This window comes from Somniosus microcephalus, chromosome 9 (genome assembly GCF_052327205.1).
Source record: "Somniosus microcephalus isolate GS21.2 chromosome 9, FLI_Smic_1.0, whole genome shotgun sequence".
Lineage (NCBI taxonomy): Eukaryota > Metazoa > Chordata > Chondrichthyes > Squaliformes > Somniosidae > Somniosus > Somniosus microcephalus.
Window position 1 is genome coordinate 171,618,025 of NC_140995.1, and position 144,179 is coordinate 171,762,203.

The window sequence follows — 144,179 nt, forward strand, 5'->3', positions numbered from 1 at the left end:
GATATTCTGAATAAGACTAAGAACTGCAAAACTGTAGTGAAGTTAAAATTTGAGAATAAGGATCTCTGATAATAGAATTGTAAGCTTTCTGTTTTTGGAACTGTTAATGTTGCGATTGAATCACCAACTATAAACTGCATGTCGGTTCTTTAATAAATCTATATATTTTTAGAATTGTCTCACATAATACTTCTGTATCAAACTTGTGAACTCAATCTATGTACGCTCTTTGGTGAGGAGTTGCAGAATTCTGGGGGAGTTTTCCGGACCCTTATAATATCCGGAAGGTTACAGTCTAGCTAAACTTATTAAAAGTGCTGTCTGGAGGATGGTAACATCTTCAGGTTGTTCCTTTCCTTTAGGGAGAGATGGTCCAGACCTTTAGACCCAATTAAGCATCTTTAGGATTCGGCTACCTCAAACTTTAGTTGAAAGTGAACGTCTGGGGAATACGCCTGATCTGGGGTAGCCCTAAAGGGGCTAAGATTAGTAATTATCCCTTCATTTTATGGGTCGGGGGCCGGAGACCCACCAAGATTGTGGTATGCAATTTGTGGAGAGTGGTAGCTGTGGCAGTAAGTCCCACCTCTGAAGATATAACAGCATCATCAGAACAGCCTAAGTAACTACCTGCTCCTCCAACCCTTCCTTGTAGTCTCTTTATATGTGTGACACTCCATCATCAATACTCTCACAGTGTTATAGAAAGCAGAAACTAAAGTGTGATCTGACAGCAGGATATGGAGGTTCTGCAGAAACCAACCTGTGCAGCCTCAGTTATCTGGGGCTCTGATCTAAAAATCAGGAGGTTGAATTAGTATTTCACTCACAAATAGGCACTGAGGACCATCTTGGAGGACCTGAGACAGATGACAGGGGTCACAGCAAAGTCCATCCTCAATGCAAATATCTGAGTAGGCTTCAACATGGTATCCTTAGCACAGCCAAGCACCACTAGTGTCCAAAGTGGCAGTTGTCACCTCGGCACAGTCCCAGGATAGGTTTAAGAACAGCACAGACACTGGAGTGATAATAAAAGGATACAATAAAGTCATCAAAAAAGCTAAGCCTGCCTTGCTCCTTTTGGCACACCAACAACTGTTCTCATTACATAAACTTACTATTGCCCTATGCCCAAGCAGAAATTCCCTGACATAATGATGTAAACAAATTTATTGCATTCTTTTATAAGTTGAATATGTCAGTCTGTACTTTGTGGTCTTCTCCCATGGAAACCATGTACTTTTCACCTTGTATGTCTTGTGGTGCGCTCTGTGCTCCCATTTTTGGTAGTAGTATTACAGGTGGAAGGTGGTTTGTCCAATTGTGGGCTTTCAGATTGTTCTTCAACATGAAGATAACCAAGAGGACATGCTGGCTGCCAATGGCCCAAGTAGGGCACCAGGGGAATATCGGGCAAATAATGCTTCAAATGGTCATCATGAAAACCTACCTAGCATCCAATGGGGCACCAAAAGAAATGCGGTCAGTGCTTTATGACATCAAGGACAGGTTGCTGGCATGACTTCTAATGTCTTGCCTTTATGGTAGTCTTACTTAGGCCATTGATGGTAAGCATGTTCTCATGGTTGCCACTGATATGGCTGAGCACAGAAATGTGCACCGATAAGAAAAACTTGCATTTATATAGTGCCTTTCACGACCACTGGACATCCCAAAGCGCTTTACAGCCATGGAAGTGTAGTCACTGTTGTAATGTAGGAAATGCGGCAGCCAATTTGCACACAGCAAGCTCCCACAAACAGCAATGTGATAATGACCAAATAACATGTTTTGTTATGTTGATTGAGGGATAAATATTGGCCAGGACACTGGGGATAACTCCCCTGCTCTTCTTCAAAATAGTGCCGGGGGATCTTTTATGTCCACCTGAGAGAGCAGACGGGGCTTTGGTTCAATGTCTCATCTGAAAGATGGCACCTCCAACAGAGCAGCACTCCCTCAGCACTGCACTGGAGTGTCAGCCTAGATTTTGGTGTTCAAATCTCTGGAGTGGGACTTGAACCCACAACCTTCTGACTCAGAGGTGAGGGTGCTACCCAATGAGCTACAGCTGACATTATGAATGAAACAAACCCTCCTTTATGATTGATGTACTTTTTCTCCAAGATTATTTAGCTATAAGTTGCCTTGGGAGGTAAATCCTATGTTAAAATGCTAATATAGTTTGAGGAAAAGAGAATACTGTAATGGAAGGGGATGTCAATCAATAAATAAAGAACTGAAATGAAATTAGAGGAAACAGACTTAAGAACAAGATTTATGTGACATAAGTGCAATTAAATGTAAGCAGATACAGGTTCAAGAAGGAACTTAAAAACCAGTGACCAAAGAATTGGCACAAAGGGGGGTTGGGAGGCCAAATGAAGGAGGAGGTGTGGGGACCTGAAAATACCTGGAGGAGAGGTAGAGACCTGGCACAGCAGCAGGATATAAAACCTGCTGTTGCTTAAAGGAGGCAATAGCAGCATTGGAGGAAGCAAGAAATCTGAGTGACAAATATATCAGTTATATTGAAGAACTGAGCCGCAATCTTCATATAACAACCTACATGTCTTCATAATATAAATCCGGAGCAAGAGGGATGATCTTTTATGGATCGGGGGCCGGAGACCCACCAGGATTTTGGTATGCAATTTGTGGAGAGTGGTAACTGTGGCAGTAAATCCCACCTCTTTGATCCCCCAGGATTCCTTTGCAATGCAGCAAGAAGATATAACAGCCTCATCAGAACAGCCTAAGTAACTACCTGCTCCTCCAACCCTTCCTTGTAGTCTCTTTATATGTGTGACACTCCTTCATCAATACTCTCAGAGTCAGAGAAAGCAGAAACGAAATTGTGATCTGACGATATAATGTGAAAGGCCTACTTGATTGGCCCCCATCCACCACCTTAAACATTCACTCCCTCCTCCACCAGCGCACCGTGGCTGCAGTGTGTACCATTTACAAGATGCACTCCAGCAACTCACCAAGGCTTCTTCAGCAGCACCTCCCAAACCCGCGACCTCTACCGCCTAGAAGAACAAGGGCAGCAAGCACATGGGAACACCATCCCCTCAAAAAGTCACACACCATCCTGACTTGGAAATATATCGTCCTTCCTTCATCATCGCTGGGTCAAAATCCTGGAACTCCCTAACAGCACTATGGGAGTGCCTTCCCAAGACAGACTACAGCGGTTCAATAAGGTGGCACAACACCAACTTCTCTAGGGCAATTAGGGATGGGCAATAAATGCTGGCCTTGCCAGCAATGCCCACATCCAACGAATGAATAAAATAGTCAGATTATTCTGTAACAATGCCCCATGGTTCTCAGTCTCTCGGTTAATAAATTTTCCACTTCAGTCAATTGTTGGTCCAGAAGATGTCAGAATTGAAGTTCTCAGCTCTGAGAAGTGGCTATTCAGCTCAGACATACAGTCCTTTCAGATGGATGTCTCTATCTTACCCAGATTCTTCTGTTGTAGTGTGCCCATATATTTTCCACATGGCAGTGGTGTTCTATTACCATCAATTTGAATGTATTCCCACTGATCTTTGTCTAGAGCTCGGTGCTAGGATTGCTCAATGGCCTCTTCAAACTACATCCAGCTGTGAGAGGTTCTACCTTCTCCATATGAATGCTTCTGTGGGGACCCACTAGGTAATGGATATGGAGGTGGCTCTGTCTCGGTGCTGGTACCTACTGCACTAGTAGTGGCTGTGTGACTGTCTTCTGGTACAGTGTAATCATTTTGTGAATTCTGGATGGTGTAGTTTGTTCTTCAAGGAGAACACAACATTAGATAATATTTGGTTACTGACCAGCTATAATGTGAGAGTTCAAAGATTTGCTGCTATGTACCTACTTCACAATACATAACATTATCCATATGAAGGATATATTTGCATAGGCTATACTTCTTATTCAATGAAGTACATGGGAAAGTATAAGAATTTGTTATCACAAGTAACTATGTTAACTTGGTTTCTGTCATCCTGTACAGAACAGACCAAACAACTCCACAACTGTGTGTAACACTTACATTTCCTGTGGTCCAGCATCAAGTCTTGTGTAACTGTGAACTGAAGACTGAATGTTGTTTGGTTTAATTCTTGACATAATTGAATCTCTTCCTGACATTCTGCCACTTTCTATGGATAGCAGACCTGACAATGACTCAGTTGTTAATCTCTTCCCAGGCTTGCCCTCTTAAATTGTGACATGATGGTGGGGGTGCGGGGGGGAGCGCGGGCAGGAAATTGGTCAACCAAATATTTCTCCCTTTCCTCAGTACCTGTTGAGCAATCAAATTTACCACTGTGCCAGTAAAATGTGCCTTTCTGGCCAATTTTTACATCTTGGCTTTAAAGCTTTTACCCCGCAGATCTGAATGGAGGAACTGTTCATTTCTTATTATAAATGAGGGGTCATTTCATGCTTGCTGTGATGATAAATTGGAACAATTGCTAGTCTACTGTAGTTTAAAACAATTTGCTAACTTGATAAACAATGGGGTGTGAGGAATTCTGAGAAAAAGCTGCAGCGTTCCCACCTAATCATAAAAGGAAGTCCATTAGAGGTTCAAATTTGCTGATTTGAACCTTTCCTACCCATATTAAATGGAACTGGTTTTTGATTGCTTTACTTTTAGCCAAACAACATGGCTAATGTAACATAGTTTTTTTCCCCCTATTGACATACGACGCCTAACAGATGTTTGATGTTATGTGACGTGTGCTAGATTCAAAATGTTTAAATACATAGATAGAAAATAACTACAGCAACTACAGCTGCATTAAGCAGATGAACAGCAACTGTGTGCAATAGCAACAGTATAACTGGACTGAATGGAACTCTTATTATTTAGTTCCTGTAGAGACAACAATGCAAATGTAGATTATGCACAACTATTTATTTGTATGTTATACCATCATTTGCATCTTTATTCTGATTGGTAGGCACAAAATTATGTGCACATAGTATACGCACATATTTGGGGAAATAATAAATTGGTGCACATTTCTAAAACTTGTGCAATTGCATATAGCTTACATACATATTTGTATTTGTGTGCAATGAGAAAAACATTGGGTTCATAATGTCCACAAATGAAACCTGAAGAGGGAAGAAAAAGTTGTTTTTTTTGTTTGTGAAACTAGTACTGTCATACTGAACTGTGAATATTGCACGTATCTGAATGATACTGAATTACTAATCTGTGTACAAGAAAAGGCTGTTCACCTGAACTCCATCCATGCCAACACAATGCATATAATTGTCCTATCATAGATTCTGCCCAATCTATTTAATCTCCTAAGGGAGTAGACTAACTTCAGGTAAAACTTCCAAGAAGAAATAAGGATATAAGAGATGGAGTATAGTATGATTCTTATTTTGAATTTTGGATTAGAAAAAGATGAGAAAATATTTATTTTTGTTCCTCCAAACACAACAAAATTTCTAGGGGAGTTAATGGAAATGAAAATCAGGCGCGATGTACGACAGGCGGTAGAATCAATAGCGCCTGTTTTATACTATTATCCAAAGTCAAAATTACGCCCCCCCCGACCTTTCCTGCCTTTGCTTATAAACCCAGGGAGCCTGTTCTACAAGCAAACAATAATCATTGTTTCATTACTTCCCATAAAGTTTATCGCCGCTCAGATGAAGTTGTTTGGCGACAGCCCAGACCGTACCATTGTCTCGCATGAAAAAAAACAAATGGAGGTGGAGCGAGGGTGGGGGACACTGATATTGAGGACAGGAGCATTTTAAGATATATTTTTAAAGTATCAATATATTGGTTTGTGAACACCAAATATAGTTTTCAAGACTGCGATCAACACAGTTTTATTAGGTAAGGGTATCAATGAATATAGATGAAAGATGGGTAAATGGAGTTGAGGTACAAATCAACCATAATCTAATTAAATGGCAGAACAGACCCAAGGGACCAAATGGCCTACTCCTGTTTCTATGTTCCTGAGAGCAGCTGGGTTCTTTGCCCCCTGGACCCCGCACTGGGCTCTGCTCCTGGACATTGCTGGAGCCTTCAGGCAGGTTCCCAACATCTGGCAGGTTTTGGAGAGGCTATCTCACTGATTTCAAAAGATTGTCATCTCTGCAGGACCACCCTACTTTTTCCACCTCTTTGTCCTCCAATAGCCAATTAAGTAAATGGGTCCTTGTGGCCCAATTGCTTAACATGGAACAACTAGTAATGCCATATGGCCCTTCCGCTTTTGTTGGCAATCCAGCCCGAAACCCTGTGCCACTCCCAGTGCCTCGTGTGCTAAAGGCAGTTCATTTTGGCTCAGGCACATGCAGCACTTTTCAGTTGGCCCCACAGAGAGCTATAATGTATTTAAATTCATTCTTATCAGAATAGGATTGAAAGGTATAACATTTATAGAACTCTATTACATTTCAGCTTTTTAAACCCATCTCCCTTTCAATGCTTGTACTATGAATAAGCCACATTACCCCTCATAATGCAAGAGTGCATATTTTTGGTTGCATAGCCCTGGGCTTATAATTACCCAATTTGGCAGGAACAGGCACAATGGAATTTGCAGAATATCCTTACCATATCTCCTGTTGAACCAAAATGTGGGAAATGTCACACCTGGGACCTGCTTCGTACAAACTAAAATAACTCAACAAATGCATTTCCTTTCAAATAATTTACGAAAGCAAAGATACCAGGCCCATACAATACAGGGTATACCAATAAATGTATAGAAAAGGAAACGGTCTAAGATAGATTAATTTAACATTATCAAACTTCTCTTTAGCTAAAATAGTCAACAAAATATTTTTCACCTTCTGCTTCTGGTACAGTGTAATCATTTTGTGAATTCTGGATGGTGTAGTTTGTTCTTCAAGGAGAACACAACATTAGATAAAGATCAGTGGGAATACATTCAAATTGATGGTAATAGAACACCACTGCCATGTGGAAAATATATGGGCACACTACAACAGAAGAATCTGGGTAAGATAGAGACATCCATCTGAAAGGACTGTATGTCTGAGCTGAATAGCCACTTCTCAGAGCTGAGAACTTCAATTCTGACATTTTCTGGACCAACAATTGACTGAAGTGGAAAATTTATTAACCTAGAGACTGAGAACCATGGGGCATTGTTACAGAATTATCTGACTTATTTTATTCATTCGTTGGATGTGGGCATTGCTGGCAAGGCCAGCATTTATTGCCCATCCCTAATTGCCCTAGAGAAGTTGGTGTTGAGCCACCTTATTGAACCGCTGTAGTCTGTCTTGGGAAGGCACTCCTATAGTGCTGTTAGGGAGGGAGTTCCAGGATTTTGACCCAGCGACGATGAAGGAAGGACGATATATTTCCAAGTCAGGATGGTGTGTGACTTTTTGAGGGGATGGTGTTCCCATGTGCTTGCTGCCCTTGTTCTTCTAGGCGGTAGAGGTCACGGGTTTGGGAGGTGCTGCTGAAGAAGCCTTGGTGAGTTGCTGGAGTGCATCTTGTAAATGGTACACACTGCAGCCACGGTGCGCTGGTGGAGGAGGGAGTGAATGCTGCTCCGTCCACCAAAGGGTGTTGCAGTCAAAACTTCTCACCTTACTACAAAATCTTCATTTTCATCTCATATTTTTTATTTTTTTTTAAAGAAGAAAAGCAAATACATTTTTAACAATAACAGAAAATGCTGGAAACATTTTCAGGTCAGGCAGCATCTGTGGAAAGAGAAACAGAGTTATTAATGTTTCAGGTCAATTATCTTTCATCAGAACTGGAAGTCTAGTCTAGTCATTGAGTCTATATTATAGAAACAGGCCATTCGGCCCAACCAGATATGCCGAGATAGAGATTTAACAGTTTATAAGTAAGTACAAAGCCAGGGGGAAAAGGGGGCGGGGGAGGAAAGAACAAAGAGAAAGGTCTGTGACGGGATGGAGGGCACTCCACTTCTGTGGAGAAGACATCTGTCAGAAATCTTGCCAGTTCTGCTTCCCTCGCTCCCAATGTGAAGAATTCCTGCATAATGCAGGCTTACGTTAGTGCCAGGGTGAGAAGTTTTTGAAATCATCTCCGGCAAGCTGGACTTTTAGTGCCGTGTGAAAATTCCATGCTTCTTATTGAGATGGGGGCCTCAGTAATTATGGCCCTCCACAGCCTGTGTAAATGACCCCCAAACCCTGAATTTGGGACGGTGTGAGGCCATAGCCCAACTCCACTGTATTCCCGGCAGCAGAACAGGACCCTGGGAGTTTAGGGTTCAAAACTTTATACAATCTGTCAAGATAGGCATGTAGCCATGGATTATAGAATGCCAATCTGCCTTTTCCCTTCACAGATGCGAACTGACCTGCTGTGTACTCTTTTTGATAGGACCGTAAACAAAAAATACTGTAACTAATAAAACATTAAATGAAACTTAACAAATTAAATTAAAATTTGATTGGCCGGGGTGATGATGCACTCCAGTCCCTGCGTGCCCACTAGTCGCGGAAGGCCTCGAGCGTGCCAGCAGACACTACGTGCTCCATCTCCAGGGCCACCCGGGCGCGAACGTGGCCGCAGAAGAGAGGCAGGCAGGCAGTTGGGCCGAATGACCCCCTCAATCGCCCGCTGCCTGGACCAGTTAATGGCCACTTTGGCCAAGCCCAGGAGCAGTCTGATGAGAAGGTCCTCCGATCTGCCCGCTCCCCTCCGCACCAGGTGACCAAAGATCAGGAGCGTGAGACTGAAGTGCAGTCAAAAATCGAGGAGCAGCCCCTTCAAATAATGAAAAAGGGGCTGCAACCTTTCGCATTCGATATATACATGGAACAGGACTCCTCCAGGCCGCAGAAAAGGCAGGCGGCCTGGGAGTCTGTGAACCTACTTAAGACTTTGGCCCTTTCCCCCCCTTTTTTCCTCTCCCACATGGCAGCTGCCTCCCATTCTGCCAGGGCATTTCACACCTAATCTAGAGCCGTCTTTTGTCTCCACTAGTCCTATCACCATCTCGTCTCATTTTGAATACCTCTTAATGTCTCTTCACTTCTCTTTTGTTCTCTCCCAGCCTCTTAATCTATTTAATTTCCTGTGCTTTTCCAGTCTTGACAAAGGGTTTGACCCAAAACGTTGACTCCATTTCTCTCCACGGGGATGTTGCCTGGCCTGCTGAGTTTTTCCAGCATTTTCTGTTGTTATTTCTGATTTCCAGCATCTGCAGTATTTTGCTATCCTACTTAAGACCTTATTGCACGGGACTGGTCCCCAATATGACCTGTTGTGTATTTCCAGCATTTTTTGTTATGGATGTTTTCTTAAAGCTGTTACAGTTTGACCTGAAAGCTAGAGACAGTTTAGTACCGAGAGAGTTAACCCCCTCAGCAGCAGGGAATGACGTGCGTTGTGAAAGTCAACCCACGCTCAGCTGTCTTCTTGCGAGAGTAGAGTTTGCCTGAGCTGCCCGGCCTCTGCTTCAGAAATGCGCATATCGGGAGAGAGCGGCTCACTAGGCAGATCCCGGGTGCGGGTCCCAAGTCCATGAAGCGGCGGAGAGATTGAAGAGCTGGGCTACAATGTGGCAGGGCAGAGCCGGAGCACCGAGCCTGCTGCTCGCCTTCGCTTTCTGCCTCTGTTGCTGGGGCTCGCGCCAGGCACAAGGTAAGTGCCGTGCCCAAACATATCTCCACTTCAGGGCGGGGGGAGCCCGAACATATCTCCACTTCAGGGGGAGAGGAGAGGAGAGGAGAGGGGGGGGGGTCGTCATCCTCCAATAACCTTGACATCTGGCCAAAAGGGCCAGATCGAGCTGGAGGAGGCCCACAGTGCGAGGTTTCTGAACAAGTGCTTTCCCACTTGCAGCTTGACCTTACTTGGGAATTAATGCTGTCTTGAGGAGGCGGGGGAGGGAAGGCTTTGATCTCGGGGGGGAGGCGTAAAAGGCAAATTGTAAAGTTACCATTTTAAGTTCACTAAGGGATATTTTCTGTGGGCTACGTGCTGAAAATCACCTTGGCATTGATTGCTGTGTGTTCCCCAGCCAGTCGATGCGAGCCACACTGGGGGTTACTGCCTTTGTTTGGTTTCGACCCTCTTGCTCATCGTGTCATGTACAGTAAACCTCTTCCACATCCTGTTTCGGCTGGTTTAAATGTGTTTTTTTTATGGTCTGGTTGGTGTGTGGGGTTTTTTTTGGGTTGTGTGACGGTAATCTTAATCTGAAGTTTTTTGTTCAATTGCTGAGTGATTTTTTTTAGTTTTAAAATCTCTCCCCAATGTAAAAATGTTTTAGGTTTCTAAACGCAGCAGGATTTCAAACAGTTTAGCTGCTTTTATTTTTAAGAGTGAATTGCGAGATGGCTGCTCCTCGGGATTGGGACTTTTTGTGCTACGCGTATTGGGAACGCCACTTCCGGATGGGAATAATAAACGGAAGGATGGGCACCGAAATATTCCACCTAGATTGTAGCGAGCGGTGAATGCTTTCTAAACTCCCATTAGACCGGTGGCATGTATTTCATTTATTGTGGCAAAAGGTTGGATTATTACAAAACCCGATTTTTCTCTAGCCATTTTCAACACAGATAATTGTATTTGGTATTCGTGGCGTTGAGGCCCAGTTCAGGGCTCTGGCTTGATGCCCGTTAAACTGAAAGAAGGCCAAAAAAAAATCTAAATCTGTTTTTCTTCTACCGCTGTCAACTGGCTGTATTAAGAGAGTTCAAACCTATCTATATATTGCGCACATAATGTATAATAATGCAAATTTGCGCATCTTAAAACAATACAATTAGTCCAGGATAACAACAGAGAATGCTGGAAAAACTCAGCAGGTCAGGCAACATCCGTGGAGAGAAATTTGAGTTGACGTTTCGGGTTGAAACCCTTCTTCAAAACTGGAAAGAAAATAAAAAGATCGAAGGCACCCAAATAGAAATTGCTGACAAGCCTCTGATGTGGCTGCTGCGATACTGTTTTAGTCACGTACACGGATTTTAGTAGAAAATGCGTTAAATATACTCGCAATACAAAGCTAAATATGTGTTTATTTACTTAACTAATATTCAGTAACCAAGGAAGTAAAACAGTTAATGATGAAAGCACACACTGCATTAGTGGAACTGTCATGTGGTGTAAATTGATGACTCCATTAAGTGGCTGTCCTGTGCATTGGCTTGGATTAAAACATTTGACTTGACCTCAACATGTTTACAGTAGAAATTGATCCACCTCTGACTTGTTTGTCATTATACATTGACTGAATGGACCTTGTGATAAAAGAAGAGACATTGAGATATTCAAGGTGAGACGAGATAGTAATAGGATAGTAACAAGATAGTCCTATTACTATCTCGTCTCACCTTGAATATCTCTTGATGTCTCTTCTTTCATTCCCAGCCCCCAAACTGCCTTTTTTTCTCAGTTCTGTAGAAGGGTTTCGACCCGAAATGTTGACTCTGTTTCTCTCTCCACGGATGTTGCCTGGCCTGCAGAGTTTTTCCAGCGTTTTCTGTTGTTATTTTGGATTTCCAGCATCCGCAATATTTTGCTATCTTAATACTTCACAGCATCGCTTCTTGCTGTTTTCTTTGATTCTAAGTTTAAAAGATCACAAAATAGATGAGGAAAATCAATAGCAAAATACTGAGGAAAATCATTTGCTTATCTCAGCTCATCCATCCAGTAAATAACCTACAGTTCCCCACCACAGCATCCAGATGTTTCCACCCTAATTTGCCTTTTCCCAATTTGAACATGCAACAACTTTGTCAAATTATCATGGTTTAATATAAGGTGATGTTCAGATTTAGCTTTTCCACACCTTGTACAGTATACCTCTCGGTCACACCTTTTCAAAGCTGTCCACTGCATTCATAACTCAGTTCTTTGAGGCTAGGAATCAGTTTTGTGGCTCTTCTCTACCTGGTTCAAAGTCTTGCAGCTCGGTGACTAACATTGGATGCGTTACTCAAGGTGCAGTCTGACTGGAGCACTGTACAGTTTAACATTTATATTGTACTCTAGATTAATGCTGAAGCCGTAACAGCCAATTAAAAAAAAATACTCGCATTTATATAGTGCCCTTCACACCCTCAGGATGTCCCAAAGCACTTTACAGCCAATTACAGTAATTTTGAAATGCAGTCAATGTTGTAATGTAATAATTAATTTGAGTTGAGCTGTCTCAAAGCCAGTCAGAGGCAGATTTTTTTCAAATATTTAAATTTTTGTAAAACTGATGGGAAATATTTTTTCTAGGTTAATTCTAAATGTAAGTATAATAAAACGGAACTTTATTAAACTTTCAGCTTATTAAAAATCCATTGGTATATGCAGTATAAATGCGTACGTAGCAGGATAACGGCTTGCAATTATATAATTCTTTTAATGTATAAACCTCCCAAGACACTTAAATGAGATTTTAAAATGGGCACAACGATTGTACTGTTTTTCACAGTTCAAGTGGGCAGAGTATAAAGTTTCTCCCCTTGGCTGTCAGTCTTGACTCCTTGGTAACACACTCGCCTCTGAGTTAGAAGGTTGTAGATTCCAGTTCCACTCCAGAGACTTGAGTACAAAATCGAGGCTGATACTCCAGTGAGGGAATACTGCACTGTCGGAGGTGCTGACTTTCATATGAGACGTTAACCCAAGACCCTGTCTGCCCTCTTTGTTGGATGTAAAAAAAATCTCGTGGCAATATTTCGGAGAAGAGCAAGGGAGTTCTCCCCAGTGTTCTGGCCAATATTTATTGTTCAACCAACATCACAAAACAGATTATCTGGTCATTGTCTCATTGCTGTTTGTGGGACCGTGCTGTGTGCAAATTGTGTTTTCTACATTATAACAGTGACTACAGTTTAAAAAAAAAAGTACCTTCTTGGCTGTAAAGCACTTTGTGACATCCTGAGGTCATGAAAGCAAGCAAATGCAAGTTCTTTCTTTCAGTCACCATTATACCTTACTAAAATCCTGCTGTCACTACTATTTTATGATAATGAGGCAGCGTTGGTGGTACCTCTCCAGTGCTTTGCAAATCCATTGGCAGGATAGGCGCACCATCGTCAGTGTTCCCACTCAGGCCAACATCCCCAGCATCGAAGCTTTGACCACGCTCGATCAGCTCCGATGGACGGGCCACATTGTCAGCATGCCTGATACGAGACTCTCAAAACAAGCGCTCTACTCGGAGCTCCGATATGGCAAGAGAGCCCCAGGTGGGCAGAGGAAATGCTTCAAGGACACCCTCAAAGCTTCCTTGAAAAAGTGCAACGTCCCCACCGACACCTGGGAATCCCTGGCCCAAGACCACACAAAGTGGAGGAGAAGCATCCGGGAAGGTACCGAACACCTTGAATCTCTTCACCAGGAACAAGCGCAAATAGCAGAAGGAGCGCATGTCAACTCAAGAACCCCACCCACCCGCCCCTTCAACCACCATCTGCCCCACCTGTGACGAGAGACTGTAGATCGCGCATTGGACTCATCAGTCACCTGAGAACTCATTTTTAATGTGGAAGCAAGTCATCCTCGGTTCCGAGGGACCGCCTAAGAAGATAATGAACTATTATGTTCCATTAAGTACTTGATTATGTCTTCATCATATACTTAACCATATAATTTTCAACCCTGTTCTTCATTTGGTTTTCTTCAGAATCTTTTTCACTTTGAATATAGCCTGTGCAAGTGAGAGTATTCTGGCACAAACCGTCAAACAATAGCACTTTATTAGTGGTCTTTCTGTGTTGGATGTTTTGATGTGTAGTCTGGTAATTAAGGGAATGAATAATTGAGACTTGTTGCCTCATTGTTGAATGCTGAAAAGAAGCTGTTAAATTCAGTTTGCCTTCACCTCTTTCAAAGATAAGGTGGCTATTTTGATGGTATAATAGAAATCTGGCTGTAAGATTTGTTGGGGAAGGGCCAATCAGAATGCGCAAAAGAATGGAACAAGAAAAAGACCATTGAAGCTGCTGCTTTCCTGTGCAATTTGTTATTTCATGGGTTTTATTCAATTTATTTAATTTCCTGAGGAAAAGGTTTTTTTTTTTAAGAAAGTTTGTCCATGATTCTTGAAGATCATTACATAAGATCCATGAAATGACAAATTATACATATGGTCTGTGCAATGTCACAAGCACATTACTCCACACTGTCCAGTTGCTTTCCACAAGGGAAACTCCTACTGTTCCAGTAGCACAGGAATAACAGAGTTCGTTGGAGTATTTGATCATTTTTCTCGACATATCTTTATAAACACTCAAATTCCTATCTACATGTTTGAGCAGGTCAGTGTAGTAGTAGGTGCTTTTCTTGGGAGCCTGTTCAAATTAAGATGACAACAGCTTTGTATTGTCTGATCCATAATGGCCCAGGAATTCGGGTTGGGGGCTTCCCGCGGGTGCAATCCCCCGACCTGCACTTGCCTAGCGCGCCGGCCGTTGAGCTGTGGGCCCGTGTGGAATTGCGATCCTGGGCCGCCTCCAACTGCCGGCGCGCAGTGCTTGCGTATCCCAGGGGCGCAGTTAATTCGATGCGTCCCCTGGGATCTTGTGGGCCATGGGAAGCAGGGAATGCTTCATTCATAAGCTTGACAGGAAGGGCTGTCAAACTTATAAATACCATAAGTCCCAAAACATCATTAAATCTTCAAATAATTTTTTTTAAATCACACTTTTTAAAATAAACTATAAATTACATGAAATAACTATTTTAAACAATAATTTTAATTTTTGAAAAATAATTTTATTTTCTAACGGGGCTAAAAATAAACTTACCTTTCTTTAAAGTATTTAAAAATAATAAACCTGTGGAAAAAATGTTTTAATTTTAATGAATTCACCACTTACCTTGTAAAAAGCAGGCCCTTGCGCCTGCTTTTTACATATCTAACTTCTGGAGACTTACCCTCCTGGGAAAACCTGCAAAAAAAACCGTAAGTTTGATGTGCACGTGCAGCCTCTCCTGCGCACGCGTTCCACCTCTTAACCCTTCCTTTCAGGGGAACGGAAGTGCCGGTTTCCCGTGCATGCGCAGTGCATGCAGGAAACCGGCACTTCCATTGGGCTTACGGGTGAGTACCCGGTGTGTACTCACCCGTGGAGACCCAAATTTCTGGGCCAATGATGCATTACTTCAGAAATGATCCATTTATCATATATAAATGATTAATGATTACAAGGTGCATTACTTTAAGTATATCCTTATTAAAATCCATCTGCTCATTTTTCAGTCTCTTTATAAGAACATAAGAAATAGGAGCAGGAATAGGCCACTTTGCCCCTCGAGCCTGCTCCGCCATTCAATAAGATCATGGCTGATCTTGGGCTCAAAGCCACTTCCCTGCCCGCTCCCCATAACCCTTCTCTCCCTTATCTTGTAATAATCTGTCTATCTCCACCTTAAATGTATTTAATGACCCAGCTTCCACCGCTCTCTGAGGCAGAGAATTCCACAGATTTACGACCCTCAGAGAAGAAATTCCTCCTCATCTCAATTCTAAAAGGGTGACCCTTTATTCTGAAACTATGCCCCCGAGTTCTAGATTCCCCCATGAGGGGAAACATCCTCTCTGCATCTACCTTGTCGAGCCCCCTCAGTATATATGTTTCAATAAGATCACCTCTCATTCTTCTAAATTCCAAAGAGTATAGGCCTAACCTGCTCAACCTTTCTTCATAAGTTAACCCCCTCATCTCAGGAATCAACCGTGTGAATTGTCTCGGAACTGCCTCCAATGCAAGTATATCCTTCCTTAAATAAGGAGACCAAAACTGTACGCAGTACTCAAGGTGTGGTCTCACCAATACCCTATACAGTTGTAGCAGGACTTCCCTGCTTTTATACTCCAACCCCCTTGCAATAAAGGCCAACATTCCATTTGCCTTTTTGATTACTTGCTGTACCTGCATGCTAACTTTTTGTGTTTCATGCACAAGGACCCCCAGGTCCCTCTGAACTGTAGCATTTTGTAACCTTTCTCCTTTTAAATAATAATTTGCTTTTTTATTCTTCCTGCCAAAGTGGATAACCTCACACTTTCCCACATTATACTCCATCTGCCAAATGTTTGCCCACTCACTTAGCCTGTCTATATCCCTTTGCGAGTCCTCTGCATAACATGCTTTCCCACCCATCTTTGTATCATCTGCAAACGTGGCTACATTACACTCGGTCCCTTCATCCAAGTCATTAATGTAGATTGTAAATAGTTGAGGCCCCAGCACCAATCCCTGTGGCACCCCACTAGTTACCGTTACCATTTGCCAGCTGGAACATTATCCATTTTTCCCAACTCTCTGCTTTCTGTTAGTTAGCCAATTCTCTATCCATGCTAATATATTACCCCCAACTCCGTGAGCTCTTATCTTATGCAGTAACCTTTTATGTGGCACCTTATCGAATGCCTTCTGGAAATCCAAATACACCACATCCACTGGCTCCCCTTTATCCACCCTGCTCATTACATCCTCAACGAACTCCAGCAAATTTGTTAAACATGATTTCCCCCTCATAAAACCATGCTGACTCTGCTTGATTTTCCAAATGCCCTGCTACTACTTCCTTAATGAAGGACTCCAGCATTTTCCCAATGACAGATGTTAGGCTAACTGGTCTATAGTTTCCTGCTTTCTGTCTCCCTCCTTTCTTAAATAGGGGTGTTACATTTGCGGTTTTCCAATCCACTGGGACCTCTCCAGAGTCCAGGGAATTTTGGTATATTGCAGCCAGTGCATCCACTATCTCTGCAGCCACTTCTTTTAAGACCCTGTGATGCAGGCCGTCTGGTCCAGGGGACTTGTCGTCTTTTAGTCCCATTATTTTACAAAGTACTTTTTCCTTAGTGGTTGTCTTTAGTTCCCCCCTCCCTGTGGCCCCTTGATTATCCATTATTGGGATGTTGTTAGTGTCTTCTACCATGAAGACAGATACAAAATATTTGTTCAGAGTCTCTGCCAATTCCCCATTCTCATCCTCTAAGGGACCAACGTTTACTTTAGCTACTCTTTTTATATACCTGTAGAAGCTCTTACTTTCTGTTTTAACATTTCTTGCCAGTTTACTCTCATAATTCATCTCTTTTTTTAGTTATCCTTTGCTGGTTTAAAAAAATTTCCCAATCCTCTGGCGTCCCACCAATCTTGGCAACATTGTATGCCATCGTTTTCAATTTGATACCATCCTTTACCTTGTTAGCCATGTATAGTGCTCCCTTCTCTTAAAATCTTTCTTTCTCACTGGAATATATTTTTGTTGAGAGTTATGAAATATCTCCTTAAATGTCTGCCACTGCATTTCAACTGCCTCACCTTTTAATTTATTTTTCCAGTCCACTTTAGCCAGTTCTGCCCTCATGCCATTGTAATTGTCTTTGTTTAAGATCAGGACACTGGTTTGAGATACAACTTTCTCACCCTCCAACTGAATTTGAAATTCAGTTTGTTAAGATCACTTTGATCTCTATCTTTATTACACTAGTGAGTTAGTCATCATGTAGAATAGTATTACTGGAACTAATCTCCTTATAGCTTACGCAATGTGAACAGAAGAGAACCTTGTGAAACTTCACTCGTCAATTCCTTCCTGGCAGAGTTTTTTTCATTTATGACTACTTCGTGCTGTGTTTTCTGTCGTCAAGTGGGTTTGAATCAAATTTGCTACTTTGCCATTAATTCCTTAAACCTTAGCCATTTTCAGTCTTTCAGGGAGCTTTATCAAACATCTTCGGAAAATCCAAGTAAATTTATGCCCATTGATGTCAGCCTTGGCTCAGTGGCAGCACTCTTGGCTCTGAGTCAGAAGGTCTTGTTTTTAAGCATTACTCCAGAGACTTGAGCACATAATTTAGGCTGGTACTTCAGTGCAGTACTGAGTGAGTGCTGCACTGTTGGAGGTGCCGTCTTTCAAATGAGACATTAAACCAAGGCCCAGTTTGCCTTCTCGGGAAGGCATAAAAGATCCCATGGCACTATTTAAAGAAGAGCAGGGGAGTTCTTCCAGTGTCCTGGCCAAGATATATCCCTCAGCCAACATCATTATACCAGATGGCCTGGTTATTTATTTCATTGCTGTTTGTGGGATCTTTTTATGTGTAAATTGGTTGTAATGTGCTTTGGGACATCCTGAGATCATGAAAAGCTCTATATAAATCAAAGTTCATTCTTCTTTGAGCAGATAAGGTTCATCTATTGAAACATTCAGTTACCCTGTCAAAGAACTCCAGTGCATTTGCGTACCTTTGCTTTTAAATTTATGCTGACTACTTCTTGTGTTTTTCATAATATTTAGTTGATCGTTTGAAAATGTTCCATATGATGGTCTTGAACACTTTCACTACTACAAATTGAAGGTGAACCCATCTTTAGTCCTCTATTTAAGTCTCGCACTTTTGAGTATTGGGATAATATTTGTTGCTTTCCATCTCTCAATACAGCCTCTGCATTTATGGGGCTCATAAATATTAGCTACTGTCTCTTTTATTGCTTTGCTAACTTTTTTGATTTTAGGCTGCATGTCATTTGTTTCCGTTGTCTTGCTTATATTTTAATCGTGAGTTACTTCACAATGCATATTTTACTGAGCTACACAGATGTGATCAAATCCTACTCCCAAATAAATTAATTTCAAATTTGAACACCCTCTAAATTGGTAAAGGATAGGTTAATTTGTACCATCATAAAAACAGTCAGCAGCAAAGATGTATCATTTTTGTCCAGTAATGCTGCCAAATACAAGTGAGATGACGTCTGTTCTCAAAGAAATGAAAAAGATGTTTGCAAGCACTTTCTGATAAGACTGTATCCTTTCACATCTGGCAGCCTGGTATCCCTTCCTTTTTAAAGCATTTTATTTTAGCCAGTAGGTTGTTTCTAGCCTTATTTAGAAACTGTGGTATTATTCTTCTAGGGATATATTTTCTTTCCATATCCTTTAAAGTAGTCTTCACTTTTGTTTCCAATTTAAGTTGCCGCTTTATCATCTCTGGAGCTCTGGTAGATCCTAAGTTTGTTCTTCTAAACTCTTTTGCACATCTGTACTGCATTAAGTTCTAGCTTTTAGTGGGGTATTATTGAACCCAAGTGTTCACTTATTTCCATGTTCCTAATCACTCCCGCTGAGCAACCAAATATTAAAATTAATTTAACATGTTGCCACTATAAATTGGCTGAATTCTGCACAATAAATCGGCATTGACATAAGCTAATGGAAGTGCTTTTAATAATGCAATATCTCTATCAATGCCCTGTTTGATATTGAGAAGTAATCACTTGTTCTCTGAAATTTTTGCTCTTTCTCCTTCACCCGTTGGTTGCCCCATGGCAATCAACCTTACACCCTGAATTGTTTCTGCAGTTTCCCGTTTAGTAGAGCAGACACACTAGGATGAAGTTCAGGATTCATTTCCTGACTGCTTTTACAGTACTTTTAATTTTCCTGATACCTACTGAGTATTGCATATCAGCAAACATTCAGCTAGACTGAAGGAAGGGAAGCTGCAGAATGCTGCCTCCAAAGAGGCTTTCTGCAATTATTACATGGATGCTATTTGAGGAAAATCCACTCCACTGAAATGGATGTGCACAGGGCTCTAATTGTGATCATTTTAAAAACCAATCAGAATCTCACTGGTATCAGATTAATGAATAGTAAAATACACCAAGGACTGGATTTTGCAACCCCTACATGTGCGTACGAGGTGCATATACGCCCGTAGGTGCCGTGCAAGTGCCGGTTTCAGGTATGCGAAGCGCATGCGCAGAAACCCGGCACTTGCGATCTGGCAAAAATTCTCTTGACAGATCATCTGCATGCCCAAGAAAAGTGCCTCTGGGTGGAGAGTTGTGCTTTTTGACTTTGTATGGCCTGCTTTTACCAGCTTAGAGTTTTTTTTTTTAATTGAAAAATGAAATTTGATAATTTATAAATTAAAAATACTCTTCAGAAAGGTAAATTTATTTTTAGCCCCGTAAAACATTAAAAAAAATGTCAAAAAATTAAATTTTTGTTTAAATATTTAATTAAATGGCATTTTAATTCATTTTAAATATGTAATGTTTTTTAAAAATGTATTTAATTTGTTGGTGTATTTTTTAGGTGATCCCCCCCCCCCCCCATTCATACTTTTGACAGTTCCTTCTTCCATTGGTTGGGCCGGCCCATGTGATCCCAGGAGCTCCTACGAACAGCAGGCACCCCTGGGAGAGTCCCCATTCTTCCCAGGCCACCAAGTAAGCTTGTAGATTTTTTTCCCATCGGAGTCTCCGGCCACAGGAAGCCTCCGATCAGAAATTCAGGGCCAATATTTCTTTCTGTAGTGTGACTACCCGCAAACAACAAAACTCGGAGTGTTGATTCTACACTGTTGCTTAGCAATAGATCACAGTTTTGCGTCTGACTCTACAATACTGTTTTTGTACTATTTTGCTTTCAGTAAAGTTCTTTTGAGCAACAAAGTTGCCAAGCTAGCCAGTATTTCAAGAATGTAACTATTAGTTTCACAGTATGCAACCAATTGTTTGTTGTGAAACATTGCAGTTGCCAGTTGGTGGAAGGAAGTTTCTTTAGCAGCCAGACTTTGACTTAGCAGTTATAAATTTGAATATCTGTTCTAGACCCCATACAGAACTCTGATTAACAAGATAAAAGTAGTGTAACTCAACAGCACAGTAAAATACAAGTTTCGGGCACCAGTTCAAAGTGTGACCACATCTTGGCATTAAATGGGGCTGGGTTTGCCAGTTTTCCCAAGTAGCCAGGACATAGAACCATAGGGGGAAAAGATTCAGTTGTTTGCACCTCCCGTTAGTGCCTTGAGAGCGCTAATGGGGCGCAAAGCAACTAGCACCCGGGTGCGGTGATGTTTGCGCTGCTCGCGAAATTAACTAGACATTTTGCGGCGGCGCTAATCACTACCGCCACGATCTCCTGCACCAGCAGATCGTGACGTCAGTCGAGTGCGCAACGCCCCGGTAGCGCCCCGGACTGGATATTGAGTGGCGCCCCCTGCCTTACCGCCTGCCGCTAGCAACGACAGGTTGAGGGGAGCATTTTGCAGTCAGGAAGGGACTGGGGGAGCATTATTTAAAGGCGACCGCTTCCTGCCTTTTTTTGTTGGTGACATTTTTGCACCACGCATTCTGAGAGAGAGAGAGAGAGACTTCTGGAGAGATTCAACGCTGTGTGAAGGAGTTTTGGGTACTGAGCAGCACTTTGCAGGTTCATTTTGATTTGCCCTTGTATCGATTTAGAAGAGACTGTGGGGGCTGCACTCTGAGCTCTTTCCCTGGGTCTCTCCATTGTTCTTTCCAGCAGATTTGATGTACAGGTCTCTCCAGGCCGAGATTCAAGGCTGCAATGAGCAGGATGTGGATGGAGAGCAAGATCGACCCTCCCCTTTAAGATAAAAACAGAAAATGCTGGAGAAACTCAGCAGGTCAAGCAGCATCTGTGAAGAGAGAAACAGAGTTAACATTTCAGGTCGATGACCTTTCGTCAGAACTCCCCTTTCAGAACTGGCCGGCGCCAGTGTGTCTGTGTTCCATTGCTGACTCACATCACATGAGCTTCGCCAGCACTCTGAGGTTTCGCCTCGCTCCTCGGCCTTTGCGCCTTAAGACAGGTGTGAAGCGCCTGATTTAGCGCTCCAATCACCTCCAGGGGCGATAAAAGCCGTTTGCCGTCGGAGGCGATAATTAGCGCCAGGCGCTAAATTTTGTGCACGGCTGATAATGGCGCCCCAAACGGGGCGATACTGAATTTTTCCCCCATAGAATCTTGCAGCCCAGAAGGAAGCCATTTGGCCCATTGTGCCTGTGCCGGCTATTTGAAAGAGCGATCCAATTTAGTCCCACACCCCAGCTTTTTCCCCATAACCCTGCAAATGAGTTCTCTTCAAGTACATGTCCAATTGCCTTTTGTAAGTTCCTATGGAATCTGATTCCACCAGCCTTTCAGGTGCTGCATTCCAGATCTTAACAAGCCTCTGTGTGAAAAGAATTCTCCTCATTTCCCCTCTAGTTCTTTTGCCAATTATTTTAAAGCTATGACCTCTGGTTACTGACCCACTTGCCAGAGGAAACAGTTTCTCCCTACTTGCTCTATCAAAACCCCTTATAATTTGGAATACCTCGATTGGGCCTTCCCTTAATCTTCTCTGCTCTAAGGAGAACAATCCCAGCTTCTCCAGTCTCTCCACATAACTGAAGTCCCTCATTCCTGGTATCGTCCTGATACCTTCTCTGTACCTTCTCCAAGGCCTTGACATCCTTCCTAAAGTGTGTTTCCCAGAACTGTACACCATACTCCAGCTGAAGCCTAACCAAAAATTTGTAAATGTTTAGAATGACTTCCTTGTTTTCGTATTCAACGCCTCTATTTACAAAGCCAAGTATCCCATATGCTTTCTTAACTGCCTTATCAATTTGTCCTGCCATCTTCAAAGATTTGTGAATATGCACCCCCAGGTCCCTCTGCACCTGCACCTGCCCCCACCCCCCCATAGAATATTACCATTTAAATTATACTGCCGCTCCATGTTGTTTCTGATAAAATGCATCACTTCACACTTATCCGCATTAAATTGCATCTGCCCATTTCACCAGTCTGTCTATGTCCTCCTGAGTCTGCTACTATCCTGCTCACTATCAACTACATTGCCAAGTTTTGTAGCATCTGCAAATTTCAAATTTGTATTCCCTATACCCAAGTCCAGGTCATATATAGAAGCAATGGTCCTAATACCGAACCCTAGGGGACCCCACTACATATATCTCTTAAGTCAGAAAAATATCTCTTCACTACTACTTTCTTCCTCCTATCCCTTAGCCAATTTAGCCAATTACATACCGAAGTTACCACTGTTCCTTTAAAACTATATGCTTCTATTTTCTGAATAAGTCTGTTATGTGGTACTTTATCAAATGCCTTTTGAAAGTCCATATATACATCTTCTACACTACCTTTATCAACCCTCTCTGTTACTTCAAAGAGTTCAATCCGGTTAGTTGGAGACTATTTGCCTTTAACAAATCTGTGCTCGCTGTCCCTTATTAACCCATGCTTCTCCAAATGGGAATGAATTTTGTCCATGACAAATGTCTAGTAGTTTTCCCACCATTGACGTTAGACAGATTGGCCTGTAGTTACCACGTTTATCCCTCTCCCAGTTTTTGAACAGGAGTGTAACATTTGCAATCCTCCAGTCCTCTGGCACCTCTCCCATATCCAGCATGTTTTTACCTGTAAAACTTAAAAGCAAGTAACTTTCCCATGACTTCAACAATGTACAGGAAACTCTTTTTTAACTGGCACCGACGGGACCGGTGTGGTGCCGGTTGATCAAAAAGTCTGGATTGCAGAGAGGTATACTTACCAAGGTACGAGAGCCCCGTACACGGCCACAGGTGCCGGAGTCCCAGTTACACGGCACTTGTGCAGGAGTCCCTGTTGCACAGCCACAGGTGCAGGAACCCCGGTTACATGGCCACAGATCCAGGAGTCTTTGTTGCATGGCCACAGGTGCAGGAACCCTGGTTACACGGCCACTAATATACAGTAAAACTTATCTGAATCTACTCCTGAATTTTGCCGGTTAAGAGAGATTTCTGGACATTTAGGTGCTGGATAAAAGAGAGTTTCCTGTTATTGTGATTCAGGCTTTTCTCAATACACTCCTCACTCTTGCAACATTCAAGACATCCCATAGACCAGTTTAGTAAGTATATAACCAAGAAGTATAAACTATTAGTCACATGAGCTGCAGGCGGTGCTGCATCAATTGATGTCATTCTGTTCTGCAATGATGCAACAGGAAATTTAAACTTGATATGCCATCTTTTATCACGTCAAATTAACATGGTAACATCTAATGTGTCTGACTCTCTTATTACTACAGTTATACAGGGCCTTGGTGAGACCACATCTGGAGTATTGTGTGCAGTTTTGGTCTCCTTACCTAAGAAAGGATATACTTGCCATAGGGAGCATGCAGTGAAGGTTCAGCAGACTGATTCCTGGGATGGCAGGACTGTCATGTGAGGGGAGATTGGGTCGACTAGGCCTGTATTCACTAGAGTTTAGAAGAATGAGAGGGGATCTCATTGAAACGTATAGAATTCTGACAGGGCTAGACAGACTGGATGCAGGGAGGATGTTTCCCCTGGCTGGGGGGTCTAGAACGAGGGGTCACAGTCTCAGGATACGGGGTAGGACATTTAGGACTGAGATGAGGAGAAATTTCTTCACTCAGAGGGTGGTGAACCTGTGGAAATCTCTACCACAGAAGGCTGTGGAGGCCAAGTCACTGATTATATTTAAGAAGGAGATAGATAGATTTCTAGACACAAAAGGCATCAAGGGGTATGGGGAGAGAGTGGGAATATGGTATGGAGATAGAGGATCAGCCATGATCATATTGAATGGCGGAGCAGGCTCGAAGGGCCAAATGGCCTTTTTTTCCCCTACTATGTGACGGGGAAACATAAGGGAACTGTTGAATATGGAATTATTAACTGTCTGGTTACTCGCTACACCGTTGAGAATTCACCTATAGGCTTGTGCAAGTTTCTCCCTGTTCAGTGGTTCCCAAGTGCATCCCTTCCTAAATATGATTATTAGCATCTTTTTAATATCGCACCACAGTACTTCTATGGCTTACGTTTGAGTAGCTTGTACAGTTTTAATCTGAAAATCCCAAATTTCTCATTGGTTTTATTTAAATAGGGTAAGACCACATTTGACTTTGGAAGCAGGTACTTTAAACCTGACGATGACTATTCCTGCTTGTTATGCAGTGATGGTAGCAGGATTAAAATGTAGTACATTCTCTCATCGAGAAGATAAAATGGTTCTACTTTCTTTTCTATGGACATTTACGCACCGTCTTTGAGAAACATCCTTTTTTTTTGATTGGCAGAATTGAGTGCATGAACCTTTTAATGCTGCTCATTCTTACCTAGAATTATTCAAACTCACTGGAAGACAATATATTAATAACAGTCAAGACTGAAAGCTTTTCTGCTGATAAACAGCTAGCTGTACAATGCTGGCTGACCTCCCCCCTCAGTCCTACTCTGCACTTCAAGCAGTAATGCAGCCAATTGCAACACATCTGTGACCAAGCATCATGTCTAATATAAGACTATTTCCAATTACAAATTTAAAAAATATATAAATCTGGTTTTGTTTCATTGTTATTATGGCAGAGTTAAAAATCTGAAAATGTAAAAATTCTTTTACAAGTAAAAGTAACACTATTTGCAAAGATGCAGTTTTAGAACCTGGTCTGGCAATGCCTCAATTTTAAAATTCTCATTCTTGTTTTCAAATCCCTCCATGGCCTCGTCCCTCCCTATCTAATCTCCTTCAGCCCCACAACCACCCCCCCACCCTCCCTGCGCTCCTCAAATTCTGCCCTCTTGAGCATCCCTGATTATAATCACTCAACCTTTGGTGGCCGTGCCTTCTGTTGCCTAGGCCCTAAGCTCTCGAATTCCCTCCCTAAACCACTCCGCCTCTCTACCTTGCTTTCCTTTTAAGATGCTCCTTAAAACCTACCTCTTTGACCAAGCTTTTGGTCATCTGCCTAATTTCTTACGTGGCTTGTTGTCAATTTCTTGTCTTATAACACTCCTGTGAAGCGCCTTGGGACTTTTTACTATGTTAAAGGTGCTATATAAATACAAGTTGTTGTAGGAACGGCTAGATTCCTAACTAAAGGACTGAGATCGAGTCAGTCTATTAAACAAACGATGTTTAATATTAATAAACAGAGTTTAACACTAAAACATAGGAAAGCTGGATAACAGGTCTGTACTGGTTGCTAGCTCCACGAGGACTGACCAGGGCTCCTCCCTGGTCGGACGTCATGACGTCATCATGTTTTCCCGCTGCTGGAGGATCACGTGATCAACGTGATGATGTCATTGCGTTGGGTCTCAGTCTTAAAGGGACCGCGCTATGTACATGCGATAATATGAACAGAGATACAGATTCATTCTGTAGCTAACAATTAGTTAAAAGATAATTATGTCCATAAGATCAGAGTCCCCTTGGTGGCTCTGCCACATGCGCCCCCCTAGAATTGTCTTTAACAGTAAAAGTCAATCGACTAGGAGGTCTGACAAACCTGTCAGAGCGACTCCTGTATTCTCGGAATGAACGTTGTTGAACAGCGGGCGGGCTGGTGGATGGGAGCCTTCGGTCTGGTGTGGATGCAGCGGGAGGGCGGCCACGGCGTGGCGGCTGTGCAGTCTCTACTAGCCGGTCGATGTCCAGATGCGCCGGTTTGAGACGGTCAATGGATATGTGGTCTGGTTTACCACCGATGTCTACCGAGAAACTCTTGTCGCCGGGCTCCAGTACGCGGAAAGGTCCTGTGTAAGGAGCCTTGAGCGGGTCCCTATAGGCATCATGACTAATAAATACAAATTCAGCATTTTTTAGCTCCGCTGGAACGTGCGAAGATGGCAGGCCGTGATGCGAAGTCGGAATAGGCGCGAAAGCTTTGGCCATTTCCCGGTGGTTGCTGAGTTGGTCGGCTGCAGACCATGGCGCGGTGGGAAGTGGCAGGAAATCTCCCGGGACGCGGAGCGGCTGGCCGTACGCGAGCTCTGCGGCAGTCGAGTGCAGGTCCTCTTTGGGTGCCGTGCGCAGCCCCAACATGACCCATGGAAGCTTATCCACCCATCCGGCGCCTTGGAGGCTGGCTTTCAGCGATGCCTTTAACGACCTGTGGAAACATTCGCACAAACCGCTTGCCTGTGGGTGATAGGCCGTGGTGCAGTGGAGTTTGGTGCCAAGACCTGGGCCACAGTGTTCCAGAGCTCGGACGTGAATTGTGGACCGCGGTCTGAAGAAATATCCACCGGAACACCGAAACGCGCGACCCACGAGGAGAGGAACGCTCTGGCTACATCAGCAGACGTAGTAGACGCCAAAGGTACTGCCTCGGGCCATCTGGTAGTACGATCGACCATGGTTAGAATGTGTGTGAAACCCTGGGACGGTGGCAGCGGTCCGACGAGGTCCACGTTGACGTGGTCGAATCGCCGTTCTGGTACAGCGAACGTGGCCAATGGGGCTCTGACGTGGCGCTGCACCGTAGACTTTTGACAGACGACGCAGATGTTAGCCCAGTCGTGGATATCCTTACGCATTCTTCTCCAGACGAACTTAGCCGACAGTAATTTTTGGGATGCTTTCACACCCGGGTGCGAAAGCCCATGGATGGCATTGAAAACTTGGCGGCGCCAGGCAGCTGGAACGATCGGCCGAGGATCCCCCATGGGGACATCGCAGAGCAACGAGGTGCCTGCTGCGTGGAATTGCACATCGGCCAGTTGGAGGCTAGAGGTGTCGGCACGATATGACTGTTTCAGGGTCGGATGCTTGATCGGCGGCCATGAGGGCATAATCGATGCCCAACTGGACTGCCCGTACAGGCACGCGAGAAAGGCAATCGGCTACCAAATTGCCCTTGCCAGCTACGTGCTGGATGTCTGTCGTGAATTCCGAAATGTAAGTTAGCTGTAGCTGCTGTCGAGCCGACCACGGTTCGGCGGTCTTGGCCATTGCAAAAGTCAATGGTTTGTGATCTACAAACGCGGTGAAGGGACGTCCCTCCAACAGGAAACAAAAATGGCGAATGGCCAGGAACAGTGCCAGCAACTCGCGGTCAAAAGTACTGTATTTGCGTTCGTTGCGCCGGAGTTGGCTGCTGAAGAACGCCAGTGGCTGCCACGACCCGTTGACCCACTGTGCTTGCACGGCGCCTATGGCATAGTCGGAAGCGTCCGTGGTGAGGGCGAGCCAACATAGTTGCATTGGCTAATGTGGTTTTTGTGTTGTCGAAAGCGTCGTCCATTGCCGCCGTCCAGGTTATTGCATCCTTTCCCATCTTGCCTTTGAGGGCCTCATAGAGGGGCTGCATGAGTTGTGCTGCCTTCGGCACAAAGCAGTGATAGAAGTTCACCATGCCCAGGAATTCTGGAGGGTTTTGGTGGACTGTGGCTTCAGGAATGCCGAAATTGCTTCGACCTTTGACTGCAGCAGGATTGCGCCCTCCTGGGTAATGCAGTGGCCCAAGAAGTCGATCTGATGTAGGCCGAACTGGCATTTGGCCGGGTTGATTATGAGGCCGTGCTGGCTGAGGCGCCGAAAAAGAGTGCGGAGATGGTCGACGTGCTCCGCTTTGGTGGCTGGCTATCAGGATATCGTCCAGATAGACAAATAAAAACTGAAGATCCCGCAGGACCGAGTCCATGAGTCGTTGAAAGGCCTGCGCGGCGTTCTTGAGCCCAAAAGGCATTCGGAGGAACTCGAACAGTCCAAAGGGAGTAATAACCGCAGTTTTTTGGATGTCCTGCTGGTGTACGGGGACCTGATGGTAGCCCCGGATGAGGTCGACCTTGGAGAAGATTGAGTTTCCCGCCAAATGAGCGGAAAAGTCTTGAATGTGCAGGATCGAGTACCGATCGGGCGTCGTTGCGTCATTCAGTCGACGGTAGTCCCCACATGGCCACCATCCGCTGCCGGGCTTTGGTACGATATGTAGTGGTGAGGACCAGGGACTATTCGACCGGTGAATAATCCCCAGCCGCTCCATCGTGGCAAACTCTGCTTCGCTGCCGCGAGCTTACCGGGTTCCAGTCGTCGAGCTTGTACGTACACTGGGGAGCCGGTCGTAGTAATGTGGTGTTGAACACCATGCTTAGCTGCCGAGGCGGAGAAAGTGGGCTTGGTCAGCTCTGGGAATTCACCTAATAGGCGGGTGAATTCGTCCGGCGAAGGTAACGCGCAGGAGACAGCATAGGACGGTGCGGAACTGCGGAAGCACGGAATGGAATGGAAGGTAGCCGCGTTGACCAGTCGACAATTTCAGACATCTACCAAGAGGCTGTTGGCACATAAGAAATCCGCGCTGAGGATGGCTTGTGAAACTTTGGCTGTGATAAATTCCCGCTGAAACCATTGTCCGCCGAAGCGCACCCGGACCTGCCGTTTGCCAAAGGTACGAATGGCCCCGTCATTAGCTGCCTCGAGGGAGGGACCGTGCCTCCCAGACTGGATGTCAAGTGCTGAGGTGGGAAGGATGCTGCACTGCGCCCCGGTGTCGCATAAAAAGTGCCGGCCCGAAAGGGAATCTCTAATGTAGAGGAGCTTCCCGGAATTCCCAATCGCCATCGCGGCCGCGGCCCGTACCTTAAACTCGATCCGCCTTTGCTGGGGTTGCTGTTTTTTTTTGGGCGCGAAACTGCAAGGAGGGCGGCAGCTTCTGGCTTTCGCGCCGTAACGGGCGTGGTAAAAACACAAGCCGGGGGATGGAGGCGTCGGGGCGGCGTCTGCGGAGGAGGGGTGCCTCGTGGTGGCACAGTATTGCTGCGTAACCGCATAAACAGTGTCTGCTTCTGCAGCCAGTGCTGCGCAATCCACGGCGTCCGATCTAGCGAGAGCGGCTTGAACCTGTTCGGGGAGTTGACTCGGGAATAGCTCCCGAAAAAGGAAACATTGGGGTTCGGAGCCCAGGAGCGTGAGCATCTGGCTCATTAACTCAGATGGCTTGGAATTGCCAAGGCCGGGCATAGCGAGCAGCCGGCGGGCCCGCTCTGCCTTCATGAGTCCGAAGACCTGTATTAACCGCGCTTTAAGAGCATCATACTTGCTGGCCTCGGGGGGGGTTTTCGAGCAGGCTGATGATCCGTGCGGCCGTGGAGCTGTCGAGTGCGGAGACCACGTGGAGGTAGCGGGTCTGATCCGTGACGATGTTACGGAGTTCGAATTGTGCTTCTGCTTGGACGAACCAGGAGGCAGCGTGTTGTTCCCAAAACTGTGGGAGCTTCAAAGCCACGGCGTGTGCTTCCATGTTTCGTTTTGCTTCTTTCGCGAAAATTGTCCAGGACAATTCGGGGTCACCACTGTAGGAACAGCTAGATTCCTAACTAAAGGACTGAGATCGAGTCAGTCTATTAAACAAACGATGTTTATAATACTAATAAACAGAGTTTAACACTAAAACATAGGAAAGCTGGATAACAGGTCTGTACTGGTTGCTAGCTCCACGAGGACTGACCAGGGCTCCTCCCTGGTCAGGCGTCATGACGTCATCACGTTTTCCTGCCGCTGGAGGATCATGTGATCAACGTGATGACGTCATCGCGTTGGGTCTCAGTCTTAAAGGGACTGCGCTATGTACATGTGATAATATGAACAGAGATACAGATTCATTCTGTAGCTAACAATTAGTTAAAGATAATTATGTACATAAGATCAGAGACCCCTTGGTGGCTCTGCCACATTGTTGTATATAAATGCAAGTTGTTGTTGTGATAAGTAGCTCAGGCTGTCGGTTGTCATAATCTTGTCTAGTGTTCAAAGTTTTATAGCTTAAACAAATGGAGGATGTTGCTGTCCTGGAGTTGACCAGTAAAAATTTTTTTTTTTTTTTTTTTTTTTTAAATACAGCCATAGCTACTAAGTTAATCGGATGAGTATGGGTAATTTTTTTTTTTTTAAGTTGCTTTCCTTTTCCTGTAGGTGTTTTAATGCGTTATTTTCATGTTAACTGTAAAAGATAGTAATCTATATGGGCATTGTGGTTATTACAAAATGTGACCTACTTCACAACAGTTGAAATCATGTAGTTTGTAGACAAAGTTACTTTAAAAAAAAAAAGAGCTTAAATGTAAGAATTTTGTGTTGGTGATCTCTCACTGCAGGAGCTGGTTTGATACCAGTATAATTCTTCAAGGAGTGTGAGCAGAACAACGTGGAGTTGCACTGCTAGTTTGCACTAATTCTAATCGGAGAAACCAGAGCAAGTATGAATGCCCAAAGTTGCTCTCCAATCCCATCCCATTCAATCGGCTCTTTGATGTTTAAAACTTAAAAAGCTTTAATAACAATCGGAAGGTTTCAAAACTTAGATTTGCACATAGCATCATTTAGATATTGCAAGAAGTTATTCAGTTCTTTGTGCCTGTCCTGGTGCTGTTTCTTCAGTTGGAATTATCTGCTCTAATCCCAATTCTCTGCCCTTTCTCTGTATCCTTTCAGTTTTAAATGATCTAGCCCTTGCTTCAGTAGCCAGTTGCGCTAAGGCATCTCGGAGCCCATTATCCTCTGCCCAAAGCTCTGTGTTTCCGTTCTCGGGCATTGAGAGGAAATTGAAATGGAGAGAGACCCTTAACAGCTGTTTTTGCTCTGTTTGTGCTTGGTGCAGGAGAAACGTCATAAAGCCTCCTGCATCATTTTTCAGGATATTGTTGGTCGAGCAACTGCCTCTAGGACTACCTAGGTAAAGTGGCTATTGGAAGTTTCAGAGCTGCCCTGTCAGATAGAAGGATCTACAGAAGCAGCCAGCAACTTCTTCCCAATGCTGCTAGGGATTTTTTTTCAGTTCTTCAGTACAGCAGGTCTGCACTCCGGCCAGCTGGAAATCGACCCCCAGCTATAATAACATTGTAAAAATAAATTATTCTAATTTGCACCTTTTTTGTTTTTCAAGTAACCATCCTGAGCCTATCCCTCATGTTACTGATTGCCAACCCTCTCAAAACTTTTCATAATTCTGAAAACCTCTTAGATTTCCTTTAAGCTTATCTAGTCCCCTGAAAAATACCTAAGTTTTCTCATCTGTTTTCGTAACTCAAACTTCTCATCCCTGGAATTTTGCTGTATGCTTTGTAATATCCTTCCTGTAACAGAATGATCTGCAATACTGCACTCAATGTCTTGTACAAATTCACCAGGATTTCCTTGCTTTTATGTTCGCTACCTTCTTTATATAAAACCCAGAATCCTATTTGCTATTTATGGCCTTTTCAATCTGCATTTACACCTCTTTCCTATGCATCTGCACGCCTACGTCACTTTGTTCTTCTACTGTTCAATCTTTCTGTTTGTGTAATACTTTCTTTACACAGTTTTATCCCAATACTTTGCATTTTTTTGTGTTACATTACATCCAGTGCACCTCAATATCCTCTTTCAATCTCCTGCATTGTTCCTCAATTTGCCCCTAAATTTGATAATGGTAAACTTGCATCATTCTTCCACCAATATCCAAAGCATTTGTATAATGGGGAAACCGAAGTGGCCCCAGCGCATATCTTGAATGTTGATACAATAGCAAAATACTGCGGATGCTGGAAATCTGAAATAACAACAGAAAACGCTGGAATAATTCAGCAGGCCTGCTGAGTTTTTCCAGCGTTTTCTGTTGTTATTTCTTGAATGTTGATGTAGTTTATGCCTCATATATAATTCCACAGCCTCACGACTCCGTGTGAAGATGTTTCTCATGCTCTTACTGGAAACCATCTGCTTCTATCTGCCATGTCCCAGCCTATTTTATCCTCTGTAATCTCTGTTATTCTAGCAAAAGACCCAGTTTTTCCAATTCTTTCAGGAAGCATCCTAATGGACATGTGTTGTACCAAACCCTAAAACCACAATATTCTTCCTTTAGTTTGCAGTCCGGTATGGCACATACTGCTCTAACTGAGGTCTTAATAAGGTTTTATAAAGGCTCATTGTTACCTCTTGGCTTTTCTACTCGATACCTCTTGTGATAAAACCTAGAATTCTATTTGCTTATTTTACAGTCTTATCGACCTGAGGTGCTATTTTTAATGTCCTGTGAACCTGTACCCCCCCCAAGGCCCTTTGATCTTCCACAGCACTAAGCCTACTTCCATTCAGAGTATAAGTACTGCTGTTGATGTTTTTACCAAAATGCATCACCTCACACTGAACACTGAATTCCATCTGCTACTTATTAGCCCATTCCCCCATCTAATCAATATCCCTTTGCAGTTCCTTTTGGTCCTAAAGAATTAACTATACAGTAAACTTTTCAGATGATATCAAAATATAACACCACTTCATCTAGGCCGAAATCCAAATCATTTATATATACACAGTGAACAGAAGTGGCCCGAGAAGCACCACAGCCAACTCCAAAACGCCCACTCTTTTTCCCCCTTCTAAGCAATCTTAATACAGTTTGCTATCCTACCCCTAATTCCATACCCCTTAATTTTTTGTAGTAATCTCCCATGTACCTTTTCAGAAGCTTTCCTAAAGTCTATGTATACTGCATCCACTGTATTTCCCCCATCTTGCCTCCAGAAAATTTTGAGATTTGTCAAGCAAGATCGACCCTTTTGAAATGCATGCTGACTACTTCTAACCATTTTGTTTTTATTATCTAGATACATGGTAATTGCATCCTCAATTAATAACACTCATTTTCCAAACTACAGATGTTAAATTAACTGGCTGGTAAATACTCTGTCTTCCTTTTTAAAAATTGGTACATCTTTGACCATTTTCCTGTCCTCCTGCACACATCCACACTCAATATAGCCCTGAACTATAATTTCTAAGGCCGTGACACTTTCCTCCTGCTCCTGCTCTTGGTCCTGTCCTTACTTAGCCCATGTCTTTCTCAGCCTTCACTAATTTCATCTCCTATTATGAACTCTATGGGCAATTGGTCTTCAGCAGCGGCGCAAAATGGGCGATAGTGAATCAGTAGCCCATTTTACACCCCGCCTGAATTTATTTGCCCACCTTATTGCCTACCCCTTTCTTGAATGAGTATAACATTGGCGCCCTTGTCTTTGACACAATTCCCGTCTGCAGCGATTTTTCAAAGAATAAATAGTTAATGTCTCTGCTATCTCCACCCCATCCTCCTGCAGCACTCTGGGACACATACCATCGTGACATGGTGACGTTTCTACTTTTCGTCACATTAACATTTATATAATTTTTCCTTTTGGATATTCCTCTTCAGTCGTGGCTTATCTACATCCTCAGATACGCTAGTAGTTCTACTTCACCTTCCTCTAAAAACTGAGGCAAAAACTGATTAAGAATTTTCACCATTCCCTCAGACCTCGAGTACAGCCGTTTCAAAGATAGTAAAGCACTTTGAAATGTCCTGAAGAAAGACGCTATGCAAATGCAAATTCTTTACTTCCTTCATCTATCCCTTCCTTGCTTTTGCCCTCCCCCCCCACCCCCCAACATCCCGCCAAAGTGGTTCTACCCTTTTCTTCACTATCCACTTACTTTGTGTGTGCTTTTTAAAAGTCCTTGCTATTTCTCTGTGTTGACCTCCAGTCTTTTATACTCCCTTTTAACCTCCCTCATGTTTTTTGTTTCCCTTCTGTACTTGTACCTCTCATAGTTTTCTTCCATATTATCCCATCTGAATTTTTTTGTCAGTTTGTCTTGTTCTTACTGCTAAAACAGAAGATTGTGTTCAAGCTCCACTTTGGGACTTGAGCACATAATGTGCTATGACAATTGGTGCAGTACTGAAGGACTGTGGTATTGTCAGAAGTGTTCTCTTTTAGATGAGACATTCTGCCAAGGCCCCATCCGCCTTTTGGTTGCATAAGATGCCATGGCACTTTGATGAAGAGGAGCAGGGTCTTCCCTTGGTGTCGCAGTCAACATGTCCCCTCAACCACCACCATGAAAAATAGATTAACTGCTCATTCATCTGATTGCAGTTTGTACGGCCTTGCTGTGTGCCAATTGCCTGCTGCATTTGCCTACAAAAGCAGTGATTGCACGTGAAATGTAATTTATTGGCTATGAAGCACAATAAGACATACTGTGGATGTTAAGTGTGCCTCATTAATGCAAGCTCTTTCTTTTCAGTATTTCAGTGACCTTTTTGAAAATCTAACATCTGCTTTAATCTTTCTATTTTTCATGTAACCTCAACCTTTGGTGCAGAACCTATGCTCCTAGCACACAGCTGTAACTGGTGCAAGGCTACCTCCCCAAGAGGTTTTGCACTGCTAGGAAAGCACTAAATATAATGACTTCAGTACAGTTGCACTGTGCATCTCCTATTAGTGAGAGATGAAACTATTTTTCAAGATATGGAGTATAACTGCTGCATTAGTATTGTACTCTACTTTTTAGAAGTCAAGCTGCAATATTAACCACGCTCACTGGCCTTTGTATATGTGAATTGATTTATAGGGTGACTGTTGCTTCAAATGCAATATCATTTATCCATTTAATTTTTGCTGTATTAATGTAATTACTTAGAAGTAAAATTCTGGTATCCGCGCTTCAAGTTTTTTTTTTGCAAATTTTTTTTGCTTGCAGCAAACTCTTGTTCTGTTGGTGAATTAATTTTTTAAAAATTATTCGTTCCTGGGATGTGGGCATCGTTGGCAAGGCCAGCATTTATTGCCCATCCCTAATTGCCCTTGAAAAGGTGGTGGTGAGTCGCCGCCTTGAACCGCTGCAGTCCGTGTGGTGAAGTTACTCCCACAGTGCTGTTAGGGAGGGAGTTCCAGGATTTTGACCCAGCGACGATGAAGGAACGGTGATATATTTCCAAGTCAGGATGGTGGGGAACTTGGAGGTGGTGGAGGGAGTGTGTTTAAGGTGATGGATGGGGTGCCAATCAAGCGGGCTGCTTTTTCCTGGATGGTGTCGAGCTTTTTGGGTGTTGATGGAGCTGCACTCATCCAGGCAAGTGGAGAGTATTCCATCAGACTCCTGACCAATGTTCTCTTTAAGCTGCGCGGCCGTGCAGCACTCCAGGGAACCCGCGCAGCCGGCTTTCCGCCTTTTCAATATAAAAACCACGCATGCGCGGTATTTTGAATGGGCTGTGTAGTGTATGTACCCGTCTACCTTTAAGGGAACTATTGAATGTAACCGTTCACCTTTAAGAGAACTACTTTAGGTGTGGCACTATTTGTTTGGCTTCTGTATACTGTAATACCGATAGTGACCACACCAGTATATAAGTGTTGTGGCAGGATTGCTGGGGCAGATTCGCCCGGACCTTCGAATAGTAAAGACCTGTTTGTTTGTTACTTCTGAAGTCTGTGTATTTATTAACTGCACAACCCACAGACTTTACAGTGGCGACGAGTCCGATCGTACCCTGCGGCAAGACTACCAAAGCAACGAAGAGCGTCGAAGAGAGGCAACCGCCCTCGTCGTGCTGCTGAAAGAAAACACGAGGCTGCGGAAGGAGGAAGACTTTAGCAACAAAAGCTTCCATTAGCAACAGGCACTGACTACCCTTCTACCACGGGGCGGAGTGAGCCGATCAGCAGGAAACAAGGCGGCCGCGGAGACTGAGTAGGGGAAGGTGTAGAGAATATCCGGAGGATAAGGGCTGTGCACTCGACCACGGTCGAGGGGGGAACGGAGCCGGTCAGAAAGTCGGGTCCAACGGCGTCGTGAGACAGTCGGACCTCGATCGGCGGGAAAAGCCGGGCAGCGACCGCAGCCACGAAGCGCTGAGACTGGGAGTAGGCGCGGGAAGAGAAACCCAGCCGCAGCCGGGGAGGGAAACACCGGTCTGCGAGAGGGCTGGGAGGCGAACAGGAACCGTGCGGGTGGGAGAGAGAGACAGAGCCGAGCAAGGGGAGAGAGACTGCGCGAGAGCCAGTCCAGCGGCTGAGCTGTCCTCCACCAACGGGGTAACCAGAGCCGGTAGAACCGAACGAGAGGGAGAGACAGAGCCGAGCAAGGGGAGAGAGACTGTGCGAGAGCCAGTCCAGCGGCTGAACTGCTCTTCACCAACGGGGCACCCAGGGCCGGTAGAACCAAACGTGCGGGAGAGAGAGCGACAGAGCCGGGTACGGAGAGAGAGACTGCGTGAGAGCCAGTCCAGCGGCTGAACTGTCCTCCGTTAACGGGGTGTACCCAGCGCCGGTAGAGCCGTGCGGGCGGGAGGAAAAGACAGAGCCGAGTAAGGGGAGCTGTGCGAGAGCCAGCCCAGTGGCTGAACCTGTCCGCTGTGGGGGAAAGCGTACCCCTTCCACCAGGAAGAAACGCGGGAAGCCGCCATTAGGCGGAGGAGACGACAGAAGCGGGAAACCGCCATTGAAGGGGGCGGGGAGAGAAAGGAAGAGCGGGAAACCGCCATTTTCGCGGGAAAACCGCCATCTTAGAAATAAACAAATAAATAAGAATACTTAAAGAAATACTGGTGCTGCTCCCAAGGGAAGAAAGATGCCTAAGCGAGGGAATATTAATGATTTTAATTCTGAGATAGAAGACTGGGCCACGTATGTGGAATGCATCGAGATCTATTGTGAAGCCAACAAAATAGAGGAAGACGACAAGGCGATAACATTGTTAAACTCGATGGGCGCAAAGACATACGGGCTCTTGAAGGATTTACTAGCACCAGCTAAACCGGCGGATCAGTCTTTCGAAGAGATTGTGGTTGTTCTGAAGGACCACTTGAACCCCACACCGTTGATATTGGCTGAACGATTCAAATTCTATGCAAGAACGCAACGGGAAGACGAAAACAACGCAGAATACTTGGTCGAACTGCGTAGGCTAGCGAAATACTGCCAGTTCGGAGGGAATCTGACAGAGGCACTGTGAGATAAGTTCGTAGGCGGATTGTCCAAGGAAGGGACGCAAAAGCGCCTACTCGAAGAGAACGACCTTACACTTGACAGGGCTGTCCTTATAGCCGCATCACACGAAGCCGCAGCGAAAGGAACGGCGGAAATGCAACTAAAGGCGGCGGCGCTCGGGGTGGACCAAATTACCTCGAGTACAACAAAATGCTATCGTTGTGGGAAGACAACACACGACCAGAATCAATGCTGGTTTAAGAACCAAGAATGTAGGAAATGTGGCAAACTGGGTCACATCGCTAAGGTATGCCGGTCAGGGAAGAAGACCAACAACCAAAGGAAGCCATCACAAGAAAAGTACAACAAGGTATACAAGGGGGCTGAGAAGAGTTCAGACGAACAGAATCCAGACTCAGATCCAAACAGCCAGGAGCTGGGTAGTCTGAGTATCCACCATGTGAGTAAGGAAGCTGACCTACAAACTATCTGGGTCATGCTAAAAATAGCTCGAGTCCAAGTGAAAATGGAGTTGGACACTGGATCAGCTGTATCAGTCATAAATTGAGGGGATTACCACCGGCTATTCTCACACATACCCTTAAGAGATACCAAGTTCGTATTGCAGACATACACGGGGCATAAAGTATACCCCATAGGAAAAATAAGAGTCAAGGTGAGAGATAGGGGTAAAGTACACCCAAGAATGAACTTGTACGTACTACCTGAGGGAGGACCACCACTTCTAGGACGGGAGTGGATCAAGAAAATAGACATGGAATGGCACTACCTACAAGCAATGACGAGTGAGGACTCGGTGCAGACAAGCAGCTCGGACTCTGAGCCGGAAGACGATAAGTCCAGCCCACGTATGAAAAACAAGGTTAACATGAACTCACTGACTAAGGTTGGAAAAACGATGGCGTGCATAAAGACAGAGAATTCTGAGTCTGTTCAAGTCACAGATATATGCATTACGGAGGAACACCGAGCTCGAACTCAACGTTATTTCAAAGTACGACAACAATTAGAACAATTAAGTTACCGTCTCGTACAAGAGATGAAAACAATGAAAAAGTTCTATGACACCGAATGGGAGAGTCTGGAAAGACAACAGAACCTGCTGGCTCAAGCAGAGAGCGACCATAGAGCCATCGTGACCAATTACCGATCACACCTCCCTTATGATGTTCAGGAGTTAGAATATTTGCATGATCTAGAGATACAGCATAAAGGCAAACCACACTACACTGAGGATTTTGTTCTGCAATTGGAGACGGAGCTAGTGCAGGCAAGGTTAAGAGAAGCTGAATCGCAGTGTGCACTTAAAGAGATGCAGAAAAAAATCTTGGACATGGAAAAGAGAAACGCTTCTTTACCTGATGTGAATAATGTGGCCATGTTGCAAGAGGAGCTTATCACTCAGTTAAATGAAAATAAACGGAAAATGACTGAGATAGACTGCAAGAATAAAGAAGATTTGATGGCAGTGAGACTTCAAGAGGCAGATAGCATAGCAGCCTTGGCTGAACTCCAACAGGAAATTGCGGAAGAAGCAAATGAAGAGGAATCTTCAGGAAGCCGGGATTTTATTCCAGTTCTTCTCTACGACTCCTTACAAGCAGAGTGTGAGAAGTTGAAAGAACAGTATGAACAGGCCCAGGCTACAATTCTGGAGGGGATTAACTCGGCAACCTCCGAAAAGCTAGTTTCAGTAGAAGCATATGAACAACTAAAGGTTGAACATGAGCAAGAAGTCCAAAGGCTGCAGGAAATTCTTGATGAGCTCAAGGCCAAGACAGACTCATCGGTAGAAGTTCCATCCACAGATGAGAATTTAGCGGTGAAAGACATGGCAGAACATGAAAGACAAGATGTCCAAGAACTCAAAAATATTGGAGGAAACCCAAGACAAATATGAGGCGGCAATGACCGAGGTTCAACGACTTGAAGAGCAGAGTCAACTGGGAATCCTTTCAGTGGAAGGGAAGGAAACTGTAAGAAACACAGAGACTGTAAGAATGGGCTCTGAACATGAGCTTGGGAGCATCAAGGCGCAACTTCTTCGAGCGCTTGAAACCAAAGTACAAGAGGAAAGGAAGGTGAAAGCATTGGAGGGAAAGGTGGATGAAATGGTGAAGACTCTGATCCACAGAGTCCCCGTGGAAGAGTTAACGGTCAGCCAACTCCTTCACATGCTGAGAGACAAGACTCCACAATGGGAACACGAGCTTCAATCTGCAAAGGGAAGGAATTCGGAGCTCCCAAAAGTTACGGAAATAACTGAGGTGGCAACACAGATTTTGTGTTACAGTTTACTCTATGAAGAGTTCGTTGAATCACGTCAATGTGAACAGAAGAATGTTGAAACAGCTGCTTCAGTAGAAGGATTAAATAGCCTGATACCGCAATCCCCGGTGGAAGGGAAGGTATTGAACTCACAAATGAGGTCAGTAGTGAAGGAATGGCAGACAACCCAGGAAGAGCGGGATGAATATGAATGCATGAAGAAGTCTTTTCAAGAAAGATGTCTAGGGAAGGAACCACCGTCAGCTAACGTCCAGACGGGTGAGGAGGAAGAAGAAGGCTCTCTCGCTGGCCTAACTCAGGACGAACCCGAATATTACCATGACCTGTTGAGTGACACGGAATATTACGAGGATGTGGTCTGCCCAGCTTGTGATGAAAACTCCCAAAGTGCTGAAATCCGGAGGAAGCACTTAAGGTCTAAGGAACATAGAGAGTTGGTGGTGCTACAGCTGGCAGCCGAGAAAGGAGCTCCGAGAGTTTCAAAAAGGCAGAAAAGAAAAAGAAGAAGCAGAAGATAATAACTGTCTAAAATATTAGCACTTCTACCATCTCAGGCGGGACACTACGAAAGGAGCTAAGTTAGTTGAAAAACTGGAAAATGTCAAGACAGCCAGTTGGTTGTAAAAGTCCGCACTGCTGGTTCAACAGGACGAAAGTTCAAGCTGTTACGTCAAGAAAAAGGCTATGGAGGAGTCACGCTAGCCAGGTGAACCGGCTACACCAAAGAAATGTTGTTCGGAACGAGTCAAGATCAGAGACTGAATCTATGAACTGTTTCCGCAGAGACTGAACCTGTGAACTGTTCCCACCGAGATTATATCTGTAAATTGTTTTATATGACATTGACTCCACCGAGATTATATCTGTAATTTGTTTATAGGAAGTTGAAGATATGTATGTTTAACGGGGACTCTGTAAGTAATAAGCTAAAAAGGGAGGATTGTAGTGTATGTACCCGTCTACCTTTAAGGGAACTATTGAATGTAACCGTTCACCTTTAAGAGAACTACTTTAGGTGTGGCACTATTTGTTTGGCTTCTGTATACTGTAATACCGATAGTGACCACACCAGTATATAAGTGTTGTGGCAGGATTGCTGGGGCAGATTCGCCCGGACCTTCGAATAGTAAAGACCTGTTTGTTTGTTACTTCTGAAGTCTGTGTATTTATTAACTGCACAACCCACAGACTTTACAGGCTGCACAACCCCTTAAAGGGGCCACGTGGCGCCAAAACTAAACATAGAAACATAGAAGATAGGAGTAGGCCATTCGGCCCCTCGAGCCTACTCCGCCATTCAATGCGATCATGGCTGATCATTCAAATTCAGTACCCGGTCTCTGCTTTCTCCCCATACCCCTTGATCCCTTTAGCCTTAAGAAATATATCCAACTCCTTCTTGAATATATTTAATGAACTGGCCTCCACCGCCTTCTGTGGTAGAGAATTCCACAGGTTCACCACTCTCTGGGTGAAGAAATTCCTCCTCATTTCTCTCCTAAATGGCCTACCTCTTATCCTTAGACTGCGTCCCCTGGTTCTGGACTCCCCGACCATCGGGAACATCCTTCCTGCATCTAGTCTGTCCAGTCCTGTCAGAATTTTATAAGTTTCAATGAGATCACCTTTCATTCTTCTAAACTCCAGCGAGTACAAGCCCAATCGACCCAATTTCTCCTCATGTCATTCCTGCCATCCCAGGTATCAGCCTGGTGAATCTTCGCTGAACTCCTTCCATGGCAAGAACATCCTTCCTCAGATAAGGTGACCAAAATGGCACACAATACTCCAGATGTGGTCTCACCAAGGCCCTGTACAACTGCAGCAAGACATCCTTGTTCCTGTACTCAAACCCTCTCGCTACAAAGGCCAACATACCATTGGCCGCCTTAACTGCCTGCTGCATCTGCATGCTTACCTTCAGTGACTGGTGCACAAGGACACCCAGGTCTCATTGCACTTCCCCTTCTCCCAATCTATTGCCATTTAGATAATAATCTGCCTTCCTGTTTTTGCCACCAAAGTGGATAACTTCACATTGGTCTGACTTGTGCCTTGTAGATGGTGAAAAGACTTTGGGGAGTCAGGAGGTGAGACACTCGCCTCAGAATACCCAGCCTCTGACCTGCTCTTGTTGCCACAGTATTTATGTGGCTGGTCCAGTTAAGTTTCTGGTCAGTGGTGATCCCAGGATGTTGTTGAGGGATTCGGCGATGGTAATGCCGTTGAATGTCAAGGGGTGATGGTTAGACTCTCGCTTGTTGAAGATAGTCTTTGCCTGGCACTTGTGTGGTGAGAATGTTGCCTGCCACTTATCAGCCCAAGCCTGAACGTCGTCCAGGTCTTGGTCTCGGGTATGATGGTCTCGGGTATAATGTCTTCTGTTTTTCTGTTTCTCTAATTTCTATCATGATGCTTCTTTTTGTCTTCCACTAATGTCACTTCTGTCATTTATCTATCTCCTGTTCTCCACTTAATCACTTTACAGCTCATTATTTTTCTTTTCTTGTGCATGTGTTCCCCTTCCCTTGCTCTGTTCCTTCTTGTAAGCTATCCATGTGTAACATTTTCTGATGAAGCACTACACCTGAAACGTGAACTTCTATCCTTTCACCACAGATGCTGCCTGGCCTGCTGAGTGTTTCCAGCATTTTCTGTTTTTGTTTCCTGGTGTCAGTTGATGTTTGTGTTGGATTTGGTGGTGTTTAAAGTGGTGCCATTTGATCCTGAATTACCTAAAACTCATCTGTATTCTTGCACTAAAAGCTGATGCTATTTCTGCAGCATTGCTACCAGTTTGTGAGAAGGAAGTAGGATTTTTTTCCCACCCTTTCCGTAATAGTTTGCCAAAAAGCCACTATACTGTATTTCAGGGTGTTGTCTTTGTAAGAAAGAATTTAGAAAATCTTTATTGTTAGGGGAGGCAGAACAGCCACTTTTTTTTGTTCTAATCAAGCACTTTTAATATGTTTCATTTAAGCATAGTATATTGTGATATGATTTGTTTGATGCAGTGCATAATCATTCTAAGGACAAGTTCTTTGTGCATTTTACTACACGTTTGTATGTTAATGGAAGGGGGTGCAGAGATGTAGAGGCACCCCAAGAATTATTCTGGTGGAAGTAGGCGGTCTTTGAGATGGTGAAGATATGGGGTTGAAAGCTCAAGTTGCAGTTACAAACAGGCTGGTTCAACCTGAGACAGTGGCTGGGAGCGGGATGGAATCAGTGATGAGTTTGTGGTGGGGGCCAAAATCAAACGAAAGCAGTTACACTGAGCTAAACAATGAGGAGAGGCATTGGAGGAGGATAAGAACATAAGAAATAGGAGCAGGAGTAGGCCATTTGGCCCTTCGAGCCTGCTCTGCCATTCAATAAGATCATGGCTGATCTACCTCAACTCCACTTTCCTGCACTATCCCCATATCCCTTGATTCCCTTAATATTCAAAAGTCTATCGATCTCTGTCTTGAATATACTCAATGACTGAGCCTCCGCAGCCCTCTGGGGTAGAGAATTCCACAGGCTCACCATCCTCTGAGTGAAGAAATTTCTCCTCCTCTCAGTCCTAAATGGCCGACCCCTGGTTCTAGACTCCCCAGCCAGGGGAACCATCCTCCCTGTATCTACTCTTGTCAAGCCCTGTAAGAATTTTGTATGTTTCAATGAGATCACCTTTCATTCTTCTAAACTCTAGAGAATATAGGCCTAGTCTACTCAATCTCTCCTCATAGAACAATCCCCCCCATCCCAGGAATCAGTCTGGTGAACCTTCGTTGCACACCCTCTGGCAAGTATATCCTTCCTTAGTAAGAAGACCAAAACTGTACACAATACTCCAGGTGTGGTCTCTCCAGCCTTACAAATACACTCAAATGTAATTAAAGACATTATACAGGAAACTTTGTGATATCCGGCACCGACGGGACCGAGCTGTTGCTGTCCCATCAAAACTGCTGGACAAACCAGCGCTAATGTTAAAACATACGGAAGCTTTTGAGCTCCGTATCTAGCAACAAACCCTGTTGCTTAGCAACAGCTTCTAAACAGTCGGCCGTAGCTTGCAAGCATCTCTGTAGCTAAGCAACAGCTTTAGCTAGACCTTGTAGAGCCTGACTAGTGGGGAAAAAAAGCAACGAAAAGAAAAAAAACTTACTGAACCAACTCCTGAATTTTGCCGGTGGCTCGAGCATTCCGGACAGTTAACCTCCGGATAAACCAAAGTTTCCTGTAGAAGAAAAGAAAAACATTTACCTAATTTACAAGAGATTAATGCTACTCCTGGTTTAAGCACATAGGAACAGGAGTAGACCATTCAGCCACTCGAGCTTGTTTCGCCATTCAGTGAGATTGTGGCTGATCTGTATCCTAACTCCGTCCACCTTCTTGGCTCCTTATCCCTGATTATCCTTGGCTAGCAAAAATCTATCCCCCTCAGATTTAAAAATTATTAATTGAACTTGCATCTATTGCTTTTTGTGGGAGAGAGTTCCACACCTCTTCCACCATTTGCATAACTTCTCTCCTGAATGACCTGGCTCTGATTTTAAGATTATGTTCCCTTGTCCTAGACTCTCTCGCCTTTCAAAATCCTAATAACCTCAATCAAATCACCCCTTAACCTTCTATATTCCAGGGAATACAAGCCTAGTTTATGTAAAATCTCCTCCTAAAGTAACCCTTGGAGCCCTGTTAACATTCTGCGCTGTACTTCTTCAAGCCCAATATATCCTTTTTATAAGGAGTGGTGCCCAGAACTCTGCACAGTACTCCAGATGTGGTCTAACCAGGGCTTTGTATAGCTGTAACAAAACTTCCTCCCTTTTATATTCTAGCCCTCTAGTTGTATTCCATTAGCCTTTTTGATTATTTTTTGTACCTGACTACTACATTTTAGTGATCTGTGTACATGGACCCCTAAATCTCTTTGGTTCTCCACTGTTCCTAGCTTTCACCATTTAAAAAAAATACTCGGATCGATCCTTTTTTGGTCTAAAATGGATGACCTCACACTTGCCTGCGTTGAAATCCATCTGCCACAATTTTCCCCACTCACTTAATCTATCAATGTCTCTTTGTAATTTTATGCTCCCGTCTGCATTTACTATGCCACCAATCTTTGTGTCATCGATAAACTTGGATATATGGCTTTCTTATTGCATATCTAAGTCATTAATAAATATGGTGTAGAGTTGAGGCCCCAGCACAAATCCTTGTGAGACACCACTAATCATTTCCTTCCAATTTGAGTACATGCCCATTATTCCTACTCTCTATCTTCTACCACCTAACCAATCTCCTAACCAGATCAATAATTTGCCTTCAATTCCATGAGCTTTAATTTTAGCTAACAGCCTCTTGTGTGGATCCTTATGCCTTCTGGAAGTCCATATAAATGACATCCATAGACATTTAATTAATTCTTCAAAAAATATCAGACACGACCTATGTAAGACTAGGCCCTTTACGGTATGCCGGTCTGACAGTTACTTAGAGTTTGGACCCGAACCAGAATGAAGACAACGAGACAAAGATTTCAGGGTAACTACTTCTTTACTTAAAATCAATCAAGTTTACACGCAAGCATAAGCTTCAACAAGCAACCATAAGCATACATGCGCACTAACACCAACGAGCGACTGGTTTGGCGGTGACGAGTAGGCCCTTCTTTCTGTGCGACCGGTCAAGTCGCCCAACTCTCTGCCACAGCCCCCAAGCGTTCTCTAACTGTATCCTTTATACCCAAAACTTGGTAGGCCTCGGACCACGTTGGCTATTGGTCAATCATTGGTGTTTCTTCCGTCTCAGACCACGTTGATGATTGTTCAATCATGGGTACATAAATACAAGTTGTTGTTGTTATATCTCCTTATCTGTAGTCAATGGGCCTTGAGGCTGAAGGGGTTGCAGAAGTTCCTCATTGTTCATTCAGCTTAAAGGTTTGTTTTGCAGAAGTCTGAAGGGCCTGTCTGCTGAGGTTGCAGAAGTTAACTAAATCTGTTTAAAGGTTTGTTTGCAGAGCTCTTGAAGCATGTTGGTACATTACATTCAGCCAAGTCACAATGAACAGTGAATTATATCTTACACCTACCCTTTACAAATCCATGTTGGCTCTCTAATCAGCTCAAATTTCTGTAAGTGCTCAGTCACTCTGTCCTTTTTAATTGTAGATTCCAGTAACTTCCCCACAACAGATGTTATACTAGCAAGTCTTTAATTTCCTGGTTTCTCTCTCTCTCTCCCCTTAAATAATGGAGTTACATTTGCAATTTTCCAATCTAAAGGAACAATTCCTGCATCGAGAGAGCTTTGAAAGATTATGGCTAAAGCATCTGCAATTTCCTCGCCTATTTCATTTAAAACCCTGGGGTGGAAACCAACGTTCCCTCTAAGCCGCACAGCCCGGGACCGGCTTTTTCAATGTTAAATTTTGCACATGCACGAATGTGAATAGGCTGCGCAGCCCAAAAAAAATTACAGGGAACATTGGTGCAACCATCATGTCCTGGGGATTTGTCAGTCTTCAGTGCCATTATTTTTTCTAATACTGTTTTCTTGCTTCCATTAACTTTAGTGAGTTCCAGTCCTTGATTCATTATTAGTTTCCCTGGAATTTCAGGTATATTATCCTCTTCCTCTACTGTGAACACTGACCCAAAGTAATTATTCAACAAGGTTGCCATTTCCTTATTTTCATTTTCAATATTACCCACATCTGTCATTACCCTTGACTACCCTTTTTCTTATATAATTGTGTTAATCTTGATCTCCCTCGCAAGCTACTTGGAGTAATAGTTACTCCATCTAGACAGCTGTGCTGTCACCAATTTAAAGTGGCTACCAAGAGGACTAGCTACAGATTCCCATAAAAGAATATTAAAAATAAAATGGTATGGTTCAAAAGAAAGTCAGATCTCCAATCCATCTCGAAGGTATTCTGGAGTTTTGCTTGATTTACTTTTGGTAGGTAGGGAGCAATTGAACAGCTTTTCATCAGGAGAGCAAATGGGTAGACTGCATGCTGAGGCATTAACGAGAGATGGGCTTAATAGTCTGCTGATAAGTATAGATGAGGAAGGTCATTTGGCCCATCCAGAAAGACCATACAGTCTGCTCTGATCATAGCACCAACTGTTTGTTAAATTATTCCAGGGTCTTTTTTTGCCTCTACTGCCTACCCAGAAGCCAATAAAATAGAATCAGTCTTAAATTTGCTTTTTACTATTTTGAACTTGTGCTGCCTTGTCCTGCTGTTCTGGTTTATTTTGATGTAGTCTTTGGACTTATAAAGTTAGCTCTGCCATCTCCAGTCTAAAAATTGGAAAGGAATATTGAGCAGGGTGTATAACGGGTGACCAAATATGGCACTGTCCCTTTTTGCTCTCCCACCAAAGTTGCATTTCACCTCCTTTTGTCTTTTCCAGACTTGCGATGGCAGAGCTAAATTTATAACTGTTTATAATATCCTGAAGTCTTGTACAGTTTTCCTCACTGTTTGCCAAACCCCCTACTTACTGTATCATCAGCAAATTTTGATATTGTGCTCCCATGTTCAAATTGACCCAGGATTGACTGCTGGGGTACACCACTGCCAACCGCTCTCCAAGCTGAGCAACACCGATTTGGGGGTGAATTTCTCTGCTCTTTTGTGTATTTCCAGTGCCGAAACTGCCACCATAAAATTGCACCTTCTCGAGCTCCCTTGTGCTGTTTTGGCCCTTTCCACAATCCACAAACCGATTACCAAGTGCCCTCATTTACATATACTATAATGAGGGCCAGTGTCCCTACAGCTCTGAGTTTCTTGCTTTTACACTTGTAATGCACTCAGGGTAACTTAGACTGATTAGAAATGAGGAATTTCTGAGCCTGAAGGGTGTAAAGAGTTTTATTAAGGTTCTGCAGCAATATTTTTTCTGCTATTGTGCTACATTAACCTGGGCTTGCTTCTGACAGGGTTTTCACCCAACCCACAGTCAGGGTTTCTGTGGATTAGGTATGGCATTCCCCATGGGCATACCCATAATATTATCAAGGAGGCGAAGCAGCAAAGGAGAGTTGGGTAACATTTAATGAGGATGCAGCCTACCAAATATTACCCAACCCCACCCCTATAGAATATCCAGGCAATACAAGTCATATGAGGACCTTACTGAGGAGATGTATATAAAAGAGTACTTCACCATTGGGGCAATAAGATAGCTCTGTCTCTGCTGCATGATGACCTGCCCGCATTGCTCTTTCTGGATGTGAAGATGACCACCGCACTCAACTTTTATGACATAGGCTCATTTCAGACATTCAAGGTCAACTTGTGCAATACCAGCCAGTCAGCGGTACAGGCATGGTGACTGGCACACTTTACAGGAGAGCTGGTGAATTCATCACCTTTGGCATCAGAGCAAGGCAGCAGTGAGATAGGGCCATCCAGTTTGCTGGATTTCACAAGCTCTAGGGTGCAATCAATGCCACCCACATTGCTTTGCAAGCTCCCACAGAAAACCCCTTCAACTACCTGAACAGGAAGGGCTTCGACTCCCTCAGTGTACAAATTGTGTATGACAACATGCAGAGAATCCTGCAGGTCAACATCAGATATGCTGGAAGTTGTCACAATAAATTCCTCATTCAAAATACAGCACTCCCAGGATTCTTCAAGGAAGAAAAATGACCCCACTAAGAATGGCCCGAACAGCACCAGAATGAGATACATGCCTTTAAGATTAGTCATTGAGAGGTCCATTGCGGCCTTAAAGGGGCACCTTTGCTGCATGGCAATTCTGGAGGGCCTCTGCTGTATGCTCCAGATTGTGTGTCACACATAGTTGTAGCCTGCAGCCTTCATTACACCGTACAAAAAGGGATGGACTTTGACATTTGCTGGTGAGGAGGCCCAGACTGCGTTGGAGCCAGAACTGTATGGGGGAGTGCATCACATTGACCTGCACTCCGAGGACTCCCCAGTGATGCTGCAAGAGATGTCAGAGCACATCCCATCACTGAAGACTTCTCTTCTGTGCAACACGAGTATCGTTGACACCAGAGCCGTACGTCCTCCTCTCTCACTTTCAAACAAAGGGACAGTCCCTCAATCCACCAACCATCCTACAACATGACAACACATCAACCCTTTTTACCCCTACATAAGCATGCCGATAATCATCACCTGAGTAAATGAGTCAGCACCAAATAAATGCACCCTTTCCTGTATGATTCATGTTCTCCAGTTAAGAGTCTGGGGAAGATTTTAAAGTGCCCTAATAGAGATTTTCAAAATTGTGATGGGATTAATTCAGTCAAATTGTTCAAATGGACAAATAGTTTGGCATCTAGGGAACCTAATTTAAAAGTAATTTGGGAATTCAGACAACTGTTTCACACACTGCTTATTCAGGAATGTAATAACCAATTAGGGAAAGCTGTTCAATAGTGAAAATGTGTTCAAGATACAACTATGTAAGTTTCTTGAAAGTGGATTTCTGGAGGAAGAGGATTAAGGGATATACTGGAATAATGAGTTTGAGATTAATAAAAGGATGGATTTCTTGAACCAAATGGCCTTTTACTAGTCCAAAAATGTCTTGGTTTCTAATCAAAACAAGTAACTTGAATTACCTGACCACTTTTTAAAAATTATTTTTTTAACAGAACCTCATCATCTTTCGCCTCCAGTGAACTTGTCTGTAAAGTCTCATAACTTTCATACTGTCTTGAAGTGGGATGTAGTTGATGCATCTAGAACATCAAGGTTTAATGTTGATTTCCGTGATTACGAGTAAGTTATAATTTTGATTTTTTAAATTTACATTTTAATTTAAAAGAAAACATTATGTACTATAAGCTTAACAAAAACTCTCATGTTTTACAGATCGGGAGACTGGAAGCCTTTTTCCCCTTGTTTAAATATTTCAACGCATTATTGTGATCTCAGTGATGCTTTTAAACCTCCCCTAGATCATGTGAACAGCTATTATGCCAGAATTAGTGCAGTTACGTCGTCACAAGTGTCAAATTTTTCTTGCACTGACCGGTTCTCTTTTAGTGATAATGGTAAGTTGGAATTTAAAGGAAAGCTTCATCCATTATTTTAATGCCTCTTATATTTTGCAACAATTGCAAATTAAGGTTGTCTTTTTTTTAATGAGGTAATGCTATCTAAGTCTCTCAGAAAATTGTCTTGTTTTTATTTAAGCGCCAGATCACAGTACTAAAATTTAACTCCATCCAGGAGGAGTGTTGGCTTTAAATGTAAAAAAAAAAGTACCCTTTTAATGCTTATAATTATTCTAGATCTTAAGGTGGTATTTCCTTCATCTTTCCATAAAAAGTGTCTAGTAATCAATTTGCTGATTTATAAAATGGCCGTTGTGACATGACATGTATCCTCTCTACCTCTTTTACTCAACTGACTGCATACAACATAAGGTTCAATTGAGAACTGAAAATAAATTGCATATACTGTCAACATTTTTCCTATCACTTAACAAAGAGGGGAGTATCTTTATTGACCTGAGCATTTCAACCTGCTTTTTATTTAAATGCAGTAAAAACAAACTGTTGCCTACCTGCTAGCAGAGAGCTTAAGCATAAAAGGCTCAACATAATTATTTTCCCCCAATTTCCTTCCCCCCTCCTATGCTTCAGTGGTCATTCCTCATGTGCAAGTTTAGGTAGTGAGTATCGGCTAACTCCGATGAAATATATCGCAACCATACTTTTTTTGTTCACGCCCAACATGAAGGCACGTTCTACGAAAATTGCTGAACAGTGAAAAGGAGCAGGTGCTCTGGCTGACATTGTTTTCCCTCCAATGTCTAAATCGGAGCCTCCACTGTCGATCATAATATCCCTGGCTGAGATCTGGTAATGCAGCATAGACCAGGCATTAAGGCTGGGACTTTGTATTGCTCAGTTCCATACTGTGGTTAGATTTTCCACAGAACTATTGGGAGTGCTAAATTAAAAACTAAAAAAAAATTAATGCCTTAAATAAAAATGCAACTGTGCATTAAACCTATGACTGAAGGGAGCAATTACAGTAGTATAATTCACTGTCTGCATAAAGGCTTTTGGTACAAGCCACTCATTCTTTACTGTCATGGTTTATAATGTCATCGAAACATCGCAATTACATTCCATATAGGATAAGACCTAGGCAGGGATGTGTTAATGGGCAATAACCATCTCTAGTGAGTCTGAAGTACACAAACATACCCATAATTTGTTGGCAATTAATATAAAATTAGCAGTCTTGCTCAAGGAGAGGGCAATGGAAAATTCACACTTGGAGTAAGGAATTTTTTTTTTTTTACACGTTTAGGATTAAGACTTATCAGGCCCAGAGTAGAAGGAGATTTACCTGCATCTAACCTTTTTATCCATGACCTGAAAGTGATTTTCCAGCACTGACGTTCTCCCCTTGATAAATATTTTGGTGCCAAAAATTTGGGTTCATGTATGTTGTTCATTTATTTTAACCCTTAAAATGTGTTGAGTAATAAAGTTGTGATTCAGTTTGATTTCAGATGACTTGTCTAAATTGCTCAAACCTTTAACATGATAAACCTACCCCGCAAAACACAGTCTAATTGCTCCATCTATCCATTATTTTATATAAAATAGTGACATTTGCTGTTCAGAATTTATTAAATATTTCAAGAGAATTGCAGTGTGTTCACAAATGTCATTTTGATGCCTTATACAGCCACATTGGGTCCTCCCCACGTAGATCTTGCAGCTAATGGAAATGAATTAACAGTCAAAGTTAAGTGTGCAGATCCTAATTCCACTGCAAGAAACATTAAAAGGGCTTTTAAAAAGCTAACATGTAACATTTACTACTGGAAACGTGAAGCCCCTAAACCGGTAAGATTTTTTAAAAGTATGCAAGTATTTTTTCAATAGCGCTACAAATAGTGAGATTTTCTTTAAAAGTAATGCTTCTGTATTGGATCGGTGTGTGTATATGTTAGTTTAATGTCCTTTAGGGAAGGAAATCTGCTGCCCTTACCTGGTCTGGCCTATATGTGGCTCCAGTCCCACATCAACGTGGTTGATTTAACTGCCTTCTGACGTGGCCTAGCAAGTCACTCAGGTGTATCAAAGCACTCAAGAAAAATAACAAGAATAGGATTGCAGCAGTTCAAGAGGGTCCACCACCACCTTGTCAGGATAACGGGATGGGCAACAAATGCTGAACTTGCCAGCAACACCCACATCTTGAGAATGAATTTTAAAAAGTTGTATAGTTGTAGAAATTAGCCTTTTTTCTTAGTAGAGTAGCTAGTTTAGAAATCCGATAAGCTTTATATATTATATTTTACTTTGAATTGCTCTGGTTTATACTTATTTAATGGAATCATTTTACTTTAATGTGGAAATGTCATCAACAAGTTAAACAATTTCAAATATACATATACCTGTATATAGTTTTTTTCCCCTGTTAACATTCATCACTGCCTTGCCTCACTTCATTTGTGCAGTCTTTAGAGTGCAGAAGCCTAGTGGTTATGATACTGGACTAACAATCCACCGGTCATGAGTTGAAATCCCACCATGGCAAGCTGTGAACTTGAATGCAATAAATCTGGTAATCTGTGGACAGAACATGAATGCCGAAAGTTTCGGATTGTGGCACCACATCCACCACTTTAAACACTCACTCCCTCCACCACCGGCGAACTGTGGCTGCAGTGTGTACCATCTACAAGATGCACTGCAGCAACTCGCCAAGGCTTCTTCGGCAGCACCTCCCAAACCTGCGACCTCTTCCACCTAGAAGGACAAGGGCAGCAGGCACATGGGAACACCTCCAAGTTACACACCATCCTGACTTGGAAGTATATCGCCGAGCCTTCATCGTCACTGGGTCAAAGTCCTGGAACTCCCTCCCTAACAGCACTGTGGGAGCACCTTCACCACACGGACTGCAGCAGTTCAAGAAGGCGGCTCACCACCACCTTCTCAAGGGAAATTAGGGATGGGCAATAAAAATGCTGGCCTTGCCAGTGACGCCCACATCCCATAAACAAATTTTAAAAAACAACAGGTTCACTAATGTCCTTTCGGACAAGGGAGCCTGTCACCCCTGCCTAGCCTGGCCTACATGTGACTGCAGTCACACACCTTGTGGTTGATACTTAATGCCCAATTGTGTAAACAATCACTACAAAGTCCTCCTATCTCGCATCTAGGGGCTGGTGCCCAAGCTGGGAGAACAATCCCATGGACTAGTCAAGCAGAAGCCTGGCTTAGTCCTAGATGTCAACCTTGTCACTGTGATAACGCTCTTACCTCCGAGTCAGAAGGTCATGGGTTCAAGCCACACCGCATAATCTAGGCTGACACTTCAGCGTAGTGCTGAAGGAGTCTGCACTGTCAGAGGTACTGTCTTTCAGATGAAATACTAATCCGAGCCCCTGCCTGCTTTATCAGGTGGACGTAAAAGAATCCCATGGCTTTGAGGAATAACAGGGAGCTCTCCCAATATCCTGTCCAACATTTATCCATCAAGCAATATTACTAAAACTGCTTATCTGATCATTTATCGCATTGCTGTTTGTGGGATATTGCTGTGTGCAAATAGGCTGCCATATTATGCTGCATTACAACAGAGACTTCACTTTAAAAGCAACTCATTGGTTTTATGGTGTCATGAAAGATGCTACATACATGCAAGTTTGTTCTTTCCTTTCTCTCTCTCTCTCTCTCCTTTCTCTCGCACCTTTGCATTCGCTCCTCCGTTTTCTCTCTCTCCCCTAGCCCTCTCGCTCCCCTGCCCTCCCCTCTCGCTGCCCTGCCCTCCCCTCTCGCTGCCCTGCCCTCCCCTCTCGCTGCCCTGCCCTCCCCTCTCGCTGCCCTGCCCTCCCCTCTCGCTGCCCTGCCCTCCCCTCTCGCTGCCCTGCCCTCCCCTCTCGCTGCCCTGCCCTCCCCTCTCGCTGCCCTGCCCTCCCCTCTCGCTGCCCTGCCCTCCCCTCTCGCTGCCCTGCCCTCCCCTCTCGCTGCCCTGCCCTCCCCTCTCGCTGCCCTGCCCTCCCCTCTCGCTGCCCTGCCCTCCCCTCTCGCTGCCCTGCCCTCCCCTCCCCTCCCGCTGCCCTCTCTCTCTCTCTCTCTCTCTCTCTCTCTCTCCTTTCTCTCGCACCTTTGCACTCGCTCCCCTACCCTCTCGCTCCCGCTCTCCCCTCCCCCCTATCTCAAACCTATGAGCCAACATTCCCAACTGCTCTATCGCCATCAAGTGGCCAACACAGTCAGTGGGAATGCCTCTGGGAGTCCTCAACATTGAGTCTCATGGCTTCAGATCAAACCAAGTTTAAGGTAACCTCCTGCTGATTACCACTTACAGGCCTCCTCCCCCAAATTGAGGAATCAGTACGGCTCCATGTTGAATATGACTTCTTAACATCAACTCCTATATATGCAAATCAATGCTACAAGTACATATGCAGTTATATGGAGCAAGATTTGAGCATTTTTATTTTTGGCTTCCACATCTCTAATCCAAAAGGTCTGTACAGATAAGTAATTAAGTCTTTCACATCCTGTATAAGAAGTAGCTAGAGCTATGAGAGGCCACACCAGGAAATTATTTGCCTTGCCCTACGCTACACTACATGCAGTGCTGGTGAGTGTGATGCTCTTAGCCAGAAAGTCGTTTTATTACTTGACTGTCTGATCTTCCATTTCACTTGTTACAGGAATTTAAAAACACGTGTTCATTGAAAATTATTGTAACAAAAGGAGTCACTTGTGTGTCTGCTGAAGTGCAACTAGACAAATTAAAACTAAAGGGAAAAAGATCACAAGAAACATGTTTGCTGATTCAGCCAAGTAACAGTAACCTATCAGGTAATACTACTATACACGTCTGATCTTAAGTGATTTGTTGCTCAAATCCAAGAAATAGTACAGTATTTTCACTGGCTTCCTAATATGTACAATTATGGTATTTAGGCAGCAAATTGCGCTGCAGGCTCCAAGCGTAAACATTTGTGGAATTTGTCACAGGATGTCGAACCGCAGCAAGTCAAGTTGCTATACTGAATATCTCTCCTATTTAGTTCCGTTAGGCAGTGCTAGTACTGTTTGATGGCGCTAGTACTGCTCCTGCCCCTTTTTAGACTTGGTAAGATTGTTACTGAGGTGATATTTTAATACTCAGATTTCATGATTGCTGCTTGTTGCTAATAATGCTGATAAACCTGCAAGAAGCTGCTATGTGCTAGAGGGTGCTGTTAAAAGAGCTACCTCAATGTATTTTAAAGATCCTCGCTCATATCGTGATAAGTAACTATCTACAACATATTGTGGTTGGTTTTTTTTTTGCTACCTTCCATACCATTAACCCCATACCAGTATACTGTGACATCCTGGTCTGATGCCAAGGGGCAACTGTGGTGATTCGGGTAATGTTGCCTTTTTTAGGGGTATTTGATCGATTTACTTAAGATAAGTTTACATCTTGTACATGTGCAGCACACACCACACACTGTGTAACTCGCCATCATGTTTGATGTCTGACAACCTCCCTGATTATGGTATTTAGGACTGAAAGCAGGAAATTTTTCTTCACCCAAAATGTAATCAATACATGGGATAGACTTTCACAGAGATCAGTGGAGGTGAAAACCCCAGAATCATTTATGAAGCAATTGGATGCTGGAATATAGGGACTTTTTGGTACTAAGATGGGTAAAATTTTCTTCCTCATCAGTAATTATGGAATACATACAGGACATGGTAAGATATGGATATTTTAGCGACCTCAAAGTTATGCTGCATTATTACCATTTTTTAAATATTTCCAGACAAAGGTTGGGTAATTTGCTAGTAAATTAAAGTGTTGCTCCTTTGCACACAGTTGCAAATTCCATGGAGTTAATGGCCCAGAAATTCGGGTCCCAACGCGAGTACGGACGGAGTACTCACGCGTGGACCCGATGGAAGTGCCGGAATCTTGCATGCACTATGCATGCGCGGGAAACCGGCACTTCCGATCCTCTGAACCAAGGGGTTCAGAGGTTGAACACGTGCGCGTGGGAGTCTGCGCGTGCGCGTTGAACTTCCTTTTTTTTTCAGGTTTTAACGTGCGGGTAAGTCTGTACATTTTAGAAATGTAAAAAGCAGCCGTAAGGACTTCATTTTCAAAGGTAAGTGGTCAATTATTTAAAATTAAAACATTTTTTCCACAGGTTTTTTACTTTTAAATACTTTAAAGCAAGGTAAGTTTATTTTTAGCCGTTTTTTTATAAAATTCTTTTTTTCAAAAATTTAAATTTTTGTTTAAAATAGTTATTTAATGTCATTTACAGTTTATTTACAAAGTGTGATTTAAAAAAAAAAAAAAAAAAAAAAAATTATTTGAAGGTAAAGTACAGTTTTACAGCCTCCACATTTATACGTTTTGACAGGTCTATCTGTCAAGACTTATGAATGGAGCATTCCCTGCTCCGATTGGCTGCCTGTTGCTCACGTGATCCCAGGGGACGCTTCGCACTAACTACGCCCCTGGGACACGCCAGCATAGCGCGCCGGCCTCTGGGACAGGCCTCGGAGAGGAATTCCACGCAGGCCAAAGGTCAACTGCTGGCGCGCTAGGTTAAGTGTAGGTCGGGGGCTTGCACCCGCGGGAAGCCCCCGACCCGAATTTCTGGGCCAATATTTTGTTTGGAAACCATTACTAGCCTTGACTGTTGATTCTTTGGTTAGCCAATCAGCAGTTTGTAGAAAAATTCAGTGCTATACAAATGATAGTGACAATGTGAACTGAAGCAATGCAGCAAACTGGCTACATTTGGTGAGAGTGGGGACTGGAGGAAATACTAGATGTGGTCAGGGAGGAGGCAGAAATCTCTCCATCCAAATCCAAATAGTGGATGTCCTCAACAGACAAAGCTAGCAAAGAAGTGCAACATTGTACTGCATTTCCGCTGAATTTCTTGCCCGGGGTGGGGTGTGTAATTTTAGTGTCTGGGGCATGCCGGACTGTGAAATGAGGTGGAAGGAAATTGTGCTGCGTTGCCACCATTTCATCCCCGTACCCATTTCAGGCCTGGGGCAGGTGCTGGACACACCCTTCGAAGCAGGTGGGAGCTTCATTAGGGTATGCAAAAGGGGCTGCTCCTTTTTGTAGCTTGCAGGAGTGCTAGATGCCAAGTCTCCAGCAAAGGAACAAAAGAATTAGGAGCAGGAGTAGGCCATACGGGCCTCCGAGCCTGCTCTGCCATTCAATAAGATCATGGCTGATCATCGACCTCAACTCCACTTTCCTGCCCGATCCCCATATCCCTCGATTTCCCTGGAGTCTAAAAATCTATCTCTCAGCCTTGAATATACTCAACGACTCAGCATCCACAGACCTTTGGGGCAGAGAATTCCAAAGATTCACAACCCTCAGTGAAGAAATTCATCATCTCAGTCTTAAATGACCAACCCCATATCCTGAGACTGGCCCCTAATTTTAGACTCTCCAGCCAGGGGAAACAACCTCTCAGCATCTACTTTGTCAATTCTCCTCAGAATCTTGTATGTTACAATGAGATCACCTCTCATTCTGCTAAACTCCAGAGAGTATAGGGCCAATCTACTCAACCGCTCCTCATAGGACTCTCCTCATAGATGTCACTCAAAGGGTTGACGGTGGATAGGCAATGGCAAACATTCAAAGACCGCATGGATGAACTACAGAATTTGTTCATCCCAGTTTGGCATAAAAATAAAACAAAAAAGGTGACTCAACCGTGGCTAACGAGGGAAATTAGGGATAGCATAAGATCCAAGGAGAGGACACATAAATTGGCCAGAAAAAGCAGTACTCCAGAGGATTGAGAGCAGATTAGGATTCAACAAAGGGATTAATTAAGCAAGGGAAAATAGAATATGAGAGTAAGCTTGCAGGGAACATAAAAACTGACTGTAAAAGCTTTTATTATAGATATGTGAAGAGCAAAAGATTGGTGAAGTCAAGCGTAGGTCCCTTGCAGTCAGAATCAGGGGAATTTATCATAGGGAACAAAGAAATGGCAGACCAACTAAATACATATTTTGGTTCTGTCTTCACAAAGGAGGACACAAATAACCTTCCAGAGATGCCGGGGAACATAGGGTCTGATGAAAGGGAGGAACTGAAAGAAATCAGTATTTGTAGGGAAATGGTGTTGGGGAAATTGATGGGATTGAAGGCCGATAAATCCCCAGGGCCTGATAATCTACATCCTAGGGTACGTAAGGAAGTGGCCCGAGAAATAGTAGATGCATTGCTGATCATCTTCCAACATTCGATGGAATCTGGAACAATACCCATGGATTGGAGGGTAGCTAATGTTACCCCACTATTCAAAAAAGGTGGTAGAGAGAAAACGATATCGGTAGTGGGGAAAATGCTAGAGTCCATTATAAAAGATGTAATAGCAGAGCACTTGGAAAACAGTGACAGGATCGGACAAAGTCAACATGGATTCGCAAAAGGTAAATCGTGCTTGACTAATCTACTGGAATTTTTTGAGGATGTAACTGGTAAAATAGATAAGGGAGAACCAGTGGATGTGGTGTATCTGGACTTTCAGAAGGCCTTCGATAAGGTCCCGCATAAGAGATTAGCGTGTAAAGTTAAGGCACATGGGATTGGGGGCAAGGTATTGACTTGGATAGATAACTGGTTGACAGACAGCAAAGAGTTGGAATAAACGGGTCTTTTTCCGAATGGCAGGCAGTGACTAGTGGGGTACTGCAGGGATCGGTCCTTGGACCCCAGCTATTCACAATATATATATATATAAATGATCTGGACAAGGGAACTAGATGTAATATCTCCAAATTTGCAGACGACACAAAGCTGGGTGGGCGTGTGTGCTGTGAGGAGGATGTCGAGAAACTCCAGGATGATTTGAACATGTTGGGTGATTGGGCAGAAACATGGCAGATGCAATATAAAGTGGATAAATGTGAGGTTATCCACTTTGGTGGCAAAAACAGGAAGGCAGATTATTACTAAATGGCAATAGATTGGGAGAAGGGGAAGGGCAACAAGACCTGGGTGTCCTTGTGCACCAGTCGCTGAAGGTAAGCATGCAGGTGCAGCAGTGGTTAAGAAGGCAAATGATATGTTGGCCTTCGTAGCGAGAGGGTTTGAGTACAGGAACAAGGATGTCTTGCTGCAGTTGTACAGGGCCTTGGTGAGACCACATCTTGAGTATTGTGTGCAGTTTTGGTCGCCTTATCTGAGGAAGGATGTTCTTGCCATGGAAGGAGTTCAGCGAAGATTCACCAGACTGATACCTGGGATGGCAGGAATGACGTATGAGGAGAGATTGGGTCGATTGGGCTTGTACTCGCTGGAGTTTAGAAGAATGAGAGGTGATCTCATTGAAACTTATAAAATTCTGGCAGGACTGGACAGACTAGATGCAGAAAGGATGTTCCCGATGGTCGGGGAGTCCAGAACCAGGTGACACAGTCTAAGGATAAAGGGTAGGCCATTTAGGACAGAAATGAGGAGGAATTTCTTCACCCAGAGAGTGGTGAACCTGTGGAACTCTCTACCACAGAAGGCGGTGGAGGCCAATTCATTAAATATATTCAAGAAGGAGTTGGATATATTTCTTAAGGCTAAAGGGATCAAGGGGTATGAGGAGAAAGCAGGGACAGGGTACTGAATTTGGATGATCAGCCATGTTCGCATTGAATGGCGGAGCAGGCTCGAGGGGCCAAATGGCCTACTCCTGCTCCTATCTTCTATGTTTCTATGACTCTTGTATCCCAGGAATCAATCTAGTGACCTTTTTTCGCACTGCCTCCAAGGCATGCAAGTCCTCCTTCAGATAAGGAGACCAAAACCGTACAGTGCTCCAGGAGTTGTCTCACCAAGGCCCTGTACAATTGTAGCAAGACTTCCTTACTCTTATACTCCAAACCTCTTGCAATAAAGGCCAACATGCCATTTGCCTTCATAATTGCTTGCTGTACCTGCATGCTAGCTTTCTGTGTTTCCTGTACAAGGACACCCAGATCTCTCTGAACACCAACATTTAATAGTTTCTCACCATTTAAAAATATTCTGTTTTTCTATTCTTCCTACCAAAGTGAATAACCTCATATTTCCTCACATTATACTCCATCTGCCACCTTTTATTGCCCACTCACTTAACCTGTCTATATCCCTTTGCAGACTCTTTGGCTGCAAATTTAATTCTGGAGGCAGGACGGGGGCAGGTCGGCAGCTTTCGGACCCGCTCCCGGATGCCGCCGGCCTGCAGTTCCGATTTTTGCTTGATTGGCCTCGTTACGGCCGACGTGCGGGTCCCTCTCGGCAATTGCTTGGAGCATGTCAGTTTCTCGCGTCGATGACTCGTTGTTTGAGTAAAAATTTAAAGGGACCATGTCCCCTTTGCAAAAAATGTAGATGCGATGGCTTGGTGCTGTGTTATCTAGAAAGGGGAGTTGACAGCGGCTGGTCTGAACACAATGTATTGAATGAAATTGCTGGTCATATTATTCCAAATACACATTTATGATTTTTTTAATCTATCAATTTAGTATGTGACTAATAAATGAAAAATATGCCAGATGTGTTCCATAGAAACATAGAAGATAGGAGCAGGAGTAGGCCATTCGGCCCTTCGAGCCTGCTCCGCCATTCAATGAGATCATGGCTGATCATCCAAATTCAGTACCCTGTCCCTGCCTTCTCCCCACATCCCTTGATCCCTTTAGCCTTAACAAATATATCCAACTCTTTCTTGAATATATTTAATGAACTGACCTCCACTGCCCTCTGTGGCAGAGAATGCCACAGGTTCACCACTCTCTGGGTGAAGAAATTCCTCCTCATTTCAGTCCTAAATGGCTTACCCCTTATCCTTAGACTATGACCCCTGGTTCTGGACTCCCCGGCCATCATGAACATCCTTCCTGCATCTAGTCTGTCCAGGCCTGACAGAATTTTATAAGTTTCGATGAGATCCCCTCTCAATCTTCTAAACTCCAGTGAGTATAAGCCCAATCGACACAATCTCTCCTCATACGTCATTCCTGCCATCCCAGGTATCAGCCTGGTGAATCTTCGCTGCACTCCTTCCATGGCAAGAACGTCCTTCCTCAGGTAAGGCGACCAAAACTGCACACAGTACTCAAGGTGCGGTCTCACCAAGGCCCTGTACAACTGTAGCAAGACATCCTTGTTCCTGTACTCGAACCCTCTTGCTACGAAGGCCAACATACCATTTGCCTTCTTAACCGCCTGCTGCACCTGCATGCTTACCTTCAGCGACTGGTGTACAAGAACACCCAGGTCTCTCTGCACTTCCCGTTCTCCCAATCTATTGCCATTCAAATAATAATCTGCCTTCCTGTTTTTGCCACCAAAGTGGATAACCTCACATTTATCCACATTATAGTGCATTTGCCATGTTTCTGCCCAATCACCCAATCTGTCCAAATCGTACTGGAGTTTCACGACATCCTCCTCACAGCATACCCTCCCACCCAGCTTTGTGTCGTCTGCAAATTTGGAGATATTACATCCAATTCCCTCGTCCAGATCATTAATATATATTAGTGAACAGCTGGGGTCCTAGGACCGATCCTTGCGGTACCCCACTAGTCACCGCCTGCCACTCGGAAAACGACCCATTTATTCCAACTCTTTGCTTTCTGTCCGCCAACCAGTTCTCTATCCAAGTCAATACCTTGCCCCCAATCCCATGTGTCTTAATTTTGCACGCTAATCTCTTATGTGGGACCTTATTGAAAGCCTTCTGAAAGTCCAAATACACCACATCCACTGGTTCTCCCTTATCTATTTTACCAGTTACATCCTCAAAAAATTCCAGTAGATTAGTCAAGCATGATTTACCTTTTGTAAATCCATGTTGACTTTGTCCGATCCTGTCACTGCTTACCAAGTGCTCTGCTATTACATCTTTTATAATAGATTCTAGCATTTTCCCCACTACCGATGTCAGGCTTACCGGTCTATAATTCCGCGCTTTTTCTCGACCACCTTTTTTGAATAGTGGGGTAACATTAGCTACCCTCCAATCCATGGGTACTGTTCCAGATTCCATCGAGTTCTGGAAGATGACCAGCAATGCATCTACTATTTCTAGGGCCACTTCCTTAAGTACCCTGGGATGTAGATTATCAGGCCCTGGGGATTTATCGGCCTTTAGTCCCATCAATTTTCCTAACACCATTTCCCTACAAATACTGATTTCTTTCAGTTCCACCCTTTCATCAGGCCCTATGTTCCCCGGCATCTCTGGGAGGTTATTTGTGTCCTCCTTTGTGAAGACAGAACCAAAGTATGAATTTAGTTGGTCTGCCATTTCTTTGTTTCCCATTATAAATTCCCCTGATTCTGACTGCAAGGGACCTACGCTTGACTTCGCCAATCTTTTTCTCTTCACATATCTATAAATCTTTTACAGTCAGTTTTTATGTTCCCTGCAAGCTTACTCTCATATTCTATTTTCCCTTTCTTAATTAATCCCTTTGTCCTCCTTTGTTGAATCCTAAACTGCTCCCAATCCTCAGGATTATTGCTTTTTCTGGCCAATTTATATGTCGTCTCCTTGGATCTTATGCTATCCCTAATTTCCCTTGTTAGCCACGGTTGAGTCACCTTTTTTGTTTTATTTTTATGCCAAACTGGGATGAACAATTTCTGTAGCTCATCCATTCGGTCTTTGAATGTTTGCCATTGCCTATCCACCGTCAACCCTTTGAGTGCCATTCCCCAATCAATCCTACCCAACTTGCTCCTCAGACCATCGTAGTTTCCTTTATTTAAATTGAGGACCCTAGTCTCTGATTCAACTACTTCATTCTCCATCTTAATGAAGAATTCGATCATATTATGATCGCTCAGACCCAAGGGGCCTCGTACAACAAGATTGCTAATTAATCCTTTGTCGTTACATAATACCCAGTCTAAGATGGCCTGATCTCTGGTTGGTTCCTCGACATATTGGTCCAGGAAACCATCCCGTAAACACCCCAGGAATTCCTCCTCCACAGTATTGTTACTAATTTGGTTGGCCCAATCTATATGTAGATTAAAGTCACCCATGATGACTGCTGTGCCCTTATTGCACGCTTCTTTAATTTCCCTTTTAATGCCATCCCCAACCTCCGCCTTACTGTTGGGAGGTCTATATACCACTCCCACTAATGTTTTTTCCCCCTTAGTATTTCTCAATTCTACCCATACAGATTCCACATCATCAGAGCTAATATCCTTCATTACAATTGTATTAATCCCTTCTTTAACCAGTAATGCTACCCCACGTCCCTTTCCTTTTTGCCTATCTTTCCTGAATATCGAATACCCCTGGATGTTGAGTTCCCAGTCTTGGCCATCCTTGAGCCACGTTTCCGTAATCCCAACCAAATCATATTCGTTTAACTCTATTTGCGCAGCCAATTCGTCCACCTTATTACAAATGCTCCTCGCATTAAGACACAAAGCCTTCAGGCTTGTTTTTTTAACGCTCTTAGACCTATTAGAATTATTATTTACTGTGGCCACGTTTGATTTAAACCGTTGATTTCTCTGACTGCCACTTTTGTTTTTCTCCTTCCTATCTTTTGCTTTTATCCCTGTTTCCCTTTCCTCTGTCTCCCTGCTCAGGTTCCCAACCCCCTGCCATTTTACTTTAAACCCCCCCCGAACAGTGCTAGCAAACCTCCCCGCAAGGATATTTGTCCCGCTCTGGTTCAGGTGCAAACCGTCCGACTTGTACAAGTCCCACCTTCCCCAGAAGCAGGCCCAGTGATCCAGGAAACTATAGCCTTCCCTCCTGCACCAACTCTTTAGCCACGCATTCATCTGCTCTATCCTCCTATTCCTATACTCACTAGCATGTGTCACCGGGAGTAATCCAGAGATTACAACCTTTGAGGTCCTGCTCTTTAATCTGCTACCTAGCTCCCTAAATTCTTGCTGCAGGACCTCATCCCTCTTCCTACCCATGTCATTGGTCCCAATGTGAACCACGACCTCTGACTGTTCACCCTCCCCCTTCAGAATGCCCTGCAGCCGTTCAGTGACATCCTTGACCCTGGCACCAGGGAGGCAACAAACCATCCTGGAGTCACGTCTACGGCCACAGAAACGCCTATCCGTACCCCTTACGATAGAATCCCCTACCACTATTGCTCTCCCACTCTTTTTCCTTCCTTCCTGAGCAGCAGAAGCACCCCTGGTGCCGGGAAGTTGGCTGCTGCTGCCTTCCTCTGGTAAGTCATCCCCCTCAACAGTATCCAAATCGGTATACCTGTTTGAGAGGGGGATGGCCACAGGGGTCCCCTGCACTACCTGCCTGCCTCTACTGCGCTGCCTAATGGTCACCCATTTCCCTTCTGCCTGTGCAGCCCTTACCTGCGGTGTGACCAACTCACTAAACGTGTTATCCACGACCCTGTCAGCATCGTGAATGCTCCAAAGCCCATCCATCCGCAGCTCCAGCGCCGCAATGCGGTCTGCTAGTAGCCGCAGCTGGATGCATTTCTGGCACACGTCATCAGGGACACCGGCAGTGTCCCTGAATTCCCACATAGAGCAAGAGGAGCATAACACGGGGCTGGGCTCTCCTGGCATGACTTACCCTTTTAATTAATTTAAATTAATTCACTATCACCAATTAAAGATAAACTCTAAGGCGCTTGTATGGTTTACCAACAGTCCCTGCTACACCAGAAAAGACCTTAGCAACTACAAACTACAGAGTTAAAGTTTAAAAAAGAGAAATACTCACCAACCAATCACTTACTTGCTCCCTGGTAACGTCACACTCTGATTACTTTTTACCCCTCTCCCCGCTGCTGAGTTGGTGTGCCTCGCCTCTCTCCTGCTTTTGTACTGCCGCCTCGGTGCTCTCCTGGTCTGATATGATCGGGCCTCGCCTCTCTCCTGCTTTTGTACTGCCGCCTCGGTGCTCTCCTGGTCCGATCTGGTCGGGCCTTGCCTCTCTCCTGCTTTTGTACTGCCGCCTTGGTGCTCTCCTGGTCCGATCTGGTCGGGCCTCGCCTCTCTCCTGCTTTTGTACTGCCGCCTCGGTGCTCTCCTGGTCCAATCTGGTCGGGCCTCGCCTCTCCTGCTTTTGTCCTGCCGCCTCTGTGCTCTCCTGGCTTTGGCTTTGTAAAATTAATGCTTTTTTTCTCTTAAAGGTGCTGGCTGCTGCAGGAATGGCAGCCCCAAAAACTAAGGCTGCAGCCAGGTTCAATGGGGGCTCTCTCCATGCTCTTATGGAGGGAGTTAGAGGACGTCAGAAGGTCCTCTTCCCTGGAAATGGAAGGAGGAGGCATCCTCAGCAAACCAAGGCAGCCTGGCTGCAAATTGCTGAGATGAGTTCGAGGTCTGTGTGCAGGCGCACATGGGTTCAGTGTGGAAAAGGTTTAATGACCTGCTGAGATCACCTAAAGTGTGGCCTCTGTGTTCTGGGAAATGGAAGTTCAAGAGTGAGGGCTCAGGGAGAATGCCATGTAGAATGTTGGTGGTGACACTGAGTGCAAACCACCATTTATTGGACACATGACGCCTGGGGTTTTGAGAATGTCGGACTTATATTCATCTCCATGTGCCAGCCACCTGTGGTTGAAGCATAAGCTAATGTGAATCTGGCATGGATGAGTGCATCCCTTGCCTGAGGGCCAGCAATGTGCTCGCCTGCTGCTGGATTGGCCACATCCGGCCCCGCAAGGCATCACTCCCCGTCCTCCTCCTCTTCCTCTGAGGAGGCTGTGTGCTGAGCCACTTGTTCATACGGCAGCACTAAGCCGTGCTGCTGTGCGATGTTGTGCAAGGCACAGCAGACCACGACGATTCTAGACACCCTGGCTGGTGCATACTGCAAGGCTCCACCAGATCTGCCTAGGCATCGGAACCGCATTTTGAACAAGCCGATGGTTTGCTCAATGATGCTTCTGGTGGATATGTGGCTCAAATTGTACCACCCCTCAGCATCGTTTGATGGCCTCCTCATTGGTGTCATAAGCCACTTTTTCAGGGGATAGCCCTTGCTGCCAAGAAGCCATCTGGAAAGTTGGGTCGGCGGACGGAAGAGCTGAGGCACAGTAGACTGGCGCAGGATGAGGGAGTCATGGCAACTGCCAGGTACTTTGCGCAAACATGCATGATGATCTTCCTGTGGTTACACACCAGCTGGACGTTCAGGGAATGGAATCCCTTGCAGTTGACAAATACAGCTGGGTTGTGATAGGGGGGCTCTAATGGCTACATGTGTGCAGTCCATGACGCCCTGCACCATTGGCAAGCCTGCCATTTTGGCAAAGCCAACCGCACGCACCGTCACACTTGGGCCAGCCGTGGAGAAATGGATGTAATTGTGCGCCTTTGCAAAGAGGACATCGGTGACCTGCATGATGCAGGTGGTGTGGCCGTCTGGGAGATGCTGCTAATGTCTGCTGCTGATCCTTGGAAGGAGCCCGAAGCAAAGAAATTGACGGCGGTGGTGACTTTGACAGCAACTGGCAAGGAGTGTCCACACTTTCCTCTGGGCTCCAGGTGTTGGTGCAGCATTGCGCAGATGTCAGCGACTACGTCTCTCTCAAGTCTCGGCCTAGCCTTTGGCACTGATGCTCACTCATGCTGAGGAAGCTCATCCTTTGCCTGTAAACCCCGTGTTGGGGGTATCCCCTGTGGCGAGGTGCAGCCCTGTGCTGAGGCCCTCTGCCCTGTGCAGCATCAGGTGGGTGAGGAGGAGGTTGGCGCTCCTGTTGTTGTTGCTGCTGCTGTTGTGGCTGATTGCGGTGCTGCCGCGGCTGCTCTTCCTCCGAATCTGACGACCCGGATGAGAGGATATAAATGTTTCCCATCCCGTAGCTATCCATTTCACTTGAGGCAAGAAGCTTGCAAGCGCACAGTCAAAGTGGCCTGAAATTATTCCAATCAGGTCACACTGCAGATGGCTGTCAGCTTGAACAGTCAAGGTCAGTAGATATTCAAAATCTTATCCCAAACCTCCAACAACAAGGTTGTTGTATTTGAATGTCAGCCATGTTACAGCAGTGCTTTTAAAGTGCTCCACCAATGACTACAGATCATGTCCTCCAGCAACTCGTCTCCTTGCAGCTGGCCTGTTTCTGACAAGACAGGAAACGGGAACCAGAAGCACGAAAATGGGAAACCTCTCTCAAAATAGGTTTAGCAAGGCAATTAACAGGCTCTTAACTACCTGTCCCACCGGTTCCAGTCGAGTCAATTTGGGAGCGGCTGAACCGACACGAAAATCACGTGGGGGCGGGTTGGTAGTCTGAAGCCATTTTTTCTGATTTTCGCTGCCTATAAACCTGCCTCCTCAGGGCTATTAAAGTCAAGCCCATGGTGTCCTCTTCACAGCTTACTTTCCCACCTAGCTTTGTATTGTCCCTTCATCTAAGTCATTAATATAGATTGTAAGTAGCTGAGGCCCAAGCCTTGCGGCACCCCACTAGTTACAGCCAGCCAAACGGAAAATGACCCGTTTATCCCTACTCTGTTTTCTGTCCGTTAACCAATCCTCTATCCATGCTAATATATTACCCCCAACCCCATGAGCCCTTATCTTGCGTAGCAACTTTTTATGTGGCACCTTATCAAATGCCTTTTGGAAATCCAAATATATTACATCCACTAGTTCCCCTTTATCTACCTTGCTAGTTACATCCTCAAAAAAAACTCTAATAAATTTGTTAAACACGATTTCCCTTTCATAAAACCATGTTGACTCTGTCTAATATTATGATTTTCTAAGTGCCCTGTTACCACTTCTTTTATAATGGATTCCAGCATTTTCCTGAGTACTGATGTCAGGCTAATTGGCCTGTAGTTCCCTGTTTTCTCTCTCCCTCCTTTCTTGAACAGCGGTGTTACATTTGCTACCTTCCAATCTGCTGGGACCATTCTAGAATCTAGGGAATTTTGGAAGATCACAACCAATGCATCAACTATTTCTGCAGCCACCTCTTTCAAAACCTTAGGATGTAGGCCATCGGGTTCAGAGGTTTTGTCAGCTTTTAGTCCCAATAGTTTTTCTCTTCTGATGTTAATTACTTTAAGTTCCTCACTCTTATTAGTCCCTTGGTTCCCCACTATTTTTGGTATGCTTTTTGTGACTTCTACAGTAAACTCCAGAACCTAGCAGGATTGGGACCTCGGGTGGACTTTTGAGCCACAGATTTGGAATGCAAGTAATTTAGGCCTTTTCTGAGCCCTTGTTAACTTTTTTTCCTCTGATGATTTGCTGCTGACACTTAAGCTTTCATGAATTTTTTACCAATCCGCATCAGAGAGGGGAGCTGCTCGCAGGAGGCACTACCCATGACGCGATATACCAGTAGAGGCCGAGTTTCCTTGACATATCAGAACAGCAGTGTCTCCGAAGGCTCGGGTGGTGACAGACATCTGCAGCCTCCTAGAAGAAGACCCTGCTCCCTGCTGGACCTGGTAGCCACACATTACCAGTGACTCAAAGTCACCACCGTCTTCAACTTTTTTGCCTCTGGATCCTTCCAGGACTCTGCCGGAGACATATCCAGGATCTCCCAGTTGGCAGCCCACAAATACATGCAGGTGGCTGATGGCTTGTTTGCAAGGGCTGACAATTATGTGAACTTCATCTGAGATGACACCAGTCAGAATGAACGGACATTCAGGTTTGCATCTCTGGCTGACTTCTCACAGGTGCAGGGCGTCATCGACTCCACACGTGACAATCAGGGCACCCGCAGAAGAACCAGGAGTATTCGTCAACCACAAGGGCTTCCACCCCATCAATGTGCAGCTGGTGTGCAACCTCAGAATGATATTTCTGCAGGTGTGCGCCAGATTCCCGGGGAGCTGCCATGATGCTTTCGTTCAGCGGCAGTCCAAGCTCCCTGATGTCTTCGGACCTGCAATCAGACTTAAGGGGTGGCTGCTAGGAGACGAGGGATATCCATTTCAAACTTGGCTGATGACACTCGTCACAAACCCGACTAATGAAGCCCAACAGCGCTACAGTGACTGCCATATGACCACCAAATGTGTGATCGAGCACAGCATTGGCATGCTGAAGATGTGCTTCAGGTGCTTAGACAGATCTGGAGGCGCCCTTCAGTATGCACCAGTGTACGCACTAGGTAGGGATGTGAGGAAGTGCATAGAAAGAGAAGGATAGGTGGACGTGCAAGATAAGTGGGTGTGAGGAGTGATGTGATGGAGTAGGCTTGACGAGGCAGAGGAGGGGTTGCGGTGAGGCGCACCGCAGGATGTAGGTGAATGTGCCACTGTAATCTCCTTTCCTGACCTGATTGAGTCATTAAAGCACTTCCTGCACTGAATCCAGGAGCATGGGACAGTGCTCCTGCTGGTGACCACCTGGGCCACCTCCAGCCATGCCTTCTTTGTAGCTGCAGCAGCAGGTTTCTTCCTCCCATTGCTGGGGAAGATGATCTGTCTGCGGCTCCTCACAGCCCCCAGCAGCACATCAAAAGAGGCATCCGTGAAACTGGTGCAGCATTTGCCCTTATCGAATCCATCATTTAACTTCCTGTTTCTTTGTTGCAAACTCCAACGCTTCCAAATTGCATCTCGGATTGGGCCTTTAAATACTGAAGTTGTGAAGATTGAACACCAAACCCGGAAGTAAAATGCTAATGAACTAGCTCCGTTTAAAAAGCCACTGACCGACATGCTGAACTTACTTCCGAGTTTCCTGTGCGATATTGGACCCCCAAACCCAGCTCCCAACATGCCTCCAAGTAAATATCGGGGCCAGTTTCTCCTTATTTACTCTATCGAAACCCTTCATGATTTTGATTACCTCTATCAAAACTCTGCTTAACCTTCTCTGCTCCAAGGAGAACAATCCCAGTTTCTCTAGTTTCTCCACGTAACTGAAGTCTTTCATCTCTGGTACCATTCTAGTAAATTCCCTCTCTTGACATCCTTCCTAAAGTGTGTTGCCCAGAATTGGCCACAGTACTCCAGCTGGGGCCTAACCAGTGATTTATAAAGGTTTAGCATAGCTTCCTTGCTTTTGTACTCCATGCCTCTATTTATAAAGCCAAGGATCCCGTATGTTGTATGAACTTGCACACCAATTTCCTGTACCTACACTAGGGGTAGAAATTGGGTAGCACTCGACTTCAGACGTGAAAAGGGTGCATGCGTCTGACAAGATTGGCCTAAGGATCTCTCGAAATTAGGCCCTGGGCCTCCCCTTGACAATCGCAGCAAGGTGTCTGGGCTAACTGTGCCTCCAGAGGCAACTCACCGGTCGGCCAATTTAAGCCGGGTGCCTCACCAGCAGCAGCCGTCATATAAATCCTGAGAGGAGAACGGGAAGGCAGCGATTGCGGACAGGTAGAGACCCGCAGTCGTGCTGTAGAGCTGAAGGAGCACTGTAGAAATGGAAAAACTAATCTGAGCATGCACAGTGCTTGCTCCGTCTAGATTCTCACATATTGCAGAAGGGTCCTGAAACAGGCGAAAGACTCGTATTTGCATATTTAAATTGGACCACGCTGCTTTCAAGAGACGCCTAAAAACAGCAAGAACTAATATGGCGGTGGCCATGCAGAAATTGGTATTCGGTGTGCCCACGTTATGCCTGAAAATGGGTGCAATGCATTTCAATTTCTCCCCCCCATTGTCTTCTTTAGACCTGTCTGAATTTGCACGTGGAGTTATGATTAATTATGCAAAGGAGCTTGTATAAGAGAATTGAGTGTTCTTTGCACTTAACCTTTCAGGAAACTTAGTTCTAAACTACCTTTATCTGGAAGATGAAAATTGGCTTCAATTTGTCTGAAACATCTGTTATCAAGGGAGGTAGCTAGCTAAGGGGTTAATGATGAAGACCAGTGCTCCTTTTCTACTACCACAGAGTTGGGAGTTGTGACGGGAGAGCTGCATCAACTGCAGAGGGCAACAACTTAAAAAAAAAAAAAAAAAAAAAACAGCATGATGGCAAAGGATGAATTTCGCATGGCCAGTACTTGACTACTTCTTAAAGTCCAACCATGTGAATGCAAACATCATTCATGAATGCCATGCAATATTTTGACAGATTCAAGGAACTTTTCTTGGTCACCAACCCTAAGGAGAGAGGTCTACATCACTCCCCAGTCTAAAGAACTGGATTACTCTGGGAAAGAAGGAGAGGACGAGTATGAGGATTACATGGAGGATGAGGAGTATCCAGAGGAGGATGAGGAGTATCCAGAGGAGGATGAGTATCCAGAGGAGGATGAGGAGTATCCAGATACCTCAGATGAGTTGGAATACAGAGCTCTTCCCAAATTGCAGCCAGATGAGTTGGAATACGGAGCTCCCAAATTGCAGCCAGACAATACTGAGTCCTCCAGAGGTATGTATACTCTGTTGGAGTATGTGCTTAGTATGCAGTGCTCTTGGCTTGTGCGTGATCAAAGCTTGTATTTTGTTTCGCCCACAGATAATCACTCTTGTTGCCTAGCAGCTAAACTGTAGCTGTTGAAGTGACCATACAGGGAAAAACTTTCCTCTCGCCGTTGTTTATAGTGAAATTCTGAATGCATCCTTCATTTATGTTTACGATTTCACTACAAATAGCGAACAGATGAATATGCCAAAAGTGTGAAAATGCCAAGTTTAGTAGAACAAGCTAGTGGTACATTTATGTTGTACTATATCCTAACTGTGGCTGTCCCTTAATTTTTTCTCTCTCTTTCTCATGTGTTTTTGTCTGGTGTGCAGGTCCAGTTCTTTTCATTTTTATTTTTTAAAAATCTGCAGATTCCACCCATCCTGGAATCTGAGTGGAGCCAAAATGGCACACTACTGTGCACATTCTGGAGGGGGCAACAAAAAGCATGACTTGCCTCCCTATATAACATTGATAAGGCGAGTTGGCCTCTTGCCAGAAGGGCAGGAATCTTCCACAGCTTACAAGATAACCCAGTTCTCTGTTGTGATGCAACTTCATTCCCCTCCTCCTACGCCATCCACTTTAAGCATGGACGCAAGACATGGACCAATCTTTTAATTTAAAAAAAATTAAAAAATGTTGCTCAGTGTTCACCTGGAGCTGTAGAAACACTTAACCGTATGGGTCTCCTTTCTGAGGACTTGTTTTGCCCACTTCCAGTGCTCCCAAGAATCCTCTTTTTTTTTTCTCCCCTGGAGAGTGGAGTTTGGAACTAACCGAAGAACTAAGACACTCCAGAACCCTACTAACCCGCCAAGCTCCAGTGTGAATCATGTGCTGCTTAAGCTTCTACCAGGGAACAATCTCCAACCTACTAATTCACAGTACTACCCGTGCGGAAACAGCCGCCTAAAGACCTCTTTATGAACTTGCAAGTGTCATGCGGACTGTAATCTGCCAGGGATTAAAAAATAATGTAGACTTTGCACAGTTCAATAGAGCCTGTATAGGCTCTACACTCCACTAATCGTATTAAAGTTGTTACCAATAAAATCTATTTGAAAACCTTTATAACAGTCTGCCAATTCTTTCTGCTGCTTTTGCATTGTTTGTGCTGGCATCTGCATAATTTGTTTTGCTAAATTTGAGAAGTTTAAAAAAAAAAAAAAAAAAAAAAAATACTTATTTAAGTAATTTTACTGTGGCAGCATGGAGTATTTTTTAGTGTTCTACTGAGTCACCTGTCGGGGTCTACAAATAATACTGAATCAGTGTGAAAACTCAATGCAAATTGGTAAAATTTGGAGATAATACCAAAGTAGGAGGGGCAGTGGAATCCGCAAAAGCTGCACAAAAACTAGAGTTGCACAAAATATGTAAGTGGGTAGAAAAATGGCAGATGAAACTTACTGCAGACAATAGTGAAGTGCCGCACCCGAGGAAAAATTGGGTGACGCATACTCCATAAGTGGTGCTAAGATGGGTAAAGATGAAGTTAAAAAGAGACCTAGGATGTGTTAGTAGACTGAACATGCCTAATCAATGCAGAGTAGCTATCAATAAAACCAATGACTGAGTTGAGCTTCTGACCCCATATCCTCACCATCACAAAGACTGCCCACTTCCACCTCCATAACATCGCCTGCCTATGCCCCTGCCTCAGTCCATCTTCTGCTGAAACCCTCATCTATGCTTTTGTTACCTCCAGGGTGACTTTTAATGCTCTCATGGCCGGCCTTCCATCTTTCACCCTCCATAAACTTGAGCTCATCCAAAACTCTGCTGCTTGTACCGCTCACCAATCACCTCATGCTTGCTGATCTACATTGGTTCCCAGTCCCACAATGCATTGATTTTAAAATTCTCATCCTTGGTTTCAAATCCCTCCACGACCTCTCCCTCCCTATCTCCGTAACCTCTTCCAGCCGTACAACCCTCCAAGAACTTTGTGTTCTTCCAATTCTGGCCTCTTGTGCATCTTCCACCTCCTTTGCCTCACTCAACAGCCGTGCCTTCAGCCGTCCAGGCCATAATCTCTCGAATTCCCTCCCTAATCATCTCCTCCTTTGGCCAAGTTTTTAGTCACCCGTCCTAATAGCTCCTTCCTTGGCTCGGTGTCAGTTTTTGTCTGGTTACACTCCTGTGAAGCATTTTGGAATGTATTGTGTGCTAAAGGCGCTGTAAGTTTTGATGAATAGTAGAAAAAGCTGCATAATCTAGGAAAAAATACTTTGCCTATATCACTTTCTACTGCTGGTTCCTTAACACAATCCACGTTATATGACTCATTGCAGAGCTGGTGTGTCTATATATAGAATATAACATTACATAATGAGCAATTGAACAGGAGTCGGCATGGATTTGTGATGGGTAGGTCATGTCTGACTAATATAATTACAATTTTTGAGATCACTATTATGGCAGATAGGGGACTGGCTAAGCCATTTGGACTTCCAGAAGGCTTTTGTTAATGTTCCGCACAAGAGATTATTAACAAAATGAGACCACAAGGAATTGGAAGTAACCTTGTGACATAGGTTGGTAATTGGTTGGGAGGCAAGAGACAGATAATGGGGATGAAGGATCTGTTCTCTGATTTGGGGGGGATAGAAACATAGAAGATAGGAGCAGGAGTAGGCCATTCGGCCCCTCGAGCCTGCTCCGCCATTCAATGTGATCATGGCTGATCATCCAAATTCAGTACCCTGTCCCTGCCTTCTCCCCATATCCCTTGATCCCTTTAGCCTTAAGAAATATATCCAACTCTTGAATATATTTAATGAACTGGCCTCCACTGCCCTCTGTGGCAGAGAATTCCACAGGTTCACCACTCTCTGGGTGAAGAAATTCCTCCTCATTTCAGTCCTAAATGGCTTACCCCTTATCCTTAGACTATGACCCCTGGTTCTGGACTCCCCGGCCATCAGAAACATCCTTCCTGCATCTAGTCTGCCCAGGCCTGACAGAATTTTATAGGTTTCGATGAGATCCCCTCTCAATCTTCTAAACTCCAGTGAGTATAAGCCCAATCGACGCAATCTCTCCTCATATGTCATTCCTGCCATCCCAGGTATCAGCCTTGTGAATCTTCGCTGCACTCCTTCCATGGCAAGAACATCCTTCCCCAGGTAAGGCGACCAAAACTGCACACAATACTCAAGGTGCAGTCTCACCAAGGCCCTGTACAACTGTAGCAAGACATCCTTGTTCCTGTACTCGAACCCTCTTGCTACGAAGGCCAACATACCATTTGCCGCCTTAACTGCCTGCTGCACCTGCATGCTTACCTTCAACGACTGGTGCACCAGTGGTATTACCCAGGGATCTGTACTGGGGCCTCTGCTTTTCCCCATATATATTAATGACTTGGATGAAGGAATAGAGTTGTATATTCAAGTTTGCAGATGATACAAAGTTAGGAGGTGCAGTAAGTTGTGTTCCTGGGGATATAGACTGTGAATGGGCAAAACTATAGTAGATGAAGTTCAATGTGATGAGGTGTGAAGTCATCCACTTTAGATCTGAGAAAAACAAATCAGAAAATGTTCTTAATGGTGAGAGATTAGCTGTGGAGGAGCAAAGTAATTTAGGTGTCCATGTACACATCACTAAAAGCTAGTGCACAGATAGAAAAGTAATCAAACAGCCTAATAGAATGTTAGCCTTTATCTCCAGGGGATTGGAATATGAAAGTGAGGAAGTGACGGTTCAGTTATACAGAGCCTTGTTCAGACCCCACCTGGACTACTGTGTTCAATTTTGCATACCAAACCTCAGGAAAGATGTATTGGACTTGGAAGAGGTACAGCACAGATTCACCAGAATTATACCAGGGCTTAAAGGGTTGAATTACAAGGACAGTTGTATAAACCTGGCTTGGTTTCCTTGGAGTTTAGAAGGTAGAGAGGTAACCTAATTTAGGTATTTAAATGATTAAGGGATTCGATAGGATAAATACAGAGAAACTATTTCCTCTGGTGGGGGAAATCCTAGAGGGGGAATAATCTTAAAATGAGAGCTAGGCCATTTAGGAGTGAAATCAGGAGAGTCTCTTTCATGCAAAGGTTTGTGGAAATATGGAACTCTCTCCCCAAAATGGCCATGGATACTGAGTCAATTGAAATTTTTATGGCAGTGATCAGTAGATTTTTGTTAGTTAACGCTATCAAGATACGGAACAAATGTGGCTAAATGGAGTTAAGATAAAGATCAGCCGTGATCTAATTGAATGGCGGAACAGGCTCAAGGGGCTGTGTGCTGCTCGTATAATACTGAATTATTTGCCAATTCAATTTCAGTGGGTTCCTATTAGAAAATTTCTGAAATCCTTTAGAAATGGTTAATAATTGTACTACACCTGCAGTTCCATCTTCTGTTTGGTGAAATTGGCATCTGATGTCCCCCAGGGAATGCTCTCCAATAGTAAAGCAACATTTAAATGTAGTTTCGATTATAGAATGGGGAGAGGCAGTTAAGTGTCAAATCTCAAATATTCAATTTTTTTTAAATTGTGCTCTTTGTCCTCAAACATGCATGTATTTCATAATTTGCTTGTGATATATTTACCATTGTTTGTGCTATTGATAAACATGTATTCATTCTTTGTCTTTTTTGACTCTACAGTTGCAATTCCAGCAACAATTGGTGGTATCGTCATATTCCTGTTGGTGTTTGTAATAATATATGTTGCTTACAAATTTAATAAGAAAGAACTGGAATTACCCAAGTCTTTGGTGAGTATGCACCTTTTACTGGTATTAGAAAGATCTATTATAATAATGTTTAAACTTCAGTAAAGCCAAAATAACAGGAACAGAATCTCATTCACTATGAATTCACCAATTGGGTTTTATTAACCAATGTGTAATGTCATTATATTTGTATAATTGTAATACAAATGTAGAAATCCTTTGAATGGAGGAGATGCATTTGGCACTTGTTACCCAACTTGTTTAAATTTAACTAAGAATTCACTCTAATTTCTAGGCTCATATCATACTGGGTAGAAAAGCGTACGCCAGTGTAAACATAAAAACAGAGGAAAGCAGCATATGTGTGGTGACAGCAATGGAGGAGGTGGTGACTAATGTTTGTGAAGTTGACCTGAGTGATGAGAGCCAAGTGGAAATGATCAAAGCTTCTTCAGAAAATGTTGATGCTGACCCAGTTAATGCTGATGTGGACGACAGTGAACCAGTAAATGCTGACTTGAATGATCCATATGCAGCTAAAATTGGTATCAGTGGCACAGATCAAAAGAGTGTTCGTGAGGACAATATTGAAGTAGGCAACAGTGATCTGGACAGCACTCATGATTTATGCAAGACCAATTCTGACAATATGAAACAAATCTGTGTTTCAGACAACTGGGGTTATGACAAACCTCAGATTCCATTTGATGTGTTTTTAAATAACTGTACTGATTCAGTGAACTAATACAGAGCACCTTCCTCTACGATGGAGTAAAGCACAAGTATATTCTTATTTAGTGCTGAGCATTCTTCTTGCTGAATACATCAGAAATCTATTTTGTTTGCAAGGCAGATGTGGCAAATGACCCTCGGCTGTTCCAATTTGACTGTTCTAAAACCTGCCATTCTCGAGTGATTGTCTGGTATCCAATAATGATCAAAACAACCAGAATGACAGTTGTAGCTTAAAGCCCACATGTTCAATGGCATTGATTGCTCTGTTCTACTAAAATTGGACATTTTACTGGTTGGGGGGATTATATTCAAATCAACAGTGTTAGACTTGGCTCGGTGGTAGCAATCCAGCCTGAGTCAGAAGGTTGTTGCTACAAATGCCACTCCGGAGACTTGAGCACATAATGTAGACTGGCACTTCACTGGAGTACTGAGTGCTGCACTGTTGGCGGTGCCATTTTTCAGCTGAGATGTTGGGGTACAAATTTGTCTTGTGTGGTAGCACAAAATGGGCAATAACAAATTGGCCGCCTGCTTTACAGTCCAGCCGAATTTCCTTTCCATTGATATCAGTAAGAAAGAAAATCGGACAGAGTTCAAAACGCTATTGCCCATTTTACGCTACCATCCAAGACAAATTTATAACCTGTTAAACCTTGGCCTCATCTGTCCCCTCAGGTGGACATAAGATCTCATGGCATTATTGTGTATCCAGCATTATTCAGTTTTTGCCTGCTTACTGTGAATTTACAGTTTGTGTTGAATACATGTATACTAAATGGGTGTCAAAATGTGTATCCCTTTCTGGTCGCATCAATGAGATGGAGTTGCTGTGTTTCATAGTGTTGATGACTGCAATTACGACCAGTACAAAACCCAGATTTTTGTTATCTTCAAAAAGTACAGTGACTTACTGTTTTTTTTACCACAAATTGGGTTTCCAGGAAAACAAGATTGTACAAAATCACATCATTTACAATGGCAAACAGGAAGAGCATCATTAATTAATTGGGATTGTAACTATACATTGATGTTCAGATTTGCTACAGAATAATCCCATCAGAGAAAGCACAGCCTTAGTCACGAAAATAGTTTACAACTTTGACATCCGATTAAGTGTTCCTAGTACAACAGTTGTTAATGGAGGCGTGGGGGAGTGGGTGGGTTGTATCTACTGATAAAATCGTTATGGAAAATGTATCTTCATGAAAACTTAAAGTTTGAAGTAAGAAGTGATGCCCCAACAATTGTAAATCTTTGTAAAGAATGTTTGAAATTCTGCTGCCTCATATTTACCTACTTGCATGTTTACATCCATTTTTGCTGTCTCCATAACTATGTAACTATTGCCGTACATCAAAGAAAAAAGAAATTGTGTGAAGCATTTTGCGGCATTCTGATATGATCGGGCATTATATTAATTAGTCTTGGGAAGATAAGCAGAAAACATAGAAACATCAGCCAGGAGTAGGCTATTCAGCCCCTCGAGTCTGTTCTGCCATTCAATGGTCGATTTGTACTTTTATCTCTTTGTCTCCTTTTATTCTATATCTCTTCATAACAAAATTCTATTATCTCGGTCTTGAAAATTTCAATTAACCTAGCATCCACATCCGTTTGGGGAGCAAGTTCCAGATTTCTACTACTAAACTTGTATCGAACCTTGGTTAGACCACACTTCAGAGTACTATATGGGGGATAAATGCTTCCTATTTTTACTCCTAAATGGCTTAAAACATAAGAATTAGGAGCAGGAGTAGGCCATGAGGCCCTTCGAACCTGCTCCGCCATTCAATAAGATCATATCCCGCCCGATCCCCATATCCCTTGATTCCCCTATTGTGCAGATATCTCAATATCCGAAGAGATATTTTAAAAATATACTGAATGAAAAAGCCCTAATGCACTACTCAGTTGTTTATGACAACTGCTGCCACTCAACACCTAACTTGCTCATCTGACTTTTCACCTGCCAAGTTAGACAGCTAGGTATTAACTAGCAGGTGAGTGTTAAAATATTAGCTATCCAGTACTTGGTATACCATAACTGATGTTCTGAATTGGAATGGTGCCATTGATTTCTATTCAGTTAATTCTGAGAATACGAAAAGCTTAGGAGAGAAACCAAAAAAACAATTAGGGAGGCAAAGAGAAACTATGAAATTAAATTATCAAGGAACATAAAACAAAATAGTAAAACATTTTATAGGCACATCAATAAAAAAAAAAAGGTTGAGATAGGAATAAGGCCATTAAGGGATAGACTGGATAATACCACAGGTAATGATAGAGAGATGGCAGAAATATTAAATAATTATTTTGCTTCAGTATGTACCAGGGAGATAGAGCAGGTGCAAATGACATTGGATGATGAGATAAGTGCATTTAAAATTTAAAAAAAGGATATATTAAACTACTCAAACTCAAAGAGGATAAAACCCCTGGTCCGGATGGATTGCATCCACGCATTTTAAAAGAATCTAGGGAGGAGATAGCAGAGGCATTACTACGCATATTTAATAATTAGAAAACGGTGTAGTGCCAGAGGACTGGCAGATAGCTAACGTAATACCGATATTTAAGAAGGGGGATAGAACATGTCCAGGGAATTATTGGCCAGTCAGCTTAACATTAGTAGGGAATTCCATTATTTTTCCTACCAGCAAAGGAGAAAATAGAAGAACATCTAGAAACCAAAAATAATATAATGAATAGCATGGATTTCAAAAGAGAGTGTCTTGTTTGACCAGCCTTATGGAATTTTTTGAAGAGGTAACAGAGAGTAGACAAGGGTAATGCAGTAGATGTAATTTATCTGGATTTTCAAAAGGCCTTCGATAAGGTACCCCATAATAGACTGATGAACAAGGTCAGAGAATGTGGAGTCAGGGGACAAGTAGCAGAATGGAATGCTGGCTGGCTTCAGGACAGAAAGCAGAGAGTAGGGGTAAAAGGTACCTATTCACAGTGGCAGAAGGTGGGTAGTGGTGTTCCACAAGGATCAGTGCTGGGACCACTGTTGTTCACAATTTATATTAACGATTTAGACTTTGGAATCGAAAACACAATTTCTAAATTTGCGGATGACACCAAATGGGGGGGATAGTCAATATTGAGGAGGACTGCAACAAATTACTGGAAGACATTAATAAGCTTGCAGAATGGGCATATAATTGGCAAATGCAATTCAACACATAAATGTGAGCTATTACATTTTTGTAGGAAGAACAGGGAGGTCACATCACTTGGAGGGTGCAAGACTGGGTGGGGTAGAGGAGCGAAGGGATCTCTGAGTACAAGTACACTAATCACTAAAGATTGCGACACAGGTTAGCAAGGCCATAAAAAAGGCAAACCAAGCACTAGGGTTTATTTTTAGTGGTATAGAATTGAAAAGTCAGGAAGTTATACTAAACTTGTATCGAACCTTGGTTAGACCACACTTAAGAGTACTGCATACAGTTCTGGTCGCCATATTATAAAAAGGATATAGAGGCACTGGAGAGGGTGCAGAGAAGGATGATACCAGAAATGCAAGGGTATTCATATCAGGAAAGGATGAACAGGCTGGGCCTACTCTCTGAAAAAAGAAGCTTGAGGGGTGACCTAATAGAGGTCTTTAAAATTATGAAAAATGTTGATAAAGTGGATACAGAGAAAATATTTCCACTTGTGGGGAAGAGCATAACTAGAAGCCATCAATATAAGATAGTCACCAAGAAATCCAATAGGGAATTCAGAAGAAACTTCTTTACCCAAAGAGTAGGACTGGTGAGGATCTGAAACTCGCTACCACAGGGAGTGGTTGAAGCGAATAGTATAGATGCATTTAAGGGGAGGTTAGACAAGCATATGAGGGAGAAGGGAATAGAGGGTTATGCTGATAGATTTAGATGAGGAAAGAGGAGAGGAGGCTCGAGTGGAGCATAACTGCCGGCATAGACTGGTTGGACCGAATAGCCTGTTTCTGTTCAGCATATCCGATGTAATTCACATGTACATTGACTTTATGAAGTGGCTCCTAGCTTCTGCAAACCCATGCTTTCCTGACGACGTGGTTTTTGTAGTGTTACTATATATAATGTAGCATGTTGGGGATACATCGAGGGGGGGGGGGGGGGGGAGGTGGAATAATTTTTTTTTAGCGGGCCTGTAACTTTCTGTGAAGCCTACAATTCATGGTCTTCCTAGAGACTTGTTACCTGAAGAGATGGAAATCTACAACTCGCAGCAAGCACCTATGCCAATGATTGCCAGCAGATGGCGTATAGAGAACTCGCTGCATCATTCTCAGCAGATAAACCTGCCTGTAATAGTAATGAGCAAGTTTGTGTTCGCTTAGTGTTTCAGAACAACGCAGGGCATGAACTTTGGAACTGGAACCTTTTTGAAATGGAAAATCTTAAAAAGAGAAAAGCTCTGTCACATGCAGAGAGGAAAAATGCATTAAAAGCAAAAAATATTGGATATAATGAGAGAAAGCATACATCTGTACAGAGAGATTTGAATTAAATTACCAGTAAGCAGTGTGCGTGTTGACTACAGGCTGCTATTGCAGTAATCAGCTGGAAATGTCTCATTCTTCAGCAGTTTGAGAGAGGCTTTGCACCACATTAAAACAAGGTTGTTGATTTAAAATGAACATTACATGGTATAGCTCATCATTATAAAACAGCATAACTGCTGACTTATCATGGGATCGCTACAGGAGATCTGCTATTCATGCAATATAATCTACATATTTTGTTTGAAATCATAATTTTAGTTTTAAATAGATCAGCCCTCTGATTACTTCATAGGAGGTTGTGTGTGATCTATATGCTATGATGTAACATGTTGCAACATCTACTGTACTGAGACATCTTTTGATAGCCGAAAATGAGGCAATACTACAAACATACGGAATTGAGGGGAAGAAAAGACCAGCTGGTCCATCAAGCCTGCCCCACAATCCTGATGGCTGGAACATTGTGACTTACATTTATTTATATGCAGTGTAGCATGTAATTATGTGAAAAATTAAATTTAAAATAAATTAATATTGTGAAATGAATAGTAATCCAACTGATTTGTTCACCAGTAAAACCTGAAAGTTATAGTTCCAAACTTTGTTTAATAGCCTTGGTTTTTTTTATTTTGTGACTATTTCTTTATAAAGGTGTCAGCTGTGGCTTAGTGGCAGTACTCTTGCCTCCGAGTCAGAAGGTCGTGGGTTCAAGCCCCAATCCAGAGACTTGAGCACATAATCTAGGCTGACACTCCAGTGCAGTGCTGTGGGAGTGCTGCACTGTCGGAGGTTCTGTTTTCCGGCTGAGACGTTAAACCGAGGCCACATTTGTCCTCTGGTGCACATAAACAATCCCATGGCACTATTTTGAAGAAAAGCAGGGCGTTCCCCTGGTGTCCTGGCCAATATTTATCCCTCAACCAACATTACTAAAACAGATTAGTCATTATCACATTGCTATTTGTGGGAGCTTGCTGTATGTAAATTGGGTGCTGCATTTCCTACATTACAACAGTGACTGCACATCATTGGCTGTAAAGTACTTTGGGATGTACAGGTAGACTACCCTTTATCCGAACTTCCGAAAACCGAAACCCTCTAAAAACCGAAGGTTTTTTCGTTCAGCGTAAGTCATGCGCACGACATGACCAGAGTGGCGCACGACTTACGCTGAGCAGGGCAGAGGGTCACTGAGTTCCTTCCTGGGTAGGAGATTGCAGGCCGAGCCAGGCAGTGTGAAGGAGGTATACCGGGAGAGTGAACCCAACAATACAGCGGCCCGTCCGATAGCTGCAGCGGCCTGTCCGATATTCTTTTCTCCCCCCCCCACCGACCCCCCACCCTTTCGGATAAGGGATAGTGTATCCTTTATCCGCACTTCCGAAAACCGAAATCCTCTGAAAACCGAAAGTGTTTTCGTTCAGCGTAAGTCGTGCGCACGACCCCGACCCCCACCCCCGACAAATTTCCCAGTCTTATAAAATACCATCCGAAATTTTCCGAAAACCGAAACACGGCTGGTCCCGAGGTTTTCGGATAAAGGATAGTCTACCTGTACTGAGGTGAAAGGAACTATATAAATGCAAATCTTTTATAAACGGTTTTTATACTTAAAATAACTTCCATAAACTTCCTATAGACTAAATCAAAACTTTCTACAGATTTTCATTACCTTTGGTAATGAAGAGAAGCTATAAATGAATGAGACATTTTCCATTTAGTGTGCTACATACTATTACAGCTTCTTTAAGAAATCTAATTTTATGTTGTAATCTGCTCCACTTTTTTTTATAAATGTTTGTCTCGGTATATATAGGAAATTATGTGACAAGACCATGACTCATTGAAAGATTGCATGACTGAAATTGCTTCAGGAACTTGCACAATATTTCTGTTACTGGGTCACAAGATGATAACATGAAAATGACGTACAGGAAAAGACCAGCAGGTGCATCGAAGTTGTCCCATACAGTCACGTTGCAATTAAGTGTCATGACTCCCAATGCTCCCACCCACCAACAGCCATATAATTTTCTGGGAGGGCCAAAAAGAGCTGGGAAGTCTCAGATTTGTTCTTGCTCTTTCTTGGAAACATGGGAAAGATCAGAGATATTTTCCAGAGGTTATTGCATTTTCTGAGAACCCAGGTTTTATATTTTTTTTGTAAAGAGTGTATTTTTGCTTTCCGAAAAGGGAAGGATGTCCGTAATGAGCAATGGGCCACTGGCACTCCTTGTCATCATTAATCATGGTAGTGCAGTGGTAATGTCACTGGGCTAGTAATCCAGAGGCCTGGACTAGTGCTCAATGAAACATGAGTTCAAATCCCACCACAGCAGCTGGGGAATTTAAATTCAGTTAATTAAATAAATCTGGAATAAAAAGCTACCATCAGTAATGGTGACCATGAAACTATCAGATTGTCATAAAAACCCATCTGGTTCACTAATGTCCTTTAGGGAAGGAAATCTGCCGTCCTTACTTGGTCTGGACTTGTGCCAAAATTGGGAGAGCTGTCCCACAGGCTAGTCAAGCAACAACCTCACATAGTCATACTCACAGAATCGTACCTTTCCGCCAATGTCACAAACTCATCCATCACCATACCTGGGTATATCCTGTCCCACCGGCACTCTGGTGGCACAGTGGTATACAGTCGGGAAGGAGTAGCCCTGGGAATGCAGACCCCATGAAGTTTCATATCAAGCATAGGCAAGGAAACCACCTACTCCCCTTCCTCAGCTGATGAATCAATCCATGTTGAACAGCGCTTGGAAAAAAACACAAAGTAGCAAGGGCACAGAATGTACTCTGGGTGGGGGACTTCTATGTGTAGCACCACTACTGGCTGAGTCCTGAAGGAAATAACTGCTCGTCTGGGCCTGCAACAGGTAGTGAGAGAACCAACATGAGGGCAAAAACCTACTTGACCTCGTCCTCACCAATCTACCTGTCACTGATGCATCTGTTCATGTCCACAGTCATTGTGGAGACAAAGTTCTGTCTTCACACTGAGGACACCCTCCATTGTGTTGTGTGGCACTACCACCATGCTAAATGGGATAGATTCAGAACAGATCTAGCAGCTCAAAACTGGGCATCCATGAGGCACTGTGAGGCAGCAACAGAATTGTATTCCACCACAATCTAACCTCATGGCTCAGGATATCCCTCACTCTACCATTGTGGTAAACCACTGTTGTTAGTATTGTTGTTCACTGTTAGTACTGTTGTTCACTCTTGCATATTGTTGTACTTGTCTGTGCATGCCTCAGCTGACTCCGCCCCTGGCTCCACCCTCATGGCTGGGTATAAAGGTCGCTGCTCAGAAGCCTCCAGCCCTTTTGGATACCAGGCAACCACAAGAGGCATGCTCTGTTCTTTGGTAATAAAAGCCTGTTTATTACTTTCTCAATCTCCAGTCTTTTGTAGCAATTGATAGTGCATCAATTTTATTACCAAAGTTAAATGTTGGCTGCGGATGCTGATCAACCGATGGCGCAAAACGCTGAGCAGCAGGCGCTGCTGCGAGCCCTCAGACCAACATGCCTGGACCTAGACCCCCAAGAAGCGGGTTCGTCGACTAAATTCGCACAATGGCTGCGTTGCTTTGAGGCGTATCTGGAAGCCTCGACCGTGACTCTTGATGAAAATAAACTGAAAATCCTGGCCTCGAAGGTGAGCCACCAAGTCTATACTTTAATCCAAGATGCGACGACCTACGCGGCGGCTATCGACCTACTGAAAGGGCAGTATGCACGCCCGGTTAACACGGTCTATGCCAGGCACCTTTTAAGATCTCGCAGACAGCAGCCCGGGGAATCGGTGGAAGCCTTCCTACGGGCACTGCGGGTACTCGGACGCGGCTGCGACTGCAAGGAAGTATCGGCCGCGGCACATGCGGAGGGATTGATACGAGACGCTTTCGTTGCGGGTCTAAGGTCCGACTACTCCCGGCAGAGGCTGCTGGAGAAGGGTGAAATAGACCTGACAAAGGCAGTGTCCCTCGCGCTCTCGCTCGACGCGGCCCACAGAAATATGGACGCTTTCTCCCCTCATCGCCCCGCGCCGTGGACGCCGCAATCTTGGGCCATGGGACCGCCACCTCCGACTGCTGCAGCGATGTCCAAGGCACAAAAATGCTATTTTTGTGGCCAAGCTAAACACCCTAGAGCACGCTGCCCCGCGAAGAATGCTACCTGCTCCGGCTGCGGGAAGAAAGGTCACTACGTTAGCGCCTGCAAAGGGAAGACCGCTAACGCCAGCAGCGCTGCGTGCGAACCGTGGGCGCAGCCATCTTGTCCGCCATCTTGGGCTCCCCCAGCCGCGTGGGGATCGGGACCGTGGGCGCCGCCATTTTGTCCGCCATCTTGGACGCCTCCGACTTCAACCACGGGGGAGCCGGACTCAACCACCGCCTCATCTGACGACCACATCGACTCGCTCGACCATACGCTGGCCTCCGTGACGCTGGACCAATCTCTCCCTCATCAACTGTCCAGGTCCATGATGGATATTACGGTAAACGGCCGCGCCACTACCTGCCTTTTTGACAGCGGGAGCACGGAGAGCTTTATCCACCCCGACACGGTGCGCAGTTACTCTCTCCCGGTCCTGCCGACGCGCCATCGGATCTCTTTGGCTTCCAAAGCCCAGTCAGCGGACGTCGGTGGCTACTGTGTAGTGACCCTTTCAGTAAGGGGCACAGAATACAAAAATTTTAAACTTCTGGTCCTGCCCCATCTCTGCGCTGCCGTTCTACTGGGGTTGGATTTTCAGTGCCACCTTAAGAGTGTCACATTAGCGTATGACGGACCCCTCCCCCCACTCACAGTCTGCAGCCAGCAGCTTTTAAATCGCCCGCCGTGCACCATTTGCAGCCTCTCCACCCTTAAAGTTCCCCCCCCCTCCTTGTTCGCTAACCTCACCCGCGACTGTAAGCCCATCGCTACCAAAAGCAGGCGTTACAGTGTTGGGGATAGGAGCTTCATTAAATCCGAGGTAGCGAGACTCCTGAAGGAAGGGATTATTGAAAGTAGCACCAGCCCATGGCGAGCACAAGTGGTGGTAGTGAAGACTGGCGAAAAACAGCGCCTAGTTATTGACTACAGCCAGACGATCAATCGCTACACCCAACTAGATGCATACCCACTCCCCCGCATATCTGACATGGTCAATCAGATAGCACAATACCGGGTGTTCTCGACGATTGATCTGAAGTCGGCATACCACCAGCTCCCCATCAGGGCTGAGGACCGCCAGTACACAGCTTTTGAAGCTGACGGTCGGCTCTATCACTTTCTCAGAGTTCCCTTCGGCGTCACCAACGGAGTTTCTGTCTTCCAACGGGAGATGGACCGGATGGTTGACCAGAACGCGCTCCAGGCCACTTTCCCATATCTAGACAACGTCACCATCTGCGGCCACGACCAGCAGGACCACGACGTTAATCTAGAGAAATTCCTCCGGACGGCCCAGCGGCTGAATCTCACATACAACAAAGACAAATGTATGTTTCGTACTACGCGCCTCGCTATTCTTGGCTGCGTAGTGGAGAACGGAGTCATCGGCCCAGACCCCGATAGAATGCGCCCCCTTATGGAGCTCCCCCTCCCCCACTGCCAGAAAGCACTGAAGAGATGCCTGGGGTTTTTCTCTTACTATGCTCAGTGGGTGCCCAACTATGCGGATAAAGCCCGACCCCTCATCAAGTCCGCCTCCTTCCCCCTGACAGCAGAGGCCTGTGCAGCCTTCACTCTCATAAAAGGAGACATTGCGAAGGCCACAATGCACGCTGTGGATGAGTCCCTTCCTTTTCAAGTGGAGAGCGACGCATCCGACTTTGCCCTAGCTGCAACCCTTAACCAGGCGGGGAGACCCGTGGCCTTTTTCTCAAGGACCCTCCAGGGCCCCGAGATTCGACACTCCTCTGTCGAAAAGGAGGCCCAGGCCATTGTGGAAGCCGTGCGACATTGGCGGCATTACCTGGCCGGAAAACGATTTACCCTGCTCACTGACCAGCGTTCAGTGGCTTTTATGTTTCATAATAAGCAGCGGGGCAAAATCAAGAATGACAAGATCTTAAGGTGGAGAATCGAACTCTCCACCTACAATTACGATATCTTGTACCGGCCCGGGAAACTCAATGAGCCCCCAGATGCCCTATCACGTGGTACGTGCGCCAACGCGCAGGTTGATAGGCTACAGACCCTCCACAATGACCTCTGCCACCCGGGGGTCACCAGGTTCTTCCATTTTATCAAATCCCGTAACCTGCCCTACTCCATCGAGGAGGTCAGGACCATGACCAGGAACTGCCAGATCTGTGCCGAGTGCAAGCCGCATTTTTATAGGCCAGACAGAGCGAGCCTGATCAAAGCCACGCGCCCCTTCGAGCGGCTGAGCATCGATTTTAAAGGGCCCCTCCCCTCCTCTGACCGCAATGTGTACTTCCTCAATATAATTGATGAGTACTCCCGTTTCCCGTTTGCCATCCCTTGCTCGGACATGACCAGTACCACGGTCATTAAATGTCTGAATGACCTCTTCGCCTTGTTCGGTTTCCCTAGCTATATCCATAGCGACAGGGGCTCATCTTTTATGAGCGACGAACTTCGGCAGTACCTGCTCGCGAGAGGCATTGCTACAAGCAGGACCACCAGCTACAACCCCCGGGGTAACGGCCAGGTGGAAAGGGAGAATGCGACAGTCTGGAAGGCAGTCCTTTTAAACTTAAAATCTAAGGGCCTTCCGACCTCCCGCTGGCAGGAGGTCCTCCCTGCGGCGCTCCATTCCATTCGGTCGCTGCTCTGTACACCCACCAATGCCACTCCTCACGAGAGAATGTTCTCCTTCCCCAGGAAGTCCACGTCGGGGATTTCGCTACCAACATGGCTGACTTCTCCAGGTCCCGTCCTACTGCGGAAGCACGTGAGGACCCATAAGGCGGACCCCCTGGTCGAGAGGGTGAGCCTCCTCCACGCCAACCCGCAGTATGCTTACGTGGTGTACCCGGACGGGCGGGAGGACACAGTCTCCATTCGAGACCTCGCACCTGCAGGTGCTCCTGAAACACCCTCTTCGCCACCCACCGCTACTCCTGCCTACCCCCAGGACACAGTCCCCGCACGAGACCTCGCACCTTCGGGTGCCTCTGAGAGACCACCATTGCTACCTCCCATTACCCATGCTCTGACCCCTGTAGACGGCATGCAGCAGCCCCAGGGTCCGCCACCTGCTACACCTCCTCTGAACGAGACACCGGGTTCACCATTGGATGCTGCACCATCACCGCCGCTGCTGCGACGCTCAGGACGGCTTACAAGGCCTCCTGATAGACTTCAGTACACGAATTTTTAGTGCACTTCACCCCGCCGGACTCAATTCTAAACAAGGGGTGAATGTGGTAAACCACTGTTGTTAGTATTGTTGTTCACTGTTAGTACTGTTGTTCACTCTTGCATATTGTTGTACTTGTCTGTGCATGCCTCAGCTGACTCCGCCCCTGGCTCCACCCTCATGGCTGGGTATAAAGGTCGCTGCTCAGAAGCCTCCAGCCCTTTTGGATACCAGGCAACCACAAGAGGCATGCTCTGTTCTTTGGTAATAAAAGCCTGTTTATTACTTTCTCAATCTCCAGTCTTTTGTAGCAATTGATAGTGCATCAACCATTACCATCAAGCCAGGGGACCAACCCTGGTTCAATAAGGAGTGTATAAGAGCATACCAGGCGTACCTGAAAATGAGGTGCCAACCTGGGGAAGCTGCAACACAGGACTACATGCATGCTAAAAAGCGAAAGCAGCATGCTATAGACAGGGCTAAGCAGTCCCACAATCAACGGATCAGATCAAAGCTCTGCAGTCCTGCCACATCCAGCCGTGAATGTTGGTGGAACATTAAACAACTAATGGGAGGAGGAGGCTCCATGAATATCCCCATCCTCAATGATGGTGGAGCCCAGCACGTGAGTGCAAAAGACAAGGCTGAAACTTTTGCAACCATCTTCAGCCAAAAGTGCTGAGTGGATGATCCATATCGGCCTACTCCCGAGGTCCCCATCATCATAGAAGCCATTCTTCAGCCAATTCAATTCACTCCACATGATATCAAGAAAGGGCTGAGCGCACTGGATACAGCAAAGGCTATGGGCCCCGAAAACATCCCGGCTTTCGTGCTGAAGACTTGTGCTCCAGAACTAGCCGCACCTCTAGCCAAGCTGTTCCAGTACAGCTACAACACTGGCATCTATCCGACAATGTGGAAAACTGCCCAAGTATGTCCTGTCCACAAAAAGCAGGACAAATCCAACCCAGCCAATTACCGCCCCATCAGTCTACTCTCAATCATCAGCAAAGTGATGGAAGGTGTTGTCGAAAGTGCTATCCAGCGGCACTTACTCACCAATAACCTGCTCACTGATGCCCAGTTTGGGTTCCACCAAGACCACTTGGCTCCCGACCTCATTACAGCCTTGGTCCAAACATGGATAAAGCAGCTGAATTCCAGAGGTGAAGTGAGAGTGACTGCCCTTGACATCAAGGCAGCATTTGACTGAGTGTGGCATCAAGGAGCCCTAGCAAAACTAAAGTCAATGGGAATCGGGGAAAACGCTCCACTGGCTGGAGTCATACCTAGCACAAAGGAAGATGGTTGTGGTGGTTGAAGGTCAATCATCACAGCCCCAGGACATCGCTGCAGGAGTTCCTCAGGGCAGTGTCCTAGGCCCAACCATCTTCAGCTGCTTCATCAATGACCTTCCCTCCAACATAAGGTCAGCAATGGCTGATGACTGCACAGTTTTCAGCACCACTTGCAACTCCACAGATAATGAAGCAGTCCATGCCTGCATGCAACAAGACCTGGACGACATTCAGGCTTAGGCTGATAAGTGGCAGGAAATATTCGCACCACACAAGTGCCAGGCAATGACTATCCCCAACAAGCAAGAGTCTAACCACCTCCCCTTGACATTCAATGGCATTACCATCGCCGAATCCCCTACTATCAACATCCTGGAGGTCACCATTAACCAGAAACTTAACTGGACCAGCCACATAAATACTGTGGCAACTAGAGCAGGTCAGAGGCTGGGTATTCTGTGGTGAGTGCCTCACCTCCTGACTCCCCAAAGCCTTTCCACCATCTACAAGGCACAAGTAAGGAGTGTGATGGAATACTCTCCACTTGCCTGGATGAGTGCAGCTCCAACAATACTCAAGAAGCTCAACAACATCCAGGACAAAGCAGCCCGCTTGATTGGCACCCCATCCACCACCTTAAACATTCAATCCCTCCACCACCGGCGTACCTTGGCTGCAGTGTGTACCATCTACAAGATGCACTGCAGCAACTCGCCAAGGCTTCTTCGACAGCACCTCCCAAACCCGCGACCTCTTCCACCTAGAAGGACAAGGGCAGCAGGTGCATGGGAACACCACCACCTCCAAGTTCCCCTCCAAGTCACACACCATCCTGACTTAGAACTATATCGCTATTCCTTCATCGTCACTGGGTCAAAATCCTGGAACTCCCAACCTAACAGCACTGTGGGAGTACCTTCACCACACGGACTGCAGCGGTTCAAGAAGGCGGCTCACCACCACCTTCTCATGGCTGTAGGGTTCTCAAAATTCCCACATTCCCCAAAAGTTATGGCTAAAGCGACCCTGTATGGACAAGTTATTAAAAAAGGTACCCAAAAGAAAATGGCTTCTGAAACCTCGTGACAGAAGCCTGCATGATTTTAAAAAGCAAGGCCCTGCAAAGGCAGTCCCATTCAAATCCTGAAACGAAACCTAACATGCATGGATCTGTGAAAGACTTTGTCATTTTCTAAAGCCAGACAGCTAAGTAAACACAGAATATGCATTCTTCATCTTGAAACAGATCAACTCAGGATAGACCTAATCTTGAGGCCATTAACTTTCTGCATAAATAATCGGTAACAGCTCAAAGTAGCTACCAAGCCAGGAAAAGACAATTAAATTTCATAAATGACAAACAGCCAGGATATTGAAGCCATTAAACAAGGAGACAACCGCCCCAAAAACAGTTAAAGTGAATGACTGTAATCATTTTAGACGAGCCCACCAAAATTAAACAAAGAACTGACCTGATTTGGCACGCAGATAAGGGGTGAAGAACCGGTATAATTGTAGGCCCACCGGTAGCCAAGGTCTCTTCCTCTTCTTCCTCTCCCCCCTCCCCGCGCTGCTCGACACTGAGGATGCCCATTACAACACCGGGGGCCGAACGCGGGAGGAGAATGGGACCCGACTCAACGCACACAAGATACACAGGGCCGCAAGCGGGCAGGCGAGATGAGACGAATGGCAAGGCCGATAAGCAGAGAAGGGCAGCGTAAAGAAGCATGGGGACAAGCGGGCACACACCCCGATAAGTTGGTGTTTGAAGCATGGGTAGAAGGAACAGCTGACGACCATGAGCACTGCGGTAACAGACTCAAGCCAACACCATAGACCGCCAACCGAACCCCAACCGCAACAAAACCTTCGGCGACCAAACCACCACCAGAAGAACAACCATTCTGCAAGGTAAAGTACCCAACAAAGACTTTACTCCCTATCTCTAACGGAGGAAAAGAGGGTACTTTACTCAGACGACCCCACCGCCGCGCCCTGGGACCACGTGATGACGGCAGGCCCCAAAGGACACAAAGAGCGAACCCCAAAACCGCAACCGGTTTAATCGACAGGTTTTCGAACCGTCAAAAGGAACTCCATCGGTGAGCATAAATCTCTGGCCCCTCGTAGCTCAATCTAGTTAGGTATTGGGGGTGGGACAAGGGTAGGGGGATTTTTATTGTGTTTGTTCCCTCGATGTGCCGTGTGTTCCCCATTCCCAAATAAGTGTACTTTTAAATGCCTGTAATTATTCTAGTAATTTTCAGTGTTGTGATTTTATTGTGCCTTTAATAAAAATACGGTTTTCTTGTACCAAACCAGTTGTCTGCTCTATTTCTGTATCGCCGCCTGTACCTAAGTCCGGTGTCTAGAACCCAGGGGAGTGGGAGTGATTCGAACCACTGAGAGACAGTCAGGGGCAGAGCTGACTGGGCACATGCCACCCCCTACATGGCCAATTAGGGATTGGCAATAAATGCTGGCCTTGCCAGCGATGCCCACATCCCATAAACAAATTTTTAAAAATTCCAAGATTAGGTATAGTGCAGCCAAATGTAAAGTAAAGCTCCTCTTGTTCTGCCCCAGTTGGATTTAAAAATACATATATTTCTCTCACTAGATATTGTTGTGTCTGGTTAGCAAATGACTCTAATTTGTGCTGAATTGTGGACACACAGTAGCCAACTGTTGGCATTTTGCATTGAACACTAGCCCCATCAGTTTCCCAATCTGCAAAATAATCCATTGTTGCCAAGAGTTACTGCAGCTCTATTCTTCATGGCAGGCACAAAGATAATAAGCATCTTGAAATCCAATGTCATTAAAAGGAATCTAACTTATTCAGTCATCTTGAAGAAGTGGCCCTGGTTGTAGGCCTTTATTCAGGGCTGCTTTTCAGTTGTATGTTTTTTCTTCAGGTTGTCAGATTTTTGGGGGGCTTTGTTGAAGCTATTTGTCAGATTTTCTGAGTTTTGTAGATTGGCCCACACACTTCCTGGCTTTAGAATCTGCACGCCTCAGTAAAGATTCTTCAATCTGATTGGTTGAAGAGACTCACAGTTGCTTGTCCTGTTCCTACAAGTTCCAGGTCCCCTGTAGAGGGTGCCGCACTGTATCGGACTCACAAGGACCGTAAATTGCCGTGCAAAAGCCCACGAGAAGTCTGTGGGCAGCTGTGAGTGTAATGAACAGCAAGCGCCATTCGTTCGCCGTTGACCACACAGTCCAAGCCATAGTTATTCATATTGCTAGATAATATCACAAATGAGTTAAATTCGCAACAAGAGGGCACATCAGCACATAAAATGACTAAGCAAAGGAAATAGTATATAATCACAAATATATTTGTTCGTCAATATAATGTTTTGTGTAACAATCTCTCTTGCCAAAGCAATTTGCAGAGGTCAATAACATGTTTGTAGTTCTTGCTTAGAAACTAAAGGAAGGAAGAAACAAATCAGTGAACATGTTATCTGATCCTAGTTTTGCACACTACTCAGTGACTGGTTGTAAGGTAGTTTTGATTGAAAGGTTGGCATCTTACAGTGCAATTATACCACCTGCCTTGTATCACTGTAAAGTGATTTTTGCTTCATAGCAATAAAAATTAACAGTTTAACTCCTGAGTCAACTTCTGGTGTAACTCCTTAGAGGGAACAATACAAGATCCTCCCTTCACCACCCACTCCCTCAGAGGACGCAGTCTTAATCCAAACCTGTCAGACTGTATTGAAAGAGTCCCTTGGATCACCAGGACATCTCTATTATTTTACACAGACTTGCTTTAAATGTTGTGAGAAACTGGGTGCTCCCGATGCACGATCAAAACATTTAGGCCTAGAAATTGGGTATAGCCCCGCTTGAGGCATTAGAACTGGCGCTGCGCAAAGTTTATAGCCAGACAAAACTTATCGCTGCCTGGCGCGATATTGGGTTGCATCGCCCCCAAAGGGGATTGAGGCGCAAATTCAGACGTTGCACGGGGCTACTAAGGCGCAAAAGTTCAGGCGCTACCCAATATCGGCGCGGACGGGCGCAGCGCAGGTGATCTCAATTACCGAAAACCACGAGACTTCCAGGCGCCGGCCAGCTCTTAAAGGGGTGGGTCAGTCAGCCTGAGCTGCCACACTCAACGCCCTGTAGGCCTCAGAATCGGCGCTCGCCCTTCTCTGGTGCAAAAAACTGGGTGAGGATGGAGAAGGTGAGACAGAGAGCAGAGCGCTTCAGCACTGAGGCTCTGGACCAGTTGATGTCCGCAGTGGAGCGCCGTCGAGATGTTCTGTATCCTGACAATGGCAGGAGGCCAAATCAAAAGGATTACCGGCGATCTTGGAGAGAGGTTTCTCTGAGGGTCAACTCCAGCAGCATGGCGACCAGGAGCCCTGTTCAGTGCAGGAAGAAATTCAACGACCTCACTCGGGTCGTTAGGGTGAGTGTTGTTTATGCAAACTTCTGATTCCCTCCATCTGCACCTGACTTCGAGCACCCTGTTGCCATGATGCCCCAATGGCCATCTGTCAGCAAGCACCCATGGGCCTTTCTGGGCACACACATGGACATTTGACTCAAGGCCACATGTAAGGGCTCTTGCACCATGGGGGGCATGAGATGATCTCTCAAGGCCTCATGTAAGGGCTCTTGCACCATGGGGGGCATGAGATGATCTCTCAAGGTCTCATGTAAGGGCTCTTGCACCATGGGGGGCATGAGATGATCTCTCAAGGCCTCATGTTACAGAACTTCCCCTTCTTTCCCCTGCAGTCCAAGCTGGCGACGATCCGAAAGGACCAGCGTTGAACCGGTGGCGGGCCTCCACAAGTCGTTACTCTCACGGATCTCGAGGAGAGAGTGCACCAGGTTCTTGGAGGATGTCTGAGTGGTCCTGTTACCACTGCAGCTGCCGACCCCATTCTCGACAGCGAGGGTAAGGCTCTCACCTTTTTCAGCTGTTTCCTTCCACTTGGTCCCCCCGCCAGCATGCTTCCTCAGTGTGCAGCCATGTCAGAGCCTTGCCGCAATCTGGCATGCCTTGCCGCCAACCTGTCCTTTTGCTAAAGCCACTCTTCCACCTCCCTGCTTTCAGATGATTCATCACCAACTCAGGATCAACGCCCTGAAGCTGCCAGTGCCAGTGCCTCCGGAGGCGAGGATCAGGAGGAAGCCGGAGCATCTGTTCCAATCTCAGGGGAGCATACACATCTGCAGACTGGGGATAGTAGTTCCCTGGAGGGGAGGGGGGGTGCTCTGATGATGAGCCAGTTGCCGGAACAAGCGGCATGCAGCAACGCAAGAGGGATAGGCAAGTTCGGCCACCGGCTCCCCGGAGGGCAAGGCAGGGAGTGATGACTGCTGCACAGAGTGCAGAGGAGGTGCGTCGCCTGGCTGAAATGAGCACCCAGGCCCGGCTCAGGCACACTGAGCTGATGGCTGCAGTGGGGAGGATGCCTCAGTCAATAGAAACACTGGCAAAGAGTGTGTTGGACTTCGGGGCAGCAATGGAGAGGACTCTCCAGGGCTTCAGGGCAACAATGGAGAGGACTCTCCAGGGCTTCGGGGCAGCCATGGAGAGGACTGTCCAGGGCTTCGAGGCCGCTATGGAAGGGACTGTTCAGGGCTTCGGACAATCCCTGGAAAGGTCTGTCCAGGGCTTGTCCGAGGCAGTGGAACGGACTGCTCCGGCCTTGTCCGAAGCAATGGAAAGAACTGTCCAGGGCTTCTCCGAAGCACTGGCACCTGCCACACAGGTCCTCACTGCTGCCACGCAGTCACTTGCCGGCCTCGTCCACACCCAAACTCTCACTGTAGCCACCCTATCTGCATCAGCTAGGATCACCCCGGGCCCTTCCAGTCCCATACAAGGCCAGGAATCAGTGGAGCATGCGATTGTGGCGGATGAGCCGAACCGGTCCCCTCAGAGAGCCAGTGTGTCGTCCGACCATGGTGCAGGAGTCCTCTCTCGGCAGGTGACCATTGCACATGCCAGCGCTGGTACATCTGCAATGCAGCTGCCACCACCTGCAGGGCACACTGCTTCCAGCCATGCTCAGATCAAGCAGCCTGCGTCCGCACCCTCCAAGACCAGAGGTCGGCCAGGCCGTCCCTCAGGGGCTTCTGCGCTTCTGCACAGTCAGCAGGCGTCCCCCAGCCTTGACCCTGCCACTGGAGTTCAATTACGTAGGAGCAGCAGGGAGGGAAGGGGCCGACCGCGAAAGAGAAGTCGTTCTCCATCAAGGGGCCAGCAGTAGAGGGAGGTGCTGAGACGTTTCTTTGGCCAAATTCAAGGACAACCTCACCTGTTGTAATTGTTGGAAATGGTTTGTTTAGTTTTGCGGCTTTGCTGAAGAGTTAACTGTTATTTTGTTAGTTATGGTTTCTGTTGACTTGACGTTGTTTTGCTGTAATGAAAGACTTTTGTGACAATAAAGAAAAGTTTTAATGTGCTATGGTACACGTGACTAATTACAGTGATGCTGGCCTTCAGAGGCTTTCAAAGATCCAAAGTGCGCAGGAGAAAAGACACCCATCATTCCACCAGAGGGGCCTCGAAACGAGTCCTGATGAGCCTCTGACGGATGGCCCTTCCACTTTCAGGAGCCCTTCCATCTTCCTCCTCCTCCTCCTCCTCCTCCTCCTCCTCGTCCGCATGCTCCTCCTCCTCCTCCGCCTGCTCTTCCTCCTCCTCCTCGTCCGCCTGCTCTGCTGGACGTTGAGGGACAGCTGGAATTGGCTGGGTGCGTCGAATCGCCAAGTTGTGGAGCATGCAGCAGACGACGACGATGTGACCCACTTGCTCCGGTGAGTACTGCAGGGCTCCCCCCGAATGGTCCAGACAGCGGAAACGCTGTTTGAGCACACCAATAGTGTGCTCTACAATGTTCCTGGTCGCCTGATGGCTGCTGTTGAACAGCTCTTCTGCTGGGGTGGCGGCCAGACGGAGTGGTGTCATCAGCCATGGGCAGAGAGGATAGCCCTTGTCCCCAGTAAGCCAGCCCCGTGGTCAAGCCGGCCCCTCAAAAAGGTCACAAACTGAGGTCTGCCGCAGGATAAAGGCATCGTGGCTGCTCCCTGGGAATTGGGCGTTGACTGCCATGATGATTTGGCGGTGGTCACAGACCAGCTGCACGTTGAGGGAGTGGAACCCCTTGCAGTTGCGGAAGTCCTCAGGATTCTGGAATGGCGCCCTCAAAGCCACGTGTGTGCAGTCAATTGCCCCCTGCACCATGGGGAAGTCCGCAATAGCAGCGAAGCCCTGCGCGCACTCCGCCTGCTTCTCCAGGGTCAGAGGGAAGGTGATGAATTGATGCCTTCGTCTATAAAGGGCAGCTGTAACTTGCCGGATGCAACAGTGGACTGCAAACTGAGAGATATTCGCAATGTCCCCAGTGGCTGACTGAAAGGATCTGGTGGCATAGAAATTGAGGGCAACAGTCAGTTTTATGGCCACCGACAGAGAGGTCATGCACCGTAGACGCGGCTGCAGATCCTCAGCAAGCAGGTGGCACAGCTCAGTAACAACATCCCTCCCGAATCGGAGCCTTCGCACACACTGCCCCTCCCATGTCAAGGTATGACACCTGCTGCCTAAAGACCCTCGCAGCATACCCTCGGATTGGTTGACTTCCATTGCCCCTCCTCCTTCTGGCCAATCCCAGCCCTCTCTCCCGCTGTCTCTCTGCCCCTTCACAGTTTTCGGCCATGAGGCCGTTGCCCTCCAAAGCAGCTCCCATTCCGATGCCAGTTGGTCAAAACGCTGTTAGGTGTAGTGCTCCAACTGCTCCGGACAGGTTTGAAGGTCCCAAGTACTCTAATGCTAAATTCCAAAAACTGTTCCACAGTAGCTCACCAATTCTCTCCAGCAACGATCGCAATGAACAGGCCAAGTGGCTGCAGCTTTTATACTAGAGCTGTCCCCTTTAAATAGCGCCCCCAACTCTGAGAAGGGCCTGCTAACATTCCTTCGAACTGTCACTAACAGCGCTAGGCGTAAAGGTTCCGGGCGCCACCCAATATCCGGTCAGGGGCGCCTAAAAGGCATTGCACACTGAAATGACGTCATGATCTGCTTGCGCACGCAGGCGCGCGCAAACACTTAGCGCAGGCATTAAATGTATAGTCAATATGGGAGTTGTCGCTATCTTCATTGCGCCCGCCCCAACATTGGGTTACGCCCCAATTCTCGGGCTCTTTAGGCGCTAACCGCTGGCGCTACCAACCTAATTTCTAGGCCTTAAAATTTAGCAACCATGAGGGGATCTTGATAATTCAATTGGGCGCCAGGCAGCAAAACAAGGACAGTTGTGGCTGGAACCAGTTCTGTAGTTATTGGTCTCACCAACATGATTGAGGTTTTTTGAAGAAGAGATTAAAACAGAAGATGAAGGAAGTCCAGTGACTATTGTTTACTTGGATTTACAGAAAGTTTTGGATAAAATTCCTTGTAAATTGCTATTAGGAAAAACATAGAAGTTGTGATATTATTGGGAAATAGTGGAATGGATTGGGAATTGTTTGAAATTTATAAAGCAAGGGAGATTATTAATGGAAAGGTTTCAGTTGGGGACAGATAATATGGAGCCTCCTAGGACTATGTGCTGGCTCTTACTGTTCACTATTTTGAGGAGTCCATTGATTGCACAGTTTGTAATTTGCAGATGATATGAAAATATGTGCAAGTTAACAATAGAACAAGATTACAAGGTGATTTAGAGAAGTTAAATGAAAGGGCTCGTAAAAGAGGTCATAGAATGATAGAAATCACAGAAGGGAAGATCATTCAGTCCATTGCGCCTGTGCTGATGCTAGCTCTTCAACTGGACCAATCTACTCTGATCCCAGTCCCCTGTCCTTTCTCCATATCCTCTTGTATTCTTTTCAAATACCCAACCAGTTCCGTTTTAAGCGATATTTTAGTCTCTACATCAATAACCAGTTGTGGTGAGGCATTTCATGCTTTAATAACCCTCTGTGCAAAAACTTACAGTTCCCCCTTCTAGTGATAATTTGCACTACACGGCTCCCTTATTACTGATTTGTCAACTAGTGGAAATGGTCGTTTATTATTTACTCTTTCAATATCTTTCATAATTTTGAAAACCTCTGTTAGATTCCTACACGCCTGTTCCAGTGAGGAAAAAAACAATATTTTCAGGTCTTCGATCATAACTATAACTTCCCACTCTTGGTATCATTCTTGTAAATCTTTGCCTTACTCGTTTCATGGTTTGAATGGGATGCATGCTATATTCCAACTGTGGTGTAACTAGTCTTGTACAAATTCAATGTCACTTTTTTTGCTTTTATACTCTAAGTAAAACCAAAACCAAAACTTAGTGCTTTTTAAAAAATATCTTCCATTGCGGGTGCACTTCTTGATCGGCCATTTTCTAGTCATTGATCTGAACTAGGTCCTCTTTCACCCCATTGAAATTAGTTAATTTCTAGTCCAACACCCTTATTTTTGACTCCTCCTTTTGTTTTCAATGTCATTTAATGCAGAGTGATATTGCATTATCCACAGGCTCTCGAGTCAGTACAAAGAAGGTTCACTCGGTTAATCCCGGGGATGAGGGGATGGACATATGAGGAGAGGTTGAGTAGATTGGGACTCTACTCATTGGAGTTCAGAAGAATGAGAGGCGATCTTATTGAAACATATAAGATTGTGAAGGGGTTGGATCGGGTGGATGCGGGGAGGATGTTCCCGATGATGGGTGAAACTAGAACTAGGGGGCATAGTCTTAGAATAAGGGGCTGCTCTTTCAAAACTGAGATGAGGAGGAACTACTTCACTCAGAGGGTGGTAGGTCCATGGAATATGCTGCCCCAAAAAGCTGTAGAAGCTACATCATTACATAAATTTAAAACAGAAATAGACAGTTTCCTAGAAGTAAAGGGAATTAAAGGTTACGGGGAGCGGGCAGGAAATTGGACATGAGTCTAGGTTCGGATCGGTCATGGCCCTGTGGGTAGCGAAGCGGGCCCAGGGGCCGTGTAGCCTGATCCTGCTCCTATTTCGTGTGTCTAATTCTGTTAGATTCAGGAGATGGTTCTATGATAGTGGATTGGCGGTTAGGATCAGATCAGCCATGATCTTATTGAATGGCGGAGCAGGCTCGAGGGGCCGATGGCCTACTCCTGCTCCTATTTCTTATGTTCTTATGAAGCCATGTCTATCCTGTTAAATGCAGTAACCATGTGAGAAAGGGAGTTGGATAGTCATTAAAGGCTCACAGCAATGTGGGATTATAAGAAAAGCAAATCGGGTTTAAGGAAGCCTTACTGGATAATATATAAAACTAAGATCTATGATTTTAGCACACCTGCACTTGGATTATTGTGCCTGAATGGGTGCAGCTCCAACAACACTCAAGAAGCTCGACATCATCCAGGACAAAGCAGCCCGCTTGATCGGCACCCCATCCACCACCTTAAACATTCCCTCCCTCCACCACCAGCGTACCGTGGCTGCAGTGTGTACCATCTACTAGATTTACTGCAGCAACTCACCAAGGCTTCTTCGACATCACCTCCCAAACCCGCGACCTCTACCACCTAGAAGGACAAGGGCAGCAGGCACATGGGAACACCATCACCTCCAAGTTTCCCTCCAAGTCACACACCATCCTGACTTGGAAATATATCACTGTTCCATCATCGTCGCTGGGTCAAAATCCTGGAACTCCCTAACAGTACTTTGAGAGTACCTTCACCACACGGACAGCAGCGGTTCAAGAAGGCGGCTCACCACCACCTCCTCAAGGCCAATTAAGGATGGGCAATAAATGCTGGCCTTGCCAGCGATGCCCACACCCCAGGAACGAAAAAAAAAAGTTTGTATCCTGACATCTGGTGATGGGTGTTGAAACCCTAGAGTGAAAGCACAGAAGGAGAATATGGATGATAGCTAAACCTGGTTCCAAGGTGCATTGGTAGAGTGTCAGGTTACATGCCAGAAATTATTTTCTTCGAAAGCAAAATACTGCAAATGCTGGAAATCTGAAATAAAAACAGAAAATGCTGGAAATACTCAGTAGGTCATGCAGCATCTGTGGAAAGAGAAACAGTGTTAACGTTTCAGATCGCTGACCTTTCGTCAGAACTGGAAAAAGTTAGAGTGCAACAGATTTTAAGCAAGGGCAGGGAAAGGAGGAGCAGAGGAAAGAACAAAAGGGAATGTCTGGTTAAGATAATATTGACCGACATTGAAACTGATGAGAATTTAGTATATTATTTGGAAACGGGAGAGGGGGGGTTCAGTTGATGTTTATAAGAACTAGAACAGTGAATAAATGTTTCAAACTTAATTTGGTGAACATAGACTAGTCCTCGCCAAACCATGCTATTAATAGTGTTGAAGTCCATTGCCGTCGCAAAGGATTTCAGAAACTGTACAAGTATTGCCTGCATAGGTGCTTCAGTAAAGTAACTAGTGTAATTGTCTGTAAATATAATGCTCCCATAGAATTAACAGCACAGAAACAGGCCATTCAGCCCAACAGGTCTGTGCCGGTGTTTATGCTCCACATGCGACTCCTCCTACCCTACTTCATCTAACTCTATCAGCATAACCTTTTATTCCTTTCTCCCTCATGTACTTATTGAGCTTTCCCTTAAATGCATCTTTGGGTAATAATCCTTTTTTTTAAAAAGACATTTTGAGGTCATTAAAATGTAGCAATTCCTTTGCAAAATACATTTTTTTAATTGTCCCTTTTTAATTTTTTGATTACAATCCTAAGCCTACTACTGATCAACAAAGAGCTGTGAATCCATCAGAGGACACCTCAAAGACAAAGGGGGAGAAATTCGGTATCGCCCCGTTTGGGTGTAAGAATTGGCTGGGCGCGAAATTTCGCGCCCGGCGCAAATTATCGCCACCTACTGGTGAATTGGCCTGCTTCGCCCCAGGAGGTGCTTGGAGCGCTAAAACAGGCGCTGCACGACTGTCTTAAGGCGCTAAGCCGGAGGAGCGAGGCGCTACCTCCGAGGGCGGGCGCAGCGCAGGTGTGGCCAGTTAAAGGGGGGGGTCGATCTGGAATTGCAGCCACACCCTGCGCTTTGGAGCCCTGAATCTCGGCCTGGACAGACCTGTTGCCACATCCTTAAGCCAAGGACCATGGAGAGGGCCAGGGAGCGAGCGCAGCGGTTCAGCGAGGGGGCCTTGAAGGTTCTGGTTGGCGCGGTGGAGCGCAGGCGATCTCTCCTGTACCCGGACAGTGGCAGGAGGCCGCTGCCCAGCGAATATCGCAAAGCTTGGAGGGAGGTGGCTCACAGAGTGACCTCCAGCAGCATGGTGCCTAGGACCCCTGTGCAATGCAGGAAGAAGTTCAACGACCTCACTCGGGTCGTCAGGGTGAGTGCCCTTTTCAGAATCCTCTTCATCCCTGCATGTCGACCTCACTTTATGGCCAAAGGGTCCTGAAAGCCCCAATGCCCAGCCCTCATCCAGCACCTATGGCCCTTTCAGGAAACTCACACGCACATTCAACACTTTACACACTGGGAGGCATTGCAGCCAAGATCAGGGCTGCACACTGTAAGGGCTATTCCACCATGGGAGGCATTGCAGCCAAGATCAGGGCTGCACACTGTACTCAGAGCCCGTCCTTTCTCTTGCAGGGCAAGCTGGCGCATAACAGGAGGCAGCAGCAACGGACCGGGGGAGGCCGGCCTCACCTTCAAGCCCTGACCGATCTGGAGCAGCGAGTCCAGCGGATTATGGCAGGCCAAATGATTGGCCCCGTCGCCACTGGAGATGCCGACCCCATTATGGACAGCAATGGTAAGGTCATCACCTTTTTGACCTCTCTCCTTCCACTTGTTCCTCACACCAGCATCCTTTGCCACCTTCGAGCCAAATCAGTACATTGCAGCACTCATGCCTCCCTTGCTGCCACCCTGCCCTCACGCTAAAGCCACTCTTGTACCTCCCTGCTTTCAGATGCTGATTCACCAGGTGAGGAGGCGGGCCCTCAAGCTGCCACGGTGAGTGATTCTGAAGGCGACGATGAGGAGGAAGCCGGACCATCAGTGCCACCCTCAGCTGAGGCAGCCCATGGCCATAATGGGGACTTGTCTTCCCTGGAGGGGAGCGGGGGGGAATGGTCTGGTGAGGGTGAAGCTCCAGGACCCAGCAGGCTGCAGCAACGCGAGGGGGGTAGGGAAGCTTGGCGGCCTTCTCCCCGGAGGGAGAGTCTGGCCTCGAGTCCTGCTGCAGTGAGCGCAGAAGAGGTGCGGCTCCTCGCTGAAATGAGCGCCCAGGCGGAGCACAGGCACACTGAGCTCATGGCTGCAGTGGCAAGGATGCCCGAATCCATTGAGTCACAGGCAAAGAGTGTCCAGGACTTCAGCGCAGCACAGGCAAGGAGTCTCCAGGACTTCGGCGCAGCACAGACGGCTGCCACGCAATTGCTTAGGGCTGCAATGCAGTCAGTGGCTGGTCTCATGCAGATGCAGATTAAGGCCACATGAACACTGACTGCTGCCACCCTCGCTGGATTGGGCAGGATTTGCTGGGGCCCTCATCGCGCCGCAGCAGGCCAGCAATCTGTGCTTCAGCAGATTGCTCCGCATGCTGCAGTGCTGCCCCGTGGGAGTGCCAGTGTGTCAGCCGAACAGGGAGTTGCTGTCCTCTCTCACGATGACAGCATTCCTGCTGCCAGCACTGTCACTTCTCCACTGCAGCTGCCACCACCTGTAGGACAGACTGGTGCCACCCATGCAGAGTTGGAGCAGTCAGCAGCCGGGCCCTCCAGGCCCAGAGCTGGTCCAGGCTGTCCCTTAAGGGCATCTGCAGTGTCAGCAGCCTTCCCTCAGCCTTGCTGCAGCCACTGGGGTCCCATTGCGGAGGAGCTGCAGGGTGGGAAGGGACGAATCTCGCAAGCGAAGCAGATCACCCTCAAAGGGCAAAAAGTAGGAGGTGTGGCAAAATGTTGTTAATTGTTTAATTGAAGGCCGAGGATCGTGGTCACATTTTTGTTACTGTTTTGGTCATTGTCTCCAGGTTGTGAGAGCCAGTTATGTGACTGACTTTTTTGGGGGATTTCTCTCTGTTACTTTGTCATGCAGGAAGGGCACATAGTTTGTTAAATAAAGAAGTGTCTTTATTCAGAATGTGCATGTTTGCTCTTTGAACTATTTGTTGCCTTGACCGGCTGTGGTAAACCACGTTCACTATCGTATCACTGTTAGTAGTTAGCACTGTTCACCACTGTTCGTTATAACTGTATCACTGACCACTATTGTATCACGGTACGAGGTCGCCTCTTGCCACACTGCTATACCTGGGATGACCACTGCCGATTCCGCCTTGGCTCCACCCACCAGGCCAGGTATAAAGGTGAGCGACTGGCTGGTATTCCTCCTGCTTGGATCGGATCACCCACGAGAGTGGGCTCTGTTATTTAGTCAATAAAAACCTTTAGTCACCTTCGTAACTCTTCGCCTTTTATTGGAGGAATTGATAGGTATATCAATTTTATTGACTAAATTTAATGATGTCCGACAATGAGTCACAACCGGCGGAGGAGCCACCAGCGCAGCTCCCAGGAGCACAGCCACACCAGCCAGCTTGGCTGCGAGCCCTCAGACCGCCGTACCTGGACCTGAACCCACGAGCAGCAAACTCAGCCGCAGACTTTAAACACTGGCTGGTCTGCTTCGAATCATACCTGAGAGAATCCAGCGTCCCTCAGGCATCCAAACTAAGTGTCCTGCAGGCACAACTGAGCCCGAGAGTATACACTCTCATCGAGGACATGACTACCTACGAGACCGCCATCAACCTGCTGAAACAGAAGTACCGGACCCCGGTAAACTACATGTACGCTAGGCACCTCCTAAGATCACGGCCGCAACAGCCAGGAGAATCAGTAGCCGAATTCTCACAGGCGCTATATGCACTCGCCAGGAACTGTGACTTTAAATCGGTGTCGGCAGCCGAAAATACTGAAGATAATATCCGCGACGCATTCCTGAAAGGCCTACGGTCCGAGTACTCACGGCAAAGACTGCTGGAAGCTAAAGACCTCAGCATGGAAAAAGCTGAAGCCCTCGCTATCTCCCTGGAAGTGGCCCACCAAGATCAGGAAGCATTCACCAGGTACTGCTCGCGACCCTGGGACTCGGGCCCGACCCCTACCACAGCACCCTTCCCAGCGCCGCCCCCGGGACCTACCTCTGCGTCGGCGTCCCGGACCCGACCGGCCCCGCCACCCCCAGCACCGGCCCCGACATCGGGCATCCGCGATCGGGCCGCCGGCTGTTTTTTTTGTGGCCAGGAGAAGCACCCGAGGTCGCGCTGCCCAGCCAAGAACTCCATATGCAAAACCTGCCTGAAGAAAGGCCACTTCTCCAAGGCCTGCAGGAGCGGATCCTCAGAGGCCAGCAGTGCCGCATGCGAACTATGGGGGCGGCCATCTTCGTTTAGGGCAACTGAGGCCAGCATCCCCACACATGAGTCATGGGGGCGGCCATCTTTGTTTAGGGCAACTGAGGCCAGCATCCCCACACATGAGTCATGGGGCGGCCATCTTTGATTAAGGCAACCGACCCCAATAGTGCCTCATGTGAGCTACGGGGGCAGCCGTCTTCTCCGTCATTTTGCCCTACCTCGTGGGAGACGCCATTTTACTCACCACGCCCGACCGCCTCGCCTGCAGATGACAACGACTCGCTCAGCTACACACTAGCTTCCGTCACCCTGGACCAAGCCCGCCCGCACCATCTGTCCAAGTCAATGATGGACATCAAAGTGAACGGCCACGCCACGACCTGCCTGTTCGACAGCGGAAGCACGGAGAGCTTCATCCACCCAGACACGGTGAGCCACTACTCCCTCTCTGTCCTACCAACGCGCAGCCGAATCTCGATGGCATCGAGGTCCCATGCCACGGACATCAGCGGCTACTGTGTCATGACCCTGTCGGTTAAGGGCACGGAGTATAAAAACTTTAAACTCCTCGTCCTCCCCCATCTCTGCACTGCCGTCCTACTAGGGCTGGACTTCCAATCCCACCTCCAAAGCGTAACCCTAGCATACGGTGGACCCCTCCCCCCACTCACAGTCAACAACCAGCAAACGTTAAACCGCCCACCGCGTAACACCTGCAGCCTCTCCACCCTCAAGGTCCCGCCACCCTCTCTGTTTGCTAACCTTACCCCTGACTGCAAACCCGTCGCTACCAAGAGCAGGCGGTATAGCGCCGGGGACAGAGCCTTCATTAGCTCTGAGGTGCGGCGCCTCCTGAAAGAGGGCATTATCGAGGGGAGCAGCAGCCCCTGGCGTGCCCAGGTCGTAGTCGTAAAGACCGGCGATAAAAACCGCCTGGTCATCGACTACAGCCAGACCATAAACAGATATACCCAGCTGGACGCATACCCCCTCCCCCGCATATCTGACATGGTCAATCAGATTGCACAGTATAAAGTATTCTCGACCATCGACCTGAAGTCGGCCTACCACCAACTCCCTATCCACCCTGAGGACCGCCAGTATACCGCCTTCGAGGCGAATGGGCGCCTATACCACTTCCTTAGGGTCCCCTTCGGTGTCACTAATGGGGTCTCGGTCTTCCAAAGGGAGATGGACCAGATGGTTGACCAGAACGAACTGCAGGCTACATTCCCCTACCTAGATAACGTCACTATCTGCGGCCGCGACCGGCAGGAACATGACGCGAATCTGGAGAAATTCCTCCGTACGGCCCAGCGGCTGAACCTCACCTACAATAAGGAGAAATGCGTGTTTAACACCACGCGCCTTGCCATCCTCGGCTGCGTAGTGGAGAACGGAATCATCGGCCCCGACCCAGAAAGAATGCGCCCCCTCATGGAGCTACCCCTCCCCCACTGCCCTAAAGCACTTAGGAGAACCCTGGGGCTTTTCGCCTACTATGCCCAATGGGTACCCAATTACGCGGACAAAGCCAGACCCCTCCTGAAAGCCACTTCCTTCCCCCTCACGGAGGAGGCGTGCGCGGCCTTCTCCCTCATTAAGGGAGACATAGCCAAGGCCACGATGCACGCAGTGGACGAGTCCATCTCCTTCCAGGTGGAGAGCGACGCATCCGACTTCGCCTTAGCCGCCACCCTAAACCAGGAGGGGAGGCCAGTGGCCTTCTTCTCAAGGACCCTACAGGGCCACGAGATCCGACATTCGTCGGTCGAGAAAGAGGCCCAGGCGATCGTGGAGGCAGTACGGCGCTGGAGGCACTACCTGGCAGGCAAACGATTTACCCTCCTCACCGACCAGCGTTCGGTGGCTTTCATGTTTAATAACAAGCTGAAGGGCAAAATCAAGAATGACAAGATTTTGAGATGGAGAATCGAGCTCTCCACCTACGATTATGAGATCTTGTACCGGCCAGGCAAGCTGAACGAATCCCCTGATGCCCTTTCACGAATGACATGCGCCAGCGCGCATATCGATAGGCTTCAGACCCTCCACGACCAGCTCTGCCACCCCGGAGTCACCAGACTCTACCATTTCATTAAGGCCCGCAACCTGACCTACTCCATCGAGGAGGTCAGGACCATGACCAGGAACTGCCAGACCTGTGCGGAGTGCAAACCGCACTTCTATAGGCCGGACCGAGCAAGCCTGATCAAGGCCACCCGCCCCTTCAAGCGCCTGAGCATCGACTTTAAGGGGCCCCTCCCGTCCTCTGACCGTAATGTGTACTTCCTCAACATCGTTGATGAGTACTCCCGTTTCCCCTTTGCCTTCCCCTGCCCCGACATGACCAGTAGCACGGTCATTAAGTGCCTGAATGCCCTCTTCGCCTTGTTCGGGTTCCCGAACTATATACACAGCGACCGGGGCTCCTCCTTCATGAGCGAGGAACTCCGGCAATTCCTCCTAGAGAGAGGTATTGCAGCAAGCAGGACCACCAGCTACAACCCCAGAGGTAATGGTCAGGTGGAAAGAGAGAACGCGACGGTATGGAAGGCCGTCCTCTTAGCCTTAAAGTCTAAGGGCCTCCCAACCTCCCGCTGGCAAGAAGTCCTCCCGACAGCGCTGCACTCCATCCGGTCATTACTTTGCACGGCCACTAACACCACCCCCCATGAACGAATGTTCGTTTTCCCCAGGAAGTCGACTACGGGAACCACTCTACCAACCTGGCTGACCGCCCCGGGGCCGGTCTGGCTGCGGAAACATGTGAGGGCCCATAAAACGGACCCCCTGGTCGAGAGGGTGAACCTCCTGCACGCCAACCCCCAGTACGCCTACGTGGCGTACCCAGACGGGCGGGAGGACACTGTCTCCCTACGAGACCTCGCACCCTCAGCCGATCCGGAAACACCGCCACCACCCCCCCCAACCTCAGCCGAGGTAGACGGCATGCCGGAACCCCACGAGCCCTCGCCGACCACGCAAACACCAGCATCAACACCGGATAAGGCACCAGCACCGGATAAGGCAACACCACCGCTGCGGCGATCGGAGAGGCTTACGAAGCCTCCGGACAGACTGACCTACCAGAATTGGTAGTACACTTCACCCCGCCGGACTTAATTCTAAACAAGGGGTGAATGTGGTAAACCACGTTCACTATCGTATCACTGTTAGTAGTTAGCACTGTTCACCACTGTTCGTTATAACTGTATCACTGACCACTATTGTATCACGGTACGAGGTCGCCTCTTGCCACACTGCTATACCTGGGATGACCACTGCCGACTCCGCCTTGGCTCCACCCACCAGGCCAGGTATAAAGGTGAGCGACTGGCTGGTATTCCTCCTGCTTGGATCGGATCACCCACGAGAGTGGGCTCTGTTATTTAGTCAATAAAAACCTTTAGTCACCTTCGTAACTCTTCGCCTTTTATTGGAGGAATTGATAGGTATATCACCGGCTTAGGGGTTGCGGCACGGTTCCATTCATGTTCTTTGAATGGCAGAAGCCATTCCCTCAGAGGAGGCCTAGAAGCGACTTGCTATAAGCCGCTGACGGATGGCCCTTGCACTTTGTGCCTCCTTCCCGTCTTGGTGCTGCTGCTCCTCCTCCTCCTCCTCCTCTGCTGGTGCTCCAATGTCTGGTGGCAGTGGCTGAGTCCTGAGGATTGCCAGGTTATGCAGCATGCAGCACACAATAACGAAATGGGAGACTCGCTCAGGTGAGTACTGAAGGGCTCCTCCGGAATGGTCCAGACAGCGGAACCGTTGCTTGAGCACGCCAATTGTGTGCTCAACGATGTTCCTGGTAGCTTGATGGCTCTCATTGTATCGATCCTCAGCAGGGGTGCTGGGCACACGGAGCGGGGTCATCAGCCAGGTGCACAGAGGATAGCCCTTGTCCCCGAGAAGCCAGCCTCCTGGGTGAGCCGGGGCCTCGAAAAGGTCTGCCACAGAAGTCTGGCGCAGGATGAAGGCGTCGTGGCTGCTGCCTGGAAAGCGGGCATTGACAGCGACTATCAGCTGTCTGTGGTCACAGACCAACTGGACGTTCAACGAATAGAACCCCTTCCGGTTGTGGTAATCCTCGGCATTCTCTTGCGGCACCCGCAAAGCCACATGCATGCAATCAATGGCGCCCTGGACCATGGGGAAGCCCGCTATTCTTGCAAAGCCCATTGCGCGCTCTTGCTGCTTGTCCAGGGTCATGGGGAAGGAGATGTACTGACGTCTCCTTTTAAAGAGGGCATTCGTGACTTGACGGATGCAGCAATGCACCGTGAACTGGGCAATGTCCCCAGTAGCGGATTGAAAGGGGCCGGTGGCATAGAAGTTGAGAGCCACTGTTACCTTCACTGCCACCGACAGAGACGTCCTGCTCCTCAGTTGAGGCTGCAGATCTGGCTGAAGCAGGTGGCAGAGCTCAGTGACCACCTCCTTGCTGAATCGCAGCCTCTGAAAACACTGCTCCTCAGACATATTGAGGTATGAGAACTGTTGGCGGAAAACTCTGGCCCTGTTCCTGGGACTAGGGACAGGGTCACTGGCAAGGCTTGGAAGCTAAGCTAGAGCCAGGCCTGGTTAGTACCTGGAGGGGTGACCATCAGGGAAGACCAGGTGCAGAAGGTCACGGAAGGAGCCCCGAGGAGGGGCGGTTGGTGAGAAGGTCACGGAAGGAGGAGCGGCTGGTGAGCAGGCCCGGGCGTTGGGCTGAAGATTGTCAGACAGGAGGAATGGTGGAAATAGAATGGCGGCGCGCACCGACGCAGCGGCTTTGCTTCTCCCAGTCATGGGAGCTTGCAAGATCACATTTCGTTGTTCATGTACTTGTGCAATGACAATAAAGTTGAATTATTAAAAAAAAAAGTAAGGTCTCATGTGCCGACGCCTGTTGGCCCTCCTCCGTCTGGTCATGTTTGGCACTCTCTCTCTGCGTCTCTGTGCCCTCTCAATGTAATGGAGAAGCCCAACGTTCCCATCCATTGCAACCCCCATAGTATGTGGCCACTCAAAGTGAAAAAGCAAAGCAACTGCAAAGTTCTGGTCAGAAGCCAAAAGTGCCTCAGCGAGCGCTAACTCAATGCAGAAATCTCTCTCCCTTTGTCTCTCTGCAAATCTCTCTCTCTCTCTCAGAAGGAGTGGTCCAAAAATGGCTACCACAAAAAAGCCAGGAAGAGCCCCCTTTAAATAGCGCCCCCACAGCAACTGGGAACCGTTCCAGTCAACCAGTCGTTGGGAGCGACAGGTGGAAAGGAGGGGGGCGCCACTGAATTTCCGGTCCGGGGCGCCCCAAGGGCGTTGCACTCTGAAATGACGTCAGGATCTGCGCGTGCAGCTGAGCGGGCATTGCGGTTTAGCGCAGCCGCTAAATGTCCGCTCAATTTCGCGAGAGGCGCAGGTCTCACCACACCCGGGCGCTAGCTGGCTCGTGCCCCACTTATCGCCCTCTTAAGGCGCTAACGGGTGGCGCAACCAACTGAATTTCTCCCCCAAAGAGCCAAATCACTCTTGAGAACAGGGGGCGGGACAGGCAAATAAATGGAAATCTAGAGCCACAAGTATCTTCCAAACACATTTTCTAAGAAGCATAGTTTGCAACACAGATTTAAACACTTCTGTTGTCGTGGCTCATTGTCCAGAGTGCAACTGATCCGTACAAACCATGGGAGTTCTTGGGTTTGATCCCTGGTCTGTGCTAAGTTAGCGTTCTTGCTGGGATAGTAGTAAGGTTGCTAGAATCGGCCTCAGCTCCCTGGATTAAGGGGGTAAAAATCAGCCACTCTTACATCTGATCACTATCCAGATGGCCATTGCTGTAAGTATAGTGAGAAGAGTGAATTTAGCTGCAATGAACTCCACAATAAAACATCTTGTTGACACTTATTGTTAGGACTCAAGTTGAACAAATACTGTTTCTAACCCGTCGAATTTCTGCCAACACCAGCATAGTCACATGATATGGGAAAAATTTTGGCTCAGGCATCAGGGCACCTGTGGGTCAGCCAGCCCATTACCTGGTTTGTAATTCTCTGAGACTGGTGCTCGTGAGAGAAGAGAATATGTGATCCTACCAGGAGACGATGATCTTGTCATCCACCACTGCACAGCAAAGGTTTTAAAGCGGCTTTAGGAGGAAATAATAGGGTTCAGGAAAAGAGTTCCAAAGAGTATAACCTTGTGTTTGTAAATACATTCATCTACACTGAGGGTAGGGGCAGACCAGAGTTTGAATAAAAAATGTTGAATTTTATTATTAGATCAATAAATGCAGCTGCAATTTACCAAAAGGAAATGAGCCCGGCAAGGAGGACTTCCTTCTGTGCTGTATCGTTCCATGATTCTATGAACTCTCAATAAGCTGGATTCCATCCTATATAAGCTCTTACCAGGAGCATCAGCATAATGCAAACTGTTAGCAGTCTAGCTACTTACACATATCTCTCTTACTAATTCAGTTTGTACACCACAAAGTATTAAACTGCTACCTGACACACACACATTTGTAATCATTTACTTATTGCACTACAATTTCACAACACTGTTAACAATTACAGAAATTAGATGCAATACAAAAACAGAACAACAAATGCCACAAGCCACTGAAACCACTAAATAATTCCTTCCTCAATTTGTCTTTCTTACGACAAGCCCAGTGCTATTTGGAAAAGTTGGCAGCAATGTTTCTTTACTCTCTCAACTTACTCTTTGTTCGAGAGGTGATTTGAAATAGGATGTTTTTAATTCTCTATGACAATAGAAGACAAAGAGCGGAACCATCAATTCATGTAAAATGTAATGTTAGCATTATTGTCTTTGTACAATTCACCCGCATTACAAATCCATTATATCCAGAGAGCAAGTTTTAACTGTTCATTTACTGAAACAGTGAGAACAGTCATTGATATTTTTTTCTCTCACATTTCTCCTCCACTTTCACCCCTCCCCTCCTCTCCCGAAGGAGCACGGTTTCATGGTACATGGTAACCTCTGCTACCTCATCCAAGTGGCTGTTGTTCATGTGTGAGCCTTGACTGCACATTTGACCTGGCTATCCAGCAGTAGGGACAGTTCACACCATTTGTGGATGTCTATTTTTAACAGGGGTTGCTGTAGAGTGATCAAGAGTGGGAATAATGGCTGATTTTTCCTTTTTTTTTAAACTCAGGGATCTCTCTCTCTCTTAGGCAGTCCCTCAGAACTGAGGATGACTTGCTTCCACATTAAAAATGAGTTCTCAGGTGACTGATGAGTCCAATGCGGGACCTACAGTCTCTGTCACGGGTGGGGCAGATGGTGGTTGAAGGAGCGGGTGGGTGGGGTGCTTGGGTTGGCGTGCGCTCCTTGCGCTGCTTGCGCTTGGCTTCTGCTTGCTCCTGGCGAAGAGACTCGAGGTGTTCGGCGCCTTCTCAGATGCTTCTCCTCCACTTTGTATGGTCTTGGGACAGGGATTCCCAGGATACTAAGGCCATTGTCAGCACCCTTGCCACTGCCCCAGCTGAGATCAGCTAATCCAAGCACAGACCAGAGATCAAACCTTGGACCTCCCTTGTTTGTTCTCTCAAGGATGGAGACTCTGGCTCAGAAATGCAAAATTGGGATTTATCTCTGGCATGACGGAACTTTCACCTGTCGCAAAGGTACGCTGCTGATCTCGGCTGGTTTTCCAACCTCCAGATCAGTAAAATAATGATGGTCCATTGAACAGTGCAGCTGGAGGGAGCAGGAGGATTGCAGCGGCAGGCTTTGGAGGCCTGAAGGAACTTGCTGATAGACACTGTGATGGCAGAAGATGTCCCAAAAGAAACTTGAAAGTAAACATTAAAAAGCACTTAAGCTATGCAATCAATCGCTCCTCAGACAATTGCATTGGCTTTTGGGTTATTTAAACTTTATATTACCCCTCCATTGCTCATAGCAATCCTGGATCCCAGAGACAAAAAGGTGTCCATGACATCCAGTGTTGCAATGGAGTAAATGAGGGAAAATCTGATGACTTATTGTCAAAAAATGAATATTATTTCAAAATATTTGCCCCTAAATGGGCAGATGTATTAAACGTTACCTGTCACTTCCAATGGAAATCCAAGGGTCACAAAATGGGCAGGGAAACAGCAGAGTGCATCCCCGACCCATTTCATGCCCCCGCTCACTCCAGTTCTGCTGACAAAACGGTGGAGGGAAGCAAGAAATCCTGGTCTCCACCGATGTGCCACTGGGACTTATTGTAATTAGATTTTTTATCATATCTGAAAACTAAAGCTGTTGAAAAGAACTGTGAATCTTAAATACAATTATTAAGTTTAATGCATTTTTTGACTACGCCTGCCACTATAACAGCTGTAGGATATATACTTGAACCCCTTGAAAGATTGATTTGAGTCTTACAATAGATACTGACCATATTATAGACCCTATGGTATTAAAAAGTGCGAAAATTGCAGATACATTAGTTATAATTTTCCAAACCTCCCTAGATTCAGGAATTGTGCGTGACTGAGCACCTGGACAAGTATCAGCTGATCATATTTTAATAGTGAAAGATTAGGAACTGTGGAGGAGCAAAGGGATATAAACTGTGGATAGCAAAGGTGTCCAGTTTAAACTATTGAAAGTTTATGCAAATGTACAGGAAGTAATCAAAAAGGCTAATAGTGAAGAGGTGATGCCTCAGTTTGTCAGTCCCTATCTGGAGTACTGTGCTCAGTTCTGGGCACCAAACCTCAGGAAGGATATCTCCGACACCTCCTCCTACCTCCGCCTGGACCATGACCCCACTACCAAACATCAAGCCACTGTTTCCAAGACTGTCACTGACCTCATCTCCTCTGGAGATCTTCCCCCCACGGCCGCCAACCTCATAGTTCCCCAACCCCGCACAGCCTGCTTCTACCTCCTTCCCAAGATCCACAAACAGGACTGCCCTGGTGGACCCATCATTTCAGCCTGTTCTTGCCCCACAGAACTTATCTCTTCCTATCTCGATTCTACTTTTTCTCCCCTTGTCCAGTCTCTTCCCACCTACATCCGTGACTCTTCCGACGCCCTCCGCCACTTTAACAGTTTCCAGTTTCCTGGCCCCAACTGCCTCCTTTTCACCCTGGACGTACAATCACTCTACACCTCCATCCCCCACCAGGATGGCCTGAGGGCGCTCCGCTTCTTCCTTGAACAGTGGCCCGACCAGTCCCCATCCACCACCACCCTCCTCCGCCTGGTTGAACTTGTTCTCACATTGAACAACTTCTCCTTTGACTCCACTCACTTCCTCCAAATCAAAGGTGTTGCTGTGGGAATCCGCATGGGTCCTAGCTCTGCCTGCCTTTTCATGGGATATGTGGATCACTCTTTGTTCCCGTCCTACTCGGATCCCCCCCCTCACCTCTTTTTCCGGTACATTGATGACTGTATCGGTGCCATTTCCTGCTTCGCCCTGAACTAGATAATTTCATTCACTTTGCTTCCAATTTCCACCCTTCCCTCACCTTCACATGGTCTATCTCCAACTCTTCCCTTCCCTTCCTCGACTTCTCCGTCTCCATCTCTGGGGATAGGTTATTGACAAACATTCACTACAAGCCCACTGACTCACACAGCTACCTGGACTACACTTCCTCCCACCCCGCTTCCTGTAAGGACTCTATTCCATTCTCCCAGTTTCTCCATCTCTGCCGCATCTGCTCTGATGATGCCACCTTCCATACCAGTGCTTCCGACATGTCTTCCTTTTTCCTCAACCGAGGAGTCCCCTCTACTGTGGTTGACACGGCCCTTGACCGTGTCCGTTCTATCTCTCGCACTTCTGCCCTCACCCCTGCCCCTCCCTCCCAGAACCACGATAGGGTTCCCCTTGTCCTCACCTTTCACACCACCAGCCTCCACATTCAACGGATCATCCTCCGCCATTACCGCCACCTCCAGCGCGATCCCACCACCAAACACATCTTTCCCTCACCTCCACTTTCAGCATTCTGAAGGGACTGCTCCCTCCAGGATACCCTGGTCCACTTCTCAATCACCCCCAACACCCCTTCTCCTTCACCTGGCACCTTCCCGTGCAAACGCAGGAGATGCAACACATGCCCTTATACCTCCCCCCTTCCCACTGTCCAGGGTCCCAAACACCCCTTCCAAGTGAAACAGTGATTTACTTGTACTTCTTGCAATTTAGTATACTGTATTCGCTGCTCACGATGCGGCCTCCTCTACATTGGGGAGACCAAATGCAGATTGGGTGACTGCTTTGCAGAACACCTCCGTTCAGTCTGTAAGGGTGACCCCGAGCTTCCAGTTGCCTGTCACTTTAATTCTCCGCTCCACTCCCACTCTGATCTCTCTGTCCTCGGCCTCTTACGTTGGTCCACTGAAGCTCAACGTAAGCTCGAGGAACAGCACCTCATCTATCGATTAGGCATTTTACAGCCTTCTGGACTCAACATAGAGTTCAACAATTTCAGATCATAACCTCAGCCCCTATCATATATATTTTTTTCCACACTTTTTTTTGTTTGTGTTTTGTTCTCTCCCACATGGCAGCTGTCTTTCATTCTGCCAGTGCAATTTACACTTCACCTAGAGCCATCTTTTGTTTCTTAACCTGTCCCATTACCATCTCCTTTTGCCTTGAATATCTCCTAATGGCCTAGAAATTCGGTGGGCTGCGCCACCAGTTAGCGCCCAAAGAGGGCACTTAGTGGCTTTAGTGCCACTGGCCATGACCCCCGCGAAATTTAGCGGGGCGCTAATGGCGGCGTTAGCCTGTAGCGCTGCGCCGCCACTGATGATGTCATTGGTGTGCGCAGCGCCCCGCTACCGCCCCAATCGCGATATTGGGTCGCGCCCCCCGCTGTAACGCCAGTCGTAATCTGCGACCGGTTCAGGGGGGCCAACCTGTGGCGGTAGTGCGCTAATTAAAGGGGAGGTGCGGGGCGGCCATTTTTTTCGCTGGCTGCCTACCAGCACCTCCTCGCCCCCCCCCCCCAGGCAGTGCCAGCTGTGTCCCAAGAGCCCGGCACCTCTCCTCGGTGCCAGGCTCTTTTGCCGGCACTCGTGATTGGAGATCGCGCTGGTGCAGGCCCCTCCCCTTTAAGAAGGGGAGGAAGGCCTGCAGTACTGCAGCGCGCCGTGCCGCAGCGTGTGGCGCTGCGGCACGTTGCGCTGCGATATTCAGCTTCAGTGCCCCAAGAGGGATGCGGGGTGCCTCGAGCAGCGCCCCGCTTCCATTTGGGGTGCTTAAACTGAATATCGCGCTGGCGCAATCGGCTCCTTCCGGGGCGGAATTTCCGGTGTTCAGGCAAGCTTGGCGCCCCAAACGGGGCACCACCGAATTTCTAGGCCAATGTCTCTTAACCTCTCCTGCCTTCTATCCTATCACAGACCTTCCCTTTTGTTCTTTCATCCCCTCCCCCCTTTCCCAGCTCCTACACTTGCTTAAAAATCTGTTCCATTTCCTGCTTTTTTCCAGTTCTGACAAAAGGTCAGCAACCTGAAATGTTAACTGTGTTTCTCTCTTCACAGATGCTGCCTGACCTGCTGAGTATCTCCAGCATTTTCTGTTTTTATCTCAGGATAGATATATTGGCTTTGGACGAGGCATAGTACAGATTCACCAGAATGAAACCAGGACTTAAAGGGTTATATTATGAGGATTGGTTGCATAAACTTGGCTTGTATTCCTTTGAGTTTGGAAGGTTGAGGGGTGATCTAACTGAGGTGTTTAAAATGATAAAGGGATTCTAAAGGGTAGATACTATTTCCTCTGGTTGGGAAATCCAGAACAAGAGGACAACAATCTTAAAATTAGAGGTATGCTCTTCATGAGTGAAATCAGGAAGCACTTTTTCATGCAAAGGTTAGTGGAAATTTAGAATTAACTCCCCCAAAGGCTGTGGTTGCTGGGTTAATTCACATTTTTAAGACTGAGATTGACAGGTCATTTTGTTAGGTAAGGGTATCAAGGGATATGGTGAAAAGCGGGTAAATGGAGTTGAGGTACAGATTGGCCATGATCTAATTGAAGGGCTGAATGGCCTACTCCTGTTCCTATGTGTCCTGTAAATAGCACAGAAAACAGACTTTGCACTGAGCAAGGATTGGGGCAGGCTAGGAATTGTCAGGGTGAGGTTCAGCTGGGAGCAGATTGTGGCAGTTCAGCATGGGATTGGGAGGCATTTGCATGATTACAAGTAAGGCAGTAACAGGCAGGGCAGTAAAAGGATTTTTCAAAAATAAATAGCAGCAGACCTCAAAGCCCCAATCCCCTACAGAGATTAGGCCCAAGAGGCAAAGCAGAATAAGACACATTCCAAACAATTCATGGGTGAGTTAAACTAATTTTTTCCATCTTACTTATATTTTTATATGATTGTTATGTTATACATTATATTTTTTTAACCTGTGTAAAGTCAGCTGGATGAAGAAAAGAATTGTACTAATAACATTTTCAAAAGCTGTTTCAATCAATTTGATTGGTTTACCTTCTTCTTCTTGCAGTTGCTTATTTTTGATTCATGTTTTTTTCGGCTTCATAGTTAGTTGATGGGTTTCATACCTATTTGCTGATTGGCATGGTGCCCAGCTGTCCAATGTGATTTGTCACTGTTTTATGAATATGAAACTGGAATCAATTCCTCTTAAGCTAATAGCCACTTGTGGTAATATATCCTATATTCTAATCATTTTTTATGTGAAAAAAACCTCCTAATCTCTCCCTTTATGCTTTTGCTATTAATCCTAAATTTATGCCTCATGTTACCTATTCACCAACTAGTAGAAAATAACCATTCACTACTTACCTCTCAAACCCTTTCATAATCTTGAGCATTTCCATTAGATATCATCTGAGGGTGTTTCAGTTGAGTATAGCCCTAGTTTTGGCCTTGGAGAGGATACTTATCGTCTGCAGTCTGCCCTTCCACAGAGCAGTGGAAACACCGAGCCCCAACCCCATGGAGGTGGCAGTGGAGCAAGGGGAATGGCACGTGTTGACCTCTCTTAGCACGTTTGCTCCTTCGCTACACCCTTAGCCAATACCCAGTGCAGTGCCGGAAATCCAGCTGGACCAGACTACCTCAACAGAAGCCGCAGTGCAGCAGTCTGTAGCTGGGCCCCCTCAGGCTCAAGCACCCAGGGATCGCGGCCATGGTCATCTCAAGGCTCCCCGTGTGAGAAACAGGAGCCTTCCGCCAGCTCTGTTGAAGCCACTGGGGGAGCACCTCATAGGGGTAGTAGAGTGAGGAAACCTTCTGTTAAGAAAATCACTACAGGTTGAGCACTTGGGTGTCAAAAGACTTTGGCCTAGAAATTCAGTTAAGGTCCGCCAGCAGGCTAACGCCCAAAAGTTAGCGCTGCGCGCGGAGCCCGTTGCGACCGCCAGAAATTCACTTTTAGCGCCCCAATTCAGAACCGGGCGCTGTTCCAGGGTGTGCCCGCCTCCGCTTGGGGCGCTGAAAGTGAATTTCAGTGCTCCAGCTGCCGCTGCGCCACCCGGTGCGGTGCGGCAGGCTGGGGTACTGCAGGCCTCCTCCTTCTCTTAAGGAGGAGCTGCCTGCAGCCGTGAGATCGCCGCTGGATTCTGCCAGCAAATGAGCCCAGCACCACGGAGAAGTGCCGGACTCACGGGAATCAGCCACCAATGTCACGGGGGGGGTGGTGGAGGAGGCCGGGGAGGGAGGTGCGGGCAGGCGGCCGGGGAGGGAGGTGCGGGCAGGCGGCCGCACCTCCACCTTAAAGCGCCCCAGTAGCGCAGCAGTACGGCCCCGTTTCACAAACGTTGTTTGCGGCCGCTGCAGAAGAGGCGGCCGCAACTAAATATGGGGTTTGGGCCGGAAACGGGGCGGTACCGGGGCACTGCGCACACCGATGACGTCATCGGTGTCGGCGCAGCGCTACCGGCTACCGCCGCCATTACCGCAGCGCTGAATATCAGCGCAACCTCTTATACTGGCGCAGAAACCCTCTTTAGGCGCCAACTGGGCGCAAAGCTTGCAGCGCCCAACTGAATTTCTAGGCCTTTAGTCCTTCTGTTTATAAATAAATTCATTACCTTTTTCACATTTGGGAGTTTGGTGTATGGTCTCTCTTCATTGCAGCTAGTTAGTCTGCATTGTCATAATGTCACTGATATAGAGGTTGTCTGAATGGTTCGACTCTTCTTTAATGCAAAATGAAGGGAGTGGTGATGGGGGGCCAACAAGGGCCGTTAATGTAGAGTTTCTTTTGGTCATTTTTCAGGTGAGTGGATTGAGCAGGTCATGAAAGCATTGAGGATCAATTGCTCCATTCTGGGCATCAAACAGAAACCATAGCTATCATTGTTTTTATGATAGTTTTTGGAACACCTAAAAGTAGAGAAATAATTATGCATGCAATAGTTGAGTTGAATTGATAGTAACATAGAAACCATTCAAACAGAGGTATCAATAAAGACAATTAGCTGACATCAGCAGAGAACATCAAAGACGAAACCAATGCCAAAAGGATATAAAAATAAGACCTTTTTAACAGAAAGTCAGGATTCGCTGAACGGGCAGGGCGATTCTCAACTTTCCAGAGGCATCTCTGTAAGTTTTTAATGATGAGTCTCGGGGTATATCAAAGTGATTGATTTTTGGTGGAGCTTCTGGATTTAAAAATAAGAAATGTTCTGGATTTAGAAATAAGTAAGAAATAAGAAATATAATGAAGTAAAGATTTGAGAATAAGGATCTCTGAGAAATAAGAAATGTAAGCTAATTGTACTTTGAATTGTTAATGCTGTGACTGATTCAACAGATGTTAACTGAATGCCGGCTCTTAAATAAAACTATATTTTTAGAATTGTCTCAAAGAGTGAATCTGTACAGACTCGCGAACCCACAAATTCTGTACACTCTTTTATAAGGAGTTGCAGAAATCTGGGGGATATTATAATATCCGGAAGGTTACAGTCTAGTTCAACTTATTAAAAGTACTATCTGGAGGACGGTAACATCGTTAGTCGTTCCTTTCCTTTGGGGAGAGATAGCCTGAACCTTTAGACCCATTTAAGCATCTTATGGAATTAGGCTCTCTCTAACTTAAGTTGAGAGTGAATGTCTGGGGAATACGCCTGATCTGGAATAGCCCAAAAGGGCTAGGACTGTAATTAACCCTTCAACATCAGCAGAAAACCTTAAAGGAAACACCACTGGAAAAAGGGTATAAATATTGAACTCTCAAATGGGATAATAGACTCGCTTAAAGGGGCAAAGCGATTCTCAGCTTCAGAGCTAGCTCTGTAAGTCTACAACTCTTTGTACCTCGGGGATCAAGGTACTGTATTTGATTTTGGTGGATATCCTGAAAAAACTAAGAACTGTAAAACTGTAGCGAAGTTAAGATTTGAGAGTAGGTTCTCTGCTAATAGAATTGTAAAGCTTTCTCTTTTTGGAACTGTTAATGTTGCGATTGACTCACCAACTGTAAATTATATGTCGGTTCTTTAATAAATCTATATATTTTTAGTATTGTCTCACATAATACTTCTGTATCAAACTCGCTAACTCAATCTCTGTACACACTTTGGTGAGGAGTTGCAGTATTCTGGGGGAGTTTTCCAGACCCTCATAATATCCGGAACGTGATAGTCTAGCTAAACTTATTAAAAGTGCTATCTAGAGGACGGTAACATAGGGTCTAATGAAAGGGTGGAACTGAAAGAAATCAGTATTTGTAGGGAAATGGTGTTGGGAAAATTGATGGGACTGAAGGCCGATAAATCCCCAGGGCCTGATAATCTACATCCTAGGGTACTTAAGGAAGTGGCCCTAGAAATAGTAGATGCATTGCTGGTCATCTTCCAGAACTCGATAGACTCTGGAACAGTACCCATGGATTGGAGGGTAGCTAATGTTACCCCACTATTCAAAAAAGTGGTAGAGAAAGAGCGGGGAATTATAGACCGGTAAGCCTGACATTGGTAGTGGGGAAAATGCTAGAGTCCATTATAAAAGATGTAATAGCAGAGCACTTGAAAAGCAGTGACAGGATCGGACAAAGTCAACATGGATTTACAAAAGGTAAATCGTGCTTGACTAATCTACTGGAATTTTTTGAGGATGTAACTGGTAAAATAGATAAGGGAGAACCAGTGGATGTGGTGTATTTGGACTTTCAGAAGGCCTTCGATAAGGTCCTGCATAAGAGATCAGCGTGCAAAATTAAGGCACATGGGATTGGGGGCAAGGTATTGACTTGGATAGAGAACTGGTTGGCAGATAGAAAGCAAAGAGTTGGAATAAACGGGTCGTTTCCCGAGTGGCAGGCAGTGACTAGTGGGGTACCGCAAGGATCGGTCCTAGGACCCCAGCTGTTCACAATATATATTAATGATCTGGACGAGGGAATTGGATGTAATATCTCCAAATTTGCAGATGACACAAAGCGGTGGGAGGGTATGCTGTGAGGAGGATGTCGTGAAACTCCAGTACGATTTGGACAGGTTGGGTGATTGGGCAGAAACATGGCAAATGCACTATAATGTGGATAAATGTGAGGTTATCCACTTTGGTGGCAAAAACAGGAAGGCAGATTATTATTTGAATGGCAATAGATTGGGAGAAGGGGAAGTGCAAAGAGACCTGGCTGTTCTTGTGCACCAGTCGCTGAAGGTAAGCATGCAGGTGCAGCAGACGGTTAAGAAGGCAAATGGTATGTTGGCCTTCGTAGCAAGAGGGTTCGAGTACAGGAACAAGGATGTCTTGCTGCAGTTGTACAGGGCCTTGGTGAGACCGCACCTTGAGTATTGTGTGCAGTTTTGGTCACCTTATCTGAGGAAGGTCGTACTTGCCATGGAAGGAGTGCAGCGAAGATTCACCAGGCTGACACCTGCGATGGCAGGAATGACGTATGAGGAGAGATTGTGTCGATTGGGCTTATACTCACTGGAGTTTAGAAGATTGAGAGGGGATCTCATCGAAACCTATAAAATTCTGTCAGGCCTGGACAGACTAGATGCAGGAAGGATGTTTCCGATGGCCGGGGAGTCCAGAACCAGGGGTCATAGTCTAAGGATAAGGGGTAAGCCATTTAGGACTGAAATGAGGAGGAATTTCTTCACCCAGAGAGTGGTGAACCTGTGGAATTCTCTGCCACAGAGGGCGGTGGAGACCAGTTCATTAAATATATTCAAGAAGGAGTTGGATATATTTCTTAAGGCTAAAGGGATCAAGGGATATGGGGAGAAGGCAGGGACAGGGTACTGAATTTGGATGATCAGCCATGATCTCATTGAATGGCGGAGCAGGCTCGAAGGGCTGAATGGCCTACTCCTGCTCCTATCTTCTATGTATCTATGTAACATTTTCAGGTTGTTCCTTTTCTTTAGGGAGAGAGAGTCCGGACCTTTAGACCCAATTAAGTGTCTTAAGGATTCGGCTACCTCAAACTTTAGTTGAAAGTGAACGTCTGAGGAATACGCCTGATCCGGGGTAGCCCTAAAGGGGCTAGGACTAGTAATTATCCTTTCACATGATCACATTGAATGACGGAACTGGCTCAAATGGGGTTAATGGCCTACTCCTGTTCCTATGTTCCTATGGCCTCTCTGGCTGCCAGGTGTTGTGCTGCCCCTCCTACTTCCAGTTTTCCCTTACCTTCACCCACTTTTTTTTCATCAGATGATGCGTCTTTGTGTTGCACTGCCTCTGCCATCTCCAATCCTCATTGCATAGCCATGCAGAATGCAGCACGCTACTATGATATGACTCGTTGTGCCTGGGGCATATTGCAGGGAGCTCCCAGACCAATTAAGGCGTCGAAACTTAGGTTCATGATGTCAATGGTGTGTTAGTGATGTTTCTGGTGGTCCCATGACCTGTGTTGTTCAGGCGTGGTAAGGTTATGGAGGAGTGTCATCAGCCAGGTGTGGCAGGGATTTCCCTTGTCTGCTTGCAGACATCTTTTGACATTTTACATAGAATTACATAAAATAACGTAGAATGTACAACACAGAAATAGGCCCTTCGGCCCTACTGGTCTATGCCACTGTTTATGCTCCACGCAAGTCTCCTTCCACCCTACTTCATCTCACCCTATTAGCATAACCTTCTATTCCTTTTACCCTCATGTGTTTATCTAGCTTCTTCTTAAATGCATCTGTGCTATTTGCCTCAACTACTTCTTATGGTAACGAGTTTCACATTCTTACCGTTCTTTGGGTAAAGAAGTTTCTCCTGAATTCCCCATTGGACATATTAGTGACTAATGTGGAGGTGTGGAATAGTGTGGCCTGGATGAGAGTCTCAGGGTAAAAGCAGCGAAGCAGCTGCCAGTGATACTGGTGCAGACTTGCATGATCCTTCATCGGTGATGACACACCAGTTGGACATTGATAGAATGATAGCCCTTCCGGTTGAGAAAAGCTACTGACTCGTCCTCTGGTGCCCTGTTAGCTACGAGCACGCAGTCAATCATGTCCTGTACACGAGGGAAGCCAGCCACTGCTGAAAATGCCACAGCTAGCTGTTGGCATCCATTGAGAAAGTAATGTATTGATTGGCTCTGGTTAACAGGACATTGGTGACCTGCTTAATGCAGCTGTGCACTGCAGACTGGGAGAAGCGGGTGATGTGTCCTGTAGCAGCCTGGAAAAAGTCTGCAGCAAAAATGTTCAGGGTAGTGGTGACTTTCACAGCCACTGCAAAGTAAGGTCCCCTGGTCCAGCAGGCAGCAGTTCCTACTGATTTGTCATACTGTTTGTCCGACATCCAGTATTGGATGAGAATAACTTTCCGCCAATTAAATATTGGGAAGAACAAAGTCTTTGTCTTCAGTCCCGCCACAAACTCCGTTCCCTAGCCATCGACTTTATCCCTCCCCCTGCCTACTGTCTGAGGCTAAACCAGACTGTTCGCAACCTTGGCATCTTTTTTGACCCTGAGCAGAACTTCGGCCCCATAGCCTCTCCATCACCAAGATTGCCTAATTCCACCTTCATAACATTGACCGTCTCTGCCCCTGCCTCAGCTCATCTGCTGCTGAAATCCTCATCCATGTCTTTGTTACCTCTAGACTTGACTGGCCGGCCTCCCACCTTGCACCCTCAGTAAACTTAAGCTCATCCATAACTTTGCCCGTATCCTAGCTCACACCATGTCCCGTTCACCCATCACCTCTGTGATCACTGACATACATTGGCTCCTGGTCCCGCAGCACCTCGGTTTAAAAATTTTCATCCTTGTTTTAAAATACCTCCCTGGCCTTGCCCCTCCCTATCTCTGTAACCTCCTACAACCCTTCCAGATCCCTGTACTCCTCCAATTCTGGCCTCTTGCGCATCCCCGATTTTAATCACTCCCCCATTGGCAGTCGTGCTTTCAGCTGCCTAGGCCCCAAGCTCTGGAATTCCCTCCCTAAACCTCTCTGCCTCTCTACATCTCTCTCCTTTAAGATGCTCCTTTTGGTAATCTGTCCTAATATCTCCTTATGTGGCTCAGTGCCAATTTTTGTTTGATAACTCTTCTGTGAAGTGCCTTGGGGCATTTTACTACATCAAAGGCGCTATATAAATGCAAGTTGTAGTTGTTGTTGGTGTTGCCAGGGGAAACACAGCCTCCTGATACACTGCTCCTATGAGATCGCCAGGACTCAAGAGGAGTGCCGGGCTGACCGATCGCAGCTGGCACCCCGCAGGAGGAGGAGAGGGGGCAGGTGCTGGCAGGCGACCCAAAAAAAAATGGCCACCTGGCACCTGCTCTTTAATTTGCGTCGCCCCAGCCACAAACACGGCACCCTGTCGGGCTTAGGGCTGGATTTTCAATGGGCCGTGGAGGCGTGTTTGGAGGCATGTGGGGGGTTCAAATCGCAAAAACTGGCAGGCGGGACCTCCCCCCAGCCTGGTTCCCGACTCCGAGCAACTTTAACTCCGTCGTGTCTAAGGTCCCGGCTCCGTCCCGCCTCCAGCAGGCGGGTTAGGCCGTTAAGGCCCTTAACAAACACTAAATAGCCTCTATAATCCTATTTTGAAAGGCCCTTGCGAATTTAACCCTTTTCCCACATGAAACACGCCTGGTGGGAAACACGATGGTGAAACCTGGCGGGAGCACTATTGGATTGCTGACTATCAGCTGCAGGTCAACCATTAAAGAGGAGATTTGATCAGCCATCATTTGCAGGTGGCAGGACTTTGTTGTCTCAGGCCTGGGGGAGCTTTTAGAAGGCATAACCACAGCTGTGGAAGTTTGGAGCCTGACACCCATCTCCAGTGTGACCTCCTGGGAAACCCCTCTCGCCACCCTCACTGAGCGCTTCCTCAACTGAGGCATATACCAGAAGCATGGGAGCCATTAATTTCCTTCCCTTCTGGGCATTAGATGAGCTCAAGCACCAGCCGCAGCACCAGCAGAACCAGGAACAACAGCAGCACTAACAGCAGCAGCAGCGGCAGGAGCGCCAGGCTGCTGCTCACCCACCTGCAGCTGCACAGGCCAGAAGGGGCCAGCGCTTGGAAGCCCGTCGGCGCAGGAGATAACTCCCAAACAGGGTCTACAGACACAGGGTCAGCTACCTCAACATGCCTGAGCAACAGTGCCAAAGGCGGCTCCGAATTTTGCGAGAGGTAGTGACTGACATCTGCGCAATGCTGCAACAATACCTGCAGCCCAGAGGACCAGGTGGACAAGCCTTACCAGTGGCCATCAAAGTCACCACCGCACTCAACTTTTTTGCCTCAGGCTCATTCCAGGGATCAGCAGCAGACATTAACGGCATCTCCCAGGTGGCCCCACACACTTGCATCACGCAGGTAACCGATGCCCTCTGCCATCGCACACAATCACATCCATTTCACCAAGGATCGAGCAACTGTCATGGTGCGAGCAGTTGGATTAGCTAATCTGGCAGGGTTTCCAAGGGTGCAGGGCGTCGTTGACTGCACACATGTGGCCCTTAAGGCACCCCATCGCAATCCAGGTATTTTTGTCAACCGCAAGGGCTTCCACTCCCTTAACGTTTAGCTGGTGTGTGACCACAAGAAGGAAATTTTGCATGTTTGTGCCAAGTACCCTGGCAGTTGCCATGACTCCTTCATACTGCGCCAGTCTACTGTGCCTCCGCTATTCAGTCCGCCAGACCAACTTAACGGATGGCTACTTGGAGACAAGGGCTATCCCCTGAGGACGTGGCTAATGACGCCGTTGAGGAGCCCATCCAACGAAGCTGAGGAGAGCTACAACTCCAGCCACATGTCCACCAGAGCCATAATCGAGCAAACCATCGGTTTGCTGAAGATGCACTTCAGATGCCTGGATAGATCCGGTGGAGCCCTGCAGTACTCAGCAGCCAGGGTCACCAGAATCGTCGTGGTTTGCTGTGCACTTCACAACATGGCACAGCGTCGTGGCTTGCAGATTCCTGAGGACCAAGTGGCTCCTCACATACCCTCCTCAGATGAGGAGGAGGAGGAGTGCAAAAACGCACATCCTGCAGAGGCCCATCAACCAGCGGCAGCATTTCGCGAGAACGTTGCTGCCCGGGATGCAAGGAACGCACTCATCTTGGCCAGATTTGCCTAGCCTAGCCGATCAAGTACTTTTGCCTTGCATCTTCTTGCCTGAGCATCGAAAATGGCCAAGACCCTGCTGATTCCTAACTATTTGACCAGCATACTGACAGTTGCAAGTAATCCTAAGCCCTCAATATGAAAGTTCCATTCGCGAAATGACACACGCCACAACTGCAACAGTTGCCATCAGAATTTTTATGTACAAGAACTAACTGATGGTATTTTTACAATAAACACAACATTTCACCCAAGTGACTACCCTTGTGACTATTTGTGCAGAATTTTTCTCTTACGCGTGCTCCTACATGGTGCCTCCCCTGTGGCTTCAGCAGATGTGGAGGCCCCTTGCTCACTTTGCTGCTGCTCCTGTCTCGACACCTTTGGCGGGCGTCCTCTGGGGTTGCGAGCCTGTGAGGGCTCGTCAACAGTCTGCTGCTCCTGCGGCTGTGCAGGGGTTGGGACGCTGATCTCACTTGGGTGTGGACTCCGGTGGGGCTCTGACTGAGGGCTCTGCAGTGGCATGGAAGTGTGAGCGCTTGGAGAGGAGCCCCCACTTCCTTGATGTCTGCCACCAACTTCCCTCTCATGGGTCAGGTCCCCCTCAGCGCCTGCAAGTGGCTGGAGAGCACCTTGCTGCACATCAGGGGGGCCATGGGGACCCGTATCTGCAATGGCAGGCCTATTCAGACTTCCATGAAGGTCTGGTTTCTCAGTTCAATAGATGACCATCGCTCCTCCAGAAATGTTATTCTATTATGAACACTCAGCATGTTTTCTGCACTCTGGCATCTCCTCCATGGCCGAAGCCATCCTCTCGTCTACTGTTGCCATCCATTCGTGGGATGTTCCCATCCTTTCCGTCGTGATGCGTTCATGCGCCAATGACTCCACAAAAGCTCTGCTCATGGTCGCTATGGACTCCTCCATTCACTCCACACTCAAAGCGACCCCGGAGACAAAACCTGCCAGAGACTCCTGCATCTGTTCCTGGAGTTCCAGCACCGCTGATCTTATGGATGGACCCAGAGGCAAAGGATCGACATGCAGCTGAGCCGAGCTGGCAGAGTCCTGCGCCCTCCAACTAGGACTCTCCACTGCTGTCCCTGTCTCCACAATCTGCTGATGCTCACTTGTGAGTTGTGATACACCAGGTGACAACACTACTCTATCTCGCGATGGTCCCACTGAGGTGCGAGTGTCTGCGCTGGTGCTGGGTGGGCTGAATTCTGATGACGCTGCGCCCTCAGAGGTTGCAGCTTCCTCTGAGGAGTCTGGCTGCTCAGCCTGTTTTTCCTGGCTAGTGGGGACGGATGCTTGCGATGGTCCTGTGGGGGAGTAAAGGAAAAAGTCAGAGATGTGATGCCAAGGTTACATGCACATTGCATATTGCAGATGCTCATAAGTCCATCTGTTAGAGCTTCAAAATCATGCAATGCCAATGAGAGAGATGGGAAGCTTTTCTGTCACCAGCTTGCTGTGTTTCACCCATCTGTCCGTCCCCCACTTGCGCATCCTCCTTTACTCCCACGATTTCCAGGACCGCCTCCTCCCAGGGGGTCAGCTGGACTAATGAGGCTGTCCCTCCTCCTGTCCTCACACGCTCTCTTTTATTGTGAGCTCTCTTTTCCTGCAATGAGGGAGACAGGTGGAGGTTGAGTGAGAATGAAGGAGTGAATGTAGAGATTCCATAGCATCGATACTTAGAAGGAGACAAAGATGGAGTGAGGTGGCAAGACCAAGGGCCCTCCCTGTGTGTTGTCAGTTGTTTGCATAGCATCACAGTGATAGGGAGTGTGAGGGCTACATAGTCGAATAGTTATGTGAATGTGACCATAGAGAGAGATGGAATGGGTAAGGGTGCATGGATGTCAGTGTCAAGTGGAATGTGGAGGAAGAGATTGCTGAAGCTGAGTGCTAGTGAGGAAAGGCAATGGGGGTCAGATTGAGGGTGATGGGAAAATCATACTCACTTTTCCAGTGCGGAGAAGGTCATGTAATCTCTTGCGGCATTGTCTCCAGGTTCTGCGGGTGACTCCCAAGGAGTTGACCTCTTCAGCCACCTGCATCCACACTGCCTTGGTCTGCTTGGGAGGCCTCTTGCTCCCTGTAGAACGGAAGAACATCTCCCTGTTGGCTGTAGCCCCATCTACTAATGCCTGCAGGGCCACCTCGTCAAAATGAGGAGCTGATCTGGGTCTCCCGCTAGTCATCCTTCCTGCAGGTCTCTCACACTCCACAGGCAAAAGCTTGACAGTCTGCAGAAGAAGCAAGGCTTGCTGTAGACCTTAAATACAACAGCAATGATGATGTCATCGGATGCGACTTTCAGTCAGGAGAAACCCATTTGCCAAGGGTTCCCACACGTTGGAAATCAATTGGACAATTAAGTTAAAATTGCATCAATCTCCCACATCCATTTAGATTCGGGTGGATAACACGAAATGCGGATAACACGACACCATCCCGCACCTGAGTTAAAATCCCCCCCCAAAGTGTCCGTTGGTGGGTCAGGGGGCACGAGTGAAGTTTGCGGCCAGGGTGCAAACGGGACTCTGCGCATGGCGATGATGCCATCGCCGGAGGTGCTGCGCCGCGGGGCATTACCGGCTACTGCTGCCACTAACCACCTGCTGAATTTCGCAGGAGGCATTAGTGGTGCAGTGCACATGCGCTAGGTGCTTTGCGCCCCATTAGCACCCCATTGGGGCGCTAACGGGAGGCGCAAAGGAACCAAATTTTTCCCGCTCTGTTGTTTTGTTATGTTGATTGAGGGATAAATATTGGCTAGGACACCGGGGTAACTCCCCTGCTCTTCTTCAAAATAGTGCCATGGGATCTTTTACAACCACCTGAGAGAGCAGGTGGGGCCTTGGTTTAATGTCTCATCTGAAAGATGGCACCTCCGACAGTGCAGCACTCCCTCAGTAATGCACTGGAGTGTCAGCCTAGATTTATGTGCACAAGTCTCTGATTGGGACTTGAACCCTGTAGGGTTCTCAAAATTCCCACATTCCCCAAAGGTACGGATAAAGGGACCCTGTATTGGACAAGTTATGAAAAAGACAGGGTGCCCAAAATGGCTTCTGCAACCTCGTGACCAAAACCGACAGGATTTTTAAAGCAAGGCTCTGCAGCCAGGCAGGCCCGGAGACGAAACTTAAAATGCAGGAATCTGTGAAAAGACTCTGGAGCCAGACAGCCAAAGTTAACACAGAATATGCATTCATTCGCCTTGAAACAGATCAAGCTAGAATGGGCCTAAAATCAAGGCCATTAGTGTAGTGTTCGTGTATCAATAACACACGGACTGCAGGAGAACGATAATAACAGGTGTTTACTGAACAGAGGGTATGCTGGAACTGAAAGTACAGAAGCCTGCTACGGCTTTATATACAGGTGTGGTCACTGCCGGTACTACAGTATAAAAGCAGTTCTCTCTTAAAGGTACATACACAACAATTCCTCCCCTTTTAGATAAGCAGTACATAACATTCATTTAACAATTAAATAATAACTAATTACAATTACAATTTTCTCTGTACTATATACATCAACTGAAGTAATCATTTATAAATTCAGTCTTTGAGGAGGCTTCCTGATCCTGGCTGGATAGCGCCTTTCTCGAGTATCCTGTTCTTGCGGCGGAGTCGATTCTGGCTCATTGTCATTGGTTGATTCGTCAGCTTCCAATACCACTGATTCTGAGGTAGACGCAATCTGTACTTCGGGTTCATCACCAGGTGCGCATGCTCGTGGTAGGGTTTGACTTGTTCCTGTGACTCTAGAATCTGGTCAGCATGGCGTCTCATGATGCTCTCTCCAACGTCCACTGTGTACATTAGTGGTCCCTGCTGTGTGCATATCGTTCCTGGCTGCCATTTTTCTGTTCGGTAGTCGCGGGCCAAGACTGGTTGCCCTATCTTGAAGCTTCTGGTTGGCTTCTCATTGATGTGCTGGAATTGCTTATCCTCAACATCTCGTCTTATGTTTGGTTTGAGCAAATCCAGGCGACATCTTAACCTTCGGTTAAAGAACATTATGGCTGGAGCTTGGTTGGTGACTGCATGTGTCGCATTCTGGTAAGCAAACAAGAAATTATCCACCTTGTGTTGTAGTGGTATGTCGTCGTTATACATCGCCTTTATTGCTTTTTTAAAGGTCTGAACAAACCTCTCAGCCAATCCATTTGTGGCTGGATGATATGGGGCAGATGTGTAATGTTTTACCCCATTATTCCTCAAAAACCTCCGGAAATCCTCGGACACAAACTGTGGTCCATTGTCGGAGCAAATCTGTTCTGGCAAGCCATTCCTGGCGAAGATGGTCCGTAGGACTGCAATAGTTTTCTCCGTGGTGGTGGAGGACATTTTGATGACCTCTGGCCATTTCGAATGTGCATCCACGGCGATTAAAAACATTGAGTCCATAAATGGACCAGCAAAATCAATGTGTACCCGTTGCCATGGAGATGAGGGCCACTCCCATGGGTGTAGCGGGGCCTGTGGTGGAGCATTTTGGACTTTCTGGCATCCTGTGCATCTCTTGGTCATATCCTCGATTTCTTTATCGATTCCCGGCCACCACACAAACGCCCTGGCTAGGCCCTTCATTTTTACCCCTCCCAGATGACCCTCATGAAGCTCATTGAGCACTCTATCTCTCAACTTGGGTGGAATTACCACTCGGGATCCACACATCAGGTCCCCCGGCACACTGACAGCTGTTCTCTCCTTGGCGAGAATGCTGGCAACAGTGAGTCGCCATATGCTGGCCATCCCTTCACCGTCAAATCATAGACCCGAGAGAGTGTCGGGTCATTTCGGGTTTCCTTCTCTATACTTGAGTTTGTAACAGGTAGACATTCGACTATGGTCGAATGGAATATCTCAACAGGATCCACTGCAGGTGCTTCCTCCACCGTAGGCAATGGTAGGCGCGACGGCCCATCAGCGTTTCCATGCTGTTTCGTACCCTTGTACTCTATGTCGTATTGATGTGCCCCTAGAAAAAGGGACCATTTTTGCAGCCGTTGCGCCGTCATCACCGGAACGCCCTCCATTGGGTTAAAAATGGAGACCAGAGGCTGATGATCAGTCAGTAGGGTGAAGTTCTGCCCGTGCAGATAGTGATTGAACTTCTTCACCCCCCACACCAGGCTGAGGGCTTCCCTGTCAATCTGGGCATAGTTACGCTCGGCTGAGGTTAACGAGCGCGACGCAAAGGCTATTGGCCTCTCTGAACCGTCAAGGAATTTGTGTGACAGCACCGCTCCAATGCCGTAGGGAGACGCATCACATGCCAACCGAATCGGTAGTGTTGGATTGTAGTGGGCCAATACTTCTTTTGAAGTGATTAGGCATTTACATTTCTGAAAGGCACGCTGATGCGCTATCAATTACTCATAAAAGACTGAGAGTTAAGAGAGTAACTAAAGGCTTTTATTAACAAAAGAATGAAGGTCTGCCTCGAGTGGTCGACCGGTCCAGAATACAAAGGGGGCTGGTGAGCAGTCACCTTTATACTAGGACTTGTGGGAGGAGTCAGCCGAGGCATGTCTAGGCATGTACACAGTGGAATACAAACAGTGGTTTACCACATTCACCCCTTGTTTAAAATTGAGTCCGGCGGGGTGAAGTGTATTAAAAGTTAGTGTATTGGAGTCTCTCCGGAGGTCTTGTCTGCCGCTGTGATCGGCGTGGCGACGGCAGGGGTAGTGGAGCTTCCGGCGTTGAGTCCCACGTAGGCTGTGGCACAGGCGTGTCGTCCTCGTAGGTGTCGAGCGGGTCGCTGGGCCCAGGCCTGCCGTCTGCTGGGGCTGGATATCGGATCGTGGGGGGGGGTGGTAGTGAGTAGTGGGTTACTGCGGCCCCCGAGGGTGCAAGGTCTCTTATGGAGACTGTGTCCTCCCGCCCGTCCGGGTATGCAATGTAAGCATACTGGGGGTTGGCGTGGAGGAGGTCGACCCTCTCGACCAGGGGGTCCGTTTTATGGGTCCTCACGTGCCTTCTCAGTAGGACCGGCCCTGGGGACGTCAGCCATGGCGGTAGCGATGTCCCCGATGTGGACTTCCTTGGGAAGACAAACATTTTCTCATGAGGGGTGGCGTTAGTGGCAGTGCAGAGCAGTGACCGAATAGAGTGGAGCGCATCGGGGAGCACATCCTGCCAGCGGGAGGTTGGAAGGCCCCTAGACTTTAAGGCTAGCAGGGCGGCCTTCCAAACTGTCGCATTTTCTCTTTCCACCTGTCCGTTCCCCCGGGGGTTGTAACTGGTGGTCCTGCTTGTGGCAATACCCCTAGTTAGCAGGTACTGACGGAGTTCGTCGCTCATAAACGATGAGCCCCGGTCGCTATGGATATAGCTGGGGAAACCGAACAGGGTGAAGAGGTCGTTCAGACATTTAATGACCGTGGCACTGGTCATGTCCGGGCAGGGGATGGCGAACGGGAAACGGGAGTACTCATCAATAATATTGAGGAAGTACACATTGCGGTCGGAGGAGGGGAGAGGCCCTTTAAAATCAACGCTCAGGTGCTCGAAGGGGCGAGTGGCTTTTATCAGGTGGGCCCTGTCTGGTCTATAAAAGTGCGGTTTGCACTCAGCGCAGACTTGGCAGTTCCTGGTCATGGTCCTGACCTCCTCAATAGAGTTAGGCAGGTTGCGGGCCTTGATGAAGTGGAAGAACCTGGTGACCCCCGGGTGGCAGAGGTCATTGTGGAGGGCCCGCAGTCTATCGATCTGCGCGCTGGCACAGGTGCCACGCGATAGCGCATCCGGGGGTTCATTGAGCTTCCCGGGCCGGTACAAGATCTCGTAATTGTAGGTGGAAAGTTCGATTCTCCACCTCAAGATCTTGTCATTTTTGATTTTGCCCCTCTGCTTGTTGTTAAACATGAAAGCAACTGAACGTTGGTCAGTGAGCAGGGTAAATCGTTTTCCGGCCAGGTAGTGCCTCCAATGACGCACAGCCTCCACAATCGCCTGGGCCTCCTTCTCAACAGCGGAGTGTCTGGTCTCCGGGCCTTGGAGGGTTCTTGAAAAGAAGGCCACGGGTCTCCCCGCCTGATTGAGGGTAGCGGCCAGGGCAAAGTCGGACGCGTCGCTTTCCACCTGGAAGGGGATGGATTCGTCCACTGCGTGCATGGTGGCTTTGGCAATGTCTTCCTTGATACGGTGGAAGGCTAAGCGGGCCTCTGCCGTCAAGGGAAAAGAGGTGGACTTGATCAGCGGATGGGCCTTGTCCGCATAGTAGGGGACCCACTGGGCATAATAGGAGAAAAACCCTAGGCACCTCTTCAGGGCCTTGAGGCAGTGGGGCAGTGGGAGTTCCATAAGGGGACGCATCCAGTCGGGGTCGGGGCCGATGACTCCGTGTTCCACAACACAGCCAAGGATGGCGAGGCGGTTTGTGCGGAATATGCACTTCTCCTTGTTATATGTCAGGTTCAGGAGTTGGGCGGTGCGGAGGAATTTTTCGAGGTTTGCGTCATGGTCCTGCAAGTCACGGCCGCAGATGGTCACATTGTCCAGATATGGGAAAGTGGCCTGCAACGCATTTTGATCTACCATCCGGTCCATCTCCCTTTGGAAGACGGAGACCCCGTTGGTGACGCCAAAGGGAACCCTAAGGAAGTGATAGAGGCGGCCGTTTGCCTCAAAGGCAGTATACTGGCGGTCCTCAGGGCGGATAGGGAGCTGGTGGTACGCTGATTTCAGGTCAATGGTCGAGAAGACGCGGTACTGCGCGATCTGGTTGACCATATCAGCTATGCGGGGGAGTGGGTAGGCGTCCAGCAGGGTGTAGCGATTTATTGTCTGGCTGTAGTCGATGACCGGGCGCTGCTTCTCGCCGGTCTTAACGACCACAACCTGGGCTCGCCAGGGGCTGGTGCTGCCCTCAATAATCCCTTCCTTCAGGAGCCGCTCCACTTCGGTTTTAATGAAAACCCTGTCCCCGGCACGGTATCGCCTGCTCTTTGTGGCGATGGGCTTACAGTCGGGGGTGAGGTTAGCAAACAGTGGGGGGGGGGGGGTGACTCTGAGTGTGGAGAGGTTGCACCTGGTGCGCGGCGGGCAATTTGGGAGCTGCTGGCTGCGGACTGTGAGTGGGGGTAGGGGTCCACCGTACGCCATCGTAACACTTTTAAGGTGGCACTGAAAATCTAACCCCAGCAGGACGGCAGCGCAGAGGTCGGGCAGGATCAGAAGTTTAAAATGATCGTACACGGTCCCGTCTACTACGAGTGTCACTACGCAGTAGCCGCCGATGTCCGCCGACTGGGACTCGGAGGCCATAGAAATCCGCTGGTGCGCAGGCAGGACTGGGAGAGTGCAACGCCGCACCGTGTTGGGGTGGATGAAGCTCTCCGTGCTCCCAGAGTCAAAAAGGCAAATTGTATCGTGGCCATTTACCTTAATGTCCATTGTGGAGCTGGCCAGCTGGTGCAGTCTCGCTTGGTCCAGTGTAACGGATGCCAGCGTAGGGGTCGGTGTGTCGCTGCGGGTATCAGATGAGGCGGTGTTGGGGGCCTGCTGCGTTCCGGCTGTCGTCCAAGATGGCGGCGTCCATGATCCCCATGTGGCTGGAGGCGTCCAAAATGGCTGCTGTACCGGTGGTTCGCACATGGCCGGGGAGGCCCAAGATGGCGGCCCGCATGGCCCACACACGGCGCTGCTGGGGTTCGGGGTGGCTTTGGCCCTGCAGACGTTAGCGTAGTGTCCCTTCTTCCCGCAGCCCGAGCAGATCGCGTTTTTCGCCGGGCAGCGCGCTCTGGGGTGTTTTGCCTGGCCACAGAAGTAGCATTTCTGGCCTTGGGGCACTGCTGTCTGGCCTTGGGACACTGCTGCGGTAGTTGGGCCGTTGCTGGGGTGTGGCTGGGGTGGCACGGCGCTATGAGGCGGTCCTACCTTGTCCCAGGCTGTCATTCCCCGCGGCGTCCACGGTGCAGAGGAGTAGGCATCCATGCCCCGGTAGGCTGCATCCAGTGATAGTGCGAGTTCAGAGGCCTTGTTGAGGTCGAGGTCACTCTGCTCCAACAGTCGCTGTCGGGTGTAATTGGATCTGTGGCCCGCTACAAAAGCGTCCCGGATAAGTTCCTCTGTGTACACGGCGGCCTTTACATCCTTACAACCACAGGCCCGGCCAAGCACAGACAGTGCCTGAAGGTATTCCACGGTCGATTCCCCAGGTTGTTGTTTACGACTCCCCAGAAGGTGCCTGGCGTACACTTCGTTCACTGGGCGCGTGTACTGGTCCTTGAGGAGCTTGATAGCGTCCGCGTATGAGGTCGCGTCTTGGATGACCGAGTACACTCGGTGGTTCACTTTGGAGGTCAGGACATCCAGTTTGTCCTCGTCCGATTTGATTGCTGCGGAGGCGGTCAGGAATTTTTCGAAACACTTAAGCCAGTGAGTAAACTTGGTGGATGAGTCCGCCTCCCGATGATCTAAGTCCAGGCATGCTGGTGTGAGGATCTTCCCCATTATAAAAATTTGTTAATAAAATTGATGCGCTATCAATTACTCATAAAAGACTGAGAGTTAAGAGAGTAACTAAAGGCTTTTATTAACAAAAGAATGAAGGTCTGCCTCGAGTGGTCGACCGGTCCAGAATACAAAGGGGGCTGGGGAGCAGTCACCTTTATACTAGGACTTGTGGGAGGAGTCAGCCGAGGCATGTCCAGGCATGTACACAGTGGAATACAAACAGTGGTTTACCACACACGCTTACACTCATCACTCCATTTCCATGCTACTCCAGTTTGCAGCAGGGCTTTCAGTGGGTGCAGAATTGTAGATGAATTCGGCAAGAACTTATGGTAGTAGTTCACCAACCCGAGGAACGACCTCAGTTGCGACACATTTTCCGGTGCTGGAGCCTTGACTACTGCCTCAATCTTGTCTGGGGACTTATGTAACCCCTCCTCATCAATCATGTGCCCACAATACGAGATTTGTCTCCTGAAAAACTCGCATTTGGAGCAGTTGGCTCGGAGCCCATATTCTTGTAATCTAGTGAGCACCTGCTCCAGGTTAGCAAGGTGTTTACTGTCATTTTCGCCTGTAACCAGGATGTCGTCCAAATAACACTGGGTCCCCGGGATCCCTTGCAGGACTTGTTCCATCGCCCTCTGCCAAATAGCCGGGGCTGATGCTACCCCGAATACCAGTCGGTTGCACTGGTAAAGACCTTTGTGAGTGTTTATCGTGAGGTATTTTCTAGATGCTTCTTCCACCTCCATTTGTAGATACGCTTGGGCCAGATCAATCTTCGTAAAGCATTCCCCTCCAGATAGTGAGGCGAAAATATCTTCTATCCGTGGAAGTGGATATTGTACTGTGTGCAGGACTGGGTTCACAGTTACCTTAAAGTCCCCACAGATGCGAACCTTCTTCGGCTCCCCAGGTGTGCTGCTCAATGATTTCTTCATTACAGGAATGATGGGTGTGGCCCATTCACTCCAGTCCACCTTGGACAGCACACCCGAACGCTCCAGACTCTCCAGCTCTGCTTCAACGGCTGGGCGGATCGCGTACGGTACCGGTCTGGCCTTAAAAAATGTTGGGTTTGCATTATCTTCAATTTTTATCGTTGCCGTTACTCCTTTTAGAGTCCCAAGTCCTTGTTGGAACACCTCTTTCGCGTCAGTTAGAATTTTTGACTGTTGTGCAGGTGTGACGTCGTCATCCTTTTTGTCAGCCACAGTTAGCGCCTGAATGGAATGCCAATCCAATTGTATTTTTCGCATCCATTCACGTCCCAATAATGGTGGTCCTCCATCTTGTAGTATATATAGATACAGTTTCTGTGTTTCCTTGCCGTTGTATTTAACGGGTACCCTTATTTTTCCTCTGGGGTAGACTTTTTGCCCCGTGTATGTCTTCAATACAATAGACGTGTCCTTCAAGGGTATGTGTGAGAATAGCCGCTCATAGTCTCGTCGATTCATGACAGTTAGGGCTGATCCTGTATCCAATTCCATCTTTACTTGGGACCCTGCTATCATGAGGGTGACCCAAATGGTTCGGTGATCCTCCTTTGCGATCACGTTGTGTAACTTTAGACAACTTAGTCTCCTGCTCCCGGAGTCATTATCACTCTCCTGATCTTCTGAACTACTGTCTGTCATTTTTTTTACTTTCTTGTACTTTTCCTTAGTAGTTCTTTTAGTGTTGGTTTTCTTTCCCGACCTGCAGACTCTTGCTATGTGTCCCACTTTTCCACATTGCCTGCATACTTTGTCCTTAAACCAGCAGTCCTTCTGATCATGGGATGTTCTGATGCAGCGATAGCACTTTTCTGCTCCATATGCCATTTCGTTAGTGCTATATTCTTGTGGTTTCTGTTGTATTTCCGCAGCTCCCTGTGCTGCTGCTTCGTAGGATACTGCCACGCTGAAAGCCTTTTCTAGCCTCAGGTCCTTTTCCGAAAGTAGTCGTTTCTGGGTTCCTTCACTCTGGAGCCCGCAGACAAACTTATCCCTTAAGGTATCTGCCAGTCCTGCTCCGAACTGGCAGTGCTTCGATAACTTGCGTAGTTCCGTAAGATAGTCAGCATTGCTCTCATCTTTGTGCTGGTTTCTTTTATGGAACTTGAATCTTTCTGCTATCAGCAGCGGTGTAGGGTTTAGATGTTCCTGTAAGATATTGACAATCTCTTCAAAGCTTTTCTCCATTGGTTTAGCTGGGGTAATTAAATTCTGCAATAGGCCGTACGTTTTCGCGCCCATCAAATTTAATAATACCGACGCCTTCTTTCCATCGGCCACCTCATTTGCCTTGCAGTACACTTCAATTCTTTCCACATACGTGGTCCAGTCTTCTATTTCGTTGTCAAAAGCAGTGATACTGCCACTCTTCGGCATCTTGGGTGGTTTAAAATGGCGCCTCCCGCGCTTTTCCTTCTTCTCCAATGGATTAAAATGGCGCCTCCCGTGCTTTTCCTTCTTCCCCAATGGAATAAAATGGCGCCTCCCGCGCTTTTCCTTCTTCCCCTTGCTGCCAACGCTGCTCCTAGCGTTTTAAAGAGTAATGGCGGTGCCCCGCGGCTTTGGCGCGTCTCTCTTTTCCTTCCCCTCATTTTATTTTCTCTAATGCTGCCCGGCTCTTGAGCACCGACCGCGCCCTGTGCGCTCCACCCTCTCTCTCTCTTTTCCTTCCCGACGACGCTGCACGGCCCCTTTGCAGAGCCGCTCGATCAAGCTCAAGCCCGCCACAGTCCGCAAGTGTCAGCTACCAGCACGATTTGCTGGAACACCTTGACTGGGGAGCCAAGCCCAGCTCTCCACAGCCTCCCCTGCGATTCTCTGAACTCCGATGGATCACTGGGCGGTTGCCCGCGGTCGACGCCCATTGCTCTGACTTTGACCTCCAAGAAGCTTCTTTTCAGGGATGGATCCCCGTGAGGTGACGCAGTACTGCAGGTGAGTTCGAACCTGCTCGTCGCCAGTGTAGTGTCCGCGTATCAATAACACACGGACTGCAGGAGAACGATAATAACAGGTGTTTACTGAACAGAGGGTATGCTGGAACTGAAAGTACAGAAGCCTGCTACGGCTTTATATACAGGTGTGGTCACTGCCGGTACTACAGTATAAAAGCAGTTCTCTCTTAAAGGTACATACACAACAATTAGGTTTCTGCATATTTGATCGGTAACAGCTCACATTAGCCATCAAGTCAGGATGGGGACAATTAAGTTTCATCCATGACAAACAACCAGGACATCGAAACCATGAAAACACAGAGACAGACATTTCAGGGTCGTTAAAGTAAATGGGTGTAATCAGTTTAAATGAGCCCGCCAAAAGTTAGACAAAGGACTGACCTGATTTGGCATGCAGATAAGGAATGAAGATTCGGGTATAATTATAGGCCCATCGATAGTGATCGGTCTCTTAGCTCTCTTATCGTGCTTGCTCTGGGCTCTTAGCTCTCGTGCCCTGGCCTCATGGTGGGCTCTCTTCTCGTTCCCCGCGCCGCTCAACACCGAGGGCCCAACGTGGGAGGAGAACGAGACCCGAGTTCGAAACCACACAGGACACACAGGCCACAAACGGGCAGACGAGACGAGACGAGACGAAGAATACGGTAAACCGATAAGAGCAGAGAAGGGCAGCGGGAAGACGCGTTGGGGGACAAATGCCCAGTTATTAGCTGGTGTTTGGTGAATAAGTTGGTGTTACATGCACGGACAGTAAAACCCCGTTTTAAGAATATGCTGGCGTTCGAAGCATGGGTAGTAAAATCATTTAGATGGTAAAGACCGCCAACTACCCCCCAACTGCAGCAATACCGCCGATGACTGCCCGAGGAAGAAGAAGAAGACCCATCGTGACTCGACGACGACGGTAGCTGAGGAAAAGGAGGGTGCTTCACATAAACAACTTCAGCGCCATACCATGTGGTGATGGGATACCCCAAAGGACAGGAAGAGTGGACCTCAAACCCCACCATCTAAAGCAACAGGTTTTGAATTGGTGAGCATGAATTCCTGGCCCCTCATAGCTTAATCTAGTTAGGTATAGGAGGTGGGATTAAGGATAAGGGGATTTTTAATGTATTTGTTTCCCTCGATGTGCCATGTGTTCCCCACTCCCACATAAGTGTAGCTGTTTATGCCTGTATTCGTACCAGTAATTCTCATAAGATTGTGTTTTATTCTGCTTTAATAAAATTTTGGTTTTCTTGCACCAAACCACTTGTCTACTCGATTTTCTGTATCGCCGCCTGTACCTAAGTCCGGTGTCTAGAACCCAGGGGTGTGGGAGCGATTCGAACTGCTCAAAGACAGTCAGAGGTGAAGCTGACTGGGCGCACGCCACCCCCTACAGAAATGGCGACCGCGGCAGGACTCTGGCAACAGGGGGTGCGGTACAGTAGACAATGGTTCGGATGAGCAAACCATGATGGAGGAAAGGATTTCTGATTATGTGTTTAGCAAGGTGAATATCACAAAGAAGTGGATCACCACTCTGTTAAGAGCTGGGCGTCCGGTAGATGCCGCAGCCAAGTGGACAGAAGGGAGGGAGCAAAAGAAATCCCTAGAGAAGGCAGTTAGGCTGAGGTGTTTTAAAAAGCAGATCCAGCTTCTGGACAGGCTCATTGTAGCACCGGCAGCTGAGTTAAAGGAGTTAGCCCTGGAGATCCAGGACAAGGCTCTAGCAGGAGAGAAGTTAATGGTAGCATTGCAGGCCCTGAATCAGGAAAGGGTACATTTAATGGGAGAACATAAGGCCAAGTTGGAATACCTACAGTGCCAAGTCATCGAAGCCAAGAGTAACGAGTTGAGGTTGCGGGAAAAGAACGCCCGCCTGGCAAGGCAAGTTAGGGAACAGGAGGAGAAGGTAAAAGAGGTAAAGGCAGCTTACAAGCTAGCGAGTGAACAGAGTTTTGAAGATGCAGATCATGGCCCCTGCAAGGAACAGATAGAAAATCTGAGCCTGGCCCTGAGGAAGGCAAAAGGCATGGTGTGCCTCATAAGCCCGAAGGTAGGCCAGGTGGATTTTATAGGGAACGAGGGGAGAACGGTTCAGACATCACTGGTAGTGCCCAGGGACGACCCGGTTGAGGAACAGGAGGTCTCACGACCGCCACTCGTAGCGCCAGGTTTTAGCGAGGTCTGGCAGCAAGGGGGGGCGGAGTCAGGGGTGGGAGCGGAGGTGGAACAGCCCCCACCAGAGAGGCCGGATCCGGGACCGATGTGCCCAGCCCGGCATCGGAGGTTCGGCCCACCCATCAATGGCGACGATGAGGGACCCCTCCAAAACCAGTTCATATTACCCTATAGCACCCAACAGCTTAGGGCTATGGTGAGCCATATCGCAAAGCTCTCCAAAAAGGGAGACCCCTCGATCCACTTCAGGGAAGTAGAGCAGGCAGCCAGCGTCAACGACTGTGATGGTGCTGAGCAGGCCAAAATGCTGCTATTCTCCCTGGAGAGTAGGCTCCTCCAATCCCTCTCTGATGAGTGTAAGAAGGGGCAGTGCGGGTATGAGGAGCTCAGGGATGAGGTTCTGGAGGCCATGGGGATGAATGAGGGAAGTCCGTGTGGAGAAGACCGTCCAGCTCACAGGGGAGACCCCGCAGGCTTTCGTGGACAGGTTATGGCCAGTTTATAGGAGCGCCTGTCCTGGGGCACCTAATCGGGCATTCCTGAACCAGGGTCAGCTGGCCCATTGGCTCTGTTGCTGGTGGCAAACAGCTTGCCACAGGCCCGGACCAAGGCGGAAGTCTGGTTCGACCCCAAGAATCCCCAGACCACCGAACTTACGGTGATCAGACAGCTGACCCTAGCCTATAAGAACGGTAGGGGATCCGATGCACACCCACCTAAGGGGAAGGTGCATGAGGTAAAACCCGGACAGGGTAGGAAGGAGTGGCATCAGGAAGGGAATAACCTTTCTAGCACTAAGATGAATTGTTATGGGTGTGGGAAGGACGGCAACTGGAGGAAGGAGTGCAAAAACCCTTGGAAAGATAACAAGGGAAAGAATTCCACAGCCCCAGCCCAAAGGGCCGAGGCAGGAATCCTTCCCACCGCGGTTGAGTCATTTTTGGACTCCATGAGGTCGTTATTGACTGGCCAGGGGAGAGTAGCAGCCAGTACCGGTGCTCTGACCCCATCAGCCCCATCCAACCCACAGCTATGACTAGAGCCAGCGCAGCCTGTTTACCTGTGTTCCCTTCGATACGATGAATGGAAGAGACCCCTCGTGAAGATGGAGGTGGAAAAGGTGAAGGGGACCTATCTGTTGGACACGGGGGCATCATGCACCGTGGTCCATTCAGATAACCCGACCACCTCGCCTTTCTCTAACAGGGTCCCATACAGTCTGTCGGGATTCACAGGCAAAGAACAGGCCAGCTCGTTTTCCATCCCGCTCGCCATTCGGTTAGGACCACTCCGCTCCAAGTGGACCTGTGTCCTGATGAGATGGGAAGTGGAGGGTTGAAGAAGAGTCCTGGGAGCCGACTTTATTGTAGGCCACGGGATCCTAGTAGATTTAAGGAATCATTGCCTATGGGGGGCAAGTACAGGGAAGGACAGCGAGGTAGTGGTCATCGCAGGGAAAGAAGGGAAGGGGACCTTGTGCACCATGAAGCCCAAAGAGGGTTATAACCTCGAGCTCATGGTCAGTAACACCCCAAAAGAGTTCCAGGCATTTGTGCACGCCCACCTAGCCACATTTACCACGCAAAAACACGACTGCGGGAGGGTCAACGGGTTTGAGGTCAGCGTAGACGGGGACCCCATGGCCCGACCACAGAAACAGTATAACTTCCCCAGGGAAGCGGAGCCAGACATGGAAGCAACCATGTCCTCCTTAGTGCAGCAGGGAGTCTTGAGCTCAATAGCCACCCACGTAAACTCTCCACTGTGGCCAGTTAGAAAGCCGGACAATTCCTGGAGGGCCACGGTGGACTATCAGGTGCTCAACAGCAACATCCCAGCCTGTGCACCCACGGTAGCAGCAGTTGCCGACCTGATAGGAAGTATCCCAGCATCCGCGACTACGTTCACGGTGCTGGATATTTCCAACGGGTTTTGGTCCACCCCTTTAAGGAGCGAGGATCAGTACAAGTTTGCCTTTACGTTTAAAGGGCAACAGTACACATGGAACTGTTTGCCTCAAGGCTTCCACAACAGCCCCAGCATCTTCCATCAGTGCATGGCGAACAGTTTAAAGGGTTTCAGTCAGCCCAGACAGTTGGTACAGTCTGTGGATGACCTGCTCCTGTTCACGGATTCGAAAGAGAAGCATGGCCCACTACTGGCCGAACTGCTGGAGCTGTTCAGGCAGGAGGGTTTTAAAGTAAACCCAAAGAAAGCGCAGATCGGCCAGAAGGAGGTGAAATTCCTGGGCCTGACTGTACGCGCTGGAGAAAGGGCCATAGATAAGGCTAGGAGGGAGGCGGTACAGGAGTTACCCGTCCCCAACACAGTCACGGGTGTTGTAAAGTCTGTGGGTTGTATAGCGAATTAATACACAGACTACAAGAGTAACTTTAACAGGACTTTACTATTCGAAGGTCAGGGCGAATCTGCCCAATAAATTCTGCCACAGCACTTATATACCGGTGTGGTCACCGTTGGTATTACAGTATACAGCAGCCAGGATAAAGTAGTGCCACACCTAAAATAGTTCTCTTAAAGGTGGACGGTTACATACAATAGTTCTCTTAAAGGTAGAACAGTTACATACACTACAATCCTCCCTTTTTAGCTTACAACATACTTATTCCCCATTAACATAACATCATAACATATCCAACTTCATGTTACAACAGTTCACAGAGGTAGTCTCTGCGGAAACAGTTCACAGATTCAGTCTCTGATCTTCTTGACTCGGTCCGGACCACGCCTCTGTGGTGTAGTCGGGTCACCTTGCTAGAGGGACTCATTCCATAGTCCTTCCCTAGACTTAACAGCTTTACTTCCATCACTTCTGAACCAGCATTGCCGACTTTTTAAAACAAACAAAAAACAGTTGGATTGCCTTGGGAAATTTTCCTACTTTCCAACTGATTTGGCTCCGTTCGGGGGACCACGTGTGTGATCGGGTAGAGGTAATAATGGTTCAGATGGTTATCATCTTCTGCTTCGTCTTTTCCTTTTTTGCTTCTTGGAGACTCTCGGGGCTCCATTGT

The 144,179-nt window shown here is 46.7% G+C and overlaps 1 protein-coding gene across 2 annotated transcripts; it reads left to right on the top strand.

Annotated features, from left to right (window-relative positions):
- Positions 1–9,416: 9,416 nt before the first annotated feature.
- On the top strand, positions 9,417–81,518 carry LOC147112835 (interferon gamma receptor 1-like). Of its 2 annotated transcripts, XM_085997510.1 has the most exons (8): positions 9,417–9,643; positions 49,303–49,429; positions 49,523–49,704; positions 51,359–51,519; positions 54,351–54,501; positions 70,701–71,000; positions 75,663–75,772; positions 76,026–81,518. In XM_085997510.1, exons 1-8 carry the CDS (start codon positions 9,559–9,561, stop codon positions 76,473–76,475), a joined length of 1,566 nt encoding a protein of 521 aa, XP_085853636.1. In that variant the 5' UTR covers positions 9,417–9,558; the 3' UTR covers positions 76,476–81,518. The 2 variants fall into 2 exon arrangements, with proteins under 2 accessions (XP_085853636.1, XP_085853637.1); XM_085997511.1 differs by lacking the exon at positions 70,701–71,000.
- The last annotated feature ends 62,661 nt before the right edge of the window (positions 81,519–144,179 follow it).

Excerpts from the sequence above, each read along its gene's own strand:
- LOC147112835 (XM_085997510.1), top strand. The coding sequence starts at position 9,559 with ATGTGGCAGGGCAGAGCCGGAGCACCGAGCCTGCTGCTCGCCTTCGCT. Across the intron at positions 49,705-51,358 it reads GTTCTCTTTTAGTGATAATG|CCACATTGGGTCCTCCCCAC; the intron begins GTAAGTTGGAAT and ends TGCCTTATACAG. Across the intron at positions 51,520-54,350 it reads AACGTGAAGCCCCTAAACCG|GAATTTAAAAACACGTGTTC; the intron begins GTAAGATTTTTT and ends CACTTGTTACAG.